This window comes from Hippoglossus stenolepis, chromosome 3 (genome assembly GCF_022539355.2).
Source record: "Hippoglossus stenolepis isolate QCI-W04-F060 chromosome 3, HSTE1.2, whole genome shotgun sequence".
In the NCBI taxonomy this organism is placed as follows: Eukaryota; Metazoa; Chordata; class Actinopteri; order Pleuronectiformes; family Pleuronectidae; genus Hippoglossus; species Hippoglossus stenolepis.
In genome coordinates this window covers 26,732,842-26,838,498 of record NC_061485.1, presented here as the reverse complement: position 1 = coordinate 26,838,498, position 105,657 = coordinate 26,732,842, and the positions used below count along the sequence as shown (strand labels likewise).

Below are 105,657 nucleotides of genomic sequence, written 5' to 3'. Positions count from 1 at the left end.
ATTTACGCACATCTCAGTTGATTGATGACTGATTATTTCATTACATTATATATACAAACATGGTATTAAATAAATTATAAAAAGATAACTGAGATTCATGTTACTAGAACAGGCCCTCCAGCTCGTGGGAACCCGCCTCAAGGTATTGTTATAAGACATAAATGTTTTAGTTAATGCTGAGCTCATTTATTTGAAAAGTTGTTTTAGCAATTTTCTTTAAGATTTTCTCAATGTCAAGTTTATTTCATTAAAACAACTGACATGACAGTTGTTTTCTTAGAAAGAAATATTTATTTCTTTGTGTATAAATGTAAGAAAATGGTCACGTTTTCCATTATTATTCCTTGAAGCTCAACTTCCCATATTCAAAGTCAAAAAACACAAAATGTTGAATATACTATCAAAGAAAAATTGGGAAAGTAGTAAGTAATTGCATTTGGAAAGTCCCAGTGATTCATTTATTTATGTTTATAAAAAAAAAAAGAGTGAATTTGTATTTGACTCCCCTCTCCATGGGCTGGACAAACTAAAAAAAAAGCTGAATTAAAAGATCATCCTGATATATTTGGATTTGTAAACCCTCTTTGTAATTGCATGGTTACTGAGAGATTAGTTGATTATAAAATAATCCTTTAAACCCTACTCACACAATACAATTTCACATTACAACACTGAGGTCATGTCCTTAGTATTACAATTATTCACACATTGTTCCGGCGGTTTACTTGTAGAAGAAGGATATATTATTGTTCCACTAGAATCCTACTGCAGCCACTATGTAAATATCTTTGAGAGAGGATTTAAACCAACATGTTGGGAAAGTTTACCCTAATACTTATAGGAATCTTTTTGAAAAAACTCCCATTGAACTAAGCTAGTCTGTCTATTGTGAAATCTAAAACAAATCTAGAAGCACTTCATGAGCTCAATATTTACAAATACCATGGACACTGATCTGAATACCTATTGCATCATTTAAAGACAATATTGTTAAATGCAAGTTAAGAAACAGAAGTCCCCACACATCACATCCATATGCATCTAACTTAACTCTAATTCCATTTGTTGTTCAGACTGTGGAACTGAAGTGACATGAGTCAGTTCAAGTTAAATCATTTAGAGCAACAAAAGAAAAGCACACGGAGTTTCCCGGCCAATCATGTGGTCAGACAGTAATTGGTTGCTAGCGACACACATTCACAGCTCATCCATAGCTGTGTTTTGACCACAGGAACTCTCCTCAGGAACTAGCAGTGTTCGGGGGAGCTTGTTCCCACTGCAGGGTATAAGGTCTATATTAAGTCATTCTGGGGAAAAAAATTTACCCCCAAAAAAGTCCCTGCTCAAGATGGTAGTACTTTCCAAAAGTATGCCTGCTTGTAAATGTAAGGTGGGGCTTGAAGCGCTGAATATTTTGTGATTGGTTAAGTAAAGTGGAGAAAAAAACAAAACAAAACTTCACAAGTTGCAGTCAGAAGAAATTCAACAAAAACAAAAGAGCCTGCACACTGATGTTACTCCGTGCCACGAAGATTTAAATTTGACAACGTTTTGATCCAGAGTGGGATCTTCGTCAGGTTTTTCCGTGGTTGAAACACAACCACCCATATCTATAGAGTACACCAATGGCCTAAGAGGCTCTGAGGTGGCGAGTGTGGTTAACGATTTCAACCACTTCAGGTGAAACACATCTACCAGTAAAAACAATTACAATAATTTAATCAGTCAATACAATTCAGATATAAAAGGACACAACCTCAACAAGTCATACAAAGAATCGAATGAATCGAAAAAGCCAAAGAGCCAAAAAGAGAAGACTATCATCAAAACTCCATTGTACATTTTGAAATACATTTTTCATAACATATTATTTATACATAGCTTTCAGACAATCGTTCACATTGTCTCCTCATATATCAGGTTATAAATAGCACCTACATTAAAATTGTGTCAGGTATAATGAAAAAAGGCATCGATCATCCTGAGCAAAGATTAAGTCTGGAGCATTTTATTTCTTTAAATTCACTGTTGAGACTAATATCAATCCTCTGATCTAACTACAAGAAAGCAAATAAGTATATTTCTTAAATTTCCATTTCTTCCGTTAAATCAAGATACATTATTTGAAAAACATCTTAGAATTCCACAGAATTGGGTGGCTGTGATAAAAGATGTGGGAAATTAGTTAACATGATCTCAGTATTTCCCGCCCTTTGCTAGGGCCATTGTTGCATTGCACCAACATAACCAACCATACAAGTAGAAAGTCAGGAGCTTTGTTATGTCTATGAATTGGAATGTGTGGAGACCAGCAAACATGAAAACTCGCCTGCCTTAACAAACAGGGACAATAAAACAAAGAAGTCATAAAGTGAATCACAGTCCCACTGAAGATAAGAGTGTCTAGGTAAAGACCATATTATTTCACCTTTGTATACCGCTCACTAATGTAGCCTCCTGGCTGGAAGATGAGTCATCTGAAATCACATGAGCTCAGAGGAAAACCTCACATATTGTTTAGTCTTTGTTTTGGTTCCTAGGAATAATCTGAATCTGGTGGAAGTACGGCACTCACAGTGACTCATCCCGGGATTTTACCTTGGAAAAGGTGTGTACTGTGTCGGTCTCTGCTAGTTAATAAATGTTGCCCCAATTCAAACAAATGTATTCTCTCAGAGACTTGTAAATGGTCCTGAAGATATAAAAAGACATCTATCACCTGCGGCCTGTTTCACCAACATGTGGAGGCAGGCAGAGCTTAGTTCAGCTCCTCTGGGTGGAAGCTGGAAACTGTTCTTCCTTTTAAGGTCTCAGAGGAGGAGTCACTGATAAGACAGTCAAGGTCAAGGTATGCTATCATTGCATGTTACTGTAATACAGCATTGTCCTGGTAGATACAGTAAGAACTATCTGGCCCTCAGTATGAGGACATGATACAGCATAAAAATCGATTTAAAAAATAAATAAAAATCTTTATTTATGACTGCCCTTGTTATAACGGATTTCATAAAAATATAAATTGTAAACTCTTGTCTACAGTAAAGAGTATATGTAGTATAGTATTCAGATCCGTCACTTCAGTGAAAGTCCTACTACCACACCGTAAACACACTCCATTACATTTAGAATCATGTGTTTTAATAAGTATAATATATAATATAATAAGTATAATCAGAAATAAATTACTGAAATTATTAAATATATATTAGGTATTACATAAATTAATGTAAAAACAGCAGACCAGTGCTAGTTGAGCTGCAACTATATGATCACTTTTAATATGGTTCAATCTGCTGATTATCAATGAATGTTTGCTATGTAAAAATTCTGAAAAAAGCCTAAAGTGATGCCTTCACAAACCTTGTTTTTCTTTCAACAGATAACACTGCAAACATGTAAAAAAGTTTAAAACATTTTTTAAATCTAAAATAATTCTAAAGAAATGCACCAAATCCTAACTTTTAAAAACGGGAAAATGGTTTCAGTTGGACTTATATATGCATTGTTAGTTAGCTGTCAGAGAGCAACTTAAATGGCAGCAAAAAAAGGAAATATTAGTCGTCGCTTCAGGATTTTCAGCGTATGAGGTTTTAATATGATTGGTCCAAAATAAGCCCAGGGTGACATACTGTAAATCCCATAATAGTTGTTTGGGTGAAGATAAATACTCAGTTTATCTGCTCTTCCTATGTATGTGTGTGGGTGTTTATTTGGGGTGATTAGGAGTTAATGTGCAGCTCAGTCCCCTCAGTCCTGCTGCTGTTGTCCTCCCTCCCTCTGAGAGTCAGCCCTACAGCTGCTGCCCGTTCTGGGGTGAAAGGAGCTGATCTGAAAATGAAAGGATGGGGAGCAAGAGGAATGGGCTGTAAATGAGGAGGGGTGCTGGTCTGCCGCCTTGTGTGTGTGTGTGTGTGTGTCCTGTCGTTCACCTCTGAGAGGAGGAGTCAGGCTGAATCAGTATTGATAGGAGTTGGGTTTGGGCTTTGTGTTGGCTGCCATATGCTCCTCTGAGGGTCAACAAAAAGACAAACACAGCCACATACTCCCAAACCACACACATGCAACACGTCTTTGAAGTCGTGATGCAGACTGATGCTCTGTGAGGGCACGTTGACCCTGCAGGGATGTGAAGGTCTCTAAACGTCAGGTCACCCATGTTTACCTATTGGCCAGTTTTTTGGATTGTCCACTCGTTTCTTTGTTGATCTGTGACCTTTTCTGGTCAGGTCATTGTGCTTCAGGACGTCATGTCAAGGACAGAATGAAGGTTGTACACTTGTTGTACACAAGGTTGTACACTTCTCACAGGGACAGAGAATACTGTTTACAAAGTATTCATCTCCCTGTCTGTGTGCATTCACATGCTCCCCAGAAGCTCCTGTTTTCAGAGTTGTGAGGTGGTTGTTCTGACTTCATTTGGGTTTATGTGCTTTGAAGGCAGAATGTGGGGGGAAAAAGGAAGCTGTAAATAACCTGTGTTGTATTTATGTGTTAAGAATGTTTAAACACCATGAAACCTCTTTTTAATATCTGCTCAATAACGAAGAGCAAACAGACATACAAGTCATTTTCACACATGTGAATCATAAAAATATCTACATTGGCTAAAAAGCAAAAAGCTATGGCAAACCTGACAACAAACAGTTGTCCATTTAAACACCAGAGGGTACAGCATGACATTAGCATTCAAGAGTCATGTTTCTGTCCACCTGATGAAGGTGCAGTAAATCCAATATTCTCTCTCCTTTAGATCTGTTTGCTGTTCACCAACTGAGGGAAACACCTTGGTCTGGATCATTGTCCAATTTCCCTCTCTTCAGTCAGAGGGGTTCCAACATGGTCTAAAAAAAAGGATATAATACGCCAATGTGGATTTATATGCATCTCTGCTGTATTTTGGGGTTTCTTTTCAGAGCCACTGTATGTGGCCGACTGTTTGATCTGGCTTTATTTTGAGATAGAGCAAACAGTCTGTGGTGATCTCAGTACTTTGTGTATTCAGGTGTGGCCATCTGGAGTATCTGGAGTGGGACACTCACTGACCTACATATCTGACCAAACTGTGGTGGGTAAGACAGCTGACATGGAGACAATGCTTTCATGGAGGAGTGAGAGTGAAAAGAGAAAGGAAAGAGGGCAAGAATGAAGACAAATGAGTGTGAAATAAAGAGAAAGGCTATGATGACAAAATAAATACTGTTGACAGTTGCTCTCTGCACTTTTCTTCTTTTGAAAAAGGGAAATGCCTGGACAATACAACACAAGATGTACCTATGAATTTAAGCTATATGAGCCGATTTTATTCAAATATATTCTTATTGAATTGAATGACTTGGTATAGTGTAAAAAAGGGTGACTCACAGTAACACACTGCTCCAGAGCTTTTCAGCCTAATTAAGCTCACTTGTTTTTAGGATATAGCTCAAAACAAACTTTCATGGAACTTCTGTAATCTATTTGTCCGGTACTGCACAGAAAGTTGGCTGCACCCGCATCTGGGACATCTTTGCTTCATTTTGTGTAATGGGACAAGTGGACAATGAAATGTACAATTTAATAGATGATTAATTGATAGTACAATAAAAATATATATTTCTCTGATCGCTTGCAGTTTACACTGAAATATTTTGTTGATATAATTTTCCTAAACTGAAAATTAGCTGCTCATGCTTATTTGTAATATTTTAACAAGAAGGAGGATTTGCGTCTATTCGCAGTGGTTAAAGAAACATATAAGGACATTGCAGCAGACAAACACTAAAATCTATCAAAGTCCTCCAGTGCTCTAAACTATCCAGATGGTGAGACGTCCTAAATGACCTTCCATTCTCGGACTTTGTTGTCGATCATAAACTGCACATTGTTCAGTCACTCAAAGAACATCTGTCAACTTTGAAACAGATCCACATCCTCTCTGTGGGTACATGAGTAAATGTTATGAGGTCTTGTGTGAAAGTAAATACTTCTCACGTGAATGATGTGATGGATGGTACCTCTTACCAAACACCCCAGTTCACTCTAATCATGCAATCTGTGATAGATGAGGAGTGTGTCAACATGAACCCTGACATGAGAAATTAGGTCAGACAAGAGGCAGGCCCTGTGTTCAGTCTTTCAATAGAGGTGTGATTTATGATCTGTGTGTGTGTGTGTGTGAGTGTGTGTCTGTGTGTGTGTGTGTGTGTAAACAGCACTCTAGTGTGTGACAATGTAAACATTTCCTCATTCTTGAGATATCGAAGGAACTCCATTCTACCTTTGAGCTGTTCCACCTGTATACAAGGTCATGACTGAGACTCACACATATTCAGTCCTCTATACACTCACACATCCACAGTTACCCACTCTCACACACACACACACACGCACACACGCACACACACGCACACACACACACACACTGGATTCACCAACTGCATTCCTGAGATCCGGTGAAGAGCCTGGATGAAGTTTAGCGAGAGCAGATGAGGCATGTGGCTACAGGTAGAGGTGCAGCTCTGAGCTGAAACATTCACAGACAGTCTGGGTGTGACTGCACACACCAACACATCCACATCCCGCTATGTCCTGCAAAGCAAAAAGTAGACAGTAGTCATGTGTAAACATTTATAAGGTTTTGGGCACATTTTTAACATTTAAGTAGAAGACAAGCTAGTCCATAATAACATCTGTGTTTTAAGAGTAAGTCGGCTCCTTTTTAGTGCCTGAAAACTCAATGGTGCTAGGACCAATCTGTTCCCTTATCTTTCCTTCTGTACATTTTTAATTAAAATTTAATTCTTTATTTTTTAAGAATATAAGACAAGATGGTGAATATCCCTTGTACTTTGAAGGTCTTCTGCAAAATTTAAGTTACTAGCTGCCATTATACTGTATGTTAGCAGGTGTTAGTGGCCACCAGCGGATGTTAGGGACATAACTTCAGTTGTGCACCATCAAGTGTCATAAAGTCTCAAAAACTTTGCACACACATTCAGTCTATTAAAAAATGATCTTGTGCAGAAGAAAGGTGGAAGCAGGTTCAAGAGCTGTGGCGTGACTATCAAATGGGTTCAGCAACGGAGCTACAGAAATCCAATATTTTGTCAAAGAGCCTTTAGATGATCTTCCATTGTCAGCAAGAGGATGGATAAAACCCCAAAAGCCTGACTGTTAAACTATACCATGAACATGATGAAATGCAATAAAAATAAAACTTTATTGCAGTTGTTTTTATTTGTACTTTTTAGGTCAGTTGAGTATTTGGGGGCTGAACAATTTTAAAAGTCAAGTTGATGTTTTTTAATAAAACTGAAGTTAAAATACTTATTACTTACTTAATTCTTTTCTCCTGATGGCTTCAATCTGTGTCATGTAATTATTTCAATATCTGAGTTCTAATGATGCAGCGTTGCAACGATGAAACAGAGATTAATGTTTGTTTGTGAGCTGCTGTTTTGAAGCCTTGAGTTTGGTATTTTGTCCAGCGCCATCTTTAAAAAAAAAAAAGCAGAAGTAACCATATTTGAATATCAATGGCTCTACACTCATAGGGGAGGGAGGTGTCTGACACTGCACGCCCACCTACACCTGCAACCTGCTCCCATTGGGTGGTATTAGCTGTCAATGAGTATCTAGCCATATTAGTATCTGGTATCTACACTCCTATCGATACTCTATATGAGATCATTACTTAAAACATCAGGATGTATTGTATAGAAGACTTGATACAAGAGATGTGTGAACTTTTTTTCTAATTCAATATTTATATTTAAGAAGGGAGGATATCCACAGGTGAAGGATAAGGAGGGGAGGGGGTGGGTGGGATGAGTGGATGGTAGACACAGGGTTGAGGGAGATGAAGGATGGGAGAGGTGAAAGGCGTTAACAGGATGGAGAGAGGTGGGATGTTGTGTGAGTGAGGGAGGGGTTGGTGGGGCTTCAAGGGATTCTTCAAAACCCTCGGTCTGAAACCCAAAACCATCTGCCTGAACGACTACCGCCCGGTAGCACTCACCTCCACCATCATGACAAGCTTTGAGCCGTTAGTCAAACCCTTCATCACCTCCTCCCTCCCTGACTCACTGGAGCCACTTCAGTTTGCCTACAGGCCAAATAGGTCGACTGCAGATGCCATCTCCCTCACCGTACACACTGCCCTCTCCCACCTGGACCAGAGGGACACATATGTGAGAATGCTGTTCATTGACTACAGTTCAGCATTCAATACCATCGTGCCCCTGAAGCTCGTCACCAAGCTCAGAGACCTTGGGCTCAACACCACTCTCTGTGATGGGATCCTGAACTTCCTGATGCTCAGTCCTCTCCTCTACTCCCTGTTCACTCATTACTGCGTGGCCACCCACAGCTCCAACACCATCATCAAATCTGCTGATCGTCATATAGTCCTGATCACCGGCGATGATGAGATGGCCTACAGAGAGGAGGTCACACTCCTGACATTTTGGTGCCAGGACAACAACCTCCATCTCAACGTCAGCAAAACGAAGGAGCTGATCGTGGACTACAGGAAGTGACAGGGAGAAGAGCATGCCCCCCTCTTCATCAACAGGACTACCCCGGAGAGAGTCAGAAGCTTCAGTATCCTGGGGTTCACATCAGTGACGACCTGACCTGGACTCACCACACAGACTCTGTCACAAAGACAGCCAGACAATGGCTCTTGTCCCTCCGCAGGCTGCAGATGCTCAAAATGGATGCCAGGATTCTCCTCTACAGGTGCACCATAGAGAGCATCCTGACTGGCTGCATCACCGCCTGTTACGGCAGCTGCACCGCCCTGAACCATAAAGCTCTACAGAGGGTGGTGAAGTCTGCTCAGAACATCACCAGGTGGAGCTGCCATCCATGGAGGACCTCTACACCTAGCGGTGTAGGAAGAAGGCCAACAGGATCATTAAAGACCCTATCTCCCCAGCCATAAACTGTTCTGCCTGCTGCCATCTGGCTGACGGTAGCGCAGCATCCGGGCCCGCACCACCAGGCTCAGAGACAGTTTCATCCCCCAGGCCATTAAACTCCTCCAATCTGCCATAAGACTGTCATTCCTCTAAACTCTGCACCTTGCACTAATTTCACTACCTAATCAGTATTACTCACATTCATTCATTCTACTCAGTAAGATACTTTATTTTAGTTTATAATTTATATTTTAGATGTATATTTTATTATATTTCATTTTAGTTTTTTTTTCTCTTTATATATATTTTTGCTTGTGTGGTTTTTCAAATATTTTTGAGCATGGCTAGAAGGGAGCCAGTGACACAAGAATTCCGTTGCCAGTGAATGCTGTATGTAATTGTTGTGCACATGATAAATAAGTCTTGAATCTTCTTCTCCATCTCTCTTTCCTCTCCTTCTTCTCTGCCTTCTCTTTCAACTTAAATGTAAACCTAATCTTTAAACCTTAAATGAAGCGAGGGCATGTGCTTCCATGTCACCATAGCGCGTCGTGTTTGCCTCTAGCAATGCAGGAAGCAAGTGTGATGTAATGAAGCCAGACGCCTGTGGTTCTTTTGAGACTCAGCTGAACAACAGCAGGGTGATGATGGAGGCCAGGATGAGCAGCACACAACTTGGAAAGAAGTATATTCTGTGTGCATGGAGTGAAGTTCTGAAATATTGAATAGCAAAGATCACACTTATCAGAAAAGTTGTTGTGCCATTTTTCTCTTTTAAAATTATTTTAGTTGAAGGTCATTATCAATGAAACCCAAATAAAAAGCAGGTGAAATGATTTAATCCCAACATCACAATGTGACAAAGATATGTTACTTTTTCTTATGTAAAAGGATTTTTTCTGATTTCAACGTTTGCAGAAGAAGCTGAGATCTAATCTGTAACAAACACGGGATGTGTGGTTTAAAGTGGATATTTTTTTGGTGTAAAAGATTTTCAAGCAACAGTCAAAAACAAACCCTGATGAATGTGAAAGTGAATTTCTCTGATCTCTGTTGTAAAATGATTGAATGTTTTGAATGTATAGATATCAAAACGTATTCTTTACCTGGGACTCATCCATTCCTGTTTGCACAACATCAGCCTAATATGTATTACTTTACTGCCACCATTTGGTCAAGAGCTGGTACTGGAATGGTTGTGGTTGTGGATATGTTCCTCTCAGGCTGTTTGTACATTGTTTTAGTTAGACAATGTGTAAATACAACTCAGTGTGCTTTGGCTGATAACACACAAACAGTTTTTTTCAGTTTTTTCAGGTCTGAACACACCCATTGAATATTCACAGTGCTGGTGGAAAAAGTAAGTGCATTCATAAATTAAACCGCTGGCAAATTTGATCATTCGGTAGAAATAACCTGACACCAAGGCTCTGGTATCTGTAGATCAGACCTGCAGGACATTCAGGAGGAATTTTCAACCATTCTTTCCGACAGAGCTGCTTCAGATTTTGTGTTCTCTTATTTTCTGTGTTTGAACTCAATCTGTAGTAGATTCAGTTTGAAATTTAGGGTCACTACTGCTTCAACCTGCTTCTGCTGATCTTCAGTTGACAGAGAGCCACCCTGACATCCTCCTGTAAGAAGAATTTAATAAACCTGGGAAGTACTTTATCCTTTCACTGATGTCAAGCTGCTCCAGAGGCAGCATCACAGCCCTAAATCATGAAGCTCCCTCCACTGCTGGGATGATGATGGGATCACTTTGCTAATCTTCTGATGCACAGTGATTTTATCTTATTTTTCGATGAGAACACACACATCTAAATCATCTTCATTCATGGACACTTTATCTGAATGTGGACTAAACATGGTAGCACTTTCAAGCTTGATGCAAATCAATGATTTTTAATGAAAAGTCTTCTGAGACCTTTTTTGCAACTGTTTAAAAACAGCAGATGCTTCTTGTGTGTTTAGCTCTGCCTCACACCTTCAGGCTGGTTTCATTGACTGGACAGGTTTGTTTACTCCTAACTTGTCGTGTCTTTAGCTGAGGGTGTCACATTTGTTCCTACCTACACTGTAAATGTTAGAATGATCGAATGACCAAATTCAGCTAGAACAAAACAGGGAATTAATTGTGTTTGTTCATTATTGTGAGTTAGATTGAGGTCTGACCATATTGTGAGACAAATTCATACAAAAATGCAGGTAATTCCACAGAGTACACTTACTTTTTCTTGCTGCTGTAATTTCAAATGGTCAAAACTGATAATGGGTGAAGTCATTTTCATCCTGCTTACTTGGAAATATGTTAGATGTGACCTGTAATCCCGCTGCAGCTGTGTAGATAACCAGTCCAACTGATTAAAAAAGCCTGGATACCCTGGTTCTCTCCTCAGTGTGTCAAATATATTTTAAGTTTTGTAGGAGCTGAATGAACAAAACAAGACAGACAATAGTCTAAAATGTGAGTCCAAGGTGTAATCTTCAGGCAGTAATTCTTGTTTCGTCCAAAAACTCAAAGCTCCTCAGTTTGCAGTTAAAGAAAACAGTTGCTGCTTGTAACCAAACCCTGTAATCCCACACATACTCATGTTTTCTTGTATTTAGGCTCGGTTAGGTTCATTTATTTGTACCCATAGGTAGATTTGTTTTGCACAGCCCCTAACATAACTTCTAAAATATTCACACAAAGTAACAAACACACAACACATATCACACATTTATTCTGCAATTATTACTAATAAGACAAAAAAGAAACTGAAACCAAGTAAAGTTGTTCATTTTGATAATAATAAAATAATACAACAAAAAACAAGCTGTATTTATATAGGACCTTTTAAAACACGGTTACAAGGTACTTTACAAGTTAAAAATGAAAAATGAAAGTCAAAACATTAGGAAACAATCAAAAGCAATTTGAAGATTAGAGCACAGATACAGAAATAAAAACAGATGACGAAAGAGTAAAAACAAGATAGATTAAAACATTGTGAAATGATTTACACAGTTGGTAAGATCAGAAATAGGGCAGAGCATACCTATAAAATGTGTCTTTAAAAGAGATTTAAAAGAGGATAAATGATTGACAGACAAGATCTCCAGATTGTTCAACAGAGTGGGAGCCCTGACTACAAAGGCCTGGTCACCTCTTGTCTTCAGCTGGGACTGTGCAATGACGGGTAGGGTCTTCACTGAGGTACGACCAGGCACATGTGGAGTGAGACGGAGAAAGTGGAGAAACAGGAGTGAGACGGAGAAAGTGGAGAAACAGGAGTGAGACGGAGAAAGTGGAGAAACAGAGGAGTGAGACGGAGAAAGTTGAGAAACAGGAGTGAGACGGAGAAAGTGGAGAAACAGGAGTGAGACGGAGAAAGGGAGAACAGGAGTGAGACGGAGAAAGGGAGAGAAACAGACGAACAAAGTGGGGGAGTGGGAAATAAGAGGGGAAGAAAGTGATTCTAAAACTGTTCAATTGTTAAGATGTGTTGAGATTTATTATCTGTAAAATTGGTTGAGACTTTTGAGTCAAGATGTGAAACAGAAAAAGGGAAATTCAAGCTTTTGCTCCCTTTATTTTATTTTTCTGAAGTTAAGCCCTTTATTTGAACATGCACAATTTTCACATTTTATTTATTTTCTCTTATTTTGAAATGCAGCCCTACTTTTATTTAGTCAATGAGAGAACATTATACATATCTGCAATCATACATATATGTTCAGTTCTATGTTACGTGACAATAAATATTGTCAAAGTTTTTGAATCGTACTGAATTCATTTGATTTGACAGCCAGGTATTTAGTACATGCAGATGTTGATAGAACTACTAGGCTACTTAAATATATATCACACTAAATAGTTAGACATTATGATCTTCCGGACCTTTGCTTCAAGAAATTTTAGTTGAATACCCCTGCTCTAGGTCCTCAGCATCAGAGATTTCAGACTCCCAAGAATTGCCACCTCATTTTCCTCATCCTGTTCTTCATACAGCATCTTTGTGAAGTCTGAAATGATTGTGACCAGCCATACTAACATTATGGATAAAGAAAATCAAAAGCATAGTTTCAAATGCATCAATCAATCAGTCTATTAAATATAAACTGTTATATTTCGAGTTTTATTTTGTTGATATAGCTATGGTTAGCTAGCCAGAAAAGAAGCTAGCTAGCTAACAGCGAGTTAGTTTTGTACATATTTCTCTTTCTCACTAGTAATGGATTGAAGACTTACGTGCAACGTGTGTGCAAAAGCAGCTGTGTGAAATGAATGGCAGGTGTTCTGTAGTTAAAACATAGTGTATCGGTCGTTTTGACCCATGTGTGTAAAAGTCATGTAGAAATACAAAATGTAAGTTTGTTTATAAAGTAAGAAAGGAAAAAGGAAATAATGATTTTGGTAATCAAAAACAAGTATTTAGACTCCTTTAGGCTCCTACAAGAATCAAGAAAGTACAATTTCTTCAAAAAAGCAAAACTACAAAGTGCTATAAGTAAGTGCCATTTAAGTGCTACTAAATTGTTAGTTTTAAAATATTATTCAAGGTATAGTCGGAATAGGTGTGTTTTTAGTTTGCGGCGGAAGATGTGTAAACTTTCTGATGTCCATGGGGAGCTCATTCCACCATTTAGGAGCCAGGACAGCAAACAGTCGTGATTTTGATGAGTGTTTAGCTGGCAGTGAGGGAGCAACAAGCCGATTGGCCGAAGCAGAGCGGAGTGAATGGGCTGGGGTATTATCAAAGGAGCCTTCTCCTATATGTAGAAGGGAGAATAAGCTATAAAGAATAAAGCCAATAATTGTTTACCCATGTTGTGCAATTAGAAGGGTAGTGACACAAAAAAGATTTTACTGAAAAAGTAAAAGTTAATTGGGGAATACCTGAAATACTGAATGATTAAATTCATTCACTGCAAAGATAAAGAAAATAAAAACTGAGCCGGGTAACTTTTGACCCGTGTTGTGTGTCAAAGGGTTTAATAAAGGGATTAATTGAGTCAAATGTATTCCATCCTTTTCTCGTGAAGGCAGCAGAGTTTCATTCCATTCGACTCAACCCGGGTTCTACTCGGCTGCACTCGTGGGGGGGAAAGTAGGCGTGTCCGGCTGTGCTGCGTCTCAGGCCGCGGTACAATCGGATGATCCCGGGAGGGCGGAGCCAAGTAAGAGGAAGTGGTACAGGGGGTTGACTGCTCCCAAGATAAACCGGCGGCCAGCATCTCTACCGGCAGTGTTACCGTTCATCTTCTTCAGCCTCCTCTTCGCCACCACCGCTGCACTTACCAAGATAAGAACCTGACAATCATTCACACGCACACGCACACTGAGGATTTAGCCGCTTGCAAACCGAGCGACACTTTGCATGCTGCGGTGTCTGGAAGTGAAGGAACCGGAGATTAACGATCCAGATACGCGGCTGCAGGATGGAGACTCAGATACATGTGCCCGTCGGCTCGCCGGTCATCAGGAAAATCCCCATCTTCGTGGACGAACACGACGTGGCGGGGGGAGCGATGGAGCTCATCAAAGAGCTGAGACCGGCGTGGGACTCCAGCCATGTCAAGACCAAGGTAAGGTTTACCGCCATGCTAGCTTAGCACCGTGTGGCCAGGCTCAGACTGACAGCCCTGCAGCGGTGTGAGGGAGCCGTGGAAACACGACACACCGGTGTGCTTCACTAACACACGACACTGGCAGACGTGCTCCCCCTCTCATTTATGAATGAGGACCTTCTTTCGGTGTTTAGTGGAACAATGTGGGCTAAGCTAGCAAGATGCTGCCGGTTGGAACTCCTAACTGTGCTAGCAAGCTAGTGCCGGTTAGTAGATTAGCGTCCAAGACACCAGGGGAATATTATATCTATTGGGCTAACGTCATTTCCCTTATCAGACAGCTTTATGTGACCAGAGTACGAAACGTGGAGCAGCCAATAGTCTGCATGAAGGCCAAGTCAGGCTGTCACCTGGTGTCAGTGTCAGCTGGTGGTGACATGGAGGTCGGTTTGGTTGGGAAACATGAGGATTGTTAATTTCTCATGGGAGAAGACACACCTAATGGAGGCTGTCACAGCTGGCTGACTCAGCCTCAGTGTTAAAAGTAATAGAAACATGAGATGCCATGGTGGGGTCTGGTCATTGCATACTGCCAAAAGACAAAGACAATATTACCTCACTTTATAAAGTATATAAAGTATGGAAGGGTTGATTTTACTGCCCTGAAGTTCTCGACTAACACCTCATAGGGGTGTAACAGCTCAGTGACCTTTGAGATGCCCACGTAGTAATTGCAACACAAATCGACCTTACCTGTACATTTCAGCACAGCATGCAAACAATATTCTCTAAAATTAAGAAATAAACCCTCATGTTTTATAATCCGATTATTTTTGTCTTTGTTAGAATATTGTCATTCGGACAAACAGCAAATGCCCCAAAACGAACGCGATGACTGATGGTGTAGTTCAGTTGCATTGTACAAGGCAATATTATGTATATAGAGGAGACACAAGTTCATTTAAGGGAAAATGGCAAACATAAAGTTGACATAAGGACAAATATACAAATATGTCTGCTCTAGTTGTTCAGATAAGATAGACTATTAATCCTGAAGGAAATTCTTGTGTCGACTTGCTTCAAGATTACAGTAACAGTGCAATATACAATAGAGTACTACAATACACTATTAAGTGTAAAAATATAATTGAAAATAAAAATAGTAATATAAAGTGTCTTCGGAGTAGAACCAGTGCCTAACAGAAATAACAACAGATTAGACAGTAAACTAACGCTAAACTAAAGTGGCAATAGAAATTAGTTAATGGCAATGATAATAGGAGTAAGTTATATTGAAATATTATTGCACATTATATTAAAATAATAAAAGGATGTTGTTAGTTTTAATGCCTTTCAATTCCATAAAAGTTGTTAATGAATTCACAGTGACAGGAGCAGAAACCAGAGGGTCCAGAGGTAAATGAGAGGAACTGTTGCTCCTCTAGACTCGGTCCTTGTTGTCACAGCAAGCTTTCATGTTTCTGTTGCTTGTGGATGAAAGACACACTGTAAAACCAGTCCTGCAGACAAAACCTGTGGGACGGAGCTTCATCCTGAAGTCAGAGATTTCAATGACAGACTCGGCTCTCACTGCTCGCATGGAAGAATGCTGCAACACGGTGTATAGTTACTAGTTACAGCACTAATGTTGTGAAATTGTGTCACATGGAGTTTTTAGTCAGATCCAATGAGTTTGGTGTAATCGACATAGAAAGTTAAACTGCTGCTGCTGATAATATTAATAAAGTACTTAAAATAAAAGCAGGGCTGCAACAATTGATGTTTTACATAATACATATTTTTTTTAGCTCCATAACATCAGAAAATCATTAAAATAATTTATGTTCTGTAAAACCAACTGATATGGATTCTTTGGGGCCAATACTGGTAAAAACCTTTCCGATACTGTTATATCGGCCAATGTTTATCTAAAAAAGGGCAATGATTCTTAAGATGTCGTTATCAAATCCTTATGATAAACAAATGTATTGGCTTGTTGGGTGACAGTTTAACCAAACTTAAATTAAACTTTATTCTAAATCAAAGAAAAAGAAAAAAACACAAATATATTGAACTTTAGAATAATATAGAAAATATAAATATTTAAGCTAATGTAGTGTTTAGACATTTAAAAGCAGCAACTTCTCACATTTGAGAGGCTTAAATAATATCATATTGCAATATTCTATAAAATAAATGAAAGGATAAATTGTTCATCACATTAGTTGTCAATACATGTTCTGCCTTTTGGCCAACCAGTTAATCAACCCTTTTTACATTATGAAATGGTACAAAAACCTCACCTTAGATATTAGAATAAAAGTACAAATTTTAATCCATCATAATCCATCAATTTTCTGCTTATCCCTTTCTTAATGGTTGCTGGAGTCAATCCCATGCAGCCCACATTGTGCAAGAGGCAGGGTTTACCCCAGGCAGGTCACCAGCTCATCACAGGGCTGACATACAACCCAACAAACAACCTTTCAGTCTTACATTAATACCTACAGTCAGTCTTGAGTCTCCAATTAATATAACCCGCATGTGTTTGGACTATGGTAGGAAACCGGAGAACCAGGAGAAAACCCACTCAGACACAGGGAGAACCTGCAAACTCCACACAGAAAGGACCCAGCTTTTTAAAATTTAGCAAAAAGAAAAAGGAGAAATTTAACTCATTTCTTTAAATGAATATTAAGGCAGCAAATAAAAAAAAAAAAAAGTACAGGTGTCATATCAAGTACTTCTTAATCTTTCCAAGATAACATATTATTCCAGGGTTGGCTCTCTGCTATTTGTTGCCTTCACCATGTCTGTTGAACATTTAGCTCTACCAGTTAATTAAAGAGCATGGGTATCATCAGTCTATGTCTATTAAGTGTGTTGCAGAACAATGGCATCAGTCTGTATTATCTGCCTGTTTGTGTCATTATCTTAGGTGCCAACAAGTTGTGAAGTCACAGTCCCCGTATATGTAAAGTGTGGTGTCTGAACTTTTTCTGTGGTACTGTTGGAACGAAATACACAAATTCTTAGCAAATAAAATTAAAACTCAATAGACTAGTTACTTGACTGGGTTTAGGTTTTGGATTTACCATTGTGTAGACTCTTTTCTTTTGAGGTTTTGTGGTATAGTTCATTCCATTCTGAATCTGATATTTGTAATAAAACAAGTTTGCCAGGTATAAAATATATAGTCCTGAACTTATTTCCATCATTGTTCGTGGTATTTTCATGCCCCACAAATGGAGACGTGCATTTCATTTCTGAGAGGTTTTAGAATATACATTGAAAATAGAAACAATTGTTTGAACAATTATAAAAAGCTCTAATACGTGATTCAGACAGGGTTAAAGTTTTATTTTATGTAGTCTTGCATACATTTGACATATTTAGGTATGTGCACATCAAACATTTTAGCGCCCTGGTCATGATAGGAGTCCTTTTTAATATTAGTCAACTGCCACAAAGGGGCATATTCTTATATTAACAAAACCAGAGTACATATGATGTTGACTTTTACACGAGTTACTTGACAAATGCTGAAGGTGGTGGTTTGGTAAATAGGTTGATGAGCCTGTCAGGCAAAGGAAATTGCATAGTTGATTCCTCGTAAAGGATCAAGTGACTCATGTCTCATTGTCAGATCAAAGTCAATGGAGTGACACCATTTACTGCTGTGACTCTCATGGTGCCATGATTTCACCCAGCTATGGCAACCGTGTGTTTACATCCTGCTGGCTAATCTCTGTGGATCGGACTACGCACCTGCCACCCAGAACGTGGCAGTGTTCACCTCGCTTGCTGAAAGGCCTGACTTCCAGGGCTTTTCTCAATGACCGTCACCCAAACAGCTTTTTCCCACCGGATGCTATTGTCCAGGTGTGGAATGGCAAAGCTGCATGACTGTCAATATATTCAAGTCACAGCAGATAATGGAGTGAGGACAATGTGAGATTAAGTTTAGTGTTGGTTATTTTGGATGAGTCAGGAAGGATGTTCTTGAGCAGCAGGACTGTTGTTTTGATGAAAGCGGGAAGCATTAAATGTGGTGGGGAGCAGCAGGGCACTGTTGATAGAAACAGCTGCTTAGTCCCTCCACCTGGACAGGAAGACTTTTACTGTAAATACACAATGTCATTTCCAAACATCTCACACTCGCACAGAGGTTCTGAAAACAGACAGATTGTGCCAGTAGCAACAGAGCAGCAATCTCCTTTTACAACGTTCTCACGCTGAAGACAGACTGAGTCTTCTCTGCCAAAGGAAGCCAGTTCAGGGCCATGCAATCAGACCACCGAACCTAGACTCACTGATGATGGGGGGGTGGGGGAATAAAACGTCAGACAGTATATGGATGAATGTTTACCTCTGTCTGGGTCCAAGCTTATCGCTGTCTGTCGATGTATTGATTGCCGGTCTTAGCGGCGTATTGTGTGGCGGGTAGACTGGATCAGTCATGTGGTAGCAAGGGCGTGTATGCTTGTGTATGTACGGTCATAACAGGGATGCCTGTGCGCCCATCTTTGTGGTTAGTCACGTGTGGAATGTCAGATATGCGTGAGTGAGCGTCTGGGCTGGGGGCACATGTGTATGTTGTTATTGTGTTTGCAGCAGTGGGTTGGGCTTGGCTCAAAGGCTTCCACTGGAGTGATGCTGCGATCCAGATATTTAAGGCCCTACTTCAGACGCAGGGGAGACTTTTCTTTGGGCAGCACCAACCTGCAGAAGATTCAATGTGCCTCCATTGTGCCAATGTAAAAAAAAAAAAAACAATTCACCAGAAGTTTAGGTTTGCAGGACTAATGGAAATAATAGAAATAATAATAAATAACTACAATAAACTAAATGGAAATTGAACTAGAAAATCTGACACAAGACCTTTTTTCGCTGCAGCTCATCTGTCATGCTGTTGGCGCTTGTAAAAAAATGTCAGTGGTGTAACTAGTCAAACAACAGCTGAGACAACAAGAAAGTATTGGCTTGAGATGAGTTTTGGTCATATGTGAATAACTATGAAGTTAATATGAATAACTATGAAGTTAATATGAATAATAATGAATAATAAATAACTATCATATGACTCATTTTCTTCCCAGCTCTTCACTGATGGAACCACCAACAAGCTGGTGGGCTGCTATGTGGAGGACAGTCCGGACGATGTGGTGCTGGTGCGAGTATACGGCAACAAGACAGAGCTGATCGTGGACAGAGACAATGAGCTCAAAAGCTTTCAGGTAGTTTAAAAACAAATGGGTATGTGCTCTCTCCTTAAGCACCACAGATTTGTTCAATGTGCTGTGTTTTTTTTTGTGTGCCTCATGTTTAGGTGCTACATGCAAACGGTTGTGCGCCCCGCCTCTACTGCACCTTTCAGAACGGCATCTGCTATGAGTTCATGCAAGGGGACGCTCTTGGGACGCAGGATGTCCGGGATCCTTCCCTGCTCAGGTGTGGACATGGTAGAGTCATTGGCCTGCTCAGGATTTTGACTTAGCCCAGAGATGATACATTTATAAAATATTGGGAGGTAGAGTTTTGCTCAGAACCCTTTTGTGGTTTGTTTTTTCCACATAGGATCTTAGACTATTTTACAATGCCTCAACATTGCAGGAGAGACCGAAGTGAAGCATACACAAATAAGTTACATGCAGATGAAACAAATAAACACGGGCTGATCCCAAAAATATTTGTGCAAAAGAATTGCTGGCATCCTGGATTATAACAGAAATATGCCCAAAGCAGTCAATTGTAATACTTTTATTTGGTAATGCTCAATGTCCTTGGGGTTTTTTAACACATTATTTGTGTCAGCTCAGTGTGTATTACATGAAGTGTTGTTTTCATTAGACTTCTTTCCGGAACTCTGCAAGAGATTCTTGTCCTTGTCTAACCTTGTAGATAGCATTATCTTAACTCTGAAGCATGGCTGTCTGTCACTGGATCCTTGGAATTCTTTATAATCATGTAGAAAACAGTGTAATCGTTCATGTTGAAAATCCCATTGTGATCTTTCTGTGTGTGTATATTTGTCTCCTCTCAGAATGATATCCAGGGAGATGGCTCGTATCCATGCAATCCACGCACACAACGGCTGCATCCCCAAACCCAACCTCTGGATCAAGATGAGAAAATACTTCTCTCTTGTGGCCACAGAGTTTACAGAGCAAGCCTCCAACATCAGGTCAGATCTGGAGTCCAGCCGAACCTTTTATGAGAGCCAATGTGCACCACGCAACCCTCAAAATGTTTTTATCAATTACCTGAACCCACCCTGACTCAAAAACCACCCCATGTATTATGAATTATAATCTGGTTGGAGAGAGAGGTGGGTTGATTTATAGCCCAATGACAAGACGCTCTCTGGCTTAGCAACATTAAGGCTAAACATGATGCAGATCTGTAGGAGCAGGTGTTACACAGGTACTCTCTCCATTCAAAAAAGATTATCTGAAGTTAACATATAATTGTCTAGTCGTCAAAACTAGCCAATCTCCCAAGTTTCCAAACCTAAGCTCGAATCATTCACTAATCACTATATTGTGAGCTCGCCATTTTGTAGCATTTTTTTATACCCTATATAGTGGACTTGTCTTATCCTACAGTGCATCGTCAAAAGTAGTGTACAACAGATGGTGACTAGCTGAGCCACATGAAGCATCATGCATTGCACTCCTATTAAGTGTAAAATAAACATTTAATTATCACATTGTCGCTCTTGGATGTCGTAATCCTGTCACAATGACCCAATTACAATGTAGGCTCAACATCGTGATGCCCGTCAGCCATCGTCGTCGGACGAACCCTAGTGATTTCGGACACAACCATTGTCTTTTGTTGGGGCTAATGTAGTTAGCATATTAGCATTTCAAACATAATGTTACATACATAAGTACAGACCTAGCAGAACTGCTAGTGTGGCTGTGTAGACTCATAGTCTTGTTATTTAGAAGTTAAAAGTGCTATATATATCAGCATGTGGTGGTGATGGTCACTTGCCAACAGCTTCTGTCATCATTTCATTTACAAGACAAAGGGATACAATACGCCCTCTGAGGATAGAAAGCTAACTTCAGAAGAAGCTAAGAAGTGATCGGAATAAAAGCAAGAGAAGAGTTGACATCAGCACTGCTTTCCACTGCTGGACACAGCTCTTTGTAAGTGAAGGAGTTAAGTGTAATGCTGACCACACAATGTTTCTGCCCAATTGATGAGTAAACAGCTGTAAATGATAATATTGTCTAATTAGGAAAAAAAACTAAAACCTACATAAGGTCTTCAGAGAAGTAATGTGGATTATAAAAATTAAATACAAACACCCTTTCATGTGTTGCAATCAATCTAAGGCCTGTTGATATAGTGTGTAATAATGAAAGAAAGGAACGTTAGAGGTCAAGGCTATAGATTATCTGCTGATATGATAATCAGATCCTTCTCTGATCAGACACAGTAGAGTTAATGGGAGTTCACGCTGAAGATGGTTCACTTTGCATCTTGACACTGAACCTGTGGACAAAGGTGGACAGTTTCATAACCGGGCCAGCTGCCCAGTCACAGCTGATATCTTTGTTCTAATGGCTATTAGATTAAGTCCAGCATGTGGTTTATATAACTGTAACAGTAACAGGCGACTGGATTATGGAGTCTGAGGCATGCAGTGGGCCAGCAGATGTTTGCTTAACTCTGTGTATCGGGTCACTTTCCTCTCTTCCTTGGTAACACAGACAGCTCGAGTGCCCTGCTCCTGGACAGCAGACACTTGTTACAACACCGTCTGGATCACGGCGTATAAAACCCACATTTTAATGGGCATTCGCAAAGAACTGGCAGATGTCTGTGTGACGTGTGATATTCCAGTGTAATAGAAAGTTATTTCATTAGCGATGACATAAAACACTGGTTACATCCCACATATCAACATTATGATGTCTGTGCTAAATTTGTGTGAGGCAGGGAGTGAATAGATGAGACTCTGGAAGGAGCGGCAGGTAAAGGTGAGGCAGCGAGTCAGGAAGAATCTGTGTGTTTGTGGGGATTCTTCCTGATTTGGTATTCTCTCAGGTGGGATGTGCCATTTGCCCACAAGAGGAGTGGCGAGTATGGATTTCTTGTACCTGTATAAACGTAGTTAATAATTAATGGGTATGTTAGATCAGTAATGATATTGTTAAAAGATTGTCTTTACTGACAAATGGGTTCATATTTTATGTATCTTTATTTTTGTATGAAGATGTTGAGTATTTTGATCTTTGAACCCCTCCCCTTGTCACGCTTTGGTACGTGCGCCCAGGTATCGCTGAGAGAGACAGTGGTCTGAGAAGAGGATTTAAACTGATGCAGTCCTTGTTTCATGTTATATTATTACAGTGGAAACAATCTAATGAGACCTGCGGTGTCGTAATTTTCTTGGTGTTTGTCCTGAACTCACTACATGTCTCTTTTTTTGTTTGTCTTTTATTTCACTCCTTCAACAAACAATTGCTTATACTCTCTGAACCGAGGTTTTTACAGCAGGTGACAGTGGAAACTAGTGCTTTTGTCCACAGAGGTGCCACAATCAACGGAAATGAAAACTTCCTTGTAGGACCCTTTTAACCATAAAGTGAAGGCACATTTTCAGGGGTAGAGAGTAAGGGAGTCAGGCTAGTAGTAGTTATTATTAAGATTCGAGAAAGTCTCCAGGAAACTAATTTAAGTCTATGTAATGTCTTGTGTGTGCGCTTGTTTTCCCAGCCTCCCCCTCTGTTGTCTCTCGTCTCCTGCTATCAGGCTGACTGTGACCGTGGATTAAATCTCATAAGCACATTACAGTTAGCACAGGGGTCTCTGCTCAGTACTCCGGTCTGGTTGGCTAAGACACGTTGACTTAACCCTTTCTCCACTAGCCAATAATACCACTGTCAGACAGACACAGGTGATCTGAATGGGTCAGCGTGTCGCCCAACTTCGGCTGAACATTGGTTGGATGTATCAACGTTCAGTCGGCCTGTGTCATATGCACCCAGTTGGAAAAGGTCAAATATTTTAATACATGGTGATAAGTGAATACCATACAGTGATAGATTAGATCACATGTCAAACATTTATGGAACATGATACTGTGTCCATGTTGATTTAGGAGCTGGAGCTCTATGTGTATCCACTGGGAGCCTGTTTCTCTGTCACTTTGATCCCAGGAGAACAGCTGGGCAGTGCCACGCTGAGCCTGTGCATTGTTAGTGCATGTCGATCTCAGCTGTTTTCACATCCCACACAGTTTGTTCCTGCTCAGTAATGATACCAAAACAATGAAAGGTTGTTTATTTATATCCACAATACCTACGTAGTAAAACAGTTCCTGTCACTTTCCCTTACCATGCACACAGGGCCCAGTGTTGTGTTTGCAGTACCTGAAGTGTGCTGACATTTTCTTCTCTCTTGATCTGTCTCTGTGTTCGCTGCCCAGGATCCAGCAGGAGGTGCCCAGCAAGGCCGTTTTGGAGCAGGAGATGGTTTGGATGAAGGAGCATCTATCCACACTTGGCTCCCCTGTAGTGCTCTGCCACAATGACCTGCTCTGCAAGAACATCATCCACAACAACAAAGAGGGTGGGTACCCTCTAGTAAATCCCAGCATCACCCATTTATTCATCAACTAACAACCAGAGTGATCTCATCACACTGCAGCACTAAACGTCATACAGATACTGTATATGTGATGTGGAGTGATGTTACATTACATTACATATAATTTAGCTGACACTTTTATCCAAAGTGACTTACAATAAGTGTATTCAACCATGAGGGTACAAACCCAGAACAGAAAGAATCATGTAAGTACATAAGCTTAAAAAAAGCCAAACTACAAAGTGCTACATGCAAGTGCAACATATAAGTGCAACTAAACCCAGCTTTCTCAACTTTTTGAGATTTGACGATGGTTATTAGACCATCATCTTCTTAACCAAGGTGTAGTCAGAGGGACATGTGTTTTTAGCATGCAGCCTCTGGATGAACTGCAGAGGTCGGATGGCACTAGCAGGCAGACCAGACAGGAGGGAGTTGCAGTAGTCTAGGCGTGAGATGACCAGAGCCTGGACCAGAACCTGCGCCACCTTCTGAGTGAGAACGGGACGTATTCCTCCTGATATTGTGCAGCATGTATCTACACGATCTGGTTGTTGCAGCAATGTTGGCAGTGAGGGAGAGTTGACTGTCGATTGTCACACCCAGGTTCCCTGCGGTCTGGGTGGGGGCTACCAACGAGTAGTTGATGGTGATAGTAAGGTCGTGGGTGGGAGAGCCTTTCCCTGGAAGGAAAAGTAGCTTGGTATTGTCAAGGTGGATTTTTAAATGGTGTGCGGACATCCACTGAGAGATGTCAGTCAGACAGGGAGAGATTTGTGCTGCTACCTGTGTTTCAGATTGGGGAAAAGAGAGAATAAGTTGGATGTCATCTGCGTAGCTGTGGTAGGTAAAGCCATGTGAGTGAATTACAGAGCCGTGAGAGTAGGTGGGCAGAGAAAAAAGGAGGGGACCCAGGACGGAACCTTGATGGACCCCAGTAGTGAGAGGACAAGGTTCTGACACAGGTCCTCTCCAAGTTACCCAGAAGGTACGGCCTTTGAGGTAGAATGTGAGCAGGGAGAGAGCAGAGCCTGAGACACCCAGGTCCTGAAGGGAGGAAATAAGGATCTGGTGCTTCACTGTGTCAAATGCAGCAGGAAGGTCTAGAAGGATGAGGACAGACGAGAGAGACTGCTCAAGCAGTGTGAAGTTGCTCAGTGACAGCAAGGAGGGCAGTCTCAGTTGAGTGGCCTGCCTTGAAACCAGACTGGTGAGGATCAAGAAGGTTGTTATGGTGAAGATAGGAGGAGAGTTGATTAATGATCGTACACTCAAGTGCGTTGGAGAGAAAAGGAAGAAGAGAGACAGGTCTGTAGTTGTTTACTTCAGATAGGTTGAGGGTGGGTTTCTTGAGGAGAGGGTTAACTCTTGCCTCTCTAAGAGAGTTAGGGAAACAGCCAGTTGATAGGGAAGTGTTTATAAGACGGGTGGGAAAAGGAAGAAGGTCAGTAGCAATAGACTGGTGATCTAGATGTGGTTGATGGAAAGCTACTTTCAGAATGTTGGTTTGGAGAATGGGGAACACATTGAGTCGGACAACCACGGAGCTGGGGGGGACTTGCGCACCTGCCGTGAAGTAAGAGGACAGGAGGAAGCGAATGTTGCGACAGACAGGTACAGAATCTGTTGGTGAGATAGGGTTGTCAGATTGGGAGAGAGTAAGAGATGATGTTGTACATATTTTTAGATATGGGCTGCAACATAGGATTATTTTCCAGATGGATAAAATGCCCATCACAGTTTCCCAGAACAGTCCGAAAAACCCAGGGCTGTTGACTTTGCAATGAAAGAAGATTATTCGACTCGCAAATATTCACATTATGAAGCTGAAACAAAGGAATTAGTGTCAAAAATGTGTGCTTGCTTTACAATTCCCACAATTTATAAGGCATCAAAGTTATGTCCTGCCTTCTGCGTGCTCTACCTAGTAGCATGAATAATCTGGAAAGTCTCCTGTTGTTGTTATTAGTGTCTGACTCGGACAATCTCCTGCTGCGTTCTTCATACATGAAATGCAAGCTCCGCAAAATGTTCTGACCCCTTTCTCTAGACATTTTCTGGAGTTATTGTCTAAAAACTCGGCTATAGTCGAAAACTGTTGCACAGAAAAGGGCCTCTCTGACAATGTCTGAGTTGTTAGAACATCCATTAACACCACAGGGTGCCACTCTGCCCTCATCGGAACATCAACGGTCAATTGAGTTCTGAAGTCAGGCTTTCCATTTTTCCTAACTAGGTTTAAAGATGCACCAGGCTGCTTTTTGGGAGTGGAGATACCAAGGTACTTTTTTCAGCACCTAAATCTAAATACATTTCATGTGTTTTCAGGTCATGTTCGGTTCATTGACTATGAGTACTCCAGCTACAACTACCAGGCCTTCGACATCGGCAACCACTTCAATGAGTTTGCAGGTTTGTTGAACCACAGCGTGATTTGTCTGTGAGGGTAAATCTTAAATCCATGTACTGTAGTATAGCTTCTTATACAACTGTGTGTGATCAGGTATGGCTGAGTTGGACTATGGGCTGTACCCCAGTCGGGAAATGCAAATGGACTGGCTCAAAATTTACCTGCAGGCCTACAAACTCTTCACCAAGAACACAGAGGATGTCAGCCCGCGGGAGCTGGAGACACTCTATGTACAGGTCAACAAGTTTGCTCTGGTGAGGAAGAAAATGTTGGCAAACACACACTCACACGCCCTGTGTCTCACATGACTTGACCTCACCTGATATCTGATTTGTCTCCCCCAAGGCTTCTCACTTCTTTTGGGGCTTCTGGGCACTCATCCAGGCAAAATACTCCTCCATCGATTTTGACTTCCTCGGGTAAGTGTGTGTGTGTGACTTTGTGTGGTGCCCCCCTTTGTAGAATATTGCTTATCAAGTTACATTTTTGACTGTGTGGGTTAAACAGAAATGAATGAAAGGCTGAAACTTAAAAACCTATAGTCTGCATGCCTCTCATTTCATTTGTAAGTGTCCATTCCGCTTAACATCTCCTGCCTACACACCTGTAACACTAACAGACACCAAGGGTGCAGTCGTATTGTCCATTTCATGATGTTTCTCTGTTTCTAAGTCCTTACGACTTCTCACTCATATCTTTCCTTGACCTCCGGACGTTTTAAATCAGGATCAAGGAATAGTGGTTTGGAAAGGAGATTAAGTGGACTTTCGACCCAGCCCAGGTTTGCCTCCACTAGTGGTTTACAGAGAGGAGGTTCATGGACTACAAACAAATCACTCTAGGGCTGGGAATCTCCGCACCTATTTGATCCGATTCAGAGGGCTACAGTTCTATTTCTATACATGAATAATTTTCTATCACTGTATGACTGCTAGAGGTGTGCATCTTCACTAGCTTCATGATTGGTGCTTTAAAAAAGTATTTTTTACTGTTACTACAAGTGTGCTGTAATTTACAAAATAACGGTTTTAACTCAAATATCTCAGTCTATAACAGCGGTCAGTGCTCTCCACGCTGATTTGACATTCATTCAGTTAAGACCTGTGTGCTGCATCTTTAGCCTCTACTGCATAAGGGTGGCCCTGCCTGGCCCCCCTGGTGCAGTACTCCGATGGTCAACAAGTGACTCTGCTCCTCCGCTCTTTTCTAATTACTCGCACTTAGAGCTGATCTTTATAAAAACCTTCTGTGTTAATATTTATGTTCCTGGATAAACGGGGTGTGGCTTCTTAGTCTCTGGGTGAGTAAGTGAGAAAATATTTTAAGCTAATTATTAAATTACTATATCTTGAATGCATTAAAACGAAAAGAGTATTGACAGTTTGGTGATTTGCTGTAACCACAACTGGACCAATGAAGGAGAGACAGCTAATGCTAGATAGTTATCCTCCTTTATATAATGTAAGACAAACACAACAATGAATGTATGAGACCTACAAGTGAATCAGCAGATGTTAAAATGACATGAATGAGAGTAAAGTCTGCTTTGATTCAGCAAGCTAAACTAACTATAATCAGTTTTCCTTGTGGGAGCTAGTAAGTTTTATGTGCATGTTTGTATTCCACCATTATAGGTGGAAAACAGTTGCAGCTAGTGATAAAATGTATTGGACAAACAAACTTAAGCTAGACTCAACAAAACAGAACAACACACAACATGCCAATCCTGTAGCCTTCAGCGCTGCAAACATGTAGCCTCATTGTGTTGTCTAAGTGACTGTGGGAACTTTCATGCCGTTTGCATTTTTCAGAGAGATGTTTTAGGTCTCGCACCCCGTCGTTGTCCACAGTACCTCCGTGCCAAGACTTTAAAACAGAAAAACAGGGGAAGCAATAAAAGACATTACTAACACCACATCCAGTTAGTCAACTCTGTTTCTCATAACAAGAGGAGAGAAGCCCCAGGTGTACGCTCGTCCTCGATCACTTGCCGGCTGCTGAATCTGTAAATCGGTCGGTTCGTACCGAGCTCCTTTATCCTGTTTTTTTCCTTATGAAAGAGTGTTTTTGTAGCGAAATTACCGGATTTGCAGCAATTCCACCTGAAGTTGCCAAAACTTTGCCGGTCAGCTCGCAGCAGAAGTAACTCAGTGACGGTCGACCAATCACATTAGATGTAAAGAAAAGTAAATCAATACCAATTCGCTGTAAATAAAAGTGAGAGTGCAGAGAGCTGCGTCCTGTGGAAAATCTGCAACAACCAATTAAAAAGCAGCCTCAGGTCCCTCGGTTGCCAAAACCTTTAGAACTTACATTCACTCTAATTTGGCCGGTGCCCCACACCAGGAAGTATGTATTTAGACAGAAATTAAACAAATACAATTTGAAAACATCTTATATTGAAAACTCACAGGTGCTCACAGTCTACCATGAGCATTGTTCTAGTAAAATATTATTATATAATTAAATTAAATTTAAAATGTTTATATACATTTTCTTTCTCAGGATGTTGGAGGGGGCGTCGCTCCATATTGACAGGCCCCCACTGGTAGAAAATAGCATGCTAGGCTAACTAGTTTCTACTTAGGGAAAAATTTAGATGAGCGATCTGTCCTTACAAATTGTTGTTTGTAATCAATGGACAAAGAAATCTGTAATGGTAATGAACCAAAAACAAATATAAATTTTGTAATAACATTTGAAGGCTTTACCTTTTTTAAACATATTTTAACCTGTTTTGAAGGATGGGAAATTTTGCACAGCAGTGGGGGATTAGAATTTTTATTTTCACTTCTCTACTGGACTGATCCCTCCTATATGTTTGTTGCAGGTACGCTGTGCTTCGCTTCAACCAGTACTTCAAGACCAAACCTGCGGTGATGGCCATGCAGATCCCAGAATGAGAGGAGATGAGAGGATGAGGCGAGAAGACAAGCAAGAGGGTGTAACAGGTTTTATGGTGGGAACTCTTCTCAGTGAGCCAGTTGCCAATGAAGCACTGCTTGGTCTACCTGGCATCCTTTTTCTGCAACAAGCACAGTTGCTCTTTTATTCCTCCAGACTTGGCTCCACATCTGTCACAACTCTAGCTCAACAACTATAAAACTTCCATTAGTTCATTGTGTGTATGTTCTTAATTTATCTCTATAAACCTGACGCCTTGCTTTCCCTCAGCAGCTGAACCAGTCGTAGTGAGCACAGCAGTCTGAGTTTGGGTAGAGATCGCTGCTTTACTGTCCTTCACACCAGGGCCAAATTTTTCCACATCGCTGGTAATGAAGGTCAAAAGCGGGATGACACTGTATGGACAGTTAGTTTGTCCTGTTCTGTGCATTGTATCTGTGGCTCAATGCCACGTCCTCATTACAGTTAGAAACTGGCTACAGATGCTTTTCACCTGGGATTCCTCAAATTCTGCATATGGTGTGCAGTGAGAACATTCCTCCTTTTAACAATTCTAATCTACCTGATCCGTCATTCGCATTTCTCAGTTTTTGGTGCTAAGTGCTTGTTGCTGTGATATTTCTGCACTGTACTTCCCAGAGTCCGCCTGTGCATCTATTGCTTTGAGTGGCACTGTGCCGTCTCCTTTCCTCTGATTGATGCAGTTTGAGCTTCTGTCGGTTCCTCCTCTAACTATTGGGCAAGCTGTTGCTGTTGCTGGTGCTGAAGTATGAAAAAGACTTTTCTTTGAGCTCGTGGACTTTTCTCCTGGAAAGACCAACCTGACACTTTAACGTGTGTGGAGCGACAAAAGGAAAAGCTTCTCAATGACTGGCAGTAGGTTGAATCACTATTGTGTTCTAGCAGTCAGTGATAGAGAGAATGTAAATGTGCTTTTTGTTATGTTTGTAGATTATTTAACATCTCAGGTCAACTTCTGTTCACTTTGGGTTGTTTTAGTTGGGGCAGGGGAGCAGCAGCAGATATGAATGAGACTCGTGTGAAGGCCACTTTAATCTCTGTCCATTTCTGTCCTCAAACCATTTTTCCACCTCCTTGACTTTTATGGTTAAAGCGACATGCTCTGTTAAACTTTCCAGACCTCTTGGAAAATCCTCCCTCCTAATGCTTTACTGCTCCTCAGTTTACCATCTTTATTCTCCTCCCACCACAGTCAGGTTTCATCCCTCATTTTGCCCACAGATGTTGAGAGAGTAACGCCTGTTCCACTGGACAACTTAACATCAGAGACTGCTCTCAGCTCCACTCTGTAATCCAGTCACATCACAGACCTACAGCCAAATTTGTCTTGCATAATTACACATTGCGTAATTTGTGTGGAGGGTCAAATTGAATGTAGCTTTAAGAAGGAGCCAGGAATGAGTTTTCTGGGGCTCACTGTCCATCATGAGATCACCTCTGTCCATTCCAGAGAGGAGTAAATCAACACTTAAACAAAGCTTGAACCCTTAAAGTGGGACTCCAATATGAAATAAATGGTGATGAAAACGTTTTGTTGGTCCACAGCATGAAATCATAAGATTAACTCAAGTGATGTCACTCGAGTCAGCAATGGTGTGGTCTGGAGACTTCAAATAATACAAAAGTCTACAGATGGGGAGTTTGAAATAAGGGAGTTTACAGAGTAGTGATGTAGCACATAACATGAGAGGAGTAATAGCTCCTGGACTATGGATTGTATGTATGTCATGCACAATGAACACATTTGAACAAGGATGTGGATGTTCAGATTTCCAAATTTGACTTCACTCTGCAAATGTGACGCTCTAGTTACCTGCTCCTCATCTCTGCTTGAGGCTGTGGTTTGATTCCCTTTGGGGCTCTTCGCACCATGTCCACTCTTAGTATTGCATTTAGGGGGGGACCCAAGAGACAGATTTATAATACAATTTGAATCAAAAATGAATCAGCCGAAATATCCGGACTTTACTCTAGTATGTGTTAAAACTACCAAAGCACTGAATTTACATTTCCCTCAATGCAACTTGTTAACATATGTTGTCAGACCTTCCCTGATTGGTGGATGCCTATGTCTTGCAAACTTGACATTCCTAGGTTGCAATGCAGGATTTCTATTTGGAGATTGGTGTCTCCAGTTCCAGGCTGAAATGACTCAATTGATATCACCTGCGTCAAACTAATGATCATGTTTACTATCGCTTATTGTTTTGATTATTCATTAGTCTATGAACTGTCAACATTTGTTAAAGAATGCTTCCCAGAGTGGTCTCTAATTGTCTTGGTTATGACAATTTAGCATTTATTCTATTTTAAATCTCAGTGCCACACACGCACTTCCATAACCAACAGGACAGGATTCAGTCCTCCTTCCCATCATTGACGTAATCACTGATCTATCCGGTCCGGCGACTGGTAAATACATACCTCAATCTCTGAAGCTGTTCTTTCAAGCTGGGCTCCAGAAAAGAGGACGGACTTCTCTATCACACACACACAAATTGACCCCCCCAGGGGGGGTGACACTGAACTCTAACATTTGTCCCCCACACAAGATCTCATGTAACTGACGGGTTTAATAATTTCCCAGTTGAGTGGCAGCCTTTTAAACAACAGAACAGACAGAGACTAACTGACGATATTGGTTTTCAGTCATAAGTGTTTTTAGAGGGGTCACATTTATGTCTGAAATGTGTCCATGGATCTTAGACTCAGAAGTGATGATAAGAGCTGTCTGAATGTGAATTATAACTCATTTTAGGGCTCTGTGAGGCTAAATGAATTTAAGAGGTTACTTAGTGGAAGATGAACTGATATGAAGGCAATTTTTGGGAGCAAAAACCAACCAACAGAATTTTCCTGAAATTAGTTTTTATAAAAAATAAGTGCAATCATCCACAACAATGGTTAATTTTTAGGGTGAGAATAATCGAGAGGCTCTTATTTTAGGGAACTAATAGTGGAGTAATCTGCTTAGTAGATTTGCAGACAAAGGCCAAATTAGTGAGCTTGCTGCTTGAATGCACAATCCTAATATCCTTATCGGAATTTAGCCTAGATGAAGAGGGCATTTACACTCCATGAGCTTCTCCATTCACCTAATGAAGGATACTGACCCTGAGTGGACCTCATCTGTTGACACAGTTTAGGTTCGGGTTTATTATATTTCCTCTGAAACGACATCACTATTTCTTGATGTTGTCTGGACACTAGTGTTAAAGGCTGTAGGGTTGAACTGAAAACATTCCACAGAGGAGTGCGCTAATTTTTGCTCACCTTACCCACCATGTAGTGTGGAACCACAATGTTTGTCACCAACTGTTTATGTTACTGAAATTGGTTCAGTCCCGTGTCTGTTTCATATGGATGTCAACATGCATCTCATATTAGGTTTCTAAAACACTGAAGAACCCTTTGACTGAATGAAAAGCAGACACATGTAACTTTACAGTATATTGAGTTAAACATCATCAAAAATCAAAACACAATTCTGAAAATCACTATCACTCTCAAAATGATTGTCAGGTATTTAAAGAGTAACCTAATAGCAGGCTTAAAAAGCAGTGTTTTTAAATGCCAGTTTCAAGTTGTTGTATCAGTACCCACACCCAAGAGTGATGTCTCAGAGTACAGACACTGCAGCAAAGTGAGAATTCTAACTGCTTTTTTAGTAAGTGTTTAGTTTCTCTTTAAATACACAAACTACATCTATGTTACATATTAGACATAACTTCAAGTCCAAAGTACACTTACTATGTTTTTTCAGGAGCTTTCAGATGCACCACATAGTCTTGGTTAATAGAGTTTTCTCTATTCTCATATTGATCTGTAGAGAGATCTGTTAATTAATAACTTTATTCATATCCCACCTTTTCAAAACATATGTGACCGGCTTCACAAAGAGGGAAAATAAAATCTAAAACAAGAAGCCACTACAATGTCCTTTTAAAATCAAAGACAGCAGATCAAATAATACATCTCATTAAATGTAATGGCAAAAGAAAAGGATAAAAGAATATGAGGACTGGAAAACGGTAGTAAGTGGAATGAGGGAATTTGTGTTCCATGATCTTCAATGTTTTGGGGGGCTTTACAGAATGTGAGTACAACCAGCTCTTTGTAGGCATGTGGATATACACAACTTGAAAAAATATTAAGTTCATGGGCCTTCAAATAGTCATAGGCAAATGATTGGAAGGGAGAAAATTGACATGTTGTTTACCAAAAGGTAGCTGAAGGTTTTGCACTGACAGTTGCAGATGTACAAGCCATAGAATGAAAAGGAGATGTTAAACTTCATGCAAGTATCATATTCATGCTCTGAATAATGTATGTTTCTTATTAACATTAATAGAAGCAACGTTGACTTCATCACTGCATACTGGGTAAGGTGACACTGAGCCAAACGAGAAGCTACTGTGAATATTTCATGAAGTTCATGATACACTTTCACTGTTTCTGTGGCGACCACTCTGATTCCAGACTGTCTGTCTGAATTTCCTATTGCCATCAAAGATGTCCCCCTCTTTGCGTTTGGCCTTTTTATGGTGTTTGAAAGCAATTTTAAAAAGGGTTTATTTATTGAGTGAATCTAACAGTTTTTCACACATTTTCTTTTATTGTTTTCCAATCATACCAAAATGGTTACCTTCAGAGAGTTTGCATTGCAGTTCATTTGAGATTAACTATTTTTGTGTGCAAACACTGTACAGATAACTGATTATTTTTGTTTCTTGTTATGCCGATATTCACTTTTTGTAAATGCTTTGACTTGAAATGTAGAGCGAGCCAGCGTTTGGCCTGTAGATGTGACTTTGTAATGTGCTCATCCACTGAGTCAGTGTGTGCGGCCAGCGGAGATGGAGGATGTACATACTGTAAGAAATACTGTGAAGCTTACTGTACACTACAGTGATCCTTCACCTCTCTGTAGGAGTGGCAAGGATAATTATTTAACAGTTGTCAGTGAATATTTCCATAAAAATGTATAAAATGGGGAAAAACATGTCTACTTGTGGTTTCTGTGGTCTCAGAATTGGTGGGAATTCATAAAACAGCCAATATGTGACTTTTCTTTTGTTGAGACTCCAGTTTCCTCCCGTGTTTGTGTCTGTGTGCCAGCTGACCCTGTGCCGTGGCCCTGGCAGGAGGAAGAAAGGCAGAACTTGTGTTGGAGGACATCCTGCTAAAAGCACACACAAGCTGACAAACACCATGGTTATGTCTTCCAAGATGTTAGACAACAAAACGTGTCTTTTCCTACACACTTATATCAGTGCCAGTAGAATAATCAAAACCTATTTAGCTGCAAAACCACCAGTGGGAGCGACTGTGTTTTGAGAGTGACACTTGTGTACCCTTCAGAATCTGCAGCAGATTAATATTAAGAAAATAATCCCAATGGTTTTACAGGGACAAGTTCAGGCTTTCATCATACTTAAGACATTACTCACTAAAGTTCATGAAAAGCTATTATGTCAATCAGCTTTTTACTATGACCATGCTATTCTCTGTCTCCTGGTTCTTTCGTCTGAGAGATTTGCAACAGTGATGTCATGTATTTCTTTGCACAAGTAAGGATCATTAGCTGACAGTTATGGGCTGTGTGATGTGTTGTCCAGGTGATGTCAGTCAAATCAGGCACAGTCTTAGTTACATTCTTCACTTTGATGGTTTTTAGTCAATTATCTACAATCTCAACGTAAAACTGCTTATTTACATTCATCGCCAGAGACATGATGGATTGTAGAACTCAGGATTTATTATGACTTTTGCTTATGGCTCATTAGAAATTTGTAATACCACTATCTATCATTAAAGTCATACTAACTAACTGCAAACCAGTTGATGAAATATTACTGATGCTAATTCTATGCTTAAAGTGTGAAATTGTAAGTACTTATTAATGGATTGGCAACATTTATAACTGCATTTTTACTAAAAAGAAACACATGGCCATGCAAATACTTTACATACAATATTAAATGTATACACATTTGTCATTGTTCTTCAGTACAAACAACAAAGTCCTTTCATGGTGTTTTCACAGTATTTGTTACTCTTAAGCATCACACAGTCCCACACACGTTCAGGTCATTACACCTGTGTTCCATGTAGGTGTGTGAACAATATCAACCAGTGTCATTACTTACTGCTGTGTCTGTGTTCAAATATCTGCTTCTCCAAGTTTCCTGGTTGGCTTTTGATTAACTGACATGTGTAAGGCAAATATATGAAATGGGAGGACAAGGTGTCATAATGTGTGAATGTTGGCATGAGCTGAGGCTGTGTACAACCGGGGGAACGTCCTCTGGGAGACCTGGACTATGGAGCAAAGTAATTACTGAACCAACCAGGGCCTGTAAGGAGAGTTTCAAACAACCCTGAAACTTAAGCTTATTTAAAAAAAGAAACACACACACAATTTACACAACCAATTTATTGTCTTTCAAGAAAAAAAACACACAACTCTGAAAACATAGAGAAATGTACACCTTTAAATTACACAAGCTCTTATAAACAAAATAGTCTCTTTTTATATGTACATCAGCAGGGTTAACGGCCAGAGACTCCTCAGGGTGTCTCCACCAAAATAAGATAAACATTTTCCTCTGATATCCATCTCTGTACACAAAAGCCAGCATGTTTACTCTACACAGCCCTGACGTCTGGTATCTCCCTTGCCCCGCTTTTTTGATTTGTCAACCTTGTGTTGAGTTTTTGTTATATTGTCCCACTGGTCAACACGTTTATTGCGTGATGAGAACAAAGACACCAACACCAGCCATGTGGCCAGAAGTGTCAGCCACAGATTACCACAGGCTAATGGCAACATGCTATTAGCTGATCATGCTGACGAGGAGGTTGTAACACGTTTCGTTATGGTTGTATTTACTTGACGTGGCCTCATGTTGAGCTGCTGATAAGTGATCCTGGGAGGCTACTTAGCCTTTTTTTTGTCTTACATGTTGTTTGAACTGCAGCAGAATGCTAATTAAGCTACTGCTTGTCTCAGATTACTCAGCATTTCTCAGCTTCTGAGTTATTTTGGAATTTACAGCCACTTAGCACAAAGCAAACCGTTAGCATCAGGTAGCATGCTTGTTGGAACAAAGGCTGTCTTGTTTCCTTTAAAGTTATCCAAAATACAATCACTCTTAAGGTGGTGCTCTCACTTGAAACTTCAGGGGAGATTAAAGCACAGTCTGCAGCATGACACAAATCAACATGTCTTACCAAACGGCTAACATGTACAAAAATAACTTGTATAAGCTTCTACAACAGAAGAAATTGTGGTTTTCAGCTTTAATTTCCAAGTCAACCAGTTCAGTGTGATTACATCCATCCACAAATCCCGCCTTACTTTCTAAGAACATAGTATATAGGCCTATGCTAAGTGCTTTAATAAAATCATAATGTAACTCAGCAAGTTAAATTGTTGTCATGTAGCAACACAGCCGATGGGGCCCTGTGGATATTTTTGGTGTCTTGTTCTCATTATTTGACCAGTGGTTCAAGTCTCTCTAAAACTAAGTGTGTCCCTTTTACTTTTTTTTTCTAAATCCATCACAAGAGAGCAGGGTTACACCAGCAGCTTCCTCTCCAGTGTGAAACAGGGACTTGGGGATGATTTGTTTTATCTGTTAGTTGTTTGTGGAACAAAGTAAAAGATGAAATGAGAAGACAACTGTTTAGCCTACTGACTGATCTGTCACTGCAAAAACATTAAGTTTCATATTCAGTCTTCAAGTCAGAAACGAATTCCAGAAAATTCTAGAATTCTAGAAAAAAATGCCAGAATGTCAATCCCCTGGAACGAGGCCCAATGCACCAGCACCAAGAAAATGACGATTCCTAGAAAATCTTGAATGTCTTTTTTCAAGAGAAAAAAAACATCTTTCATTTGAATATTTCTTGCAGTGGTGCGGAAGGCTGCGTTTTAAAAGACATTTGAATACAAAGATAGGAGGTGCTTAACACGACAATCAATAAACACTCAAAGAATCAAACACAGAGGTATAAAAAAACAGGTAGGGCCCCGGTCGACCCACCGTGCTATGAGGAGAGAACTGATAGACACACAAATACAGCCTAACGCAGCACAGCTCAACTGTACAGTGTGATGTCGGGAGGGCGAGGAAGAGGAGTTTGTCGATTTACTGCATATTATCCGGCCCACGACAGGTGTTAGGGTTCAAAATTATTTAATTGATATTGGATTGAAAACCAATAGGTGCACTAACTGATCCCAGAACTAGAAAATTGACTCTATTGTACTTCTGCGTTGACCCACCAATTTACTAGATACCTGCCATGTTTTTTAGTTTTTTTAAGAGAGACTGATTTAAAGACACAGAACTTTTTACACTTTACGCTCAGAGATATAACAGAAAGTTACATTCTTCCCATCTCTAATGAAAGACAGTGTCAAGTAGCATTGTGGGAATTGTAGGATCCAGTGTGTCTGGTGGTTTAACATCTGCCTCTTCATATTTGACCTTTTGTTATTTTTACATAATCTGTCTCTTTGCAATTTGCAAGTTTAATACTGAAGGCTGAAATTGCCCCTCCCCCGTCTTTCTTTAAAATCAAATTGATGTTATAACTTGCCCAAATCCAATAATGTCTGCACACTGACTCCAAAGCACAAAACGGTTCAAAGACATTTTGATCCGAGTGCAATTCATCTTCATCAGGTCTATTTTGTTCCTTTAGCTGAGCAAAGGTCTGACTTTGATTGCAATGTTGTCCTTATAAATATACAGTATGTTGTGTTTTAGAATCAGTGTGCAAGTCTAACTTTTTTCCATTTACGCAGCTTTTTAACCAGTATAGAAACCTATGTGATGTTTGTATAATTCTCTATAACTCTCTTCAAACCCAGACAATGTGAGCCATGAGTAGTCAGGGTTGGATGTAACAGTATACATTAATAGACATATGTCTTCATATGATTTGTCTTCATTTAGCTGTAACCAACCGTTACCAGCAGGGGTCAGTACTGACACACTGAAAACATACAGCTTCATCACTTGTAGGCCTACTGCTCCAGCCAGAGCCGTTACTCGGCTGTTCCTTCAACAGACTCTGTGGAACTTGTATGGTTCATTTCACACTTTCCTCTGGTGAATCTAAACCCTGTGCGTATTTTGTTTTTAACCAAGTCACCATGGTCATATTAAAAAAAGCAGTGTAAGGGATTAAACCATAAAAATTACATTAATGACATTAAAACTTCAAATTCTGTATTCTAATACAAAGCAGCGGATGCAATGATGCCTATGAAGGGAAATAACTAAGATAAGAGTTTACAAATTCACCTTTATATATATATCTGTGTCTGTGTTTGTGTGTGTGTGTGTGTGGGGGGCTGGCTTTTGCTGGAGACTACTAATTGACAAGGGACTATGTGTGACATTTCCTTACAGAGGAGCACTTTTCTCACTCAATGACAACCCAGCCATCCCTCCCGGTTTTCCTTGGTTCATCCTCCATTCGTCCTCTCCGGCTGTCAACAAAGAGAACTACTTCCTCCAAAGCGACCCTCGCAGACCCTCCCATCCCTCGCCTCCATCTTCCTTTTTTTTTTTTCTTCAGGTCTCCCCCTTCAGTCTGTCAGGAGCACCAGTTCTCCCTCACTCCTTTCTCCCCCGTCACTTTCCTCTCCTTCGCTGTACAGAGGCTGCTCCCTCTTTCGTTCCCTCTCTCTCTCCCTGGGCAGGGAAGTGGGCGCGACGTGGGCTTCCACTCGACGTGGGGCAGGCGGGACCTGTGGCAGGTAATGCTCCAGTAACGCGGGGTGAAAAGGCATGGTTGCCACGGAGACCGAGCCAGCGCTGCCAGCGTACTGTCCATCGCTGTGGGAGTAGTGGATCTGCTGGGGCTCTGTTTGACTGAAAAGACATAGAGAGACTGTAACATGCTGGTTGTCAAACATATATATATAAATATCTTACTTATGATTGAGGTGGTGAGGTTTGGGTGACCCTCTTATTAAATGTACATTAAATTAATGTGAATGATTATGTTTGGATTGTTGGTTTTTAAACAAAGTTGAGCTAAAATTGTAATTCTTATTTTTGTGCGAGGAAAGATAGACTGCAATGACTTTTTGTTTCTTGAAAAAAAGGGAAATACAATTTTGGACACAGTGTCCGAGATTCTGGGCAGATATTTTCAATGGCCATAATCAAGTGGCGTGGAGTTACCGTATCTTAAGGCTCTTCTGGTTCTGGAGGTGCATTCATGTTAGGTGAAGCACCTCTGCTCAGATGGATATAAATATCTGCTGGTTGAATCATAAGTAGAAAAATAAAAAAAATACATCTTGTACTTTGATCAAAATGTCTCAAGGAGGGAGCATTGGGACATAACAACGTAAAGGAACATTTTAACTGCGATTACCAAGATGCGCTGCATGCATAAACCGTCCGGTCACTGAATTAGAAGTTCTGTTCCATGCGCTGCTAATGGAGGGTTGAAGCTGCAGGTTCTGGTGCTCCTAAAGTTGTCAACAGCTTAAATGAATTGTCTCCAGGGTTCTCAGTCCATTCTGGATGAATTCAGTTACCATATGTTTTGATTTGTTTTGTAGAGAAAATCCATTGTTGTGAATGGACACCACAGCTGTAGCTGAAGGTCATGGATATTATATTTCAAATTATATTTAGAACCATCCATCAAAATGACATCAGGATTCTCAGACATTAAACTGATGATCATAATATCAATCTACATGAGTACAATTATTTGGGAGGGTCCTTTGTTTCTATTTTTGTTAACAGTGAAGACATCAGAAGGTTAAGTTCAGCCAGTTAGCCTAGCTTGCTACCATTACCATAGACTGTGCATAAGGATGGACAACGCCACCTTCTGCCACTATCCAGAAATGAAGCCAAAATATTCCAGATACGGACGCTACCTTCTTTCGCCATTAATGTAATTTGAACAGTTTGAGTAAATTACAACGTTTCACCTAATTTTTATAGCATAAAATTCGTAATTAAAACCGAACTTATCAGAAACATGAACACTATGAACATGAACATAATCAGTGTGATGAGAACTATCTAAAATAACAAAAAACATCTTTAAGAACAATGTAAGGGGGCGAATCAATACGCTTTGGTTTCACTTTTGGGGAGCTGTCATGTCGTCCATTTTTCCATGCAGTCAATGGTTAGCACTGATTCCCATTGCACGTTACTTCCTGGTGGTGGTGACGCTTTGTCCCACGTTATAGCAATAGGTAAGTCATGTTAATGGTAGCACCTTTCCATGTGTCCAGTTATGGTCAAAATGACTGTGAACTAGTCCTCAACACTTTCCTGTGTTTCAAATCACAGGAAATTACACAGGACTAATTAAAATATTGGTTGCAAACTTGGTTAACTGTCTATTTGGCTGTTGGAACTGAAGTTAATATGATGAACTGTTTTACGTGCCCTCCCACACCAATATTGCACCAGTGATTGAAGCATCTTCAGTTTAAAAGCAGCACATCACAAACTAGAAACAGGACCAACAAATATTATTAAAAATATCTCTGTAGCTCCCAAAAAAGTTGGATTTCAATTAAGTGACAAAAACATTTCCCTCTCAAAAGAGTCTCACAGAGAAAAGATGTTGTGAGTCCATCTGTGAATCAAAGAAAAACGACAGCGACGCAGAAAACCACTAAAAAACAACCACTGTTAACAGTTCCAAACCTCCAACTGCTCCAGCTTAACTGAGTTGAAGGATTTACTGGCAACAATGGCGAGGGATGCTATTCATCTCCGAGGACAGAGTGAAAACAGCCGAGCTGCACTATCAGTACTCTACTTTTGTTTGTGTTTCAAGAATAAAGAAGAGCTTTGAGAGGTGTCGAGCAAACTCCTAATTGAGTGAATTGTCAGTGTTTTCTTCCAGGGACAAATTCAGCCACATTATCTCAAAGTTGTGTGCACACTCAGAGCAAACTGGCCTGTGTGTGTGTGCGTGCGTGCGTGCGTGCGTGCGTGCGTGCGTGCGTGCGTGTGCACTGGTTTCTACCTGTGCGTGTAGGTCGCTCTCTGTTCCTGACGACGGCTCTTCATCATGGCCTTGTACTCGCCCACCCTCAGCCTCCGCCCCTCCACAATGCAGGTCCGTTTGGGCCGGGGTTTGTACTTGTAGTCTGGGTAGCGCTCCAGGTGCTGCCGGCTCAGCCTCGCCTGCTCTTCATAGTAAGGCTGCTTCTCTTGGTTGGACATGGACTTCCACCTGGAACCTACAGACAAAGATTTATTGGTACAAAGGGAAAGAGTGAATAAACAGAGGAGGTGAATTCATTCACACAGACATGTACGATTCAAAGAAAGAGACCAGTTCGGCTCATTAGTTACACGTTTAGGCTTTTCTAATGTTATTTCCTGTCCAATAAAGGCAAAATGGAGAACATCATTTTCTCAAACTTTCTTTTAGTTAGAATTCAGTCAACATTCGAGTCAAATATAAGTCAAACCTTAAAAGTACCTTTAGAATGCAGTTATCTTTTGTTTCTCATCAATCGTAATACAAAATAAAGATAAAAAAGAAAATCAAGGACAACACTTTTTTACAAACTAACTTCAATATCACAATTAAAACTTACTTGACTCAATGTCAACAAGTCCCTTTTAAAGTGAGACTTGTCTGTGTGACTTCTGCTGAATAAGCAGTCGCTGTGGCCACAAGTGGTAATTACAAAATAATGAAACATCCCTAAATGTTCCAAAACTGTCTTGACGAGTCATTAAAATTAAGTGACTGTGGCCTGAACACGAGCAGTAAACAACAAATATGTCTCCCGGGGCCTTTTTCTCAGTGCAGAGTAGAACAAGAAGAAAAGAATACGGTGAATTTGCAGCAGGAAGAGTCACTGCAAGCTCCTCACTTTTATTTAATTTATTTTTATCGGCCGTTTCACTTTTTGTTGAGCAGTGGACGAACATGAATGTGACCATTCCATTCTGCTCATGGTCAACTGAGTCTGAGACCTCATTGTATCTAATGATCCAGAGAAATATGTGACCTGAGCCAACACTAGAGACCAACTTGTGATGGGATCACACCTGCAGCAATGCAGTCAACGTTCCAACAACTTTTCAATCCATTGGTACTCAATAATCACTACTAGTATTATTAATGGTATTACTTGAGTACTCAGGGATCAGACCAGGACTATCGCTGACACACCTGTAGCACATCTGTACACACTTGTAACGTTTTTGTGACTGTATTTTGTACAGTTTTGACACAATCACACTGAAAAATATTTCCACAGGCAGACAGACAGTGAAGCAGAGAAACAGGGAGACAGGGAGACAGGGAAGCAGAGAAACAGGGAGACAGACAGACAGACAGACAGGCAGGCAGGGAGACAGACAAACAGGCAGACAGACACACAGGGAGACATGGAAGCAGAGAAACAGGGAGACTGACAAACAGACAGACAGACAGGGAGACTGACAGACAGGGAGACTGACAAACAGGCAGACAGACAGACAGGGAGACATGGAAGCAGAGAAACAGGGAGACAGACAGACAGACAGGGAGACAGGGAGACAGATGGACAGGGAAGCAGAGAAACAGGCAGACAGACAGACAGACAGGGAGACAGACAAACAGACGGAAGCAGCATGAATACCTGGACCACACACACACTAACCCTGACCCTATTCACACAGACATGCATGTGAAAACGATACCAGTCACGCTGACGTACTCGGTGACAAATTGCTGGTCATACCAGACCCAGTGCTTGGCATGAGTCTGTTTCATTATGATTTCAGTTTTCCAATTGTATGAGACATTTTTTGCCTTTTAAAACAGATGTGGTATTATATGGAACATATTTGTCTTGCTTTAATGATCACTATTGTCATTAACTTTACCCCATCATACCATACAGAAATAGGTGTGTGTGTGTGTGTGTGTGTGTGTGTGTGTGTGTGTGTGTCAGTTGGAGCAGCAGGTGGATATTTGTGCCCTCACATGTGCCAGACAGTGTCTCAGAATAGAGACACCGAGTGAAACCCACCCCTACCCAGTGCTGAGCTCACCCAGGATCTTGCTGATGGAGGAGTTGTGCATGTCAGGGAAGGCCTGCAGGATCCTCCTGCGCTCGTCCTTGGCCCACACCATGAAGGCATTCATGGGTCTCTTAATGTGGCCGGAGGAGGGAGGGGGCCGGGCCTCAGCGTAGCTGCCTGGGACAGAAACGGACAGAGCACCTACTGGGAGAGGGCTACAGTCAGATGACCACACTAAACTGGTGCTGGAATATGATATTAATTCCTCCTTAAACTTAATGTCTCTGTCCCAGGGAGGGAACACTACTTGTTATTAACCTTTGGTTGTGAATATTCTAATGCTTATTAGGTAAAGTTTCTTATCACCCACAAACATCCTGCTGTTCAGTTACGATTGTATGAGAAAAGAATAAGCCCAAGCTATATGTTCTCATTGGTTCTTAGAAGATGTACACTGTAGCTTTTGGATATTTAATGTGGGTGTGTGTGTGTGTGTGTGTGTGTGTGTGTATATATATATATATATATATATATATATATATATATATATATATATATATATATACACAGGGGGCTAACCATGCTAGATAAGTATATATTTTTTATCATGTAAGAGCTATTTAATTTAATGTTTTGAAAAATGTGTAGTGTTCCTTTAATAGAGCACAAGCCGCAGCTTGTTCTGTGGCTTAATACCTGCTTGTGACACTTGGGAGTTTTTTCAACTTCACAATGGACTTAAAGTGGATTATTGCAAAAACAACATTGTATGGACACGTGTATGTCAACACTACCAGCTAGCACACATTTTGGCATGAACAATGATTCACTTTCCTCACCTACATTTTCCATCCTAACTTCTCAGTTTCTCAATAAAGCTTCAAAACTTCAATACGATTGTATTTACATCTTTACAATATGTTTATTGATATATAAGAATCTGGGCATGATGGAATCTAATTTCAGATACCTTATATGTCAGTGTGATATTCTAAGGAGGGAATTATAGTAAAATATATAATGGTAACCATTGCAGTGCCTTTGAAATAACACAACTAGTTATACTATCTATTACTTATTAGCATCAATGTGTTACTTCCTAACACTGAAGAGTATTAAATATGCTCCTCCAGGGACACCTACCCTCAGAGTCACTGCTGAGGTGGTCCTCGGTGCTGGGCCGGCCATGTCTGACGTCACCCCGCTCGGAGTGAGAAATTCTCTCGCTGTGGGCAGACTCTTTATACTCCTGTGGTCATAAAAAATACAAAGACAGGTGAAGTCAGACACTCAGCATATGCACACAAATATTCACACTCGAGCACAAAGGGAATATTTGAATTTGGACCGCAGTAAAAGATGACCTAATGTCCGAGGGTGTTATGTGTTATACGGGTTGCTATTTAAGGTAACGTCCGCTATATCAGCTGCTGTTTAAATGCAGAGCTGTATATGCAAAGAAAGGGATTTATAACACCATGGAGGAGGAAGAATGATGTTTATTGTTTGAGAGAGGAAAGGTCAAGGAGACAAGGCAGAAATGGGAAGGTGACAACTTCTGAATTTGCAAAGCTATCGCACCATTGCCATATTATCTATCATTCATTCTCCTGCTGTAAAACATTATTTATCCCACATGCGCTGGAGTGGAATACCAAAATAGGTCAGTCAACAGTCCTGGTGTTAAAGCAGCAGCACAGGCCCGATGGAGCAGGATAATGGAGAGGAGGAGGAGAGCCACAGAGTACAGTATTATGGAGGACAAAGAGAAGAGGGCAGGTGGCTCAGTCAATGCCACACTGAGGCCTTTGTGGTATTGTGAGGCTGCAGCAGCTGTTGCTCCAGGATGATGCAGGGACCGAAGCTTTAACCACCTCAGAGCACGAAAACCAAGACCAGAATAGAAGACAACTTTTACAACAACCAAAACCCCAAAAAGACAACAACAAGAATTTTTACAATCGGGTTCCAGATGAAATAGATAATTTCAAGAAGTTTTAATAGCTTGCACATAAATAACAAATCTAGATAGATGCACGATACGACCTAAGATTTGTAAGAGCAAGGTTTCCATGTTACGTTACGTTGTTAAAACAACATTTGGTATTTTTCCAGTGTAGAACCTGACCATAGAATAACAAAAAGTACAATAACAGCAGTAAGTACCATCTTTGTCACAGCATACTTCTTTGTCTGTTTTGTGCAGTGTTTACATATCTGCACTTTCCAGAGGGCAACACCTAAAATACTCTTCTGTGTGTGCTACAGCTGGGTTAAGCTTCTGTCAGTTAAATCCTCAAGAGGGGCAAGACTCCCTGTTACACTAAACTAAACCGGACTCTGACCCCTGATTAAACCTCCACATGTTAGTAAGTATGGACATACTGCAGCATTCAGCAGCTAAAGCACTGGAGGTGGTGGAGGCCAAAAACGGAGCTAAAACAGTGTGACTATTCATCAAGTTGAGTCCACATGAATGATAATCTTGCGTCCGACAAGAAATTCTAGTGATCACAATTGTCCAGGGCCAAATTGATATTTATAAGCGGTTGATTACTAGAAAAGAATTGCGTAGCTTCTTTATTATAGTACCAGAAACTGAGGGAAAGGTAACGGCTTACACACACAAACACACTAATTCCGCTGCTCACTTCCTTCTCTCTCACAGACTCAGCTGACGTCTCTGACTCGCTTCAGTTTAAAGTTGATTTGTTTGAAATGACGCAGCAATGTCAACACTGATCATCACATAATGATTCTTAAATTAGTTAAATCTTTCTTCAGAGCAGCGCGGGCATTCATCAGCCCGTCTCGCTCGCTCTCTTCCCCTCTCACTGACATGCACACAAAAACAGTGTGATCGGACATACGTATAAATCCAGACTGGGTAAAAATAACTTAGTCAATGTCCGAAGACCCGGAGGAGATGGTGGGGCGCGCTTGCTTTTCACGTTCCAATCATGTATGAAAAGACCCCAAATGAACACTGTAAGTGGACTTAGTGGAGCTGTGCCTGGCTCCCTGGGGGTCTGCCCCAGACTTGGTGGCGCTGTCGCCGGACTGGGTGCTCGCTCCCTTGTGATGTGGAGCTGTCTGTGGTCCCTGCGTCCATAGCCAAGGTATTTTTTTTTAAATAAAACAATGTTGTTGGAATGGAAATAATGCTTTTAAATTTTTTTCAATGTCTGTGTAGGTTACTCACTGTATGGGGTCTATGTTAGAAACCAAAGCAGAAATTCTTTAACACCATATACTTAAGCATTTGTATATATTTATCGAAAGCCATATCGTCATTGCAACATTCAACAACGTTATTGCATATCGCATGTTTTCCTAATATCGTGCAGCCATAGTGTGTGTTTGTGTGTTAACTGGGGGCGATCAACTCACCATCTTTTCCCCGCCGTCCCTGTCTCTCTCTCTTTCTCGCCCGCCGCTGCCGTTGCTCTTCAGGAGCAGCTGGGCATCGTGGATGGCCTGTGTGACCACGTCGCCGTCTCCAAGGAAACCTGCAGACAAAAAGCACCAGGCGACAACGAGGTAAACAAATGTGGGGAGCATTGAAAAGAAGAGAAAAATGGCATTAGACACAGAAAGATAAAGTGTCAGAGGCAGCTATGCTGAAATTATGCCGATGACAATGTGCTTTTTAAATTATACAAAAATATTATTTTTGTATTCTCCTACAATAGCTTTGCAAGATTCACAGTTCTTACAAAAACAAGTTCTTATTCATCTCAAACTGCCTGTTATGCCGACCTTATTGATATTTGCTCAGGCCTCCTTAAAAGAGAACTTTCTTCTGACCACCTGTGTGAAGGTCCTGAAAGCTAATGGTAAAACACAGAAAATGGTACATGACAGAACATCATTGAACTAGACCATAGCATAAAGAAATCTGTGACGAACTGCCGTCATTCTGTCGTGAAAGTGGAGAAGAACTAGCATTTAGAGTGGTCTGTCGCCTGAGCTCTTGTCTCACAATTACTACTTTCACATACATACTGTAAAGTAGCTACCGCTCAGCTTTTCCTGGGTATGTAAAGGTCAAAAAAGCCTCATTTCTAGTGTGATAACCCACAGATCCTGCTTTGAAGTTAACCACATGTTTGTTGCCAGGCGATCATGACTGTGGTGTGTGTGCACAGATGACACATCATCTGTCAATTAAACACTGGGGGTGGTACTGTTCCGAAAGCTCCCCTTGCTCACTTGTCTATTAACTCTCTGGCTACTAGAGCCAGCGCTGACTTCCCTTTTGTTCCTTTTGTTTATGGCATAACATATGCTTTAGAAATGTGAAATGCATTGCTTTTGTTGCCCTGTATGACATGTTTTAAAGGAAAGAGGTGGGAGACACCACCAAGTATGGAAGCTTTGGGTTGAATCGGAGAAGGTTTTACTCCTTTCATTTAAAGCTGCTATGTGCGGATTGTGGCTTTATAGATATCCTGTTTTCTATGTTATGTTTCCATCAGCATTATGTCCCTAGAACCTTATTTACTTCCTGAATTCATTTCCTTCCTCGTAAAAAATTTCCAAAGCCAATTTTTAGAAGAATTAGAAATTGTTTTTAGCATTTCCATCCATGTTTGCAAGCTCACAATCATTTTCTTCCCTGTCTTTGTTGGCAAGTTTCTTGATGCTTTACCACCAACAATTGTGAATCAGTTGAATAATACCAAGACTGAGGAGAAACCCAGAGTTTGTTTTTGTTTGAAAACACAACTCTCCTATTGATACACCTGGTGTCCACATTAACACTTTTAGTTTGAAAACTCTGGTGCTGCGTTTTAGTCCGGACGGGCAGAAACTGAGATATTTGGAAACGATGACGTAGACACTCACAACCGCTTGCTGATTGGGTCTTTTTGGTCACGACGTAGCCTTTGCTGATCGTCAGCCTCCTATCACATGACCCTCTTCCGGAAGAAAACAACCGGCATTAGCCTCGGCTACCAGCGTATAATGATAATATAATAATTTACAAGTGTTGTTGACCCTGTTGTCTTTGCTAGCGGCTGTTGTGGAGTTAAATAATTTATGTTACAATGATACAACTGTCTACATGTGTAGGGGACAAGTTATTAGAGACAGTATCTTGAAGAACATGATGTGTAAGCAGGAACGTGGCCTCTCAAACCCTGCAATCAAAGTAGATGTGAGGATGTTTTTCTTTTTTTGTCTCCTTCGTGACTACACACTCCCATTTCAATGGAACTCACTGAGGGCAGATCGCGGTGGACTGTGGGACACTTCTCTGTGGAGATCCCTGAGTCTGTAAGCCCCCTGCAGTGCCAGGGATCCCAGCTCCAGGCTCTGGGGACTGGGCGTCTTCCCTAGCTCCATCCCCTTTGGCTTGGAGGTCAGGTTCAATGGTTGACTCGCCTCCTAAACACACAGTGAGAGCAGATGAATAAGGGTGGGGCCACTCACACACATTAAGGCGTAACTGTAAAAGGCGAGGGTGTGCACGTATTCGGTTATGCACAGCAGATTTGACGTGTCGCAGCGCATCTGTCACACCTTTGTAGCGTTTCTGTTCTTTTGTCTTCATGCTCACCTCATCCTCTCTCCCCTTTGTGTTGGTCTATCTCTGCTTGAGAACAAGTCATGCAAATACACTTCATCCTGAATACACACCTACACACACACACACACACATGGATGAACCCATTCACACACACTTAAACTACAAACATTAAACCTCTGAGAGAGGGTGTGGTGTATTCTAAAGGCTTTTCAGCCTCCACATACCAAGACACTACATTATCTGTTTAATCTGCAGAGCTTTTCTTTAACTACACCAACTGCACACAAAGCGCAACACATACATTCATACATAAACAGTAAGCGAACACATAATCCGCTGTTCCTGCTCCATTGGTGAATGTATTACAAATACTGTGTTTGTGTTGAACTTGGGAATATAGTTTGATGCAGTGAGATGAACATTTAAATAGCTGACATAAACTTCATAGTTATTCTGTGGTGACGTTGTACCTGTCGGAAGGAACTGCTCCTCTTCACTTGGGTGGAGTGAGGGTTCGGTAGCAGCTGCATAGGATAGTCCATGGCTGTGGAGGATGAGTATGGAAAACACTGTCACTGGTTGAAGCTGAAACTTTTTTAAATGTACTGAATATAACAAATTGCAAAATTATAACATTTTATTTGTATAGCTCCAAATCATAATATTCATTATCTCAAGGCCCTTTGCATAAAGGTCAAGACCTTTAAATTCATAGAGAAACCCAACAGTTCCCACAATGAGCAGCACATTGGCGACTGTGGAGAGAAAAAACTCTCTCAATAACCAGAAGAAACCTCTTGAACCAGACTCAGTGTGGGCGGACATCTGCCTCGACCGGTTGGGGTGAGCAGAGAGAAATGGGGAGAAGAGCAGAGAATGGTGGAAAAGAGGGGAGAGAAGAGAGAGACGGGGGGGGGTGACCAGGAACAGTTGTGCACCATCAGGTTTCAGCTCTGACTGGTTGTGATGAAAACAATAAGAGTGTAAAGATGTTATTATTGATAGCAACAACAAGTCTGATAAATATGACTCAAACCAGCCTAGTGCCGTTCCTTTCTCCCTACCTGTTGTTCCAGTCTCTGGAACAGAGTCTTAGGATCTATGGTGTCAAAAGCGGCACTAGGATCCAGCAGGATTATCATAACGACTTTTCAAAATTCAGCTCAATACTTTATTTCTGGCAGTTTTTAGGTTTTTCTTTTTCAAATAGCAATAGCCGGGACTATTAAAGGAAAAGCTATCATCAAACATAACCAGAATGGCCTAATCTTGAATCTTAGACACATTTCTATTGGCCTGGGGTAAATCGTCTAATTGCCCAAACCAAACTCACACCCCTACAGGCCGTAACTCGCCCGTTCAGTAGAATTAAGCAGTTGTTGTTCCCTTCACAAACACGACATGGAGGGAATTAGCGAGTCATACTGAACAACTAAGAGCTCAGGCCTGAATGTGTGTGGAAGCATTTTAGATTTGATACCTCACAGACGGAGAAATTCATGGCTAAAGGTGAGGTAACACAACGACATCAAAGAGGCTCACGTTTAAGCTTGTCACCCAGATGTGGTGCACTGCACATCCGACTCCTGCACTGGATCAGTTGTGTAACGGGGTAAAAATTATATTCATATGAATTCACTGGTTCAGGCACGGATACAATTAAATAAAAGTGGGCAGCAAGTGAGAATTTAAATTTAACATCTAAATCATCTTATGTGAGTCAGCTGTAAGGATTTGTTTTGTTGCGAACGCCTGTGACATCACCTCTGACCTCTTCACGTCCACTCAAATTACTACAGATACCGAACTAGCAAGTACAATGTATTAGCTTTTGATAGCTGCAAGCATGTCGTCGCATAGGAAACTCACTAACAGCTGCACGAGCTCAGGTGCTGCCACAATTTACAGATACTTTTCCAAGAACAAACCTCCTCTTTCTCATCCTGATTTGTATTCTTTTCGTTTTGTTCATTTTTGTGTCTGTCTAGTTTTACAAGGGGGCTGGCAGGATAAACTCCAGAGAAAGTCCAGAGCCTCTGACTTGAGGTGTTCTCACATACAGCCCCTCCAGTCTAAAGATTCTCCTCAGTTCAGATCATGTCTTGAAAGCAGTTGTAGAGATAATTACAGGTAACAGGTTGCATCCGATGTGGAGCTTTGCAAGTGTGGATTTATATAAATGGACCTGTGCAAGACTCTATTACACGCTGCCTGGGTTAAGATAGATTTAAAACAATTACATATTCTTACTCTTTGTATGTCAAAGCATCAAAAAATTCTGAATTAGAAAACGTTTTATCGTCACACGATAATTCTTAAAATGAGACAGAAACTCTGCAAAGTATAATGCAAATGAACAGGCAAATAAAAAGATACTACCAACAGGAAATTAAAGAGTGTAGGAGAGAAAAGAGGATTTCAAATTTCTAGCTACAGCTGGCCTCTTCCACACAACCCCACAGTCCTCCAGCATTCATCCGTCAAAACATCCTGAAGCACACACATTTCTTCAAATACAGAACGCAAATGAATGGCTATCCATAAATTCCACCTACAATGTTTTAAAGACTGACTTTGTATCAGTTTGGTTTGAAAAGATAGGGAAGACAAGGTCACCCACGAGCAGAGCTTTTAAGACTCGTGAAAGCAAGACCGCACAAAGCTGCGGCTCTCTAAGCGGTGGCCTCTATAGCCTGCTAACTGTACAAGCATGAGTGTATGAAAGGTGCTATTTGCCATATTGTTCAACTGAAGTCTACATTTGTATCTCACCTATGCCTTTTCATTTATCTGTAATACAGGCCTTGAGTTGAGGTGTACAAATATGCTGAAATTTCTCTTGAAAAGTACCCGAGCGCGAGGATTTACCAGCACGGATGGACGGTGACAGCAACTTTGTCAGCTAAGTCGCGTGTTCATTCACCCTTCATAACAGGCCACGTAAGAATACAATATGAAAGAACTGATAAACCCCAGTGTTGTCAGTGTATGGAAGCCTTGGACCAAATAGAATAAAGCAAATTACTTATCAAAATAAAATGAATTTCCAGAGTTGTAAAATCCTGTCTGATATTATTATCAACCATTGTGTAGTGATTTGTGCCAGAAAGAAATCAAACAGGCCCTCAATCGTATATTAGAGGAATCATTCAGTAGATTCACATAAGGATGCACTTCTTATCCTCTCAGGCTACATGCGGAAAACACATATATCATGAGAACACCTCTTGGGCTTGTGCATGCCGCTGGACAGATTCTCCGGATTGTCCCAGATTGCCCGAATAAAAGCTCATCTTCTGCACATTTAACTACACAACAGCTGTGGGCAAAGACAACAGGGTCAGCAATGCTCGTAATCAATTATATTACCATTCTACACTGGTAGCCAAGGCTAATGCCAGTGGTTTTCTTCTGGACGGGTGTCATGTGATAGGAGGCTGACGAGGCAGCAAAGGGTAAGAAGCCGTGATCAAAAAGGCCCAAACAATGAGCGGCTGTGAGTGTCATCGTTTCCAAACGTCTACATGTCGGCTCGTCCAGACATAAACACAGCCTCTGAGTTTTCTAACTAAAACGAGACCAGCAGCGTTTCCATCTCCAGTTTAGTGGATCCAAAACTCCAGAGTAGTGTGGACGAGCAGAGTATTACTTCTACAAGTACTCAGCTGAATACAGTTATCATGTAGTTCACCTTTAAATCAAAATTAAGGCGTTTTGGCCACATTTGTTCTTTTCCAGACAAAGGTGAAGTATCTGTTCAGTGTCTTGCCCAAGGACACTTTGGCATTCAGAATGGGGGAGACTGGGATTAAATTGCCCTTCTTCTGGTTAGTGGACGAACCGCTCTACCTCCTGAGCCACAGCCACCCAAGTTGCAGAGTGGAACATCAGATTCCAGCTCTAACCCAAGAACCGGCCATAAAAGAAACTGAAACTGAGGCAGATACAAATATCAGGTCTGTGTGATGAGGAAACTGTAACTTATCTCAAATCAATCAATGCTTGAGACAGAGCTGTTCTATTTCTGTTCCCTTTTTCCACATTGCTTTAGTTGATTTGTGATTTGATGGGCACTTTTTGAATTACATCATCTTGTTGTGTCCTCTTCCAACTCCCAGTTTAATCGAGCCATCAACTGTTATTACAACCAATATCTGGATCAAAACGTGACAGGTGACCATGACACCTCTCTGCTAGCTTGATGACTGACCTGGCTTGCAGGGGATTGGTTGCAATGGCAGGGTCATCTGGGGGTCAGAGGTGACCTGGAGGGACTGGGCGCTGGTGTGGAAAGCCGGGATCATCACGTAGGGCATGTTCACCTGCTGGGACAGGGCAGGACAAACACACCTTACAAAAAAGCTCAGGTTTCTGATCAGCTCATGTAGAGGCCTTATCGCCTGCTGCTCGTGCTGTGATGTGTGGAGACGTGTGAGTGTCTTGAGAGGAGCTGACCTGGATCTGCTGCTGGAGCAGGTTGATCTTGTGCTGCTGCTGGATCAGCTGCTGTTGTTGTTTGGCAATCTGAGACACAAAACATGTTCATTTTCACACACAAGGGCATGCAAGTGGCACAGTGACACAAGTGGCCACGGTCCCTTCTTCAATCATCATCTCAGCTTGAAACACCACAACATACCACACTGCGTACACATTTGATTATATAATATTTAAGTGAAGCCAGTTTGGATGTTTTCAATGACAGCAACTAATCCATTCATCAATTTTGGAACCTACTTTTTGAAGAAATATGAGATTTTGGGAATAAAATCATAATATCACGAGAGTATTGCGAGAAAAGAGTAAATCATTTACGAGAAAAAATATATGACGACTATAATCTGGTAATATTACAGCTTTATTCTTAATTATAAATTTATAAGAGTAAGGTTTTAATATCATGAGAATGCAGGTAATTTCCCCCTTTTTGAAAAATATCCCGTCTACATTTCCCGTCAAAAATGAGCACAAACGCTAGAACACAAACGACAAAGTCTCCATCAGCGATCCGACAAATGCCAGAGAAGAACGATGTGGTCCGAGTAATATTGAGCAAGGTAGTGAATCCCCGTAATGGGGTGCAGTGAAGATAAATTTAGATGCAAACTGATAGACCAAGCAGTGTTAACCAAACTAGAGAAACCGGTAATAATTGGCAATTGTTATTGTTTTGTGGTGCATGGCCATGTATGTGGTAAACTGTGATGACATTGTTTCCCAAGCGCTTTGTTATACATGTATACACAAGGTTTCTGAAAATCGGCACTTCAGAAGGTGTTTGTAAAGATCTCAGATTGAGTGCCTTAAAACGCTGTTTGAATGAATGAGACTAAACACAGAGGAAAACGCTTGTTTTGCAGAACATCCATATAAGTGAAGACTAAAGTAAATCTCCCACCTCACTTCTCCTTTCTGACAGTTGTGAATACCACGGATAATGTCAACGTCAATGCAAATTTGATTCCACCAAGAAAGATTACTTTACAGTTGTATGTGTCTGATTTGCGTAATTCTCTCGCTTCTTCACATGCAGTCAAAACACAAACAGCAATGCACAAAGAGGACTCTCAGTTCCTGGGTCTGTTTAGTCAGAAGGTCCAATCACAACTGTTATCAAGATAACAGTCAGTGCGGACCCAGACATTTGTTTTAATGTTGGCTTGTCTTGTTGATATTTGGCAGCAGATGCCTGGATTGCGAGCGGTACCTGTTCCTGCTGCTGTCGAGCCAGCTCCATCTGCTGCTGCTGCTTCTCCAGCAGCAGGGCGGCCATGTTCCTCTGCTCAGAGTGCGCCCCCAGCAGCTGCTCCCTCAGACCACTCAGCTGGTTGATCATCATCAACAACTGGAGCTCCTTCTCTGCCAGAGACTCGGGGGTACCTGGAGGGGGTAAGACGTGCGTCTTGGTTATGTTACTACGCATGTTGTCACAATGTATCCAAATTTTAGAAAGAACACCAGCAAAAAACAATCATTTTAACAGCAAAATGATGCAAAACAATATTTCACAAAGCCAGGTATCACATTTGAAATAAAGCAAATGATGTTAATAGCAGATTTTAAACATAAAAAAGATACTTGTGTGTGAAATAATTCTACCGTATATAAATGGTATAAAGGTGCGGACGGTGTCTGAAAGCTGACCTTTCAGCTGTCCTGCCCGCACTGTGCTTTTATCCAGAAGCTTCTCCTTCCAGTCAGCATTCAGCAGCTTCTCAATGGTGGGCATTACTGTTAACAGGACACAACAGGCTGCATTAGATGGTGTGAAAAATATTTTCTGTCAAATAAAATCCAACGCCAAACTTCTGTCTCAGGTTCTCCTCTGCCTCCCTAATGGCATTGATTGAAGAAGGCATTTGAGGTGGCGAAGGGCAGAGGTTGTTTGTGTGTCTGGGAGAAGTTTTGAGTGTTTGAGTGGATCAATATTTGGGCAGAGGAACAATCCAAGGTCAGCGAGTAGAGAGAATTTGAGAAAAAATTAAGGCGAGGAGTGCAGGATGGTGAAAGACTTGAGGGCAGGCAGAGTCTTAGGAGCATCTTGAAGAGCAGCCTTCTCCTCCGCATGTGAGGGACGGAGCAAAATCGTACAAAAACAAAAAGCACCCAGATTCCCTGAAACCCATTGAGGAACCAAACAGCATCCTCGCCTCGCTCGAAAATCGTCGCTTCTACACATCGATTTTCAGCAGACTTTATTGTTTAATGCTGAATAGCAGCAGAAGGTAGTGCACTTAAACCCATCAGATGTGGAGTCGTCAAAGCCTGGCCGGTGAGAAAATTGTGTATGGAAGTGTATATGCAGTGTGTGAGCAAGAGAGAGAATGATGAGGTGAGAGGTGCAGGACGGACACAGACTGTGGAGCTGCACTGATACAAAGGTTTCAAATGGTGAGTACTCAGATCCAAACACTTTCTTGTCTAAAATATAAACAACTGCCTCAACTTCAGTTTTAATTGATTTGATGAAATGTGTACGGATCAATGATCACAAATCAAACATCAGATAAAAAGAGACACTATATGCAAATTTGAATAATCCCCTATAGAGCCCTGGAAGAGGATAAGTTTTGCGTTCTTTTGCAATACTTTTATGTTACCTCACAATAGTTTCTCTTTTGCATTTCATTATAGGTGCATATCTAAGAGTGCAAGGTAATACAAACTCTACTCTACTCTATGTACAGCTTATTAGGCTCAGGTCGGGTGTTATCAAGTCTACTGACTCATGCCGATGAACACACTCGATTATTAAACTATTGGTCATACAAAACACAGACTACCTGTGGCATCCTAGCTGTAGTAACTTAGCGGGTACCAGCAAGTAAACTCAGTGTCACTGTAACACACAAACTGCTCAGTGTCTGCGACAACCTCCGTTCACCAATGGAAGTGAGCTACGTTGAAATCAAATCAAAGAGAAAAAAAACTGAAAGTCTGTCAGGTTCGGGTCGGGCTCGTTAAGTTTTCTCTCGGGCTCGGGCGTGTTCAGACACAAAACCTATTACGATGGAACACAAAAGTAATCCTCAAAATATTGATCTCTTCGGGGCTCCACAGTCTTCCTTTAACTGGAGCTCATTTTTTATATGTTTTAACTTGTTTACAACCTGCGTGATCATCCTGTCTGACTTTGTTGAAGTGATGTTCAAGTGCTCTCAGACACCCCGCAATTACTTTTGCATAACAATGTTATTCCATTAAAGCCAAAAGAAATAATGTCCACAATTACTACAAGGCTAAAGCTCTATTCAGATATGAACAGAGATTCTCCGCTCAGACGCGCTCACAACAAGGTGAGAGGAGGTGCAGCAGGGACAGGTAGGACATAATGTGTTCATTCTTCTACATCATTCCTTAAAACCAAAAGCTCTCTTGACACATTCTTCTGTGTTTTCTACATGTGTTTCATTTTTGCATCTGTCACTTGTTTGAAACATCATCAAGACCCCCACTCTCATGGTGAATCCTCAGGAGGATCTCATGCTTTTTTTTTTTCATATCAGCTCTGGAGAAAGAGTCTCTCACTCTGACATTTACGTTCTTTCATACAGCCTCACCAGAGAATGTCAGGAGATTATCCGGAGTTCAGTTCATATCTGAAAGCAGCAGTGAGTTTACTGCCATGCTAGAGACAGTGCATGCTACATGCTAACAGTTTACCACTTTCACCATAGCTGCTTTCAGACATGCACTGAACTCCGTATTTTCTCCAGAGGAGGTGCATCTGTGCAGAGGATCTCCCGCATTGTTGTGCATGTGTGAAAGGCAAACTGCCTATACGCTCCATGGCCAATTCTCTGGACTTTACTCGTACTTATACTACACTGTGAGATACTCCTTGAATATAAAAGTCCTATTTTTGAACATTCAATGTGCACAGCCATGATTCATCTTCTAAATACCATGTTCACAAACAGGAGATATTTTTCTTATTCTTATGTTATTTAGACACACCTTCCTTGAAGTTGGATTGCACTTCTGGTCGATCATGCTTCCTGACCTCCTTGAGTCCCATGGGGCTCTGCCTGTGAGTCAGCTCCTTACCTGGCGAGCCCTCCTGTCAGGACACAGAGAAAACAAACAGACAAATCATGAGCGCAGGATCAGGAAAAGCACGTTTACTTCTTTGACATATAATAAACTGGGATGCTCCCCACATTTCTTATGGGCCTGTCACCAACTTCTCTTGCTCTGTCCTGCTGATGTCCTTACCGAAGGGGAGCGGGACATCGGTGGGGTTAGTTGGCGGGCCTCCAGTGGATGACTTCCTGACCAATCGCGTGAGGGAGATGTTTTTGGGGGTTCCACGATGGTAATGACTCCGCCTCCTTCACCAAACTCTTCCTGTTCTACTTTGACACCAACACCTGCCATGCTGACATTCCCGCAAGAGAGGAGGTGCAGCGCAGGAGGGCTGGGATCAACCATTCTGTTGTAAGACAAACACAACGCACAACTGTCATGCACAGCGGTGCTTTGAGCTAAATGCCAAGCAAAATGTTAGCTACTGTGTAATGTTAACCACGGTCTCCAACATGTCGATTGCGATGTTGCCGATGGGAATATAATTAGTTTTTGGGTGTTTGGTCATAAACCAGAGCAGAGGTTTTGAGACGTTTCAGTCCAAACCAAAAATAGTGAAGCTTAAGTTGATGAAAAGTCGTGATCACCAAAATAAATCCTATACTCTTTAACCAAGCAAACTGGAAGTAGGGGTGCTGGGGGGGCTGCAACTTTATTTGGATTTGCACCAAATTGCACACCTACTTCATAAATATCATGTTTTTTTTCATCAAGATCCATGAATAGAAATGTTGTTCTTGCTACCAAGTAGGAAGTGGAAACAAATGACTGGACCTGCCCCCTGATCCAGATCCACACCAAACGTCAGTGGGTTCCTTAGCAGAGGTTATGTATTTAAAAAGCTTTAATTTCATTTTCTAAATTAAAAATTTTAGTGTAACATAGTAGAAAACCCAAACCAGTTATTTTTTACAATATTTGAATTAATTTTAGAATATTCATTGTATTTTGAGTGTAGCCTATCTGATCCAAAAATGTTCACCATGACATAGATGTCATGTAGCGTAAAATGTTCTTTAACTGCTATAAAATGTTGCTGTCTCTTCAAATGAATACAAAAATCATGAATGTTGGGCTGCTGTATTTTGACATAACGATCTTTTTCACTCATAACAATCACGGCCACTTTGCTGTTTGTTTTTTATTGCAGTTTAGCTGCAGATGTTTCACATTAACACCCTGTATACCTGGGAAAGAGGGATTACGGCTATGATTTTATATTCATGGTTGTGATCAAAGAAGGAAAGATCAGATGTGATTGAAAGTTGTTGGAGTAAAAAAGTACATTATACTAGATCCATCCAGACAAGAAGGGGGTTGGAGTCTCTGCTTTCTGAAGTGTGTCTTTCCAATTAGGAGCCACTGTTTTAGGTCAGTGGTCAAAGGTTAGCTGCTGGTTGTGTTACCATCAGCTCAAGTCACAGACGCTAATTGTCTGAGTGTGTGTATGAGTGAGTGTGTGTGTCTGACAGTAAATAATAGGAGGGTATAGAGGAGGGAGGCAGACAACATCTCAGTGAGGGAGAGAGAGGAGAGAGAGGAGAGAGAGGAGAGAGAGTGAGGGATGTGCGTGCGTGCGTGCGTGCGTGCGTGTGTGTGTGTGTGCGTATGCATGTGTGTTATTTCCCAGCTCTGCAGCAGGAGGAAAGAAAAACACAGCAGACAGCAGAACAAAACAAACAGAACACACAAGGGCAAAAAGTGCACATATATATAAAGAGGCAGAAAAAAAGCCATTGTTGGAGCCAGGGAACAAAGGAAGCCGGGACAATGGGGGAGAGGCTGACAAAAGCCGCCGGCCGGAGGAAACAGGCCGGATAACAATGCCAGCGGAATGTGCCGACCAACTCGGGAACACGGCAAAAAAAAAAGCGGAGCGCCACCATTCTGCGGGAAGCATAATAATGATTAGAGCCCCCCACCACTCCGCATCACCCAGCTCTCCCAGCCTGCACACTGTGATTCTGAACAAAGCCACCTGTCTGCCAGGGTCTAAGGCTCCAAACCTCAGTCATGTGCGTGTGGGCACGTGTAGGTGCATGTTTATGTGTGTTCTACGCTGCACAATAAAATGCAGCTTTGAAGGGAAAACAGTAAAGACCAGGTCATTTGCTACAACCTGAGATGCAATGAGTTCGGCCTCTCTGTGGTCGCTGGCTGGTGATCTTCTCCACATCGGAACTGATGAAATAAAAAACTTGGGGCAACACAAAAGTGTGTTCAAACAGGCACAACAGCTCAGCCAGAGCACTATCACTGATTTAATTCTGTGTGACGGCTCAACACAATTAACGTGTTGTTCACCTCCAGTTAAAACCTTCTTAGAATTACAGGTGCAAAGTTTAACCATAACTTAACACTTGTGTTTACATTCTTTGTGTCCTTACTGTTTGCTTGAGGCCTGACTCACATGATCAGGGCCATGTTTGCTAGCTACCACTATCCTTTGTGCTTTTAGCTTTAGTTTTAGCTGGCACAATACGACATCTCCTTGGCAAACTGCCACCACCAACTACGAGTCGGCGAACTGAGTGAAACTGTCAGCAGCAATGTGTATGTCATCACCTGCATTTTCATGTGGGTACATACCTGCTGATACTGTTAAAATACACTCAAAATATCTGCTTATTAACAGCTCCACAGCACCTCTAGTGGTCAAAAACTCCACAAGGTTCCTTTAAGTTCTACTAAGACGTTGCCCCCTAACTTAACTCTCTCAAACTTAAACTGTTACTGCAATCTGACACTAATATTGTGTAAAGTATAAATATCACTATGATAATATGTGTCTTATAAATAAAGGTGAATACATTGTGAGTCATCAGCGGGTCGTACTCTAACCAGAAGGTCGGCGGTTTGATCCCAGTCTTCCCCAAATTGCCCCTGATGGCTGTGCCATACTCAGAGATGAATGAATGTGTCTATGAATGGGTAAACGGCAGAAAAAAACCGTACTGTAAAGCACTTTGAGACTAGAAAAGCGCTTTATAATTGCTATAGACACAGACTATTTACCATTGTTGACATGCAGTACCTCTGCCATTAAGATGATTACACTGTTGAGTCTCTCAGAACTAACAAGGTCCATTTCACTTCCTATTGGTCAAGTGAGTCATGTGACCAATAACAGCCTAGTCAGATAGGATCAACAAGATAGATTGAAGATTGATAATAAAACCCAAATTTGACATTTTCAGGTATTGATTCAGAATTTCGATGCTAAACATGGTAATAACCTTTTGTTATCGTCCATTGGGCCGATTGCGTAACAATGACAAAGAATCACAATCTCACATGTGCTGCTGCCTTCCAGTTGCACTGAATGTGAATAACATGTTTCAAAGCAGAACTAGACGAGCAGATTTAAGGGTGATCTCTAAATGTATAAACCCAGTGTTAATGAGTGTGAATTTATTCATTTATATAATGAAAAGCCCCCCCGAGTTTATTCATTTATTCATTTTACACAAACAATAGGTTAGAGATGTAATGATTCAAACCAGTTTTACCTGAATGGTAGAGGAGGGTGACAAATTGGTAGAATCAAGTAAAATATTTAACATAAGTGGATGTACTAGCTTGCTGCTGCAGCTGCTGATAAATCTATCGCTCATATCACTTGTACTGTGAAAGCAACTTCCACTAATTTGTGTAACAAGATCCACTCTTTGAGTTATTCAAACTCAGACAACCACATCTTACTTTATATATAAACCCTTTCACTATACAATGATATATATCATTATCACTGTATAAATTGAGGCCATTCCTTTTTCTACTTCTACTGTTACTTTTATTTTAGCAAACTAGTGCAGTCGTAATGCAAGTAGAGATGGCAAATATGGTTGGATTCAATATACATTATATCAGTATATAGATAGTTTTCCAATGTAGATACTGAATATTGGACAAAATGTCTGCAAAATTACACATGAAATATTCAAAATGATTGTTTAATGCAATTAGTTATTTATTAAATCAGATAACATTCTTAATAGACGTAAAACTAAAAACCTTAGTTTTTACTTGTTCAAGAAGACAAAAGATATTTGAAAAAAGAATAACATGATATTCAAACAATGTGATTGTTGGGATATAAAAAAAATCTGTTGCTGCTGTGTGACTTTTTGCTTCAGATCTTTTACTGTAAATGACAGGAAGAACTTGTTTTCCCTACCTTTCAATCTTCCTTTGGAATTTGGACTGAAGAGCAAATCGGTACAAATCAGAAAAATGTCATGTCATGTTAAACCAGGTGATCCAGTTACCAATAAGGAGAACCACATTAACAGCTTCTTGGGTGTGGACATGGTGCTTTCCTATAACCAGGCGACGTAATAAAAATCATCTGCCTTTTGCCAAATGAGTAATATTGTTACCTCATTTCAAAACAAAGCCACTGGTCTGCCAAGTGTGTGTGGGTGTGAGTGTGTGTGTGTGTTTGTGTGTGTTCAAACCGTGAATCCTATAAAATCCATTTCAAACAGTTGCCCTGTAGCACATTAAAAACAGCTGTAAGTGGAGGACCAACAGCACTCCAACTCATCTGATGCCACCTGCTTGACTACTGTTGACTTTGATATCACACTGTGTGTGTGTGTGTGTGTGTGTGTGTGTGTGTATAGATGTGTCTGAATCTTGTTTCAAAGGTTTAACAGAACAACTTGGTTCTTCAGTTGTAGTGTCTTTCCACCCTGACACTGTACTCGCCATCTGCGGTAACCACTGGAATAAAATATCAGCCATCGGCAGCTTCAAACCCACAAGGATCTGTATCAGCCTAATCTCGTCTGATTGCTATTTTCAGGTTTGGTGTGTGGTTTTGCAGAGCATTAGGAAGGAATGAGAATGGAGGGGTGGAGAGGGAAAGGCGGCAAATTGTTTAGCCAACACGGCAGCAACCGCTGTCGGTACCGACGAGGGGTTGATTGTGTGACGGCGGGGGGCCGGACCTGGCAGTGGCAGCACACTGAGTTTTGTCCCACGCTGGAAGTTATTCCTGGGTCTCCCCTCTACGTTCCACAGAGGCTGGACCGTAGAGCGGCCACAGGTGGCTTTCACACGCCTCCACACACACACACGCACACAGACAGTGTGCGTGTGTGTGTGTGCGTGTGTGTGTGTGTGTGTGTGTGTGTCTGTGTGTGTGTCACCCAATGCAGAGGTATGCACAGAATCTCAGCGACCCACAGACCTGTTGACAGCAAGGAATGTGGCAAGGTGTGTGTTTTACAAACAACATTTTTTTTAACAATGCCTTTAGTGTCTTAGCCGGAACAATGCAAACCAGTCAAGGTTATCGCTTCCTTCCACATCACTCTCATCTAGTTAAACACACACTTAGCCTATCTGCAGCTGACTGCACCCATGTGGAACCCGACCTTGTGTGTGTGTGTTGCATGACTTGAATAGCCCTGCCTTCTTCCAAGGTTATCTGATTGAGGCCTGTTTTCGAACCACCTACAGTGTTGTTCAGCATTTATAGGCGCTCACCACACGCCGCAGAGAAATCAGAATAAAAGACGTCAGAACAGCTGCAGTTTCACAAAGTAAAACAAAGTGACTGAAAACTACTGCTGGAGACTCCTGAAGGTGTTCTTGAATCCAGATCAGGTGCAGATTGAGGAATTGTTTTTTCATGTCCTGGTGCATTGATAGATTATTTGTTGATTTCTCTCATGGATCTTGATGAAAAAAATATGACATATTTAGGGGACTGATATTTATGGATGTGATATTGAGTGTGTGTGCATGAGTTACAATTAATCCTCACGTCTTGATGAATCCGTGCACACGAGATAAGTGTCAATATACAGAGAGCAGGCACAACAGAAGTCACCTGTATTATGAGCTTTTTTGTAAATGCTTTGAAATAAGAGCCGGCTAGTGTCTAGTGACTTGATTCTGTCATTGTTCCAACGTATCATTTTCATTGTTCACATAGATAGAATTTCCTTGTTGGCTTGTCACTTGGATGATGAAACGATGGTTCATGTAAGTGCTAAAGGTGAAGACTAAAATTGCAAAAATAAACCTAAAATCATGGTGAAGAAACGAGAAAAAGTTATTTTAGAATCATATTGAAGTGATGTGGTGGGGTTGCGATATAGCTGCAGGAAGCATACAACACTTTGTTCATTGCACCACAGACTCACTGCAGGGCCACATGTTGCACTGGTGCTTTTGCTGTGCAGAAAAGAGCAAAATCCATAATTGAGAAAGTTAAATCGTCAAGGACGGCAGGTACGATACCACTACACAGTACCGTGTTTCCATATGTTTGCTATTTACTTATTTTGAGTTGCATGCATCCTAGCGCTAAGGCACAATACAGTGTTAAATATTGTATTGTAAGTGGTGTGCTTGGGTACAATTAGTTTTTATTTAATTTCAAAGTATCTCTAAGACTTGTTCTTGGAAAGTGAGAATGATAGAATAAAGACATTAACCTTGCACGTCAGCTCTCTCTGGGAAAGGCTGGTCGGTGCTGTCTCTCTGCATATTAACACTTATCATGAGCAAACAAATGAATCAAAACGTGGGAATGAAACAATAAAAACGTTGGAACTATTTAATAGAAATGTGGGAATGAATCGTTTTAGTAGCATTTTCCGTGCAGGACGTAGTGAAACATGGCTGCCATAGAAGGCCTTTTTAGTGGTTTGTGCGAACTAACCCTTTCAAAGAAGCTGTTAATGTGCTGTTAAAGAACCCCACTTGTCGTCTTCCCCACTGTGAACTGAAAGCTCCAGTGGCAGCAGAGGAGGAGGCGATGGAGGTTGCCAGGGGGCACAGGGAACATGTCTCCACCTTCAGATAAAAATCAGCTCCTCTCCTTTGAGCTCTCACAACACTGAAACCTTACACTTCCCACGACACAAGAATCACTTCACACAAAACCGTCAGTTGCCCAACAAGTCTTAACACGTAAAAACCTAACATTTCACCCCCGGGGGATTGGCAATGCAAATCCTTTTGGTTGTTCTCGTCCTTTCTTTTTTTTCTTCTCTTCCTTTGTTTCCTTATTCTTTCTCTCAGTGTTTTTCATTCTTCCCCCTCCCGTCGGGAGCAGCTTGTTGGGTTTATATCCTCCTTGTCACTTTCCAACTAGTGCCTGAGGCTGAATAGCATAGAGTGCACAATTGACAGAGAGAGAGAGAGAGAGCGAGTCTCAGCACTGGAGAGCAGCAGGATAAAGTGTTAGAAATCTAAAGAGGTTTACTTGGTGATAAGCAAAGAAAGACTTTCTCATTGTCATCCCTGAGACTGACAGGTGTAATGACAGGAAGTTTTCTGCAGGAACACACCAAAGAGAAAAACAAAACAAAGTAGGCCCCTGTCAGCTGGCTCCAGTACAACAATCTATCAAAACTAAAAAAATAATGTAAAATATCTCCCACCTACATCTTTGCATATTTCCATACAAGTTCATCCTACTTGGCCCTGAATGGGAAACATTTAACAATAGGTTTCTCACACAATGTTCAATTGTCTGCGACGCTTCGTGACAGCGCTCTTACGGTAAGTTTGCAACCTGCTGTGCTGTCGTGTTATGACAAGTGCGGAGCGATGTATAAACAAATGTTTGGGGAAATGTTTCATAGTTGGCTGTATTTGCTTAAGGTTGATAGAACAATCCAGTGCTCTGTGCCAGCTGGTACCTATACATGCCCACAGGGCCTGACCCAGGTCGATCACTGCGAGAGTTTCCAGTAAACTGAAACATCGCTGGTGGAAGCTGAATCTGATATGTCATAATCATGTTATTAAAAATCTGCTTGTGAATCAACTGGTTTCTGGAAACCTAAACCTCTGATTAGTAATCTGAGAGGGATATCTGTATGTACATTCAGCACATCAGATAAAAAGTTTAAGTTTAAGTTGGTCAGGAGTTTATGGATAAAGAAGAAAGTTTAATTTAAAATAAATAAAATGTAAAGCTGAGAGTAAAATGAAAAAAAACGCTGCCTTTATGTCTAAAACTAAATTCAAGACAACACACCTGTCATCCCATCCGTACCCCTCCTCTCTTTCAGTCGTCTGTACTGACCTGCTGCAGCCGGGGGGATGTGAGTGGATTCAACGGCGCTCCCAGACTGGAACTGAGCAGCTGACACAAGTCATAGCGGCTGGTGCTCCCTCACCACTAACGCCTGTCTTTTCTACTCCTCTGCTACCCCTGACCCAGCCAACCTCCCCTTCCTACACCTCCTCCTACCCCCATCTCTCCACTCATGAGGGGGTAGTACAAAGAGCCTCTTCACATCCCACTGCACAGGGGCTTCATTTGCATAATTAGCATGCTGTTGCAGGTAACCGTTCGCCGGAGCCCTGATGTGCACAATACCGATCTAACATCAACCCAACCGAATCTGTGATAAGATCGTAGTTTCAGACACTTTCTAACAAAGTTGGCTCTATCCTCAGTTATTATTTCCTGGACATGTGACCAGAACTGGGGAGAGCCATGTTGTCCAGGCCAGAGAATAACACAACATAGAGACGCTGTTAAAGTTGTTAAAGCTGTTAAATAAAATGTTGAATTGAGGAGTGAAGGAACTGGGAAATTTCAGTCTGTAGTCGCAATATGCAGATCTTTACAGCAGAAATACACAAAAACAACATTAACATTTTCTCATTTGCCGGATGCTTTTATCCAAAGTGACTTACAACTGAGGGACGACCCCAAAGCTTCAGCACAGCAAGAAACATGAAGTAAGAACTAAGAGTTAAATCAGTTGAACAAGACAAAGTGATGGAGACTAAGCACAGAAGTTCACTGAAAGTGCACAGTAAGTGCTAGTTAAACATGTTAGAGCTGCTATACTTAGAAATAATACCCACCTACCATCTGACTACTGGAGAGTCACACCAAGTGACCTTTCAGATGAGAGGTGAAACATTGTCAAGAACCTTAAGCAATTCCAGGTGCCTTCAAACATGAAGCTTCCTATATATATATAATATTAACACCCTCCTTCTTTTAACGCACATGTTGAATGTTGGCTCTTTTCCCTTTGTTTCTATCTGATGCAGTTGTACTCGCTGCTTCTGTAGCAATATTGCTACAACTGACTACGTAAAAATACGTTCTCTTATTAAGCTACAGAAAATCATGTCTATTGTATAGTGTTTGCATCTTTGGTAAAAAACAATTTTTTTGACAATATCTTCGTGCAGTGATTACATTTTGCAATCTTATTCTGTCTCCAGTAGTGTACATAAACCACGAACAGATTTTACTGATTAATACAGTTAACAGTAAAAAATTATATTTCAATCAGACCAGCTTCACGATCTCTATATTCCTGGTTCTTTGTAACCATCTGACCAGATATTCTTCGCCACAGGTTTCACAGGTCACTAAACTGACCCCGCAGCATGTCAACATATTGCTGTTTTTGAATAAAAACCCAGCAGACACGCTGTCCACAACGCTGACAACTGAGTGGGACCTGACCTGTTATTAGTGTGACTGCCCACTGATCACTCTCCTGCTCACCAGTGTGACAAGCAAGAGCAGGTGTTACAAAGAGGTCTGCCTGCCAAAGATGGTCAAAACTTTATGGAAGTTTTGATGGACAGTCAAATGGGCCACAGAGACAGAACCCGGTGCTGACGATGGCCAACCTGACTGTGACGGACAGGTCAATGTGTATGTGAGAAAGAGAGCGAGAGAAAGAGAGAAAGAGGGCAGGGCAAATCTGCACACAGCTCTGCAATTATGACATTTTGAGGTTATTATGAGAAGTGTAAAGAAATTTGAATCAATATTAAATGTGTTAAATTAGATGGAGGCCTCCACAGTCCATGTGATCAATAGAACAGAATAAAACTGTCCGACACATATTTTAATTCAGTTTCACTCTGTTTACAGTCTCTGTGTGACGATGGGAAACGTGAAATTAACCATTGATATTGACATTTTTTTTTAAGTGTCACACTCTTACATTTTATATAGAACATTTTATTTTAGTTAGTGGTAAGTTAACGAGCCTTCGTCATCAGCTAGCCGTATAGTGCACGCTAAGTGCGTATAAGAGATAAACATGTTTGACTTTCAGTGGCTTTACTTGTCAAGACACACTGTTGTAAAGTTCAAAATTACATGGAGCAACCATGATATGCAGGGCTATTATTGATTTTCCTTACAGATTTGGAGGCCCAAGGTTTGAACAATTTGAACTTTAACCCCTCACTGGCAGCCCAATAGTAACAAGAAGCAGAAGTTAGAAAAAAATACAAATGTCACTGTAGAGTTATACAACACTACTTCCTGTAAGTGTATAGAAATCTAAATCATAAAAATACAAACAGGTCAGAATATTAACATCGTAACTGTTTAGATATTCCACATTCACTCCACTGCAGCGTTAGTTAGCTGCTTTATAGCACCGCTATATTTACTGACCACACTATGTTGAGACTATTCAGAACAGACAATTCAATTCTTGGTTCTTCCCCCTTCATGGTGTGCTTGATGCAAACTACTGTATACCCCATGAAGTTCAAATTACCCAGATTAATCAGTTTATATTATGTCTGCATTGATCCCATGTCTTGAGGTTGTACACGTGAACCACATGGACCATCTGCATGTGTGTGTAAACACACCAATGAATTATGACATCAAGTGTAATGCAGGATAAATAGAGCTGCATGAGCATCCACTGTCTGCGATGGTCTGCTGTGAGGCCTCACTCGGCATTGACTCCTCTATTGAGCTGTGTGGAGTTGACATCAGGAGTCACAGAATTAGGTGGTGTGAGCTGCGCTTGGTCAATTTTGGATCCAATGTGATCAGGAACACTCAATAACATTTAGGGAATTCAGGGAACACCTACAGCAAACACTCGGTAAAACAGGTTTTACACCAGCTGACAAGTGTCCAAGAAATCTTCACACCTTCAACGAAACAGACAGATTTTACTTTTACCTTTTTGCTTTACACACCTGATATCACACAGTACTTTTTTACCTCGTATTTTTTTAACTAATATCTTCCTGACATCAAGTGATGTTTAAAAAGAGCTACACACACACGCACACGCACACGCACACGCACACACACACGCACACACCGAATGCACGCACAGAGTTCTTGAACAAAGCTTCCTTGCGTTGCTGACTGGGCCTCATTAGAGAATGAGCTCTCAGGACTAGAGACACAAAAGCCTCGCTCTCTTCTCCTTTCCTTCCCCTCTCTTCCTCTGTTCTCTTGGCCTTTTGATGTCAAGGGTACTGAACCATAGTGCACAGTCCAAAGAATGAGCTCATCAAGAATACACACTCAGTTTCCTCAAATTATTTTGTTTTTTTTTCTATTTCTGAGTATTTGTGTGTGACTGTGTGTGCGTGGAGAATCGGACCCAGAGAGCTACAAGCCCGATATGGTGCTGTTGTTCTGCGGTCGCTGGTCAGTTCATCACACAAAGAGCAGTGTTGAGAACTCCAGTGCTGCGATAGAGTGATAGAGACATCACAAAGACTACATTTTACTCCCTCTTTCCTCTCGGAGTTCAGGGGCTGCCCCCATAGAGGCCCGCCCCACACACACACACACACACACACACACACACACACACACACACACACACACACACACACACACACACACACACACACACACACACACACACACACACACACACACACACACGCTGGAACATATCTCTATCTCACACTTCACTCCATCATACCAAATGATTCAATACATTTCAGATCAATACCAGAGGAAGAGGAAAGGAAGATATGTGAGATCGACCCAACAAGGACAAAAGAACAAAGTGATGCTGATTCTTTCACACACTTACATTAATAACTAATGTCAAAATAAATGAATGTTGCTGTATAGTGAATTTAGGTCTCTAATCAAAATGTTTGCTCAAACAAGGGGCAATAAGAATCTAAGCTTGTAAAACAATATTAGTAGAAAATAATATTAGGTGAATAAACAGTCGCTCACTTGATGAATTTTGAGACTTTCCTCCTTCGATTGGTCACTTTGAACATTTGGTTTTGCGCTTGCAAATTTTGACACTACATAAAAGCCACATGAACTCCTGTATAAAAGTTATGAAACAGAAAACTGCGTGTAAAAAACTTCAACGCTCAAAGTTCCCACACGGTTTGCGAGGTTGAAAGTACGAACTCTCACACATGAGTCTGATTGGACAGTGACAATCCAATCACAGTGCAGCGTCCAATCAGAGGTCAGGTGGGTTGTGGAGGAGCCCGCTCTGTTGTCCAACATGAAAGTTCTTCAGAATCATCTTCCCTCTGGTTTCTGTTCTATTCAACTCTGTGTGAGTGAATTTCTACCGAACTGGAAAAAGGCTGAACACAACAGCTTCTTGTAATGTCAGCTTTGATGTATCTATTAGGCCTAGTGCAGTTTAAACCATATATCCACTGCTAATAAACTACTTTATAAAGTAATGAATCGTGTTATCTCTTTCGTCAAATAAACAAAATGGAATGAAAACGTAGAGCAGCGTGAGCACAGAAGGATGGACACATTTGAACATTTGTGAGGGTTTGTAAAAGCACAGAAATATATTTTCTTTTCGAAGGACTTTTAAAGTGACGTCTAACAGATTCTAAATTTAGTAATCTTCCCTGTCAACAGTATGTGAACCAAGGTAAGTGCACATTTAAGCTGATATGCTGCTTAAATGCAGCACTTTCATGCTCAAACTGTGATTTTCAGTGTCATCCAGACCAGAAACACCAGGTAACAGGTACTAGAGGGTGCAGTTCAGACACAACTTTTAAACCTGATGTTTAGGATCATTCACTGGAAACATGGTTAAATGACCACCAGGTTTTATTCAACAGTAACTTTACAATTATTAAGTCCGCTACTGTATTATGTTCTATTTTGTGCTTCAGCTCCAAAAAACTGATGTCCACTTCATTTTTACAGCTGTTATTTTGCAAACCAAGACTTTTCATTCAAAACACAAAATCATCCTGTAAAATATAATTTGTTGCTCTGGATGAAACGGCTCAAGTGTATTCAGATTAAAAATACTTGGGTTGTAGCACAGTAGTCATAATGTTTTCCTTATGTACATTTTACATTTGAGACTGATTCAGTAAACCTCCAATACTAGACTTACACATATAATAGATTACTTTATGGAATGGTATTTCTATATTTATGGTTTGTGGGGGATCTAAATACATCCTCTACTAATGTCCCACAATAAAAATCTATATAAATGACATAAAGCCAAATAAGTCACTGATAATTTAGTGCTCAATTTGGGTTAGAATTTATTAGAGTCATGGGACTTAATGTCTTATGAGTGTTAACATTGGTTAAAACTACATGTTAAACAATCATAACATGTCTATAACGTGTCTGCTATGTTTCCATCCTGCTGCATCGCTCTCTTCCTCTCTCTCTCTCTAAATAAGATGTATAAATAGGCCGATGACACAACTGTGCCCTTCACAAAGACACTGACGAGAGAGAAAAGAGCTGAGAACAAGACTCTGGCTTTAGTCACGGCCCCTTTATTCTTCTGCTTTTCAGACGCACAGGTTAAAAAGCAGCCATTTTTTTCTTTTCATGCCTCTCTCCCTCTCATCCCTCTCTCTCGTCCCCCCCCACCCACCCCTTCGCGTTCTCTGAAACAGGTCGTCTATTGTGGCGGCTAGCGAAAGGCTACTGTGGCATTTATCAGAGAGCAGGAGGAGGAGAGGGAGGATGGGGGAGAGAAGACAAAACGCACTCCCAATAAAGCGATAGAACAAGAGAAAGGGAAGAAAGGATGTGTATGAAGGCCACTTTTTTTTTCTTCCTCTTCCTTCACAAAGCCCCCCCACCCCCTGCTCCTTCAGGCTAGCGCAGACAAAGGAGGCCCGACTCTCACAATGTGCTCTCTCCTTTAGCCCGGCACACTTTATATCCTCACTCCATTCACCGCTGCTTCTTAAAAGCACCCACGTGTGCACAATGTGTGTGCGTGCATGTGTGTGTTTTTATGGAGTTTGTGATGGTGGTGGTGGGGGTCTATGTTTGCTGAGGGTCTTATAGACCAAAGGGCCTGGGCTCTGAGGTGTTTCTATGGAAACGCCTTTGAGCAGTAAGAAACACAACAGGTGATTCTGCTGAGGGCCTGTTCGACTCCGCATTGAGAAACTGCAGGAGGTCTTCGCTCCGTGTGTGTGTGTGTGTGTGTGTGTGTGTGTGTGTGTGTGTGTGTGTGTGTGTGTGTGTGTGTGTGTGTGTGTGTGTGTGTGTGTGTGTGTGTGTGTGTGTGTGTGTGTGTACAAGTGTGTTTCACAAGTATAGCCGCTTATGCTACAAACAACTTAGTACCATAGGTCTTAACCAGCTCCAATAAGCTGAGGATCATGTTTGAAGTTGCTGGCCGGCCGACGTAATGACACGCTGCCTGGCTCCAAACACAGGCCTTGACCACACAACTGACTACACAGCTGATACATCCGCAGAGCGTCTGGAAATAGGAAAAACACAGGAGGAACGCTGGTGGGAGGATACAAAATTAATTAAGCTATGCTCCATTAACACTTATGTTATAAGACTAAGAGAAATCCATTCAAACAGATATGTCGAGATACGAGGCAGAGAGGACGATGAACACAGGAGCATGGACAGGAAGGAGGAAATGTCAGCAGGCACCAGGAGTTTGTTTACTGTACAAGTGACACTGTTATAATGAGTGTTTTTGTAATATCAGTGTACAGAGAATTATCACCTGAAACTGCAGCTCCCCTTTCTGCAACTTTCCTCTTATTTAGCTGTCCAGCTCACAACTCAAATGTTTTGGTTTCCTCTCACAGCCTATTGAACGTGGTTTTCAGCCGCAGCCAGCAGCTGTTTTCGACAAATAAGCTCTAAAAAAGCCAAAACACACTACCTGCTCAGCAACAAACAGCAGGCAGACAGAGTAACGACAACAGAGTGCAGCTCAGGCCGCATACATGTTCAAACCGGAGTCAGAGAGCGAAGTAACCGACCTGAACAGGCTAATGTGAGATGACGTACTGAGTTTGTGGAAACCTGTCACGCAGTTGTTGGTAAATGAACTATGAACTGCATTTTTAAATTGTTTCCAGTTCAATTAATTCAATATATGGCATATATGGTCTCTGTCAACAGATACCGAGCGACAGGAAGAGTGAAGAGAGAAAGATCCGTTCTTGCATGAGCGAGAAAACTGAATTGCCTTCCACAGATGAAACTTTAAGGTCTTATTGTCTGCGTGGATGGTAAAAAAAAATGTATGAACCATAGCACGAGCATGTGGTAAAGTGACAGTGAGCACCATTCACTGTCAGCCCAGCAGTCAGGGGAAACTGGGGGTCAGTGTTTTGCTCACTGTTCATGCTACTGCATGTACAGTTAAATGTGCCGACATTACCAACTGTGACAAAAACCATAACATAATAATTTTTCAGAACCAGTAAGCCTCAGGTCATGTATCCAGGCTCTATCACAAACTGTTGAACATGGTGGAGCATGAATTAAACAAAATTAAGACATTTTAAATGGATTCATTAAAATATGTCCACGCCCTCTATAATAACACATAAAGGCGTTTTCTGAACTGACACACCAACCTGCTGGATGGTTTGTTTGCACGTTCCAAAACTCTTACAAATTATTGTTGGGGGATTTTATGAAGCTGTGGTTGAGGTTTATTTTGGTTTAGACACAAAAATTACCTGGTTAGATCAAGTTTCAGTTAAAGGTTCAGTGTGTAGGATTTAGTGACAACTGGTGGTGACGTTTCATGTTGCAGCTGAATACCCCTCACCTGACCCTCCTCTTCCAAACATGAAAGAGAACCTGTGGTAGCCTTCAGTTGTCATAAAAACTCTAAAAGGTGTTTAGTTTGTCCAGTCTGGGCTACTGTAAAAAACATGGCGGCCTCCGTAAAGAGGACCCTCTCCTGATGTAAATATAAAGTATTTAAATATAAAGGGCCATTCAATTTGTATAATTTAGATGAAACACACTAGTGAAAACATCACTAGGATTATTTTATATTCAATTTCCGCCAATAGATCCCTTTCACCTAAATCCTACACACTGGACCTTTAAAAGCAAAATGTTTGGTTGATCCATCCATTGATCTCCTCTCTCTGATTGTTGATCACCAGATCAATACCTGAGTACCTGAACTGAAACGCTCTCCTGGATGCAACTAAACAAATGAGTAACAAAGGAGGAAAGGTAGAAATTTTAAAGCGCAGGGGAAGATGACGGCTAATCAAACAAACAATATTGTGTAGAAGGACAAGCCCGATGATTTTTCTTTATTTACTTTCTACTAAGTAAAATCCATTAAAGGACCAAAACCAACAATGATGTGATCCAGCTAACAAGCAGTGACATACTGTATCATCCTCTGTGCCACACAGCCCTGCTGTTGCCCATAAACTATTTAAAACACATCAGTTTACCACATTTTTGCCCCGGGCCGTGTCTTTATCACCATGAGCACACAAACACACACTGTAGTTTACTGTGACTCAGTCCCCCACACGCAACGTCCTGCTGCTGTCAAGATCCACTGCTGCACCAAATATGGTTTCACCCACTGCTGAAGTTAGGCCACAACAAACCTCTATCTCACACAATGTCTCCTGTTTAAATAACATTACAAATTATGAAAGTAAAAATATAACAACTACAGAAGCCACAGTGAACATCTGTTTTAGAAAATGACTCTTCTTCCTTTTCTTCTCTCTTCTACTTGGTACTGACGTCTTTACAGTCTGCAGGAGTCTTTGTTTGTGGAGGTGACAGGCTGATAAAATGCCACATGCTCAAATTTATCAGGGTGGTTTCTCCCTCAATTGTGTTACACTTCAACTAATGATGAAAACCAAGACACATGAAAAATAATTAAAACACGGAAAGAAATCCTTATCTGCCTGCAGGGGAACAGCGAGCGGCCTGGGAACAGCCAGCAGAGGAAGTATACAAACAAAAGTTTAGGGTCTGTCACTGACGGCGTGTAGCGGGACGGTTTGTGCTCATACAACCTTTTGGATTTATATCATACATGATCCATTTTCTGTTCACTGATCACTTACATCTGAGTGTTGAGTATGGCGAGGGATACATGACAGAGACAGAGATAACTTATCTATCTGTGCAGGATGTGAGAGTGGGCGGGTGATTTTCAAATTAGATGCCCGTTGATTGTTGTTCAAAAATTAAAAGAGGTGTCAAACACAACGTAGTCATAGACATTTTGTAGCGTAAAGAAGTTTCTCGCATGCCATAAATGTTACATTCAAACAAGAAACCATCGTATACAAAGCAGGCACATAATGGTCAACTGTCCCTTCAGATTTCACAGATTTTTTAAAGGAAATGCAAATCATGCCACTGGACTGAGGTGTCACAAACAAACGGCCTGTGGTCATTTGCAAATTATCACAAACAGACGCATGTGCAATATATCTTATAGAGAAATAAATCAACAGATGACAACAGACAACAGACAACAGAGCGACACTGTTTAGACGGGAAAGTCATGTAAATGAACCAGGAAACTGGCATGTTTATATTTGTGCACGCCAAGCTCCTCTATCAATAGAGCGTTTGTGAATTCTCTCGATTGGCGCAGAAATAAACAAATGAGTTGGAAAGAGGATGGAAACCAGCTGATTATGCACCTTTAGCCACAGTCTTTGCGAATGAGAAAGAAAATCTGTCAGACAACACTGAAGAAGAAGTAAAAGGAGCAGAGACGTATAAAAGTTTAAAGCCTCTCTGTCTTTGTGAAAGTGTAAATTGTTAAAATTATTATCCTAGTTATTTTTGTCATAATAACCTCTTAATTACATCTAACACAATCCCTTTTTTAAGCTTTAAGTGTATTATGGTCATAGCAACTCTAAATTATCTATGCAACTTCTGTCAAACAATTTTTATTATTTTCCCTCTGTAAATGAAGAGGCAGCTTTTACTGCATTTTATTGCGGCACATAAAGCATGTAAACGTGCGTATTCCTGTCCCGTGCGCCAAACAATACGGGGCTGTTGTGTGTCCAGCGTTACGGGAACAGCCAGACAAAAGAAACCTGCAGTTATGGCCCTTTCCCAAGAGCAGAACCTGAAACACGCCACATACTTCCCAACAAAAGCTTCCCTCTTGTCTCTGTATTTAATGTAACACACCTTAGTCCTGTAGGAGCTTGCATTGTGACGTTTGCGTGCTGAATGAACACAGACAACCGTGCACACGTTCGACACAGGCGTGCACACACGTAGGGAAAGTTCAGAAAATTCATGTGCGTGTGTGTGTGTATTTTTTTCTAGGGATTAAAGAGTGTTCAAAAGTGGCATGGGAAATGCAAGGCAGTGTTCAAGGATGCTTCCGTTCTTTCTTTGCCAAAACTGATTTACAGCAGTTGATAAAGAGACCAGCCACAGCTAAACGCACAGGCTTCAGTCCTGCATTATTAACATGTTATTATAAGCTTATGACAAGCTGCATGGACCACTGAGCGCACATTCAAGGCACAGCTGGCATACCATGTATGTGCAGGACAGAGCAAGATCTCCTACTTTCTCAAAAACCTTTATAGGAAGAGAAACCTGAGCGTGTGGATTGTGATCCTCGTCACTGCTGCTTTCAGACACAAAAGTCTCAGAAGAATCTGCCACAGAAACAAACGCATTAAAAGCCAACAAGGTTCTTAAGCCTGTGAGCCGAAAACATGTCACTCATCTTGTTGAGGGTTTGTAAAAAAGAAGAAGGTTGCTGCATGTGAAGTAGGAAATCTTACCTTGAATGTGTGTAGATGCTCATAGTGGTTGTGTGAGTGTTTGTGTGGGCTGTTGTCTCTAAGAGTAGCTCATCAGAAGTATAAGACTTGCACTTTTATCACCCGCCCAGTTCCAACCACTGTGTGTCCCTGTGTGTGTGTGTGTGTGTGTGTGTGTGTGTGTGTGTGTGTGTGTGTGTGTGTGTGTGTGTGTGTGTGTGTATGTATACAAGTGTGTGTTTCTGATCTCCACAAGGCAACAGGTGGAGAATGTCTTTAAAAAGAAAATCCTGTGAGGAAAGAGGAGAGATGTGAAGATGGACGCAGAACATGAAAGAAGTGCTCCACCTTTGTGTTTCCTTCACAAAGACACGAACTCCAGCAGCCTCTCCTGACACATTTAACATCTCCACTTATAATTACAGCTCTTCCTCAGGCTGTTTGCCTCCCAGATAAAAAGATGTGAAGAAGTGAAGATGAGATGTGTCTTGACACTTAAACGATGACCAAGATGATCTTCACACCTCAGCCATAATTTAAAGCAAATTAAACTCCAGTTTCTCAGCACTTAACACAGAATGTATATGTCTTTGTGATACGAACGTACAGAATCTCTGACAACTAGGTGTTCTCGGGTCATAATGGCTCAGCATGAGGACAACAGCCTCTTCCATAATGCAGAAGTAGAAACGGTGAGCAATAGAAATTGTGTAGATAGAAATATAGTGAAGAATTAACCCGGATAAAACTTTTTATCAACTTTTTAAGGCACAGAAAAGAAGAGAGACACTTTATCCACATATGAGACCTGAACAGAAACATGGATCCAAAGAGAACAAACCCACATCAACTTAAGTCCCATCACCGCAACAGCATCATCCCAAAGTACAAAAACCTATCGTACAAGGCAAAGAAATGCAGAATTTGCAAAGCTGGAGCCAGAGAGGTTTTGACATCTTTGCTCGCAAAACGATGACAGTTAACTGACACAATAGAAAGAATTAATTGATTTTTAAATAAATTGATCAACTAATCATAATGGCGTAAAGTTATGACTGCTGGTCTGCCAAAATATATGGGTTTTTTATCATTTAGTTTGCAGCATTGTCTTGAGACAATTTCCATCTATTTTCTGTAAGAGAACAAACACAATAAATAAAATAAAGCGTAAAAAGTCAAATTCACATCACTTGTATTGAAGTTTAAAACATGTTGCACGAGTGTATAAAACAACAAAGTCCTGTGAGCACATGTGTTGAGTGCAGATCACAGCATAATTTACTCTTTTTATCATGTTCCTGACAGGTCTCGCTTTAAAGATATTAATCTCAATGAGACTTGTTATGTGGTTAAACGACGGAGAATGAAAAAGAATCACAATGTGTTTCGATTTATCATAGAAAAAATATATTGTCTCACATTTTTGTGAATTAGTTTTACTTAACAATCTCTTACTTTTAAAATGACTTAAAAACAGTTACAACTGACAGGAGAAATTTATACTGTCAATTAATCAATCAGTTCTAAAACTCTAAAAGCTCCAAAAGCCCAAACTCTTCACATATGTAAAATAAAAATTTCAATAACTCATCGAGTCAAGTTTTACCAATTTTATCGCAGTAATTTAGTGAACAGAATGATGCTATTCTCACAACATGACGCCGTAACTAAATCATGGTTCTGAATTACTGCTTGGCCTGAAGTCAGAGCAATGATGTGTAAATGAAACTGTCAGCGTGTTTGTCAGTCGGGCGACCATCTGAGTGTTTCCACGTTCACAGCTCTGGTGATTTCTTCCAAAGGACACAATGCGGCGAGAAGGTTTTATTTAAAGAGATCACAAGGCCTCCCCGCACCCAGCATTGTGCCGTGTGATTGGCTTGGCCTCACACTGCGCTGAAGGAGAGGCTGAGGAGCATGCACACACACACACACACACACACACACACACACACACACACACACACACACACACACACACACACACACACACACACACACACACACACACACACACACACACACACACACACACACACACACACACACACACACACAAATACACACACTTGCACACACATATACATACAGACAGACCATTATTCTCCATTGTAGTGTTTCTCTGTGGACTCCTGGTTCAATAGGATTCAGAGAACAATGTCCAGCGGATATAAGAGGTCAGTAGAAGAGATGGGGAAAAAACCTTTGTCTGCTCTGTTGCCCTTATGGAGACATTGGATGTGTAGGAAATAGTGCGCGCGCGCACACACACACACACACACACACACACACACACACACACACACACACACACACACACACACACACACACACACACACACACACACACACACAAATTAAATACCCAATTTAACAAATTCTAAATTCTAACGCATGTTTGAAAAATACGATACAAATAATGAACAAGGTGTCCGGATATACAGAAATCAAAAGTGAGGTGAAGTCTAGTATTTCCGAGGCAGAGTCTTTATCAATATAACATGTTAACATTAGGTGGGAAAGAGGGAAAAAGGAAATAAAAGAAATTGTTATTGATTTCTGAACATTTTATTAAGTAAACAAATGTTTGGGTTGGTTTGTTTTTAAATTCCCGGTTTGTGCCTCTGATATATTACCATTGCATCCCAAATATCTGAAGTTAACACCTGCCAATCTTTAAAAAAGAACAGAATGTCATATCCCAACAGTTACTGCTGTTGTATTGGGTATTTCCAGAGACTAAAACAAGCAGAAAAACCTAGATATAGATAAGTTCTGACTACCAGTGTGGTTTAGAAAAAGGGCAAGAGTAAGGAAATGGGTTCAAAATATTTTTTTTAATGTGCAGCGAGTGCCGAGGAGGGTGAACAGTAAATGTTGTTGTCTATCAAAGATCGGCAGGTATTTTATTTCAGGTTAATTGGTTGTTTAACACTTTAACTTGAATGTAAAGGTATAACAAGATGGCACACGCTCAGGGCAATATTAATGTTCATGTAAATACTGTTGATGTGTCCTGAAGCACCGTTTTAACTGACACCTGCCAGCCAATCAGAGTATATATAGAGTATCTACTGCGGTGAATGATGCACTCAACCCGACCGACTGAAAGAGAGAGTACAGAGCCAGCACCCAGGTCACCTTTCCTCCATGAACCCATTCACCTGGAAACACAAAGCTGCACATGACGAGAGGAGGAGGGGCAGAGGTGAAAGGTGAAATGCCAAACCCCTCCTTGAGATTGTGCTCCTTAGGTGTGTGTGTGTGTGTGTGTGTGTGTGTGTGTGTGTGTGTGTGTGTGTGTGTGTGTGTGTGTGTGTGTGTGTGTGTGCGTGCGTGTTTGCGTTGGTGTATGTTTGTGTGCGTGTGTGTTTGCGTGGGTATGTGTGTGTGTGTGTGTGTGTGTGTGTGTGTGTGTGTGTGTGTGTGTGTGTGTCCTGTTCACCACTAGAGATATAGAGATGCAGCATGACAGTCCCTCTCACAAGACGAAAGAAAGAAAGAAAGAAAGAAAGAAAGAAAGAAAGAAAGAAAGAAAGAAGAAAGAAAAGGAGTGGTGGCAGCAGTAGGGGTGTGAAGATGGGAGCGAAGAGCGGATGAGGAAAGAAAGGAGACTGACGGAAAGAAAGGTCAGGGACTCCCCACTGACGGACAGCTTTGTATTCAGCCAGCCACTGTAAAGACAAGCACACAAACACACACACACGCACACACACACAAATCTACAACTTCACTGCTCAGTGCGACCCCCGCCGTGGCAGAATGCCCACAAGCTTTCGAACACTTTCCACTCTGCGCTGAGGCTGAGACGACACCTCTGAACTGGTCCCAGACCTGCTGTCTGTCCGTCCAGCAGCAGATGTCACACTGAGGGGCTCCTCAGGCGTTTCACATCGACTCTGCCTCACTGTTGATCCACATTTAACACACACACACACACACACGCACGCAGAGAAAGACACTTACTCCTGCCCTTTCCCCGGCTAAGGACCCCTGAATGCTCTTAAAGGACGTTCTGGGTGGGACATTGACCACACTGACATACAATTCTCCCATGATTCATGTGCTTTATGTAGTAAATGACCACTTCTAGACAGCAAGTGTCATTTTGTCATCCTCCGCTGTGTATAAACTACAGTTTTAGATAACCACCACATGACAAGATGTTATTTTAGTACTTCCTTGAGGTTATTTTGTAAAAACAGGACCACTTAAGGACAACTTCACATCATTGGGAAACTGTTAACGCCTGTACCTATTCTGGGGGAACCTGCTGATAGCCGCTCATTTGCACCTGCCAACAGATCTGACATCATCATCACCACCACCACCATCCTCCTCTCCATCATCACCATCATCATCATCCCCACCATCCCCAATGAGCTGCCTTCCATGCAGAGCAGCAGCAGCAGCAGCAGCAGCCTCTGGCACATTGAGAAACAGAAAATAAAGATGTGACAGGAAGGAGTGAAAGAGATGGAGCTGCTGCTGCTGCTGCTGCTGCTGCTGCTGGTGGTGGTGGAGGGGGAGAGAAGTTGAGTCAGGTCACAGTCAAATTGTGTTTGGATGCAGGGAAGCAAATACATGATGTTTTTTGGAATTCTGAAACAACTGCCTATAGGCTGATATAGTTTGCTCCACACATGACAGTCAGGAGAGTTTGGGAAGTTTTCAAAGCAAACGGTGCACGACACGGAGAGTTTCTGCTGAGACTCTCCAAACCAACGGGATTTAAGACAGAGGATATTAACGCATGAAGTGCATTTGAAGACACTGAAATGTAAACAACTACTCACCAGTCCTCGTGCGCACTGGTCTGTCCACGGGTTAAAAAAAAACAAACGGATGTAGTCTTTAGATTAATAAATTTAAAAAAACTTTCTCCTCTTCCTCTCCGCACTTTAACTGCTCACCGCATGCAAAGCGCGGTGGTTTGGGACAGAGGCTGCTCCGTGCGCGGCTCCCGGTCCTTCAGAGTGGAGCCAGCCGGCTGGTAGTCGTGGATCTTTTTCTCTCTTCTCTTTTTGCGGTGAGGAGTGGAGGGAGAATAGGAGAGAGAGTGTGTGAGCGAGAGAGAGGGACTGAGGGAGGCGGAATGCTGCTGCGCTGTGCGTAAACGTTTTGGAGATGGCGGAGCGGACCTGTGCTCTCACCTCCTCACTCCCGGTGACTTTCTGTCTGCGGGTTTCCTACTGTCACAGTCGGCATGCAGCGCCCTGCCGCTCACCTCCCACTTAAAGGGAGAGGGACTGATTTCCAGGTGCAGGACGGAGAGAGAGGGGGAGAGGGGGAGAGGATGAGAGAGAGAATAACCAAAACAAAAAGAAGAGTGAAGCAGACGAGAGAGAGTCGATAATCTGTTGATTGCACCCTCGTCATATTTACACACTAATTGATCAGTCTATTGATGACTATTGATGGGTTAGTTCCCATCAACACTGACAGACTTTTCTCTTCCAATACATCAATATCTAATCCAGAGACAGACTCAAGGGGAGGGTGTGTTGTAATGCCGTCTTTCTTTCCTTCTCTTTAATTATGTTTTACTTCAACTTTCATGTTATGTTTAAAAGCGACCAACACAGTTACATCACGCAGATGACTTTCACACGTGTCATAAAAGGTGTGTCATACACAGGAAACAATCATGTATTTGTACCACGGCTTTATATTTACACCCAGACAAATCTAATAAAGGAACCACATTTCTAGAGCTTCTAAAAGGAAAAGGCAGTCTACACGTGTGTCTTTGTTCTACATCATAACAAAATGAATTGTGTGTACTGACATATATATCCAAATGCAGGTTCAGTGTTGTGCACCACAAGTAGTTCTGCTTACTGGTGTAATTAGATTAAACATCATAGGCCCTCTTTTTCTCTATTTGCATTTTCACTCTATGAACTAGAGGCCTTTGCTGAAACCCTGCGTGTTTCATTCGCCGGGACCAGGGTCTAACTTAAGTTTTTACCCCACAAAAAGTCCCTGCTGGAGAGAGGAAGTACTCTCTGTAAGTGCAGGAGCCTTCAGGGTGGGGCTTGCAATAGCATATCAAGTCTGTTTCCTTACTTTAAGGTGTTTGCATCACTCTTTACCCATCAGCGGCCCATCAAACCATCCATGAAGTTTTTACCATCCTCTGCAGGCAGATTTAGCATAACATCAGTAGATACGCTCGCTGTGCACTTTGTCAAATCTACACACCTGCCCCAGACAGCTACTGCCATAGTTTGAATGCCATTCTTTAGGAAACACTGATACAGCATCAACGCTATTGTATAGTCTTCTGAATTACCGGCGTCAGGTGGACTCGAGTTAAACAGCTGTTGATTGTTTAATGTCAGCAAGCTAAGTTGCTTACCTCCCTTGGGCTTCATCTTCAATTGTTCTTGTCCTCATTTCGCTACTGAACGAACCAAGGGTGAAATATTACTGCCCCCTTGTGTGTGATTGTAGATAGCATGATATGTGCTGTGTCTGTCTCAGCACAGGCTCTCCCTTTTACACAGACATTGATTGAGCTCTGTGAATCAACTGCCGGCATGAAGGTGGAAACACTGTAACCCCCTATTCCAGGTTCATAACAGTTATACAGAATGATGAGGTGGAGTGAAGGTGCAACGTTCCCACCTTGAAGAGGCTCTGAAAAGGCTGATGACAGTGGAAAGTTACCTGTGTAACCTGTTCTGCACATGTGTTTTAAGGGTGATTTAAACTCACACACTCATGGTTAACTGAACTGTGACCAAATCACTTGAAGCTCCTTTTAGAATGTGTCTACATCTCTTTACACATTAAATGACCTAAACAAATCTTAGAGAGTGACTGAAATATCTGGTAAATGAGTTGCATCACTTATTATTATCATCTTTAAGAGCATTTGCTTTTTTAGTTAGATGACTTATCATCTTAATACTTTAATTTTTGGGGGGATGCAGTTTTTCAGTTTTAGATAAAGGTCCAAAAAGGTACAATTAAGGTTGGGAAAGGGCTTCATTGATTTAACAAGTGAAACAGAATGTTCACACCAAATTATCTGCCACCACTTCTATAGTACAGAGGGAAACAAAAAACGTCATTTGTGCTCGTAAAAGAAAAAGATAATAATTTGACAAACTCGACAGCAGTGAGAGTTTTCAGGAAAAATGTTACACGAACATTAAAATTTACATTGTTTGGTGACCTTGTGTATGAAAAACTACTACTTCTCTGTTCTTGAAACCATTTGTAATAAAAAAAAAAATATCGAAGACATTCACACACTTTATGACAACATTGGTTAAAATATTGAGTGTCTATTCTTTTTTTACAAAATATTCGAATATTCAATTTGAAAATGTGGTTTTAGCTGCTTTTCTGTCCCAACTGGTGTCTCAAAGCTATTTTGTAGGTTTTCCACAATAAAAGTTTTCTTTAATGGGACAAACAAACAGTTGTGATTGTTGAAAACTCTGCAGACGCAGTTAGCACAGTGCTGCTATCATCAACATGCTAACATTCTCATAATATGTAAAATGCTGTAGTTTGTTAAATTATATATTATGTAATTTATGTATATAAGATGGATGACAATACAACTTCAAAATTGAAGTCAAATGATTATGTTTGCCCCCTGGTGGATGGCTGCAGTATAGGTCATAAACCCAGCTGCCTACATGTTAGTGGATGGGACATGAGCCAAATTAAAAAGTCAAAATAACAGGATTTCTGTCATTTTATCACACGGATGTTTGTTCAAGTGTTAATGTTTCTCTTAATTTTGGTTTTAGTGGAATGACACGTCAAAATAGACATCCATCCATCTATCCAACCATCCATCCATCCATCTATCCAACCCTCCATTCATCCATCCATCCATCCCTCTGACCAACTATCCAACCAACCATCCATTCATCAAACAAACCTTCCATCCAACCATCCGTCCATCCAACCAATCCTCCTTCCATCCATCAATCCATCCATCCATCAATCAAACCAACCTTCCATCCAACCATCCATCCATCCAACCAACCAACCAACCAACCCTCCATCCATCCATCCATCCATCCATCCATCCATCAATCCATCAATTCATCCAACCAACCATCCATCCATCTACCCAACCCAACTCTTCCATTCATCCAACCAACCCTCCGTTCATCCATCCATCCATCCATCCATCCATAAAAGATGTGTTTTAATGTATCTGCATTGGTATTGGCTTCTCTTATCTATATGTGTGAATAACACTTCCAAGGAAGACAACAGGCTGACAGGACATCATAAAAATGTGACTGAACAAGTGAAGACCTCATGTAAAGAAAGAAAGAAAGAAAGAAATTGGTGAGGTCATGGGAGTGCAGACGGTGTGAAGATAAAAGGAGGCGCGGCTCTATGGGGACAGGGAGTGATAGAGAAAGAAAGAGGGGGAGAAAAAGAGGAGGAGAGAGAATGAAAGAGAGCGAGAGAATGAGGTAGAGCGAGCTTGGCTGTGCATTGGGGGAGCTGATGTGCCATTTCTAATCCCTCCTGTTCGTGGCTTTGTGCCGTGGCCCAGCAGGAAGTGGGAGCTGGGCAGACAACAATTAACAAAAGAGCTGTGAAGAATACAATTAGCCATCAATGGCCAACCACGGGCCTTTGTGCCTGTCGCCATGGAGACGGCACAACACCACTATACCAAGATTACAAAACCCTTTTCTACACTTGTCCTTTTTTCCTCTCCATCTACCCTTTTCTCTCGTACCCTTTCACTTTTTTTCCCCACTTTTCTATTTTCTTTTGCTTTCAAACTAATGTCCCTTTTTCCTCTTCTGTTCATCTTCTTAATCCCCCTCTCTCCGACACAGTAGTCGGACTCATATGTGCAGCCTCACACATGACGTCTTGGTTCATACTTTCTGGGAAGCTACATGCAGTCTCTCTCTCTCTCTGTTGTGATGTTGTGGCGTCTTGGATTTCTCAGGATGACGGACAGTGTGGAGGTTCAAGCACTAAATGTACCTCACTACATCCCCCAATAAGAGAAACTGACACCTCAGTATATGGGCTCCGGCTAAATTTATTCAGACAATCCCAGACAGTGATGTTGTGTCCAGTTCTATGTGAAGAACGAAGCAGCTGCAGTTGCACTCGCCGTATTAACGACAACATCTACCTTTCAGCTGCATTTTGAAAACACCTGTGGCTGTGAGAGGTCGCCCACTGAGAAAAGTTCATCAAGACTGTTGGATGTTTTCCAAGCTCATCCTGTCGTGTGGTGCACCCCCAGTGTCTCCACATCAAAAGAGCTAGAGTTTTTGCACTGAGCGTTCAGTAAACATGTCGTGCTGTATATGTATAAAGAGGTCAAATCTCCAACAACACTGCAGGATGTAGAGCAACTTTATTGTTAGACCAATGTGTTTCAACTTGTGGACTTCATCAGGGTCATCTAATGTGGATCACAGCCACTGAAAAAAGACGGTCTTAAAGGGCAAGTCCACCTTTTTACATGTCAATTTCTATTCATGGTTCTAGGAAGCAAACATTTACAAAGAGGCCGTGGCGTGTTCAGAGAAGGAACTAGAAGCGAAAAATCAGCACATGGACTAAAGTCTGTGTTGCCAAACAGCCAAAGTGCTGTTGCAAAAACTATTGTAATTAAAACATTGTCTGCAGTGGAGAACTACAGTTTTGAGTGTGTTCACAACATAGCAGTCTGTTGGCCTGGTACATATGTCGAAAGAAGATGTCTTAAGTTGTCTTTTAGCTGCAGTGACAGTTGCTAACTAACACGACACTCTCCGACAAAACTATTTTCGGCATTCGAGTTGCATTGTGCGTAATGTAGTTGGTTGATTGTGAGAGTGCATCCTGAGTATGAAAATGTTAAAGCAGTCCAATGCAAAAATGATGGATTCCAATTCAACCAATTTAGACTCCATTAGCTTCCAAATGGGGCTCAATATTGTTCATCCATATTGAGATCATTTTTTTATTTGTACTGCATAATTATAATGACTTCAATTAGATAGTACAAGCCCCCTCCTTCTTTTGTTGTTTGATTTTGAAAAGTTCATCCTTCAAAAATGTTCTCAGCAACCCTCCAAAACCTTAAAAAACATGGATGTTATTATGATGTTAGTTCTGAAATAGGAATAAAGTAGAATTTAGCCCTCTCCTTGAGACACTTATCTTGAAGTGGATATTTATTTAGTCTTCACATAGTTTTCCTCTGCTCCCTCTTCAAATTTTATTCCATTATAACTTGGTAATATTTCACAATTTGTAACCTTTGAAATCTTGTTTTTAAACATTAAGAAATGATCTATGTAAACAAAATACCTTAAGTGAATCAGATTTCAAAGTGAAGGCCTTCTCTTGGTGGATGTCAACAACACCAGACATCCACGAGTCCCAAATTTGTTTGCGTACCACTATAAACTTGATTTGTTTCAAACTCACAACATTTGGCTGTTCATAGGCCATAACTAGATTTGTGGCCTGGCCAGCAGAAATACTGATCATGTCTAAGAGGTGGTATTTTTAACTGCATTGAACTGAACTGAACTGAACTGAATTTAATTGAATATCTTTTGGATTTTGGAAATAAGAAACTTGGAATGAGCTGTGTAAATGCCTACAAAAACATTTTTTTTCAGGCAGGAGCATTTTTGTCCAAATTTATTTGATTTCAATAATTGCAAGAAGCTATATTTGCCAGTGTTGCTCTGTTTTGGAACCTGCCTGCCCTTCCTTATGCATACATGGAAAGCCTCTGGTAGGGAGAGCACACTCTTCCATAAGCCTTCATGGAGAGTGAGGCAGGGAGAGCAGCAGCTAAATGTTCCTCGAACAGAACAGAGCAGCCTCAATGACAATACATGATATTGATTAGGTCACATTCAGTATGAACAGGAGGCGCTGGGGTGGGAGCAGGAAAAGTAGGCAGGGTAAAGCAGCTTAGATACAGCACAATATGAGCTTTGCCAATTGAATGTGTAGGAGGTGGTGAGCTGAGGGCTCAGAGAAGATGGATTGTGGCTGAGCTTGACTTCGCAACCTGCCTGAATTAACACTTTGCTCAGTGGGATGTAGTCGATGTCCAGGAACTGAGTCCAGATTTGACCTGATGGTATGTATCATAAAGTGGAAGCAGAGAGAGAACAGAGCTGTGAGATTTCAGGATGCTACTAAAGTTTATTATAGTGAAAAAGTGAAGCTCCACTGGTCCACTTACTAACATTCTATTTTTAATCACATCATGAGCCTCTATGAACTTGACATCACTGCAGTCATACCAAGGTTGGGTTTGTCACAAAGAGCTTTTACATAAGTAGAAGTAACAAAGACAGCCTGAAGGATTGTAAAGTTATTTTCAGTTCTGGTTGATCGTGTGACGAGTTTTGAAACCTCAAAAGTTTTTCATTGTCTTGTTATCACCTCTCTTTAAACCTAAGCCTTTGGTCAACGCAACAAAGCATCTGAACAATGCAGACCATTTGTAGTTGGCCTGTGCCAGACACTGGAAGGAGGAGTGTGACGTGCAGCTATGAGACAAAGGTTTGTACTGGAGGAGGCCCTCAAAGAAAAGTTCAATCAGGGCAGTGGACACAAAACCGTCATGTAATCAAGCTACGGAACATTAGGCCTCTTCACACTGTCATTCCAACTTCTTTTATAACCACTTCTGTTGTTCAAGGTGGAGCTGCTTCAAACCTATAGACCTTCAGGCTGTGAGCCATGTTCCACCCACTGTTTGTGCTGCCTATATTTTTAATATCTCATTTTATTGTTTTAGCTACAGTGTGTTTTCTTGTTTCAGATCAGAGGCTTGATTTTCGTCTTTATCTGCAGACAATATTTTTGTTGTTGTTGTATTTTCCTTTTGATTGGATTTTGTCTCTACTCTGAAGAGTGGTAGGACACAATAGCATCTCGAGTAAGCATTTACTCTTTTGAAAAGTGAAACATGGCTGTGTTGTTTGTGTAACCTATTCTGAAAAGCATACACTATTGTTTCTGACAAAGCATCTGAACAATAGGGGAGAGGCTGTATTTTGCTGAACGACTCCAGCCAACGGCAAAAGAATGTTTTGATTATTAACTTGACTTCCATATGCCATTTGTGTGGGATCAGACTGTTTCTTGGCAAATGGGTTTCTCAAGTGTATGCATAGATACATGATAGTTACGGTTAATTCAGTCATATAAGGAGGTATCGATAAAAGTTTTAGTAAAAAGCAAACCTCCGTGTTATCTGGGACAGTTTTCTTGCAGAGCAGCAGTGAAGGTTATGTTATGCAAAGTGGGTATTTCATACTAAAAAGAGCAACTTTGGAAAATGTAAAGCCTACAAAGACCGGACAAACCATGCATACAGATTATTTCCACCAATTCGACACATTTCTTTTCATAGTTTTTTGACAGTCAGGAAGCCGTACAGCTGAGTAAATACACCAGACAACACACGGCTCAGTAACCACTGGAGTTCTGGTGGCAGACGACCCCGTAAATCCTCCAAGAACACCAACTGTCGGGGGTTATTGTACCACAACAAACATGGGCAGCTTTCACTGTTTATATTTAGCAACATTTGTGCTAAAAGGATCAAAAACTAAGAGCGGTTCAGGGTGTGGGTGAGATGTGTGTAGACCTCAGAAGGAATTTGAATTGAGGATTTTGCCGTCTCACATTAATGAAAACACCTGTGTGTGTGTGTTTGCGTGCGCCTGTGTTTGCCTACGTGTGTGTGTTGGAGTAGTTGACGGCCCCCCACATACCCCTTGCTGCTTGTTTTGTTCTACAGATATAGGAGTTGGCTGGTAGGTGGAGCCTAAATGGTCATCTGCTCATACCTGTCCAAGTCGGCGGGTCTTCCCAAAGCATGACGGACAGCCCTGGTGGCATTGTCTCTCTCTCTCTCTCTCTCTCTCTCTCTCTCTCTCTCTCTCTGATCTGCTGCACCCTCCTCAACATTCTTCCCTTGTTTGGTTTGTTGCACCGACCAACACACCTTACATTACGTTGTCACTCATGTAACCTAACTGATTACTCACCTACTGACACACCTCATCATTCAGTTAGGAAGTTCATAAAGTCATTGTCTATTTTCAACCTGGGGGGAAAATAGTCACACTGCAGCTATTCGGCTATTTACACCCACATGGAACACCCAGAGCCGTCAAAAGACATCAATATGATGGAACTTGTTCTTCATCTGAGTATTCTACCTGCATCGCTTATTCATCGTGAGATTTTTTTATTCGTTTTGCTTTTTTCAGTTTTGTGTCTGTCACGTGTAAGAAACGTCATTAACACGCCCTATGGCCTGAATCTTGTGGAGGATCTCCTGCTGTGTTCTCACTAAAATAAACTTTACTTAGAAGGGAAGATGAAAAAAGTAATGCTAGACAGATTACTGTGTGACGGCTCAGATTGTGAGCAATGAGGATGAACAATGAGGATGCTACGGACAAATAATAAACTAAAATGCCAACTTGTATGGACTCAAGAGATAACACAACAGTAACACACTGAAAACTGCATACTGTGCACAGCAGCTATAGGAAGCACTGACGTACAAAATTAGTTTTTTAAAAGTGCCATTCTGCTGTGTGCAATACATCTATTCAATACAATCTGAATGTAGCACTAACATTATTAACATTAGCAGCATTAGTACTTACTAATGTAAACAGTGCAAAGCAGTTATCATTTTCTCTTCTTTCTGCTTGAACTCACTTTCTCCCTTACACACACACACACACACACACACACACACACACACACACACACACACACACACACACACACACACACACACACACACACACACACACACACACACACTGATATATGCATGTGCTTGCTCTCTCGCTCCCCCCTCTCTCTCTGAGCCAGCATCGGTAGCATAGCTATGTGAATCCAGGTGTGGTGCCAGATGTTTGACCCTCCCCCCTGGCACCTGGGCACAGTGTTGTGCAGAAATAACTAGATGAAGATGAAGATTTAACTGACTGAAACTTGAACTTTGTGAAGTCAGCTTTGAAAACAATTACCCTCCTGCTCGAACATTCGTGGTCGTGCGTGGTTATTATCAGAAGACCCCACAGGAAAGACCCCAGTCAGGCTGCAGTCCACCATGAGTCTATATCTGTGCTTCTAAACGTTACCTCTGAAAACTGTTTCTCAGACCTGGACATAACTCTCAGTATATTACATTTTAATCTGAATTCCCTTTTATTTTAATGACAATGTATATTCTGTTTGTGTGCTAACATTACTGTCATGTTTGTTGGGTTCATATTAAAATTCAAATAAAATAAAACAGTGTAGCAGCTTTTATTAGAAAGGACCTTCAGAACAAACAAACAAAAAACAAAGGCAATAATAAAGTTCTACGCCCCTCACAATAGTATATTAATATTTGCAGAACAATCATTATTTATAAAATAATGGCCATCACACTAGTTTGCGCAGGCTGGTAGATACAAGAACAGCATTTCAATTATCTTCATCTTTGTTTGTAATAATCAGTATGGCATTTGTCAAGGATGAGTGCCCTTATTTTCGAAATCATCTAAAATCCCATTATACAAAACAGAAAGCATATATATTTTGAAATCTGACGCACCAACTGAAAATGTTTTGCAATTTTTGCCTGTATAATTTTTTGGGGGAAAATGTGTATAATATTTATATAACATATAAATGTATATATTATTTTTAATAATAATAATAATACATTTTATTCATAGGCGCCTTTCACAGCACTCAAGGTCACCTTACAAGGCATTATTATATTGTATAGTCTTTATACATTGTTGAACCGTCAAAATACCCCTTTTCTTCTTTAAAAACAGCCACAATTAATTTAATTTCGTCTTTTTTATTATATTCAGTAAAGTTTAAAATGTAGAATGTGACAGTAAATAATTGGCTCTCTTTTTGTTATAGTTCATGGTGCAGGGTGGGACTCTGGGACAGGAAGTGGTATTTTCATAAGCAGGCTTATTATTCACATGCATCTGTGTGGTGAAGTTAACTGTGCCACTGTGTGATAACAAGTGCAGTTTTCATGTCAGTTATTACCAGGACTTATATTTGCTCCTACCACCACAGTATGGTTCTCAAGCTGCACTGCAGAGGAGAAGAAGGATCTGCAGCGAGTAGTGAAGACTGCCAAGTGGATAGTCGGCTCCCCACAACCAAATCTGGGGGACATCCACTCTATCCGGAAGTCAACATCAGCAGGGACCCCTCATATCCTGGACACCGGTTGCTCGCCACCCTCCCCTCAGGCAGGCTCAGTGTCATAGGTGCCCCAACAAACTGGCTGAGGAACAGTTTTTGACCAATGTTTTAACTGCTGCCATATTTCACTATTTTTAAACATTCTATTTATTAAATTCTCTATTTAGTCTTTTTTTTTCTTAAAGGGCCCATATTGTGTAAAATACATTTCCTGGGCTTTTACTAAACGTAATTACTTGAAGGGGTCAGTAGGGACCCTCAAAGTATGAAAACAGTCACTCCGCGGACTTTTTCATTCAGTTCATTCTAAGAAATATGATCTCGTTTCTTACTTCCTCTCCGTATGATGTCATTCGGGGTCGTCTCTCAGCCCCACCCAGCCGGTACCAGTCCAGCCTCCGAACCCACCACCCCTCCACACCGAACGCGTCACCAAGCAGACATGTTGCCGAGCTAGCAGCTTGTTAGCTACCACAGGCTAACCACAACAAACAACACTGAAGAAACACTGCAGCGTGGAGGGATGCAAGGAAGAGAATGTGTCCGTGCACATTCCTCCTAAGAGCGTTACTGTTCGAGACCAGCGGTTACGCTTTATTTCTTCTTTATTTCTTCCGACGTGGAGTAACGCAGACGTTACTCCGTACTGTAACTCGGGACGTTACTCCCACATTGGCCGACTGTCCTCTGCTAAAACTTGAACAAACATGAGGACGGTGTAACTTACCGTTCAGAAACATCCTGTTTTAACCAACTGTAAATATGTGGCTGGTCTTCTACAGATGTATCCAAACATAGCGTGTCTTTCAGCTGTGTTTACCAGAGTGAATGAGACCGGTGATAGGCCTGGTCGCGTCTCACTCAAAGTGCAGTCAGCCAATCAGAGGAGGGGCTCAAGAGGCAGGTGAAAACAGCCTGTTCTGTCTGCAGCTCCAGAGAGAGGCAGAAGAGAGGACATGGAAATACACATTGCAGCAGTTTTTTCGACTTTAAACCACTGATATATCATCTTAGGCGTACCAATACCTCAAATTAAATCCCAGAAAGGTGTAAAATATGGGCCCATTAACAAAATAAAATAACGAATCTATCTATCTATCTATCTATCTATCTATCTATCTCTTTTTCGCCATTGTTTTCTGCCAAAAAGGCTCCCTCTAAGTTTGAGAGACACAGACAGCATTCAGCTTCTACTGCGAGGGCCAGACCAACCTGTCAATGCCACTATACAGTAAATGACATCAGAAATTGAAAATTAAAAACCCTCTGACCACCCTCTGGCCATACAGGGGTCTTCCAGCCCACCCCTGCTTCTTTCCCTTTTCTCAGTCCACAGCATCAGGTTTGTTTTTTTTCATTTTCAGACTTCACACAACTCCCTCTGGGGCCACAAAAGGCTATGCAGTATATAAAAGTATATGCACAAGAACCCCCAACAACTGTAAACATATTTTGATGTGTAAAATCAATGCAGTTCCCTGTTTAGCTGAAAAACCTTCCCCTTTTTATGTCTAGGAGATTTTCACAACAAGAAGCATGAACAGCCTGACTCATTTTACTTGTGCATTAAAAATGTACCATATCTCTCTGCATCAGACTCACAGCAGCTGTGGGTTGTGATTGGCAGAGGTCACATGGTAGCACTACATTCATCTTCACCATCAGCCATGGCTTCCAGTACTATTTTTGAATAAGATGCACTTAACTGGACTTGCTCAGTCTTCAGACAATGTTAATTCTAAGTGTCATTTCGTCACCACATACCATTCAGTGTTTTGTCTCACTGAGAAGAATGCTGCCAAGCTAAACAATCTCGTAGCTCTATTCTCTCTCCTACCTTTCAGGTCGAGCACCTTTGTCTTTGCTGTTGACGCTGGCCAAGACTCAACATATATTTGTACTCCTAGAGCACCAGAGTTTCCACAGTCGAATGCCGGGTTGTTTAGAGGTTGAAACTTTCATGAGGATATTGAACCAGTGCACCAACAAATAATAGGATACAGCAGAGAAAAGGGGAAATAGGCAAAGAGTGAACAGGGGTACAGCAATGACCAGCTTTAATAGAAATATGTGAATGAAATGCACATTAACACTGGAGATCCTTATTATAGTGTACAAATTAGAGTCACTCACCTCCAGGCTTGATGTACTAGTCTCTATATAACCATATTTAAAAGAGCCTAATCAGTAAAACTGCGTGAATCAATATTTCTCTGTTAACAATGTTTATTGATACATTTATTATTATAAAAATATTAGGGAGTTTTGTGTAATGGTGCCGACTCATTCAGGATGGCAAACATTATATGCGGATGTATGGGGCTCAGGAGAAAGAGTGGAAGCTCATGGTTAGATCCCCTGCTCCTCCAGTCTGCATTAAGAAGTATCCTTCGGGAAGATGCTGAACCCCAAATTGCCCCAACTGATGGCTGTGCTGGCTGTGTGTGATAAAGTGTGATAGAAGAAGTGTAGCATATAGTGCTGTATGAATGTGTATGTGAATGCGTGAATGTGACTTGTACTGTGAAGGAAGTACTTAAAAAAAATGCTATAAGTGGTGGATGACGCTATCCATCCAACCTTTATCTATAAGGCTTATCCTCTTGAGGGTCACAGGGGGAGCTGGAGCCAATCCCAGCTGACAATGGGTGAGAGGTAGGGTACATCCTGGACAGGTAACCAGCATAAGACAGGGCCAACATACAGAGACATATTCACTCTCACATTCACAACTACAATCAATCTAGAGTCTCCATAACCTAACCCAATCTGCATGTCTTTGTACTGTGGTAGGAAGCCGGAGTATCCAGACAGAAACCAGACAAACACGAGAGCATGCAAACTCCACACAGAAAGAACCGGGAACCTTCTTGAGGCAACGGGGCTAACCACCACTCCACCGTACCACCCTCAATAAGACTACAGTCCATTACCTATCTACATTCTAAAAGGTGATGTATCACATATAAAAGGAGTGTCATATTAATGTGAATTAAGACAAAATCACCTATATCACAGAAAGAATAGGTGAATTCATTAAATGCGAAACATAATTCAAAGGGGGGAAAAGTCAGAATCAAGAAATCTAATTTCAGGGTGGGGGGGTCTTTTTGCGTGTGAAATACTTTTTCCATGCATCTGGAAACAGGAATTTTCATACGAAAATGATACGACTCAGTTACTATGGCCCTCAGATCTCAACCCTGCTGAACACCTGTGCAAGTCTTTGGACTGATGGCGCTGCACCTGAAATTGTTGGAAATCTGTCCTTAACCTGTATCTCAGTATGTGGAAGTTTAAGTATGTATTTCAGTGAGATGAGGGAAATAAAGATAATGGATTAATATGTATTGCAGGTTTTACAAAAAAAATATGTAATGGTTACATGGTGAATAAAGTTTATTAACACTTATTATGAACTCTTTGCAATGTGTGACAATTCATCGGTAATATTTCTGTGGTAAACAACAAATAACAGAAAATATGTTATCAGAGCAAATGCGTTTTTATGCACACCAAAACAAACCCCTCTTGCCACAGTGGCAGTTGCTGGAGGCTTGTGGAGGCTGAGCATGAGCCGCCCAACGTAACACACATGCAACATGTCATAACAACTCCGACCTCAACTGGAGTCAATTGCCCACACTGTCTTCCTGTGTCCCAGTTTGCCCTTCTTCTCTGGGGTTGACAGACCCTGATGGTTGAGCCTTGAATCAGGTCACTGGGCTGCTGTATCCCCACTGTGCTATTAGATAGATATCAGCTCTATCTGAGGGCAGCTGACCACACAGCATACCTGCTGCTTCACACACACACACACACACACACACACACACACACACACACACACACACACACACACACGCACACACACACGCACACACACACACACACACACACACACACACACACACACACACACACAAACACACACTAAACAACCAGCCATGCCCAGGATGATATCCAGTAATTATTTTAGATATATGCTGAGATGATGCACTGCACCAACAATAAAAACCTCTGTAAATATGGATCAAAATCAAAATTGAGGCCCATTAGGTCACCAGTAGGTTCAGTTTTGTATGACTTCATGAAATAACGGATCACATAGTTCAAATAGTTTGTCAATATCATATTATTTAAAAAAGCTTCCTTGTTGTTTGATGAGGAACTGTGCAACATCCTCCATGTATAGTTCTCTGTCCAGTCCATACAAAGTGTCACACTGCATCAGATCATTTGCTCACTGGTTAACACTGATTAAAGCAGATACAGGAGATAATCACTGAGCTGCTGTTGTAACATTTTGGAGTCAATAGACCTGAACACTGCCGATGGACCGTGATGACTGGAAAACCACAGAGAGAGACAGAATTGTCACCTCCCAAAACAGACCCTCACAGAACCACACTGAAGTTGGTTGGGTCACAGAATTGGTTCAGAGCACAGAAATAGACAGAAGAGAGAATTAGGTGTATACAGCTACTTCAGGGGGGGGGGGGTTAACAGCAATACTGTTAAATCTGTCAAATATTCATAGTTGTTTTGATGTTATTCTTGTAGAATGGTTCTAGTTTATTGAGATCATTGTAGTTTTTTGGCAGTGGTTAATCATAATACAAGTGTTAAATAATTTAAATCAACAGTTTTTATGGATGCAATCTGTTTATTTTTTTATGGATGAACAAAAAGAAGGTATATATTTATTTTGTATTTAGGTGTATTGGTCTTTGATATTTATGTTTAATTGATGAATAAAAGACAAATACCATATAATTTAACTTTCCATATTTCTGTAGTATCCAATTAAAAGACAAAAACAACTTGAAAAAAACACAAAAATATAACACAAAAACTCTTGATAATGAGATTTAACCTTTCACCTTCAAACCTAACAGTTTTATAGCAGCACCTACATATCGACCCGAGACATCCAGCTTCAATATTGAATGTACGATGTGCAGCAGAGGGAGGGAGGGGCCTGACACTGAGATAGACACCAACAGTGAAAAAACCTCATAAGATTATTCTGTTTAGTTGACACAATTTCTCAGCGACCACATAGATCTGCTTATGTGTGCATTTACACCCAACGAGGTCTTACCAACATGCAAAAAGTGACAAACACAACCACAGACATTCACATAGCGACATATAATAAACCACAGAGGGGCAGCTAAACAAGACTTGTTGAATCGACTCTTTTTTTAATAAATGTGTCAACGTTTTCCAGATGCCCCCTCCCTACACAAAGTTCGCATTATTTCTCAGAAGCAACAAAACAGCCTCTTTTCCGCTGACCTCATCCGGTGAATGCAGCAAAATATCGCACCGGAAGCATGTGGAAGGCGAAAAGTGCCTTTTCGCAAGCATTCCCCTACAGAGATACGAAGACCACAGCGACCTGATTGACTAGATAGCGATGTGCAAATAATTCTACAGAAAGTATCCGGAGGACAGAGGATGCTCTGATCAGTGTCAACAGACATAACTTGACGGTGAGCTGGACCATCGCAGGTCAGCCGGGCGAGGTCAGATACTCTAGTCTGTACACTCTTACTCATTATACTCCGTACACCAACATCATCAACACATCATCTCCCGCTTTACCCTCTCCCTCCATCTCTCTGCAGCTCCGGCCCATGCAGCTGATGTTGTGCCAAATAGTGATCATGCAACAGAAACTGATTGTGCGGTCTCTTAAAGCTGTAATGTCAAGTTTATATACATCTGCATCAAACAATCCAAACTTGTACACACACGCACTTAACTTTATGTCCCCAGTGATAGAAAATCTAAGTCTGTGTGAAATTACAACATTTCTTGTTTCTGAATAATCACATTCATGGCCAAAGAAGTGTTAGAGCGTAATCAGGCATGACATTTATACTACGTGATTATGGGCAATATTATTGTTTCGATTGGTAGCCTATTTCTAACACCTTTTTAAATTTGGATGCTAGACTATAATTAATATGATTTACAGTTATATGTGCAAAATAAAGCAATAATCTTGCAATTATTCTTATGATCTAGATTGGGCATTGGGTAAAATGCCTCATCCACATGGGCGGCTGTGGTTCAGGAGGTAGAGTGGGTTGTCCTCTAACCAAAAGGTTAGTGGTTTGATCCCAGTCTCCCCCATTCCGTGTGCCGAAGTGTCCTTAGGTAAGCCTCCGAACCCCAAATTGTCCCTGATGGCTGTGCTGGTAGTGTGTGAGTGATGTGTGATAGAGAAAGTGCTGCGCAAAGATGCACTGTATGAATCTGTGTGTGAATGGGTGAAGGACAAAACTGTACTGTTCAGCGCTTTGAGTGGTCATCAAGACCATTTACCATTTTACCAGTTTAAATATATTTAAATATATTAAAGGTGGCAATACAACTCATGAAAGTCAGTTTTCCACTGAACGGAGGAATCACTTTTTGGTGTGACACCGGCTACACTTTGCCCTCCGCTGATGGAAAGCAAATAACAAGCCACATAAAAGGCCTGCTCTGCATCTATGGACACACACATACATGCACAAACAGAGCCATGCACAAGATAACAGGGCCTTTGAGGGTGTGTGTGTGTGTGTGTGTGTGGGGTGGGTGAGGATCGAAGAGGGGTGTGGGGGAGTATGGCACTGCCCCACACAAAGGCAGCCCTGAAATAGCCCCCTTGCACAATGAGACCTGCCACTCTGTCTATGAGATAATGTCTAATTGAAAACACTGCAGCCATTGTACTCCTGTCACCGGCGCTATTGTCCAGATAGCCCTCTCCCCCCCACCTCTCTTTTTCCATTGACGCGGCGCGATTGTTCCTCTCCATTGTGGCAACCCTACTCTTTCTCTCTCTCTCTTCTCTGTCTCTATCTCCCCCTCTCTCCGTATTGTTATAATTTCATTACTTATTTGTTTTTTGTTCCGCTTCTCCTTTCACTCCCCTGCAGACCTTTTGTTCACCACATTTAGGCACTTCATAGGGATCTGCTGCCAATGTGTGTGTGCGTCTATGTGTGTGTGTGAGCAGGTGTCAGTTTCAAGAGGACATAAAAACAGGAAGTGAGATAAAATATTACTCTGAGATGAAATAAAGCCCTCGCAGGCATCACAGAGAGGGAGATTGGCTTTATCCGTGTGTAGCTCTTGATTCTGGTAATATGAAACATGGCCCTTGTGTTTCGTTTTGCTCTGAGACAAGCAGTGATGAGCAGAATGGGCATTGACTGAATGAATTACTGTCTGCCTTTTGTTGACATTGTAACGACCTGCCATGTTCAGAAACCATGGACAACCTATCACCTAATGACACAGATACCTGATAGAGATGAGGGAAACATGGATCAGGAGTTGTGGGCCTGACAGACCTGAAGGAGGGATCAGTAGTCCACCAGAGACCTGTGGGACGAGTGCCTGGCTATAACAAACCTGATGTATATGCTAAAGAATCTCCAGATTTTCACTTTGCAGCTGTTTTTGTAATGCATATGCTCCTCATCAGATGTGTTCTATTTATGTAATCAACTGCAAAAAGGTACAAGACGTTGCAATAAAAAAAAAAAAATGTTATCCATCTTTTTGTATTTTATAATAAAACGTGTCACATACCTGTTATAAAAATGTATCAAGTCAAATGTGCTTTAGGCTGACTAACTATATAAATTTGTATATAAGTGTTATGGGTAGCTAGGAAGGTTGTATTTTAATAACAGGTAAAATCACTTTATTACTAATTAATACTAATTGGGCCAACTCAATTATTTATTTGATCATCTTTTATTGTGACTACATTTAGAGCTAAAACATCCAGTTTTTTTAGTTTACTCTTGGTTTTCGATGTTTTAGACCATGAGTTTCAAAGAAATAGTTCAATATTTTGGGAAACAGATCAATCATTGTATGGAGAGAATTAGTAAAGATGCCGTACAGGTTTCCATATAAACAATCAATACGGGGTATAAAACTCATAGCCAATATTATGATATGAACTTATTCAGTATTTAGAAATAAAGCAACTCCCTTGAAACCTGTATAATTTCCATTCAAAGGTAAACATCTATATAACACTCATTGTGAATTTGTACCTTTTTATTTTAACCACATGCCACATTTAAAAGATCTGTCAGCTTTAGCTAGCTAGCATGACAATCAGTGATAAATGGCACCTAGCACAAACCACAAACAGAACTCTACGAAATAAATTCTCTCGCCCCTATTCGTGCCCGTGCAAACAAAACAGGTCACTCTGGGTTACAACTTGTGTAAAATGATGCTATGTCCCCTTTAAGTGACCGGGCAGGAGAAAAGCACAGAAGTTATCTTCTCAATTCTTTTTTATTTAATTTTTTTTTTTTACAAATATCAATGTTCTTTACAAATAGGCCTTTTTCACAGAGGACATTTTGACATGGCACCGTAAGAAAAGCACAGGTATAAATAATGAAATTAATGACTGAGACTGTTGAATGGAGCCTTCTTTAATGTTATCAGGAACACCTCGGCTTCCCCCATTGTGGCAAGTAGGAGCAAAGATTAGATCAAACACAACAAAATGTACATGTCTGTAAGAAAAGGAAAAATCTGCTAAATTCTGTGACTCTTTATTTGCTGTTTGGTTGTTAGTTCTTGGTGTAAACAAGTTTAACATTAAAATAAGTTGATTTGTTGAAAGCAAAGGAACAAACAACATTCTCACTGGTCTAATCTTTGACTAGAGGCATCCTCGTGAAACCGTCAGCTTTCTTCTGGGTCGGGTTCAGGGTCCTGCACCAGAAAAAGTACAGGACTGGTTGGTTGAGCGCCAGGCCAGACTTAAGGTGGCTTTTGAGGGTGCCCATGAGCAGCTGTTGGCTGCTGTGGTAGCTAGAAGGAGTTGCATGATCAGTGGTTCCACAAGACACCTTTACAGGTGACTACGAAACTATGGGGTTCACCATGAGATCCAGGATATGTAGAGTTTTGTGGTTTATCAGGTATTGAGAACCCCTTCTGGGGAAGGAGCAGGCTATGCCATTACCCCTGTGAAAGATTTGCACAATGTGTGAAATGTGCACTGTGACAAGTTGAAGGTCCAAGTCAGGCCTGAATCCCCTACTCATCCCGCTAAACCTCCATCTCCACTGGCTTAGGTGGTGTGGGAGAGTGATTCCTCCAGTGATGGCGACCTATGGCTATTAGCTCCAGAAACCCCTGGACCATGCTCCTCTGTTGTCACAGGTCCCCAATGTGCCCCCAGTGCAAACCAGTTCCCTTCTGAGTAGTAGCTTCAGCACAGGGGAGTGTACCACTATCAAGCCCCTGTCTTACTCCATACACACCTGGTATTAACATGTGGTTTTTGTCATCCAATCACAAGTGGACAGCTCTAAGTACAGGTCGGATCGGATAGAGATCGGATCACGTCAAGACCACATTCGGCCACAATATTAACACCGATCACCACATAATGATCGATACTTTCCTTAATTTGGTAAAAATCTTTCTTCACAGCACAGCTGCACGAGGTTTAATGAAGACTCTCCCGACTCCTCTCTCTGTTTCGCTCTCTCTCTTACCTCGCTCGCTCGAGACACACACACTCACAAACACAGTGACATCGGACTCACTTGTGTACTCAGACTGGGTAAAAACAACATAAGTTGGTCTTCGTGAACAGAAATTCGGCTGTATGGAGCGGGGAGGTGAGATCCGACCTGAGACCTGATCACAGGATGCATGTGGGGCCACATTTCAATGCCAGGTGTGAACGCACGCACTCAGAGCTGTCCACTTGTGATCCGATCAGAAAAAACCCTGTTAACAGTTAATACCAGGTGTGTGTGTGGGGCCTTTGTCTTCAATGGATCCACCCAGTTCCAGTCAGCTGGCCCCGCATCAGATTGCCCATTCTGCAGCTGGTCAAATTTCTAATATTCACTATCTCCCCCATCTTGTTGGTCACAGGGACAATGGGGCTAATGAAAAAGCTGCTTTCACTAAAGCTGCTTTCAGACATGCACTGAACTCCAGAGACTCTTTGAGGCTTCTCCATGTGAGGAATTGCGGAATTAATACATTACATCCTGCCTCTGTCTGCAGCTCCACCTCTCGCCTGAACCCTGAGGATTTGTTGCTGTTGTGAAAGCATCTAGGCTGTGTTGTGCTTAGGCGTAAGGCAAATTGCGGAGAAAGCCTGGACCTAATGCTCGGTAGATCCTCCGCAGGTCATGTCTGAAAACGACTTTTGATCTCTTATATCTTTGTTTTAAGTTCTTGTTTTTAGTAGGTTATTCTCTCTGGGTTGTCTTGTCCTGTTTTATAGTGTTTGTGTTTTTCTATATGTGTGTGTGTCTGTGTCTGGTGGTGGTGTGCCTTCACCGATCCCTTGTGGTAGTGTACTCCTATATTTGCATATAATTGTAATGCTTCGAGACTGCTCAAGGTTGTCATCTTAGGATAATCATTTTTTTAGAAAATATATTTTGTTAATAAAATATCATTATACATTTGGAATCTAGGCCTATAAATAAAAAACAACCGCTAACAATTATAAATCGCTAACAATTTCCTTTTCCAATTCTGCTAAGCAACACTATTTCGACATCAGTTTCTCCTCCTGCCACACTAGCACCGCTGTAGGCCTACTCAAGCTTGTTAAGATTAAGATTTATTAAGTTATAATACAGAAAAGAGTGATTAAGTCCATTTTTCTGAGCAAAAAATCTCAGCAGTTATAAAGTGAAGCTGTGTGAGTTGCAAGCTGAGCTGCCTTTGTGGTAAATGAACAGACCAGACTTTACCCTGAGGAGCAAACATAACATTTGGAAGCACACATGTCGCCTGCAGCAATTTGTCAACCTCAGAAGTTGACAGCAGTGACGACAGATGAATCCTTGTTCTTGTACTTCTCTTGCAAGACAATGGTAAGTTTGGCAACTTATTCAAGCCAGTGTTGTGCACTAACAGGTTAGGCCTCAAATGTCACTTTGATTGAGAATTGCACAGAACAATGATGACAACTGCCTCTGCTGAACATTACTAAGCCTCCTGTTAGCAAATCAATCAAGCATTTTAAAGGCACAGTCTTAAATATAGGTTACAGCTAAATAAATATGGAAATATTTTTGGCTTTAAAGATAGTTAGAACTGAAATGTTGTAGGTTGATCGACACATCACACTAAGTGAGAATGTTTATATTAGTAAAACAAAGCAAGTTTTATTATATGGCACCATTTAGATACAAGGCCATTCAAAGTGATTTACAAAGGCATTGAAATACATGAGAATAAGACATAAGCTAAACTGCATTTAAAAGACAATAAAAACAAGGTAATTTAAATGCTTTACAGAGCCAGAGAATAATTAAAAACAATTGAGAATAAAACAATAAGTAGACATAAAAATTGTATTATAAAGACATAAAAAAATAAAAGGAAATAGTTCAACATTACATCACGCTTTTTAATTCATCGCAGAGCAGTAAGCAGCAAACAATTGTGTTTTATGCCCTGATTTAAACAAACTGTCAGTTTTAGCAGACCTCAGGTACACTGGTGGGGGGCACAGCAACAACAAGCTCCTGAACTTTGCTTGGTTTTGATTCTACATGTCCCAGAAGAAGTACACAAGTAGATCAGAAATATATTTAGGCCTTTGTAGACGAGTAAATTTATCCCTTGACACACTGGAGGCCAGAGCAGTGATTTAAGGATGCAGGAGTGGTGCTTCACTTCACAGTTCCAGGGAAGATGATGACAGCTAGATATTTATATTCTTAAATTATTTTCTAAATTAGTTTTATGTAGGCTCGGCCTCGGTGGAAGAGTATACCTCTGTGGCTTTAACTTTATCATGTTACTGGATTTATAGGATATATATTTTAAGTAATATTAGTTAATATCTAACAATGGACTATAAAATAAATGGTGTATTATTATTCAATATGCATTGGGCAATTGCACTTACAGAGTCATTTTACGTTCCGTCTAACACTAATGTGTTTCACCCTTGTTACATGGGTTCTTCAAGTTGTTCTTCAACTTGTGCCGCAAGTGTCTTTTTGTTTTTTTCAACGAGTAGGTAATAAGTAGCATAATCCCAACTGAAGACACCATTTAAGTTCTATTGAAAAGGAAAAAAAACTAAGAATTTGATTTTTTGGGATCCTATTTGATAGGTTATTGTATTTTATAGACAAAAAGACAGCACATATTGGAAGATGACCAATTGTTTGTATTCCTGATGTGCACTCTTTAGTACTTTAATACTTCTGTGCACAGTGAATGAACTCCAGTTGTGACACATGAACCTGTTTTGACTTCAACATTCTTTACTTTCACTCCATGATACAGACTTGCGCTCTCAACTGGAATACAAATAATGTCTATTTTCCATCCATCTATCCGTACTTCTGTCCATACATCCGTCTATCAGTCTGTCTCCCCGTCCATCCATCTATCCATCCATCTTCTCCCTTAGACTCCCTCACCTGATCGATATACTGCTTGATGTCCATTGTCCTTTAAACCTTCATCTGTCTCTGTTCTGGCCTTAGAGTCCAACTATTATCACTAAACCACACACATACACACACACACACACACACACACACACACACACACACACACACACACACACACACACACACACACACATACATACATACAAATCTAATACACGGCGATATACAGTAGACATGTTGAGGCAGGGAAGTGGTTGGATGATGAAGGAGAGGGTCTGAAAATAGTTAATGCTGGGAAAACCCAATGAATGGGAAGAAGAGAAATTATTGAGATAGAGGACTTTGATAAAAACAATGTTGTCAAAGTTACAACCAATACTTCATAAATCATTCCAACTAATAAGTATTGATAGCAATAACATTTGATGTAAATTATTTTACACAGGAGATAATATTTGGATTTTTACTCTTTCTGACTTTTATTTTCTAGAGGAAGAACAGCCACTCATTAGTCATCAATGCTATATTAAATAGAAAATATGTAATGACAATATACCCAGCATTAGTAAATTGTATGGACCACAGAGTCCAGCTATATTAAAGTAAGATGAGTTCTCAGCAGAATGACTGGCTTTTCTTTTGTTCGGCCCACATGAACATTACTTAAAACAATTAAACAATATTTGTCTTTGCTTGAATATATTTCACAGAAAGTACACATTTAATCAACACTAAAAATCACTAATGTATCATCGCCCCTACTGTTCAATGTACTTTTTACTATTGTGCTGTATTTTTTTCTGTTTTAATGGCATCTATTTGTCAACATAATGAAATCAAAAGTGTGAACATGGATTACTACAGCCAATAAAAATCCACCATAAACATAGATGACATTTCTTTAATAAGATAAGATGAGTTAGGCTCTGTTAAACTTCAGAGGGCCGACTGGTGTTCGACAGCACAAAAACAAAGAATTAAGTACATTAAACATAGAGACAGCAAAAATTGAATAAATAACAAGGAGAGAAAAATAAAAAATACATGAGTTACAAAGTTACAATGCCAACATTATGTACAGTATAGTATATGTCTAAAGTAATAGTACCATCTCTGAACATAGATTATATACGACAGAGCTCAGTTTCAATTTTGAATTTGAACCAGCGTCCTGAAGTTCAGCTTATTTTTTTGAATTAAATTGTAGAAGAACAACACAAAGCACAAACGAAGTTACATGACAAACAAGGAGAAATAACTTCCAGGAGTTGAGCTGCAGAGGGACAGGCAGTCCTGATGACAACATTCAGGGAGAAATCCTGTTAGTGCTCGCAGTGAAACAGCAGCACAAAGACTCCAGCCCATAGCGATCTGATTACGACACAGGAACTTATAGTGACTACATAATTCCACTCATATTGAACAGGGAAGCTAAAATATAAAAAAGGAATTCTTTATTTTGTTATCCATTGATGAATTTATGAATTAATTTATGAATGAAACCCCATCTGATTGAAACAAATGTATCTAAGTTTGATTAGACCCCAGAAAGTAATGCCAATATTTATCAGGCCTCTTTTCATGTTCTGCCAAAGTTTAATCTTGCTGTTATGCCGTTTTGTGAAGAATGACTTTCTAACTGCGCACCATAGAAGTTGACTTCATGCCGTGCCCTTCTCACAGTCCTGTCAGTCAGTGAAACACTCATTAC

The 105,657-nt window shown here is 41.0% G+C and overlaps 2 protein-coding genes across 8 annotated transcripts; one reads left to right on the top strand and one right to left on the bottom strand.

Annotated features, from left to right (window-relative positions):
* Nucleotides 1-14,059: 14,059 nt before the first annotated feature.
* etnk2 (ethanolamine kinase 2) lies at nt 14,060-34,396 on the top strand. Its single transcript, XM_035151811.2, has 9 exons — nt 14,060-14,471; nt 19,553-19,690; nt 19,783-19,904; nt 20,497-20,637; nt 23,899-24,041; nt 26,388-26,471; nt 26,563-26,723; nt 26,815-26,888; nt 29,300-34,396. Exons 1-9 carry the CDS (start codon nt 14,325-14,327, stop codon nt 29,370-29,372), a joined length of 1,083 nt encoding a protein of 360 aa, XP_035007702.1. The 5' UTR covers nt 14,060-14,324; the 3' UTR covers nt 29,373-34,396.
* Nucleotides 34,397-35,815: 1,419 nt separating this feature from the next.
* On the bottom strand, nt 35,816-81,528 carry LOC118104723 (transcription factor SOX-13). Of its 7 annotated transcripts, none has more exons than XM_035151808.2 (14): nt 81,099-81,528; nt 57,673-57,889; nt 57,415-57,517; nt 55,057-55,188; nt 54,665-54,837; nt 53,413-53,481; nt 53,168-53,282; nt 49,428-49,501; nt 48,650-48,815; nt 46,815-46,933; nt 44,568-44,673; nt 43,455-43,628; nt 41,425-41,641; nt 35,816-39,284 (listed from the first exon to the last, which is right to left on the bottom strand). In XM_035151808.2, the coding sequence occupies exons 2-14, from the start codon at nt 57,886-57,888 to the stop codon at nt 38,999-39,001; spliced, it is 1,950 nt and encodes a 649-aa protein (XP_035007699.1). In that variant the 5' UTR covers nt 57,889; nt 81,099-81,528; the 3' UTR covers nt 35,816-38,998. The 7 variants fall into 7 exon arrangements, with proteins under 7 accessions (XP_035007699.1, XP_047195280.1, XP_047195281.1 ...); XM_047339324.1 differs by having other exon boundaries at nt 43,455-43,625; XM_047339325.1 differs by having other exon boundaries at nt 53,168-53,279.
* Nucleotides 81,529-105,657: the final 24,129 nt, after the last annotated feature.

Excerpts from the sequence above, each read along its gene's own strand:
- etnk2 (XM_035151811.2), top strand. The coding sequence starts at position 14,325 with ATGGAGACTCAGATACATGTGCCCGTCGGCTCGCCGGTCATCAGGAAA. Across the intron at positions 24,042-26,387 it reads CATCCACAACAACAAAGAGG|GTCATGTTCGGTTCATTGAC; the intron begins GTGGGTACCCTC and ends ATGTGTTTTCAG. Across the intron at positions 26,724-26,814 it reads AGGTCAACAAGTTTGCTCTG|GCTTCTCACTTCTTTTGGGG; the intron begins GTGAGGAAGAAA and ends GTCTCCCCCAAG.
- LOC118104723 (XM_035151808.2), bottom strand. The coding sequence starts at position 57,888 with ATGGTTGATCCCAGCCCTCCTGCGCTGCACCTCCTCTCTTGCGGGAAT. Across the intron at positions 57,518-57,672 it reads CGATGTCCCGCTCCCCTTCG|GAGGGCTCGCCAGGTAAGGA; the intron begins GTAAGGACATCA and ends GTGTCCTGACAG. Across the intron at positions 55,189-57,414 it reads GCAATCCAACTTCAAGGAAG|TAATGCCCACCATTGAGAAG; the intron begins GTGTGTCTAAAT and ends TCCTGTTAACAG.